Here is a 121,546-nt window from a genome sequence, read left to right as displayed (position 1 = left end):
GTTTCTGGAGGTGTCAGCAACCTGCCTGCCTTGAATTCAGGCTTGCTCATTAATCCTCACCACATGTGCAGCGGCTCAGGAGTGCGTTAAATCCCCAGTGCCTGTGGTTCCACCGGGGCAGAGGAGTAGTCACAGCTGTAGACGGAGATAGCCTGTCTAAGACGCTGTAAGGAGAGGCCATTTGGAGACGTTCTATTTCAATCAGACCCTTTCATTCCTGTCTGGTCAGACAGGATTTACACTCTGTTGTCCAGAGTGACAGATGAGGTAATTCAAAAATAGGAATCCGGAGGCGAAAGTGGCAGTATTACGCAAGATACTGTTTATAACTAGCCTATACAACTTGTTTTGTACATACTGTAGTTAACTAAAAAATTTGCTCAGTAGAGCATAGACCTCCGCCATGTCTGGCAACACCCCGCAAGGAAGTTATGCACCTTTTGGTGAAATGCCGCGCCCACCACCACCCCCCCTTTTGGCCAATCGACATGAAAAGTTACTGTAATCAGTTCTTCCTTGGCCCATAACCAACCTTCCTATCATGTTTTGTGCAAATCCGTGCCCAACTTTTTGAGATATCCTGCAGACAGACGGATGGACAAACACACAGACGCGGGTGAAAACGGTGGAGGTAATCATGCTCCAGACCAGTTCAAATGTGTTGAAAGGTGTGATGAGACGATCACGAGTTTCTCTGAGGGTTTGCACGTCAGTCTCCAACTTTTTCTTACAATTATTAATGAATACAGGAAAAATTCATCTCCACACCGTCCGTTCCTCTCTGTCTGTAATCAATCTCTTATACGTATCCCTGATTACAAAACAGCAATCACCCCCACAGACAAAGCCACATCCTCTGACAACAGACCGCAGCTTCCTCTCTCTGTGGTTGGCAGCTGCAGCCCGCCTGGAGGCCTCTAACCTGAGGAAGAAGGAGGATAAGTCTGCTCATGTAGAGTTTTACAGTCTTCAAACAGCTCTCTGGATCGAGCCTACCTGCTCTGCTCCCTAATCCTACAAGACGAGCACTCGTGTGCTATATGGAGTGTTACTCAACAGTAAAGTATGTCATTACTGTGGGAAATAGCCTCTCTGTGTTATCTGCCCAGTTGGAAAAAAACAACTGAGCATGCATCTACATAGTTTAGAATTAGCTTTTGTTTTAAAACCAGGTGACATTCGAAAGGGATGGGAGGACCAGGACCAGTTCAGAGATGAGTCAGTCTAATAGCTGGGGATTTTAGTGTCAATGTTATAATTTTTGTAATGCATGAGAGTGACAGCAACGAGCTTATTATTAGCTTGTTCTTATTGCACTCCATAAATCCCTCCTGTTTGTCTCCATAGCTTACTCTTATACACTTATTTTATTTCATTTTCTAGAACTTCTCTCTCACAAGATCATCATATGGTCACAGGAATATTGTCATGGCACTCCTATTAGTTGCCTGTAGTTTTTGGTGATCTGGGAATTTAAGCTTATTGTACTGTTGCACTCATTGTAAGTCACTCTGGAGGAGACCATCAGCTAAACGCCTAAAAGCCTAAATGGACTTATAATCATCTGAATGGTCAAAATTAGACATTAAAGCCATTCCATTTCAGGCCATTCAGATCCATTAAAAGTGGAAAGGATGGTGTTTAACTCGAGAGGTGGAGGTTTTGATGAGGTGGTGATCTCGCCAACATGTGAAAAGCTGTGCCAGTGTTGAAGCATGTGGCAGAGGCTCAGAGGCAGTGTGTGTGTGTGTGTGTGTGTTGTGTGTGTGTGTGTGTGTGTGTGTGTGTGTGTGTGTGTGTGTAGTAGGAGATGAGTGACTGCTGTTTAGGCCATCTCTGAACAGTGGCTGGTGTTGTTTGTTTTCTGAAACAGAGAGCCGCCCAAGCTGAATCCCTCTAAATTAGAGTAGTTATTGCCAATTCTACTAAAGTGAATGTTTTGTGGTGAGAATAAAGAAATATCCTCAGGAGGGCAGAGAGTAGAAGAGGAAGAGAGAGGCCAGATTGACTGTTTTAATGTTCTGGAAACAAATCAGTTAGCATGTTGACACTAAACAATATGATTTCAGATAGATGCTTTATTGTCCTCCCAAGAGCAAATTTGTTTTCCCAGCCCGCACATCGAAACATCAAAGAACAGTAATACAGGAATAGGAACAGTAACACCAGACATTAACAGTTCACAGTACTCAGACATAGACAAGGTAGTTTGTTGAGTGCCGTGATGGTAGAGCTCCTGTTGTAACAAGAGTTTTTATCCAAGATCCAAGATGTGTATCTGCGACCGGATCGAAGGAGGGTGAAATATAGGTTAAGAGGGTGATCAGAGTTGTGTGCTATAGTGATTTTCTGATGGTTAGCGGTGTGGTCATTTCCAGACAGACTGTCAAACGGTAAAGGATTAGGTCATATTAGGTCTTCTGTATTTGTCACTAGTGTATATCTGCTCCGTGTATCTCTCTCTAGTGCTCTGAATGACTTGGAAGTAAGTACTCTAACTAACAAGCCAACTTCTGTTGCTCTCGTGGCCTATATGCTTGGAAGTGGGATAATGGATCCTGGAGTATTACTAATGTTTCACAAGTGAGTAAAAGAGCAGGCAGAAAGCTAAAAAAAAAGTGCCCTGTATTTCCAGTGGAAGCTTTAATGCCAAGAGCACTGATCAGGCTGAGGACGCAGCCACAACTGTATAAGCACAATGAGTGATGTATAAACAGCTGAGAACCTCCAGTAACACAGTATCTCTTGATGCATGTCCCAAGTACCGATCTCTTGCTAATGAACTGTGTCCACACAAAGTCATTTCTGTCTCATCACTTATCTTTATCTCAGCACTTACGCGGAGTGAGCGTGACCCCAGGGGGGGCAGGTTATGACTGGAACAAAGCACGGCTATTGACTACAGTCAGCCTAAAAGTGGCTAGAAAGGGAATGTGCCTGATGCAGATGGGGTCAGCTGAGTCTGTCTCGAAAAGCGATGGTAGTGGGTTTGACCTGAGAACATGAGGGACATCAAGTCCACACCTCTTACATAAGGACCTTGTTGATTGCAGCATCCGTTCTAACCATGTCCATTTATTTTTTAAATCTCACGCTGCCAATGGACTTTCAGAGGAATTGCTGTGATGGCTTTCATCAATCTTAGACAGGCAACGGTTCAGCACCTTGGCAGCGAAACAGCAGAGCGCGCTATATCTCCACACTGACAGCTTCTCGTTTTTTTTTTTACTTCACACCATACCATTAGACCGCCATACATCAGCAAACATATATTTACAGGAACATTATGCAGCACAATAGCAGACCTCAACTCCCACGATAAACATTTATCCACAGTAGCAACCGGAGTATACAGCAATGAAAGATTGATGCATCTTTCCAGCATGAACAGACATCATGTCTCCTTATTCCAAGAATGTATTACGTGTTTCTTTGTATTGGACACCGCTGTATCCTGAGGGGAAGTATAACATGAAATATTGGCTACTCACTATTGAACCCATTAAAAGGAGAGTCCATTTAACATGTAGCAGTGCTGGCAGGCATTTACATGTATGGATGTCTGGTAAGTGACTGTATAGGATTTTGATTAAGTTGCTGTTGAACTACGCTTGTTGATTGTAGAAAGGTATAAGGGCCAAATGATGGTCATGTTGATTACTTTAAAGGTATATTCTGTATGTTTGTGTAATAATAATATGCATTATTATTACTTTTTTTTTATTTTTTTTATTTGTTTATTCATTTATTTATTTCTTGGAGGGGTGTGTAGGGTGGGAGGGTGAATGTGTGTGTGAGTGTGTGTGTGTGGGTGTGCATTGGGGTGTGAGTGTGCAAGAGAGAGACTATAGGTGTGGGAGAGTATGGGCAAGATGCACATATGCGCATTTGAGAATATGCCTGTGTATTATGCATTGTGTTTATGCATTATGTGCAATACTGAAAAATAAAGAAGAAGAAGATATAAGAAAAAAACATGATCTTGAGATAATGGGGTTCAGAAAAATATGAGCAATCACAGCCGCTTCCGTAGCAATTGCCTATAAAAACAAATAAAATGTTGAATACAATGACGTTGCCTACAGTATCTGGCAAGTAGCCCAAATAATGTGCGTGTGATCTCAGAAGTGAATCAAGGCAGGCTACTTAATAGCTTACTTTAGGGATTTGATTAAATGTTCATTAACTAGAGTTTCTTCAGCTCTAAAGCAATCCCTGCTGTGACGAAGACTTACATCAAGGCAGTCTGAGGGCCTTGGGAACCAGGGCCCACGTAATGGAAAAGCCTGGATGTGATGCAGTCAGACCACTTGATTGCAGACAGAATCAGGCCACTATGTTTATGTCTTATTCACTCGGTTATCTTTGGGTACCTCCAACCTTCTATGGATGTATGGCATTAATGCTCTGCCCCGGGGTTAAGTGTTTCCAATCTGCACTGTTTAGTGGTGATGGAGCATCCCAAGAGTCTCACAGACAGTACTTGGATACACACACACACACACACACACACACACATGCACATTATCACTATGAGCATCAGCTAGTTTGCCTCTGGAGAAAGAAAACTATTTTGCCTTGCAGATGAATTTAAACCCAATTGAAGGAGCTTCACATCTCAAACGTCGACTTCCTTAGAACCGAGAAGGAAAAAATATAGAAAACAGAAAGATTGAAAAAATCAGCCAAGTTATCATGTGAGCATCATGCCTCCCAAATGACTCTGATCACAAGCTGTACTTAAATATCCAAAACACGTAATAAGTGAGTAAATACAAGGACTATGTGATGGTTATATAAGCCTTTTATGGAGACAAAGTAATGTGCCTGGAGGGGGAAATAGCTCCATAATGATGTCTGCGTCTCGTTTCTGTTCACGCTCAGTAATCCTGTAATATGTGTGGAGCGTTGTAAAGCAACATAGCAGTTTGGGCAGCTGAGAACTTTGGGTATAGGACAATCCCAACATTTCCTGGGCTTGGTCAGCATGATGGCATGAGGACTATTTAAGTGAGTGTTCAGTTGTATTTAAGTTTGACAGAGTGCCGCTAATTGCTCTTCAAAATGACTTTGGGAATTTTCATTGTTGAATATGCTCAATGATCCCAAATCTACCATTAACACACTCCAATATAATTAGAATTATGGCTTCTCAAGATACCAGATACCATCATCAGAGCTCTCTAATGTTAATGGCGAACCATTCCAATTCTCATTTTCTCAAAAATCACTATTGCATTTTAATATAGCAGGAATGACTAAAGCACTATGAAAAGGCAACGCATTAGGAACCTTAATTGCAATACAAGAAAATGTCAGATTTAATTAAGCAAATGAGCACTTAAAAAAAAAAATATGTGTGTGTGAGTGTGTGTTCCTAATGTTTCCAGAATAAGATCATAGATGGAAAGAGTTCATGGAAGTTCAATTGTCAAATTAGCATTTTGCTTGTATCATCATCTCATTTTCCTTCCCAATGGTTGAATAAATGCTGCACGGTGTGACTTATTCTAATAAGGGAGGACAGTTGCTTATACTGTATATATGGCTGCAGTTGAAGCGAAAACCTGTTCCCTTAAATATTGCCTCTCAATACGTCCTTAGCCGTCTACTTGTGTTGCTTGTGGGGTCTGCTTTCACGTTTTATTAGGTAATTAACAATTCGAAAATATATCCGTCAACCTCAAAAACAGCTGGTAAATTATTCCTATTGCAATTAGGAGTGGTGCAGCTAGATATCTTTTAAATTGATTCAGTCCTGAAATTGCTCCCGAGGATGCATAAATGTCAGAGTAACCCCAGGGGCATTATAATATCTGACGAGAATAATACTTTCTGCAATAGACAGACAAGAGAGATTTGCAGTAGCACCCCAAGCACTGTTTTACTATGCTGCCATTGTGTTGTTCTAAGATTAATCCTTACATTTGGAATAAAACAATCAGCCTTCCCTGTTGTTCTCCCTGTAAATCCTCAGTTTCATTCACAGCTGGTTCAGAGCATCTGCCCCCCCGTTCTGCCACAATGCACTTTTTCCACAAACAGGGCTGTATGTCAGTGACAACACCTGTATTGTTATACGCTATGTTGAAACACAAAAGTTGACAAAAAGTCTCCAACAAAGGTCAGAGACGCCAGAAAGTTGACTTTGTTGAAATTGCTGGCAATGGTGAGAACCGATTTATACCCTGCTAAGACAAAGTGGAAGTATGTCAACCATGTTTGTGAAAAAGGTCTATGCTCAAAGGTTAGTTTTATAATTATTTTTCTTAAAAGCTGATAGTGCGCTATGTTGTTTGATCAGCATAATAACTGCACGACTAGATAAAAAAGGAGAACAGCATGTAGATCAGAGACTCAAAGATTCTACAGATGATTTATTCCACAGATCTAATCTTTCAAAAAGACTGTATAGCTTTGAGAGTAAAGCTATTCTGGTCTATGAGCATGCCTCTTGAATTACTGTATAACGTGTTCTGCTCCCAGGAATCCCAATCTTAATAAAATAGCTGCTTCCTCAGCCAGTGTGGTTTCCATGTCCCACATAAAGCTGGCTGAACATGAAATTGACATCAAAACGCTTTGACAGTTTCAATCTCCAGCTTGGAGTGTGTATGGAACATGGATGGATTATGCCGGTGATGGGAAATAGAGGCGGGGGGAGAGAAAAGAGCAGGAGAGTTATCTTTGGAAGGCAGGTTGAAATAATTCGGCACCTATGGAAACCGTGTGGTTCACACCTCATTGCAGATAGAGTGGAATTAATTGAGCGGTCCAAGAAGCGTGGAGTGGAAAGGGAGAGCGGGATAATGTCCAGCAGCTGATCAAACAGGTCCAGGCAGAGGAGAGGAGGATGAGTGCAAACAGATCCAGTCATGGTCGGGTCTGACTCTGCCAATCCACTGCATCAACATCTGTCATCCACCTGCCCTCGGTGCCCTCCCGACCACAAACAACAAGTGTGTGTGTGTGTGTGTGTGTGTGTGTGTGTGTGTGTGTGTGCCTTGATTCACCTATTCTTTACAGCTGACGTAATATTGAAGGATAATGACTTTTAGTTGTGTCTGCAATCAGGACAACGCTCCATAAATATTGAATGGGTGAACTCGAGCATCACAGACATCCATAATGCAGTTAATTTTGAAGCAATTTTCAGATCAAACATGAACTGAAAATATAATCACTGAAACTCGATTACTAAACTTTTCCATTTGCGCGCAGCTCATTTGCTCTTCCTCTCTAATGTTATCTACAAAGACAATCGCACACTCGGCATTGATGTTGGATGACGGGTTTCTCTTGTCTCTTTGCTTTTAATGTGATGAAAGATACTACTGGTTTAAAAGTGTTGCTGTAACCATCATCATCATCATCATCATCGCCACCATCATCATCATCATCATCATCACAAATCAGAATGGTAATCAGAGGTATAACAAGACACTCAAGAATCATCCAATTTTTTAAAGCCCCAATTCAAGCCTTTTTTGTTGTTAATGAATTATCGATTTCTGAACAATATGACTTTCTAGTGGAGACGATGTGTTCACAACTGTCAGGTAGCACCGTAACTCACATCACTGCCACTATACTCCATTTTCAATTTGGCCCCTTTTAATGTGGATGTGATGGATTTGGGTGTAAATACACACAGCCGCTAAAAATGTCAGCAAGGCAGAGAGATAAAAACACAAACACCTGGCATGCAAAACCACAGCGGAGGATGTCTGACTTTCATGTTAAGGTCTAATATGTTAACCTTAAAGGTATGATCCCCCGGCGCTGAGTCAGTACAAACTACTGCCAGTTGTAATAGAGCTCTTCCTAATTTAGAGCCGTGTTACATCACTGGTGCCACAGGCCGGGGCTGTCACTGTTAAGCAGGAAGAAAAACCTATGATGCAGCAACCAATTATTCAGCAATTTCTAAAAGAGGGCGGGTGTTTTTGGAGTGGGTTATATAAAGACTTAGAAGTGACTTTTACTGTGGTTTTGTATTTAAAGTATTTAAATAAAGAAGTTATAGGAGGCTCATGTCTGGTCAGTGTCCGGTGACAAATTGATAGACCAACAGATTGAAACTTTGATACCTTGGTGTCATCTGGGATTGAAAGTTGTTATACAGAAAGGTGAAGGACTTTTTTAGAGCCGTCCACAGTGCTGAGACTGCCCTCATTAAGGTCACAAATGACCTGCTCCTTGCAGCAGATAGAGGCGACTGCTCTGTTTTGACCGCACCATTCGATAACATCGCCTTGAAACATGAGTTGGCCTAAATGGCTCTGCTGTTGATCTATTATGTTCCTGCCTCTCTAACGGGAACTTTTCTGTTGTGGTAGGAAATGCCTGGAACATTGGTGCAAAATGGTTTGTCTAGAAAGAGGCCCTTGGTCTTTGATTCTGAGGGACTGACACAAAACATTTGGCCACAGGAATAAGAAAAATACACCACCAAACAACAAAATTGACCCAGAAATGGACCATTTGAAAAACAATGATATTCTACACTAACAGAATACATAATGCATAATTAGACTATGGCATGCATTATAAAAGACCATCGGGTGTAGTGTTAATTAGACCATCGAGTGTGCTAATCAAAAAAACAAGTTTGTTTGTCTTCTCGACTCAAGCCTTAGAAAGCTGCTAACTTCACACAGCATTGTTAAGTGACCTTTCAAGTTTTTCACCATCCTCTCTAGAATAACTCACGCTTCCTCATCTGCATTTCATTATATAAAGGTCAACTGGTTTATGGAGGCCTTATCCTAACACTACTTCAAATCCTCACAAGCCCTTTCCTAGTGCTGTGTCTGTGGGCTGTTTCCCCGTCCTTGCTCCGGCATTAACAGTGTCGGTCATGCCATGGCACCAGCAGTGGCCCCGACAAGATGATTGCCCTGTTTGATCATGCATGTTTCACTTTGTTTTCATTCCACACCATGCATGTTAACAGCTTCTGGGGGAATCTGGAGGGGACAAAGGCACTGCTGAGATGTAATTAATCTTTTTTCTTTGGTGCGGTCTGCAGCGTGAGGTGTTTTGTCATGTGGCTATGAGAAACAACATTGGCACAGCGGCGGCACTAATGAAAACACCAACAGGGCAACGAGGATAGTGGAATGATAAGTAGAGAGCTGATGGGCTCTTCCTGTTCTTCCACACGCAAGCGCTGCAATTGCAAAGTGACTTTCACCGCACTGTTTAATGAATATGTTTTATTTGCATCCGGATTCTTATAGGGGAACGCACACTTAACAGCATCTGGGAGCTTATAATAAAAAAAAGCAAAGTTGATTAACTTGGCAGAACTCTATAAAGACTGTGTAATTGTAACTGTAATTGAATAAAATACACATTAGCCTTAGATTAGATGAAGCATAGGAAAAGATTTAGTGTCGCTGAAATTCGCGAGGCTTATCCAAGCTGATTTACATCAAATATATGAATTCATCCCCCAAAACAGGTCACAGTGTAGTTACGCTGGTGTCTCTTCACCTTTGGACATCTAATTCTGATTTTAACATCCCACCCACGGTCATGAACAAAAAGACACTGATGAGGATGAATCAGGCACCTGGAACATGCAAGGAAATGACTCATATAGCTCTACTCCTCTAGGGAGTATGGGTAATTGAAAAAAAAAAAATAATGTCATGAACCAAGTCTCGACTTTGATCTTGGCTTTTCTGTTTCATTCAGAATGTATCCAAGTGTGATAGTGTGTACACATGGCGCATCCGCATAGACGCACACACACAAGGTGCATGACAAGGTGTAAATATGTGTGATTAGTTGTGTGTGTGTGTATGTGTGTGTGTGTGTGTGTGGGTGGGGGCACACACCTCCTTTAACCCCCTAACCCACCCGCCTCCACATTCAGCATGAGAAAGTGAAAGGATGGAGTTCCTGCTGTTTGTCCGTGACAGAGAACAGGGAACGGCGGACTGTGCCTCTACTTCACCGTACAAAGAGGACTTGTGCTGTCGGCTGGGATCCATCAGTTGATGTCGGAGGTGTAAAACAGTAGAGTGTGTGTGTGCCAGGCTGCCTCACTCTGCCAAGAGCGCACCTCTTGCCGCCTCCTCACACTTACAGTTAGTGGATAGATTTGGTCTTGGCGTGCCAGTTCCTTTTTGAGGGCAAAGCACCGTTCACCACCTTAAAAAGTCAATTGAGTAATAATAACCACAAACACACACACACACACACATATACATGCTCTTACACACACAAACAGGCTGTTGTGTATAGTTTTGACATTCCCACTCAGCAGTGTTGTGAGTGTTGAATGTCTTCTGTGAGAGTGAGTCTCAATAGGGATAATTCATCAATTAGGGAATCAAGAGGCTTGTTGTCCTGTGCTGAGTGGGATTAATGGGCCTATTAATGTGGCATGCTCACCACCGGCCCCCAAAGCTGCATTAGACACCGCTGGCAGACAGAAGTGCGGTGAGATCGCATCCGGGTTCCAATGTTTGAAACTCCACCCTGCGAGTCTGCGAATCGGTAGTAATCATGTTCCATTGGCTATATTTAATAAGCACCGGCAGTGTTCCCATTCAGGCCCCGCCATATCTCTCTAGTGTCATTTCTCTGGCTCATTTACCTGCTCCGTTCTCTCCCCTGGGATTTTTTTGTCCGAGAATCACTGTACATAAAATGCAAATAACCACAGCGATGAGAATGGCTGATGTTCAGCTGCAATCATATCCTCCATTCCCGCCACTCCTGTATCTGAATTACTGTCATCAGGAGCCCAAACGGGGAAACAGGCGCACACAGAGAGTATGACGCATTCCATCACCTTTTTTGGCCACAACTAAGTACAACATGGCCAAAGTGCACCTCATTAGTTAACAAAATTAAATTAAGCACCGGTGCTGAATTAAGCCAACACAGTGATAAATCACTTCAATGACCAAATAAAAACAGACAGGCCCATAGATACTTTCAAAACACAACTTTTGTTTATATTACTTGAATTTATACACATAAGTGGTGGTAATTCCACTACGCAAAAACAGAAAAAAGGGAAAAAAAAGGGGATAAAATTGACTGTCTGCTGTACGAACACAATAAGTCAAACCCTGTAGAGCCAAGTAATGCTGTAATAAACTCAGCAGCCTGCACTTGGCCTTTTGCAGTGCAGCGTGTCATTGAGAATGCATTGAGCCTGGACCTATTGACCTGTCACATTTTTGGAAAATGTGAAAATATCGACCTCCGCTAATGATTGACATCCGCCTCCGTCGGGATTGCCTCCATATCAAAGGCCAAGGTGTGAGCAAAACAATATCCTGCTAACTGTGCCCTTCCGCTGTCTAATAGAAGAGGCATATTGGGTTTGTAATGACGAGGTTAAAGACGTCAGGAACAAGCCGCTCCCGTGTGTGCACAAAAGAACGTTTCAGCTATAACTGCAGGTGTTATTTCCATTATCTGAAATATGCATTCATGGGTGAATGTACTGTTTATTTTAAATCACATCAATTTGGCTATGGTGGCAAAACATGCAAGGAAAGGAAATGAAAGCGATTGTTTTTTAATGTGGCCGCGCAACAACATTTGACTGTGCTTATGTGTTAATGGATAAAGAACTGTCCCCAGGCACATACAAAAACTAAAACAGAGGTAGAGTGGGGAGGATGCTGGGAAAAGTGGTGACTTTATTTTAAATAACCTGAGAGGTTTATTTGGACTAAATGTCAGCCCAGTTTACAACAAGCAAGGCTTAATTGAAGGGGAAACAGTGTGCTGTGTTTAGTTTAATTCATTTTAATTTAACTCACTGCGTGTCTCACAAGGATATATTAGCCCCTTTATAGAGCCAAAGACACAATGTGTTTAGCATAAGGGACAGATCTCCACAAGGTAAAAGCTGGTGGGGTTAGGTCAAATGCATATTGTATTATTAAGACTGTCTGAAATGTTAACTAAATTTGGTTTGGTATTCTGTGGTTTCATGCTGCGTTATGTCAAACTTTAATGAGGCTGCACATAAGATCACATAAAAAATGAAAAACATTGGAACTATGTTATTCATCTTAGATTCCTCTTAAATATCTGATGTGTTTTGACACTCTTGGCTAATAACATACAAGAGAGATGAATAAACATGTATGCTATTATGTGTGCAGAGACAGCGATCTGTCAGCCGCTTAAGCCTCAGCGCTCCTTATCAACAGATCTAATTCTAACAAAGCTGACTGATAACATAAACAACATAAATAGTGCAGAAATGTGGCAAACGAGATAAAAAAGTATTTTTTACATTTTATCTCTAAATACCCTCTTTTTCAACTGTTACATATAAATATACAGTATGCTGTGACTGCAAGAGAGATGTTTAATTTGATTTTTGTATACATATCTCAAAAATGTTTTTTACAAGTAAAGTTCAAAGTCTTATCTTTGGCAGCAACTTTCCAGGAATGATATTCTTTTAATATATATGGTCTATATAAACTCAGAGACAGATTGTACAATTGTATATCTCATCAAATGTGGCTCTCAGGTCTGCATAGAGAAGCATTAAATCACTAAATTTAAACCCCTCAACAGGTCATCCAATGGTCAGTCCACTCATCCTTGATGCACTCCAGCTCAAAAGCCAAATTTTGCCGTTGGCCTTCTAAAGACTAATGTGTAGAGGTACAATTGAATCCATACAGTGTGCGCTGGTCTACAGTATCTGTCTTAAAGGAATTCAGTAGATATCTTCAGCTCAGTTGGTATTAGTTGCATGCTGCTACCATAACTTAGGATCTGTGTGTCACTGTTGTCAAAACTCACTAAGTCCTATTCAGGATCAAATCAAGATAATGTTCATGAAGGTGCAGTCTTACGTAATACATGTGCACAATCTAGATTTATTAGTATCCAACTAATGTACATAGGATTTATGAAATGCTGTCAAATTGATTCATGATCTGATAATGTGCACATTTTGAAGCTAAATCACTCCACTCTCAACTGGTTTGCTTGTCTAGAGGACCACAGACAGGGCCGGATTAACCAACCACAGGGCCCCTGCACACATGTCCTATTGGGCCCCCCACCTCTCGGTACGCACAAACAATACAAACATAAACCTTTTACAGGTTCAAAGTAATCTGAAACTCAGATTTAGCTATTACAAACTGCCATTCCTTCTATCTAGAGCTCGCTCATTCAGTTTGAGAGTGATAACACTTGTCCAACATTTTGGCCACACAATTTCTTGAATTTCTCTGAGTTGTTCGCGCTTTCATCCTGGTGCAGCTGGACTGGCTGGAGGCTTAATGGCGGTGTGTTTATGCTTCAAATGCTGTTAGACAACATTTAGGCCACACACACACACACACGCACACCTACCTAAGAAGCATGATTTATTTTACATCCATTTGTCTTGAAAAGTTTCACTTGTAAATGCATGCATCTACAAGCCTACTCCAAATAGAAATAAAGTTCTATAGTATATACAGTTCTAATAATCCAAACTCATTTTGGGCATTCAATCAGAACCAATCAGAACACGGCTTCGCTTCGCCATTCTAACCGATTATGACATCGTTGGATGGAGCTGGACTGTGCTCTCAGCTGCGCTGATGACATCACAATCATAAAAGGCCCCGCTCAAGGTCTTGAGCTTCAGACCTTACCACGGTAAGGTCTGTTCCCCTGGGCGCTGGTAAAGCTGATGCTTGGACTGCGGCAAGAGGCTTTCTTTGGGAACCTTTCCTCACGTCATTTCAGACTTGTAGCTGTCGGACGCTTGATGGGCGTGTTTGGAGACTTTCTCTTTATTTTATTTTATTTTTTTCTAGTTACTTTTGATAGTTTGGACCAGATGGCGTGGCGGCTAGCGAATGTGGTTCGTTGAAGAGGTGGTGGTCGGTACGAAGAGGCGGCATTTGTGTCCCGCTGAAGCCAACCTGCCAACTGATCCAAAGGTGCGGTCTGGCGGTTAGTGATGGCGGTTCATTGAAGAGGTGGTGGTCGGTACGAGCAGACGCGGTTCGCCTCCCACTGAAGCTGGCCTGCCAGCCAGGAGCCTACAAAAGGTGGTCTGGCGGTCACGACTGAGGTGCGGTTCGAGACCCGCTGCCGCTCTAAAGGTGCGGTCTGGCGGTTAGCGATGGCGGTTCATTGAAGAGCTGGTGGTTGGTGCAAAGAGACGCAAACCCGCCACCCAGTCCAAACTATCAAAATTAACTAGAAAAAAAAACAAAAAAACTAATAAAAGTAGCTTCACCAGCTACTTTTCCTGAATTTCACCAAGGGCATTAATGCTATCTTATCTTATAGTGTTGTAGCCTACCTTGTCAAAGTCCACAGTAAGAGCTTTACCAGGGGCTCCAGGGAATGTGCTGGGTGCTGCTGCAGCAGTACGTTTAAGCCGGGTGGTAGTTAGTCAGTAGTGGCAAGCAACGACACTGCTGCTGCTGCTGCTGCAGCAGTATAGGCCTAGAGGTGGTAGTTCCAGGAGTTCTCATTACAGATATCTGAAATATTTTAAAGTAGCATTTTGGCTAGTCATAATGTAATGAGTGATATTGTAAATTAGCATTTAAGATATCTCTCATTACATTATGACCAACCAAAATGCTAATTTAAGATATCTCTAATTACAATATGACTAGTCGAAATGCTAATTTAAGATATCTCTAATTACATTATGACCAGTCAAATTGCTAGAGGTTTCAAACACAAGGCAGAGTCCAGTTTGGGATGAGGTTAGGATATGATTGGCATGCTTGGTGATTGATGACATATGTGGTTTCGATAGTGAATGTCCCATATCACAAACAAACTGAATGAGATTGAAAATGAGATCCATTTTGTTTTGTATTGCCCACATTACCACGATTTAAGAATGAGACTGTGTAATAAAGTGTTCACAGATTCTCTTTTTTCTAGATGACCCTTACAATCCTTTTTCTACTTAACAAAGTCTAATAAAGTACTCTATCACACTTTGAGTTTCCAGGCCAAATTCTGAGAAAATTGAACCTTATGAGAAAAGTTTTCTCTTGCGTGCCTGTTCAGTACAAATTTATTTTCCTGGAGAGAGGGGTTATTTGCTCCTACAGACATGAGAACATATGTAAGAGGGAAAGCGCTGTGGCGTTCGGGTGGGTGGTGAATGCAATGTATCCTGTTGGAACGGAAAGCCACTCTCACCGCATTTTCACCACAGGAGGAGTGGGCAGCGTGAGGCGGCCAGAGTACACAGCGCTTACAGCTGGAGCCTCCGCACGCTGCAAAGTACCGAGCCACTGGAACCGGCTCAGCAGCCTTCAAGTGATGAGATTATGTCTTCAAGAATGATCAAAATAGATCCCTGTTCAACTCCAAATTACCTTTTAACACGAGAAGACCAATATTAAAAATCATCGGTTAAGAGTTAAGCAATGTCCAACATGAAGCGTATGTCTCCAAATGATTATTACCGTAATAAAATCATCTGGCTGATCACAGAAGTAGCTGGATGTCAGTGTCAGACAACTGTGAGTCATTGATGTGAATGAAGCACAGGACAGACCGTCACTCTCTCAGGGTCATTAATCAGTTCACTAATTTAAAGAGGCTGTTTTAATTTTGCGATGCAGTGGCTCGAGTGTTGATTTATGTTAATGTTCATAAAGTACATACTTAGAAGTGCTCTCACATTCGTGACCTCAATGCCAATTTTCCCAACCTGTGCCTGATGAATTCCTTTGTGTGTCAGTAGTACTACTACTAGTAGTAGTAACAGTAGTACTACTTTATTGAACTTGTGAAATTCTTTTGTCCTGCTTTCACAGCATTCCACAGAGCAAAGCCAACCCCAAAGTTGAATGTATAATATCAAAAGCATCTCCATATTGGCAATGGCAATATAGCAATAGCAATTAAAGCAACGCACACTGCATGTTCTATTCCTTGTTGTGAAGCACTTTGCAACTTTAGTTTTGAAAAGTCCTCTTTAAATAAATGTATTATTATTATCATTATCATGCACTCTGCTTTTCAGGTAATTATCATGCATTCTGCCTTTTCAAGAGAGCTGCAGGAATCTCTATGATTTGTTGTAACTTTCATATGAATCTCAATATTATGGCATCCCCCAGGGGAAAAGAAGAGAGAACAATAAAACAATACCAAGTCTCAGAAAACATTCAAGAAACCTCCAGCAGAGTGACCTGTGGAGATCTGCATGAGTGAACTTTACAGTTTTTCACAGACTTAACACTTAATCTCTTGTGAGAGATAAAAGAAAACAACTGTAATACAAGTGGAATAAGCAGCAAAGTTCTTTTAGCAGTAGCCCATCTATCTAGTCACGTCTCTAAAACAGGAAAGACGAAAGGGAATAGGGTTCAGTGTCTTTGACTCAGTGTCTAGGCTATATCAGGTTGATAAGCAATATGATTACCTTGGTCCGTCTGTCCACTAATAGCTCCTGTATGTCCACTGATGTTATTAAGCATAATGATGAATGCAAACCTTCAGATTTCAGTCATCGTTATGCTTTTGTAACTTCACTTCCCGCTGCAAGGGCCAAAATGGACTGAAATTAAAGTAAACTGCTAAATTACTCTGACAGGGAAAATGGGCCTTGAGCATTTGGATATATAACACAACATGTCTCCATTACTGCTGCTGTTGTTATTTTGGATCTAGCAGTCATGTCTGACCTTTCCAAACAGGCTGGATGACATAAGCGCAGTAGCCTAATATTCTTTGTTAGCATTAGTCTTTTGAAAACAAAAACAACAACGAGAAATTGAGGAAACATTTCCAATCTCCCCGGACTGATGACCCAAGAGCCCCTAACCCATAATCTGTTAATGCTGAGGTTCAACACAACCTGCTGGGTCCTGCCGTTTTTCATCATCATCATTAACAGCAGCCAGTTTTTCCATTTGGTCTAATCTTGGCATAAGGTCATTTAATGATTTGTATATTGAGGGCATCTTTGCATCCTTCCAACAGATTTCAGCTAAATTTGGTATCCCAAAAAGTCCTTTTTTTTTTTTTTTAGATATCTACAGGTTCGTAGCTTTGTCTGCGACACAAGCTCCCAATTTCTCTCTCAGCCTGTAAACCCCTCTATTGATGTTTTTTATTACCACCCCCTACGTCAAAAGGTATCATCTCATAGGATATGAGCGAATTGTCTCTCTTCAGAGTTCCACATTGTTAACTGTCAAAACAGCATGGGAGCAGGCTATAGGTGAAGAAATTACCGATGATCTCCGGGTCCACTCTTCATCTATAGCCTATGTACCAAACATGGTCTAATCCAGTGTAAAATTATACACCGTACTCACTGGACAAAACTCAGACTTTCTCAAATTTATCCTGATATTAACCCTGTTTGTGACAAGCTCCTGCCTCAGTGATTCATATGTTTTGGTCTTGCCCATCTCTTCATAACTATTGGTCCAATATTTTTGAAACGTTATCAGGGGCACTTCAGGTGCCCTTTGATCCAGTTGCATCAACAGCACTCTTTGGGGTAATGCCGGATACAGTGGTCCTGCCAGGAATTAAACCGGCTCAGTCATCCTCTCCTCCATCCCATGAGGCTTGGATCAGAGATGTTCTTCATTTTAGTCAGAAAAGATTAAATACACACTGCGAGGGTCTACGGATCCAGAGTGTACCTCAGTGAAGCTGGCTGTTGGTTATTTTTATTATTTTTCCTTTTAATCTTGCTCCTTACTCGATACTGATCTGTAGCACTAACAGTAATTACTTTGCAATTTACCGTGAAGACTGTGTTTTTTGTTTGTTATTTTTGTGGGGGGGGGGGGGGGGGGGGTATTTTATTGTAAACATTTTTTATATACATATATTTGTCTTGTTTGTAACTACTGTTTTTGCCATATATATAATGTTTATATGCCTTTTTTTTTTTTTTGTAAGTATGTTTAAAAAAATATGTTGAAACAATTTGAGAAACTATTGCTTACAATGTAGAAAAACACCAATAAAAAGAGTTTTGATTTTGCATCTGAGCTGTGGGATGTTCCACTTTCCCTGTCAGATACAAAGAGCTCGTTAGCTCGGCTTCTCAATTAGAGACACAGAGATCCAGACAAGCACAGAAGACAGAGATAATTGCTAAGAGAAACTGGGCCGACCACTTTGCGATCTTTTGTTTGTAGTTCACACATATTCCAGTAAAAGAATTTAAAAAACATGATTGTAATTAATATATGATTTACATACAAAAGACACTGATCAGCAGCATGTTTTGAAGTTTTTGATACTATGAGGACTTGGTTCTGGAGCAGATGCTGAAATCAGATCAATGGCTAGATGCTGTGGTCCTCCAGTCTTGAATGACTAGAGGTGAAAGGCCTCACTATTGTTCTTACATAATGGCTTTGTCGTGTCCTCCCCCTTGGCTTTGGTTCCTGTTTGCATGAAGCTCACTGCCTGCAGAGGGCTTGAGGCTGGAGTCGGTGTGGAGCGGAGAGGGGGAAGCATGTAGGCTTGGGAAGATGCACAGTCAGACCTCCTGAGAGCGTCCTGGCTCCCACTCTCCATCCCACAAACTTTTCCATGATGTGAGGCCGGCGCTCGCTCTCTGGCCTCTGTTGTTGTGCCAAACCAAGGAGATCAGCACCCTTGCCACCCAGCAAGAAACAGGCAATGAGATAAGTAAAGAGAAGGGAAAAGAAGAATTATGTGTATATAACTGGATGCATCGCTATACATTTGTTCCATCGTCCTGTTTTTGGAGCAGAGGAGAAATATCATCAGACGGAGAAAGAGAATCTTTGTGGTTTCCAGAGTGTTTGGAGGAACTGGTTTCACCTACTGACAAAACTGAAGAATCAGAGTTTTTTGGGGGATATTTCAGCTGCAGCTGCAGGAATAGCAGCTGTATTTTAGCTGGCGTGTGTTTGCAATGTACAGTATATTGTAGCTAGTTTTGTGTAACTACAAAGTGTTGCCAAATACATTATTCCAAACAAATGTCCCTTACAATAAATTGAATTAAGGCAGCATATATTCAGCGGGATGTTTGTCATTCCGTTGGCTCTTGCTATGCACATAAGAGTTTAGAAATGCAGCCAATAAAATTTCATTTTATTGGATGAAATTGCTAGCAGCTGTATGCTGATAAAGATGGGAAGTGGACATTAAACTACAGCCAAGGCAGAGAACATGAAATAATCACACACTGCTTTACCATGCTTATCGATTTTACATTTCCAACTAATTCTGTGACCCATTACGTTTCCTACTCGGATGTAAATTACACAGACTATGACAATAAACAGACATTTTTTTAGAGGGATGGAGAGTGTTTTCTATTTTATTAAGTAAACACTGTCTTCTCAGGACATGATTTTCTTCAAGGTGCTGAGGAAGAGTTTAAGGGGGATCGTTTGCTCAACTGCCCCCTCATCCACCATTTTATTCACTTACAAGTATGTACTCTTTGAGTGGTCTTTTACCACTTTTTACCATGAGTTTTGGTGAGTAGTGGAGCCACTCTCAACAAGTTGCTCATACAAACACACCGAGGGAGATGATGCACGTCAGAGAGCTGCCACTCATGTTGGTCCTCAGCTCTACTTGTATGGAGGCAGACTGCCGCAGAGAGCCCCAGGCATCAACAGGAATAAAACTATACAATAGAGTGACCCACTCCAATCAGTGTGGGAAAAGGGCGACTTATACGCATACAACAAAAAGATGGGGAGAGATCACCTCTTGTAAAAGCAGTAATGCAGCTTTTGTTTTGAGGAGAAGGGTGCAGTGGAGAATATAGAAACAATCAGTGTGATTCATGCAATGCATAATAAGTGAAAGGCAGGAGTGGATAAGGGGGGAAAATTTAATAAATTCAAATTTGGCCTCCTTCTGCGGTCTATTGAGATGTTTTAATGGAAGCTTTTCCCTGCCCAGATGGTTTCAGCTCAATGACACTTATCTCCAGTCGGTTCTCAGATGTGTAGAAATCTGCCTAAATAGTAAAAGGTATTTTGAATTTTTGAATTGTATTTTGAATTTCATTGACAAAAAATGTTTGAGGGTGACAAGTTAGTTAACATCTTGGTCACACCCAAGGCTTTCAAATTCTAAGTCTCAGTCATTTGATGGTGATATCAAAAGTAAAAGGCTGCTTGTTTACTGCAGCTTAAAACATATTTTATTGCGATGGTTGCTGAACAACATGTTAAATTACCTGATCCTGAACCAAGGCACCAAATTATACGCTTCTTCAACATATTTGCTATTTTCCTAATCCAAATCCTGAAAACAATTGCTTGACAGTTGCAAATGTGACAGTACAACCGCAAATAATGACTCCACTCTGTGTCGTAGATGAGTTTTTCACCCCTATAACCCTGTCACATACTGCTAAGACAAAAATCTTAAGTTGTTTTGAATTTCCATCAATAGACAAAATCTTATCTGTGTGTACAAATACTAGTAGAGCAGATTAAGACCTTGTTTTTCTTCCAATATTTACAATCCATTACAGTAATGCTCCCATCTTAACCCCATGAAATTGAATGCCTATCCTTTGCATGTTTCTCATCAAACAGTTGTCATCGCTCTCTTTAGTCTTTTATTTGGGCTGGCTGTGTTTCTCTGTGAGAGAGAAATGTGTTCCATGTGATAAGGTCTTCGCAGAGACTGTAATGTTTTCAGACCAATTCAAGGGAGTGTCTGGTATAAAAACATAACTGCGACAAAACATGTTCATTTATGTAGACAGTGAGGCAACCCAACAGGGAAATATCAAAGCTAGTTCCCCATTTTCCCGGTTTTGAGATATGGACCAGCAGCATCTGGTAAAGTCATCACCCTCAACTAAAAGTCTCAAGTTCTGTTCCTGCTATTCTCAACAAATTTCTCTGTCAGGACCACACAACATGCGTGCTGGGACATGTTGTCTAGTTTTCAGTTTCAAACCAAAATTGTGATGCCCTGAACTGATATTCTTTTCAGTTTGTAGGGAAAAGGAGAGAGAGAGAGAAGGGGAAGAGAGTGTATGTGTTTATGCCGCATATCTGTGTGTGTGTCTGTGTCTGTGTGTGTACAAAAGTGCAGGCAATTGTCTCCTGGTCTGTGGTATTTTACATTAACCGCATCCCTAATGGATATTTTCCACCACAGTAGACATTCTGTATTCTATCAGTGATAGAGTGCCTGATAAAGCAGAAACCACAAACATAAACCTGCATCTGTGGCTTTGCTACAAAGTACGGCAGGACATAAACTGAAAGAGAGGGAGACTGGCTCAGTGAAAGGCCCAGATATGCAGCTCTTATATGCTGCATTACCTGTAATTACCTACAAGTCATCATGGCAGCTCTTTCAGCGAGCTCCATGACAACCGCAGATGATAAAAATGTCTCTCCATTAGATGACTTTTTGCATCGGTGAAAATTCAACTCTCTTCTATTAATATGGGTGCAATTGTGATCATGAGTCTCCCAAACTGTGGCCAACAAAGGCAACATATCTATCAAATGAAGAGCTGGGTGAATCTATTCCTGCCCATAATAACACTACACATCAATCTCTTGTTGATTCACCGATATCAATGATTCAACAGGTTGGACAGCGCTGACAAAGTTAATCCGTCTCTAGCTTTATCTCAGTAGTGTGGAAGGAGCGAGAAGAGCAGAGCGGACAAGAGGTTAAGGCTGAAGACAGTTACCATCACTCATAAAACAGACAAATAGACAGCGATTTAGACAAGGGCAGCACGGCAGGTCAACTCTGGGGCATGGAAACTTATCAGGCCTCTTTGAAGGCTGAACACGATGGATTGCACATCGGTGTAGAAAGCAAAGTGTTGCCAAGAGTCAGAGCTCTTTTCTCAGAATTTCAGTGAAAAGAAAAATATATTCATGTGAACATTGTTTAACAACCCCCCCCCCCACCCCCCCCTGCACTTTCAAACACTGTTGAATGTCTCTATGAAAGCACAGATTGTATTGAAAGTGTTCCTAATTGGGAGCTGTTAAGTCTAGTACATGCTGAACCAGTCTACATGCTCCTGTTTCAGAGAATAGCAGACCTGACAGGCGACTGAACATGTGCAGGTGTGTGGAATGGAGATAGATGAATGCCAAGCAGCTCAGTCTGAGAGAAGCACAACTCAGTGAATAGACAAACTGTCAACAAGACAGCAGGCCCACAAGCAGATTCAACAGCACACACTGCTCATTATCATGTTGACAGTTGCATTATTTTATTAATCAAAAGTCTTGTTTCCATTATGTTAAATTATTGCTGTTTTTGAAATTCACGAGTGCATGTTTCAAGCAAGGCTTAAGTATGTAAAAATTATGCATTCCTCCACACACACTTGAAAACACTGTCTACAATATAAAAATATACAATCATACTTTGGCAATGGTTATCAAAAACTGTCTGGTACAAATCGCTCCGTTCTATTTCTGCATCATTACACAGACTGACATCATAGACATAATTATATATAAACGTAGACACACACTTGTAATTGTCCAGTGTTACACTGCCCCCCGCAGGGCAGAGGAGGGCAAGTTAAAGGAAGGGCTGAAGTGATGCAAGACTCAACAAGCTTTACTGTGTATCGGTTGATGTTAATTTCAGATGCACTTTCTTCTTCATAGATCTCTAATTACGACAAGTCTTTTAAACTCTTTTCATCCACACCCCAGACTGCCACATGTATAGCTCTACTATTCATTACATGCAATGGGCCCCGATAGTACATGCTGTTTAATTACAATTATACGCAAGATATTCCACATTACAAGGTAAGTATCTGGTCATCAAGTCCCTTTCCAAGTCATCTCTGTTTATAACACTGCAGGGCACATGGGGGAAAAAAATCCCAAATCACATCACTCCAGTTCACCTGAAACTTGAACATCTGGAGCTTTCTGTGATGAAACATGAGTCCCTTTCCTTTTGTTATGGATGAGTTAAGCATTAAATAAGCATTAAAATGGGTTTCTGAGAGCTATGTCAGCATGTGACTTCCTCTTGGTCCTAGTTCTTTGTCCAGGCAGTGCTGTCCATTGGACTTCTAGCTAGGTTTGGGTTTGTGGGAGTAGCATTGAGTTGGCACTGGTGACCCCTCGACTGCCACTGCACCAAGCTGTGGAGGATCACTGGAGACATGGAGCCTGGCCATGGCTACTTAAACAAGTCAAGGTGTTACGGACCGCTCTCAGGAGACGACCACCGCACCAAAATGCTGCCTCAGCTGTTCCAGGAAAATGAAGGTGAAGACTGTGTGTGGGATGAGGCGGATAGCGGCGGGAACAAGACCCTGGACACAAATCACACCATCAGAGAGTGAGATTAAGTCTAAAGACGTCTACAGCAACATTTACAACCCAAGCAAAAACAGCTCATGTTCTTGACTGGAGGGAATTGTATGAAACATTATGCCGTTTAGTCAGTGAAGATGAAGTCTACCTTGTAGAACGCCTTAGGGCCCAGCTTTGCTGTTTCTGTCAGGCAGTGAAACACGCCCTGCAACAAGGAGACAAAAGCTTAGACGTGTCAAGCTGCGTAATTCTCTCCGCAGCACATGAATAAAACAGTTATGTCAGAGCGATAACAGGTAGACTGAGAGACAACAGAGATCCTCCAAGCAACCCCAACCCAGCTCCCCAGCACGAGGTGGAGGCAGGCAGCGTGTGTAGAGGGCAATTTCATGTAACTTGTACACAAAGCACAAACTCACCCCATATTCCCCTTTTGAGTTCATTAGTCTGGTTTTAACAACATCAAGTGGTTGGCATAGGATTGTGGCACAGCCGCCCTACAAAGAGAAGAAGAGGAGGCATTACTCTTTGCTTATTTCAGCTGCGATGTGAAGTATACAATGACAGAAGAGTCACTCACTGCAAAGACGCTGGCCAGGAAGTGTGTGAGGATGTTGTCCGTCAGGTAACCAGTAGACAGAACCAACTGCTTGGACTGGTCGTAACAAGCCAACTGTAGGGACAAACATTAGAATTACAGCAAACATCTAATAGTGCAGTAACAGTTTGTGATACAACAGTCATGTAACAAAGAGGTCTTCACCTGCCCAACAGTGACCAGCGCTCCTCTAGTAGAAGCCATTGTGGCACCGGAGAACAGCTTCTTCATTCCCTCTAGGACAAAACAGTATCATAGGCAGATATAGTAAGGAAACCAACTCCTGCTTTGACCTATAGAAGCCCAATGAAAGCATTTATGAACCTTACCTTCCTTCCAAACACGAAACAGTCCATCTAGAGCATGAGCATAACTGGAAAGAAAACAAATCTCATAATGTGTTGATTTGCAAAAAACTATGGAGGATTACAGGCTTTTTTGACTGCATGTGTAAATATTGTGAAGAATGTACACCTAACAAAACAAAAATACTCATTTTGAAATATACTTACTTTCTTCTGAGCTCTGCTGGCAACTTGACATCATTCTGCATCCTGAACAGATGTGAAATTGAAATATTTCAAAGCCATTTCATCATTATCGACATGAAACATGGTCATGATCTCAACATTTAATCAAACACAGACAACCTTGACTTCCACGTTGTAGTACAAAAGTAGGTCTACATACATTTTTTACGGAGGGAATTACTTTTTCAGGAGGGTTACAACACTCTTGTTGATTTATTTATTGCTTCAATGCTGAAAAAGTAGTAGCTGTTTTTTTTTTTTTTACTTTTGTTCTCAGGGCAGAATTGAGCTCCAGGGCAGAGCAACTGAATGCCACTGTTTTGTCCACCTTGCATAATGAAACAGCAGGCCATCACCTCTATTTGGAGTCTATATCAAATAATAAAATGACGACTAATAATTATGCAATAACTATGTGATACGAAGTACAAAACAGTGGGTATCATATAAAGAGCATTGTAAAACAAAACGTATTATATGGAGACTGTGTTCCTGATACAAACTCCATCCCCTCTCAAACTATTAATGAATTTATCCACACAACTCACCGGACATTAACCAGGTCAGCTGGGGTCCCAATGAAACCACCTGCAAACCCTATGGGAGATGCATCATTTGGCTATCAGACAAAAAAAAAAAAAGAAGACTACAATGCCAACCACGGTCACGCTGTGTGTCAACACATACCCCCAAAGGCCCCCAGCAGGACCTTCTGGTAGAAAGGCATGAGGCCTTTGTTCCTGCTGCTCATTTTGTCCCTGACAGTCTCATAAATGGCAAACCGTGACAGAGAATATGTCATCTAGGGGAAAGGAAAAAAGCAGTCATGAATGAGAATGACTATTGAGTGAATATTTACTTAATGTGTATGTGAGTGAGTGAGTGTGTGTGTGTGTGTGTGTGTATATCCACCTGCCGACAGAGGGAGGCACTGAGGCCACTGTAGAGTGCCAGATAACCCTCCCTCCTCACCACGTTAATGGTCATCCCCATCATCCTCATCCTCACCTCCTGCTGCGTCTGTAGGTGCACCTAGAAATGTCCATACAGGAACAGCTAAGTGACTCTTAGCCCGAGCAATGACAATTACCATGTGCATGTGTAGGTTGAGAGCACTCAACAAAGTGTCAGGGATATGGTAAACAATTTGGGAAAATAAAATGTCTGCCACTGTCTTAAGAGTATGCAGAGCAGATGCCAGTGTGCAACAAATGAAAATGGTCAAAATATAAGTCTAAAATTATGGCTGACAACTGGAGGTGATATCATAGTCCTATTAGTAACATCAACATGCACTGACAACCATTCACTGAGAAAAAGAAATCAATTCAGTAGCTGGATAATATTTACAAAACTGAACCAGTAGACCTGCATTATAGTCGTTTCTGTCACTTGTGGTATTGCAGTGTCAGTGCTTTGTGCAAACTTCAAAGCATCAAAACAATTGCCTACCATAATCAAGGTCATTTGTGCACATCGTAGCTAAAGTGACTGCTAGAAATTGTGGGCAAATTGGCTCATTGCCATAAAACTGCGAGCTATTCTGAAATTCAATCTTAGAGAGAAAAAAGATAAACATCCAAAGTCTAAAAATCACTTTTGTAACTTTTCCACCACGGCAAGCCTAAGGTACATATGCATACAACACCAAGGCAGATCCTTTAGGCCTCACTGGATAATGTGTAAATTCTAAAAGTTTGCTTGGGTAAATAGATCATAAATCCAGTCAGCTTTATCTTTTACCTTTATCAGATCCAGCGGGTGTGTTAAACAGGCTGCTGCGCTGGAGGAGATTCCACCAAAATACCAACGAGAAATGCGTTTCTCTTGCATTTTGAATCCATTAACCAAACAAACCCCACGGGAAAAGGCTCGGTGTCTGCGTCTCAAAGGTTGCTGGGACTCTTGACACAACCTTGGCCATGGCTGCTTTCTTCATCCATTTCCCTCAGTGCTGCTGGAGATGGGGGGCTGCTGTTCATATCAAATGCACAATGGATAAGCACAATGCAAGCGTCCTTAATATAAACCAGCATTTAGCTTTCTCGGGCAGGAGCTGGACGTTTAGAGTTGCCACATGGCCGGACGGCTCCAATGGTGTGAGTAAGCAGCCTCCTTAATTACTCCATCTCGCTGTGCCAAGAAAGGGGTGCAGCTGGTTTCTGGGTGGAAGTGTACGTGACTAATATAAAAATAGTAAGTCAGCTTGAGTGCTGCTGTAGTTTTGTGAATGCGGTACACCAGTTGTCAAAGACAGGCACCAAGCAGCAGCTCAAGGTACGGCGCTCCTGGCATCCCAGTATTCAGCTAACAGAGAGGTCAGAGGTCATCAGGTTCAGAAAAACATTAGTCGAGAATAGATGCAGCCTTCTCGCCATACCGTTCAGGCTAAGGGTCAGACAAGGGGTCACGCAGTCAGAAACAGAAAACAAGGTCAGTGTGAGTCTGTTCTACTGTTAACAAGTTACCTTCTGCCTTTTTGTTGAGGTCGCTAATGCCTGAGTGACTGTTTTGGTTCTTAAGCGTGACATGATTTTAAATGAGTAGTGCAGTACTGGTATGAATGGGGAGCTTGGCACAGTAGTGTGTGTGCTGACTCAGAGGTGGTCCGGGAGGGAGGGGGCTCATGACAGATGATAGAAACAGTAACCGGATACCGCCCACTCCAAGTTTGAGCAGCGGCGACGCGCAGTGAAGCTCTGCTGGGGGCCAACAGTGAAGGACCTGACACAGGGAATGACACACATAACAATAACACCTAATGGTAGTATGCTGCATTAGGGTTCTGCCCTGCACCGGTCATCAATTTAGGCAAAATAACAGAATTATACTTGACAATTTTATCAGTCTATCTATTCCTTAGCTTTCCTCACCCACATTGTCCCAGCTGGTTTTGATATTCAATCTGGCGACCCTTCTCTAACCTCTAGTCTACTGTCACTGCTTTTTATTTATTTACTTTGTTCCTTTTGCTTTCCTTCTCTGTTTGAAGTTCAGTATCCTACTTCTGTGGTCTGCGTTAGTTTTTTCGGATTTCACTCTTGGTGTGAAATGTTTGATAGGCCCCCAGGGTGTTTCTCTTATCTTGCCTGTGCAGCCTGCATCTAATTTCAAATGCCATTTGATTTTTGTCTGAATAAAATAAGCCAAATTGAAGCCAGCTGGCGAGCTTTATATAAAAACAGACATGAAAATGAAATTGATCTGACTTGATGTGATTTAAAGTCCTGCCTCCCTCCAGTGGTCCTGATTACTGTCTCAACACCACAAAGCAGGCTTGGCATCTGAAGGGGCCAAGGAAACTATCGTCACCAGTCTGGCTCTTTTAAAGTAATTTCTCTTCCAGAAAGCTCTACAGCATAACTTAATAAACCACAATCCAAAACTATTACCTCCTGAGCATTTATAGTACAATTAAACAAAACTGAAAGTCTTGTAAAGGTCTATATTGTTTCCAATGACACATATCACATATCAAATTAATGTACACAATAAATATTTCTTGAGGTGTGTGACAAAGTGGGTATGACCGCATCATTTGTCACTGTTAACATTATTTCTTTATCCATAAGTTAAGCCCATTGGTACATCCCTACATGTTTGTTAATTCTATCAAGTATTGAGTTGACCGGTAATTTCACTCTGGAACCCGGGTCTGTTGGTGTTTAGCTTATATTTTGGGGGGGGGGTTCTTACTGTGCTAATGTGTATTATTCTTTTGCTGTGCGAGATCGTGGGTATTTACTGTATGTGTTTTGGTGATGCATTCAGGTGCAGTAGGAAATTGGAGATTCTGTGATAATAACACTATGGTTAATAATATGTAAAAGCTATGTATGTAAAAGCTGGTAATATGTCTCACCCCTGTAGTGAGGTTGGTGAAGGCCAGGGGATGTGTCTCTGAAATCGATGGCTGTATTTAAAGAGTTGTTCTGAGGCAGCTGGAAGGGAAGGTCAGGCAGTGCAGATGCCAGTGCACGTGCTGTTATTTTGATTTGGTATGAGTTGAGTTATCCTCTGTTCTGTAAATCTTCAGTTTTTGTTTTTTTTGTTTTCTTTTTTGTGTTGCACTTTGGTTGCACTCTAAATAAATGTCCACCTGTGCGACCTTCAAATCGCCTTCTGAGTCAGCCTCCTACTTCACTAAAGCTACAGCTATCTCACAAGGTGCAAAACTTTTCTTACCTTCCTTTTTACTACAATGTTAATATCAACTTGTCTTTGGAAATTTCAACTTTCTGTAACAAGGATTCCAAAATGGCAAGAAATTAAGTTTTAACACATTATTAAATGTTCACGCTACATCCTAAATCTATGTGCACTAGTGGAGCCTTTTCACCTTTTCTGTCATATCTGAATGTTCTCCAGAGCAATAACCTCCTGTTTCTTTTACTCACCACTCTTTCAGTAAACATTTGACTTGGCTAAGAGTGTGAGGTCCTCTTTCTTTTCAGCCTTTTCAGCCAATTCATCTGCTTCATTTTGCATTACATTGATACTGTGTGTAAGAGTTTTCTGTGCTGTAAAACTTCCAATCTCATGGTTGAATTCCTTTCTTGTCTTAACATTTGAAGACTTCACTTGCTTTTTTTTTCCATCATCCAGGTAATGGACAAACCTGGATGCCTTGCAAAACTCTAGGAGGGTTTGGGAAGAGCTCCTTTCATTGGACATCTACCCAAGGCTTGTTGAACTACATCCAGAGGAACTTTCTCATTAAGATTTTCAATGAGTGGTTTTGTTGATAGAGTAACATCTCAACTACAGCTTGTCCATTAGACAATGTAAATAGGTATTTCATTAATTCCCAGGGATGTGTGAATACTACTTTAGTGTGTACAACTGTGTAATGGTGGGTACTGTGTACACATCCATTTATTATAATTCATTAATTAGAAGAATGGCATTGTTTTTTTTGTGTAGATTATTATTATTATTATTGCCATTTTTAAGAGACAGGAAGGCTTGGGAGAAAGAGGGGGATGACATGCAACAAAGGACCTGGGCTGGATTTGAACCCAGGTTGCTGTGGTACGCGCCTTAGACCACCGAGCCACCAGGACGCCCCGGATGGTGTCATTTTACTTGATTATCATGTCATTTGGCGGATCTGGAATGGGGCTGTTTCTGCTCCACCAATCAGAGCGTACTGCCAGCATAAGTGCCCATTAAGGCCCAAACATAGCTATCCCATGTGGGTTTGGCCACAGGTGATTATCCCACAAAGGTCCTATGTGAATGTGCTTTGTAAACCCTTTGTAAATGTGTCTTATTCTTATTGTACCCAGGTGCATGATCCATGTGGTTTGGAGAGGGGATGCCCATTTTGAGCCCATACATCACCCAGGTAACCCCATGGGGTTTGAATCTGTGACCCAGATTATTATCCCAAGTGGGTCCCTGATGCCCATTCTGAGTCCATGGTTTTTGCCCATGATAATTCCATTAAGGTCACACATACAGTACTTAGCCTGTACAGGTTTTCCCAAGGGCGATAGTTCACCTACATGGGTCCCAGCTGAATTGCCCTTTCTGAGCTCATGCTCACTTGGTACCCATGAAGCCAACATTTAACCCATATGGCACCTATGTGGACATATTGTCTGGGATGGTAGATTATGTATTTAATCCTATTAGGCCAATTTCCTGGTTTCTTTCTAGGAGACAGTGGGCCTATGTAAAAACCCCCTCTTAGTCACCACACTTATTCTGTATTATTATGTATTTTCTTTTCTTCTTTGTCTCTGACGTTTGATATTTAAATTCAATTTGTAAAGCTTGATTGCTGCTTGTTTGTCTGTCTAAATGCTTACATATTGCACTGCATCAACCTCACCAAGTCAAATTCCTAGTATGTGAAAATGTACCTGCCGAAAATAAATCTGATTCTGATGATAATGAAGCCTGTAGAGACATTTAGCTAGAGTGCATTTTTTGGCTCTCAATAACATATAGCTAAGAATTATTTTCTACACTGAAGTGACTACCATCTTTAAGGTCAAAGTCAAACATTGGCAGGGCATCCTGGTGTCAGTGATGTAAGGCACCATTACTGCAACGTCCTGGGTTTGAATCTGGACCAGGACCTGGTTGCATGTCTTCCCGCTCTCTTGTCATCTCCTGCCTCTCTTCACTATCTGTCTAATGAAGGCAAAATGCCCCCCAAAAAACAATGGCTGCTTGGTAGGGCTGCAGGACACGTTGACGGTTATTCTAGGTCAGGTGTTACATGAAACGTTTATTGCATTGTGTAGTTATTTTAGCAATTTTTGTTTAACCTTAGTTAAGAAATTAATCAAAATACATTTGTTTATTGATGTAATAATGTTCATGTATGCTGCCAATGATTTCGATTTTTTATTAACATTAAAGGATCACACTAGAAATAGATCTGATGTTAAAGTGTCATCCTTGACAATGTTTTAGATGCACCTTTTCTTTACATTGTATGCCTTACGTTTGTCAAAATGAACTAAAATCCCTGGCAAGTTTTCATAGAAACAGATTTCAGTTCAGAGGACCACCTTTATCATGTCTGTGGTGACCAAGAGATCTTCTGACCTCTAGTGGTCTGAAACAGTATAGCAGGATACTTTCTAAGTTTAAATGTTTACTTTTTCCTAGTTGCAATGCATTGATTCTCAGTCCTGGTACCACATGACGACATATTTAAGGCAACACAGAACAACAAAAGTGGATCACTAAATTCAATTTTTTTCATTAAATTAAAAATCCTAGTTTGCATATACATTTGTTTGCACAACATCAACCAAATGTGACACACGTGAAAGAACAGGAAAAACATGGATATCTCAACTTTAATCACATTATCAACAATCCTATCAGAAATATAAAGACTCGGCCCTGCTATCCCCTGTATCAGATATCTGGTTTATTTCAACACAGGCAATGGTAATCATGTCTCTACAGCCAGATCTTATGTCCTGTGGAAAGTTTAAGATATACAGAGACAGAATGACTGATTGACTTACTTGGCACCCACGGCCAGCATTATTGTAGCTCATTGGCTACACAAAGTAACACACAGACAGATGAGCAAAAAAATGGACAAGCAGATAGCGGGGCGGCGTCTTGTTCAGGCCAGGTGCCTGGAAAGTTCAGTCTGCGAGTTGCACCGCCCCACCTGACACTGTTAGAGCAAGTAGTAATGTCAGAAGGCATTTCTTTGTTTCTCTTTTCCCCTGGGTTCCTTTCTTCTTTGTCGTGTAAAAAGGAAAAAAAGGAAGGACTAAGGAAGTGCATGAGCAGCCAAATGGTGGAGGGATGGGCGGGCGGGCGGGACACAGATCTACTCTAGCACCACGGTGCCGCCTGCTGCCTCCAGCGCTGCTTTCAGTTTCTCTGCCTCTTCTTTGGACACGTTGGCCCGGATCTCCTGGGGAAGGGTCTCTACCAGCTTTTTAGCCTGGGTGAGGAGGGACAGCGACAGAACAAGAGTTAGTGAGGTGACCTCACTCGGAGGAATAGGATCTGGCATCCTGCTCCTTTGAACAAAACAAATTCCTTTTCACAGATCTCATTGATGGGGGAACATTCATAAAGTAAGATTTAACAGGGGAGAGTCGACTATCAAGACCAGAATAAATCGATTCAACATCCTGCACCTAGATACAGCATCAGTGACGAGACGTACCTGCACCAGATTCAAGCCTTGGATGCAATTCTTCACTTCTTTTATAAGCTTGATTTTCTCAGCTGCCTTCAGTTCTGTGAGTTTTACTGTGAAATGAGTCTTCTCTTTCTTGAGTGGCACCTCCTCCTCTTCCATGGCCTAGTAATACGTGGGATAAGAATCAGCAAATGTTTTTTATTTTTTCCCTTTGTGTACTGAATCCCCATTAGCTACTACAACAAGCATTAGTGGCTACGCATGAAGTCCCAGAAGTTTAAAACTAGGGATGCTCTGATGTGTTTATCGGCCGATACTGATACAGCCATACATGCCAATCTTAAGATAATTAAGTGGTAGATGACTTAAACAAAAGACCAACTTTTATTCTGCTGTTAATTTGACAGTTGTTCATTCTACACATTGCTAGAAAAAAAGGTCACAAAAATTCCAATTCAACAATCGTTAATCAGTAAAAATCAGCAATAAAGCTAATATCGGACCAATACCAATGTTGCTTTTAAAAGCTGATATCAGCCGACACGATTGTCTATCAATACATCGGTGCATCCCTATTTAAAACATACCACAAACAGCACATCGGCTGTAGGCCTTGACACAAGTTTCACATAAATTGTGCAAAAAATGGGTACAGCTCAATATTTAGAAAGCGGCCTTAATGTTTGCAACCTTTAGAGGTTTTATAGCCTCACAGTTACAAAACATTTAACTGAAACTTCAGCAATGAAATGAAATGCTTGCTGTACACACTTCAAAAGTCAAAAGCCAACCAGTAAAATAATTCTCACCTGAGCTGCAGGTACAGCTGTTGCCATGGCTCCCATAGACATCATTCCAACATCTTGAATGTTGAGTGTTTTCTGTGACCAAGACAGAGAAGGATATCATTGAACAAGACATTATAAACTCTCTGGGACGATGCTTAATGAGGTTCAGATTCTGTTCTGTGGTATGTATTAACAACGTTCCCACATACCTTAAGGAGCTCATTGAGGTCTGACACCTCTAATAAGGTGAGGCTGGCTATGTCGTTGACGAGCTGTTGAATTTTGGGGGAATATTGTTTGGGTGCTCCGTCTAGCGGAGGGGTGGCGATGGCATCCGAGTGGCTGGCTGGACTGGTTTTCATAAGTCTGAGAGCGCACAGGGCCGGCGTCCGCCGCTGAAGATCTTGCCTGGGAAATGAGGATACATTGATCAATCACAGTTAGATGACCTACTGTGCTTGTAGTCCTGAACTCCGGTCCTCAGGGCCCAGAATACAGCTGGGTTTATATTTTTCCAGGTAGGTAATTGCATGAATCTGTCGTCCCAGGTATAATTGGTCCCTGATTAAATAGCAAGAATGAAGACTACCTGGAATAATAGAAAACCAGCAGTACACTGGGTCCCAAGGACCTCTGTCCTGTAGTTATCAGCTATTACTGTGTCAATTTTGATAAATAGCATCAGGCTACTTCCTGGCAACATTTTACCAGTGTGGTCAATTTATAATGTATAAACGTATTGTTTGTGCACGAGAGAAGCACTTGATGCAGCTATAGTTGACAATTATTTCCTCAACATGAGCACACTGTATCTCCAGTTATATGAGCATGACCTTGGCTGTTACAATCACATCCTGCTTATGGAAGGACCCATGGGAGTTGTAGTTTCCAGCTTCACTTCATTCAGCTTCAATTCTTTAAGGTAATCTAACGACATGGCAAATTGTGACATTAGACTAGAGAGTCTCACCTAAAGCAACAACTATTGGCAGGTGCTTTACTGCCCGTCAATGTACATTTTCTGTTGGCTAACCAGCTAGCATTAGCTAACCAAGTTAACAGATATCTGGAGAACAGCATACGGCATAATAACTGCAGACAATAAACAACTTCTCTATTTGCACCAGAGCTAGAGAATCAAAAGCGCGTTTTTCTATCCGAAAACGCTAACAGTCGCCGGTTCTCTGTCCTTGAAGCAGCAGATAGCCTAGCATAGACCTGCAGACAACCGGACACCCGGCGATACGTGACCGTTCCCCGCTCAGCTAAGGCTCCGTACCGGTGTGTGCTGGCTGCGGCCCGCAGCGCGGTGCGGATGCAGCGTCTGGTGCAGTACATGACCGGTACCGTCTGTCCTGGAGCCCCTCTGAAACACACGGTCACTGCCGGGCAAGCCTTCAGTTCAGTCCCTTCACTTCAGTCTTTCTGCCTCAAAAGCACATGGCGTCCTCCACTAGGTTCCTGACCTACCCACAATGCAATACGTGAGGCACCAGCGTAACTTTATTGACAAAGAAGAATTGTACAAACAATTGACTGAGCAAGAGCAAGAGACCGCTTGATTATATTATATTATATTATATTATATTATATTATATTATATTATATTATATTATATTATATTATATTATATTATATAATTCTTCTTCCATTCTTCCATTCTTCTTCCTCTTTCTATGATGATGATGATGATAATGATAATATTGTTGTTGCTGTTGTCGTTGCTATTATTATTATTATGTTATATGTAACAATAGCTGTTATGGGATATTTTAGATCATACATGACATACATAAAATCTCTCTCTCTCTCTCTCTCTCTGTGTGTGTGTGTGTGTGTGTGTGTGTGCGTGTGCGTGTGTGTGTCCTACCTGTACCAGTGCTGTCAGGAACTTTGGGGAGGAGTCCAGTGGGAATCCTCTTAACCAGGTAATCTCTGTACCCATCTGCTGTTACGGTCATCTGCCACCAACCAGCCTCCACCAATATGCCATTCCCCTTGCTTCTGTCAACCAGCACAAGAGAAGGTATGAGGGATTCTCTGGGAAAGAAAATCAGCTCAAACTGGTCAGACAAACCTCTTTGTGTTATGTTTATGAGTAGCCTGGATCCCACAGGATGACACAGTAACATGTTTCTCTCCTCCCTCCTCCTCCTCCAGACCATGCTGGTGTCTCCTCTGGCAGAGAGGAACTGGGCCGGTCTGTGTTCGGTGCTGGAGGATGTGCTGGAGGACCAGTCCCACAGGGAGCTGTTTGGCTTGGAGCTGGGCTCTGGCACCGGGCAGCATGTCATACACTTTGCCCGGAAGATTCCCTTCATCACCTGGCAGCCATCAGACATCAAGGAGGAGTGTCGTGACAGGTGGGTGCACTGCAGCCTCTTCTCTGGTTGTGGAAGAGAGGGTTTTAATATGCAGACTCTTATGTTAGTCAGACACATTCAACAGTGTTTTAATAAGTGTTTTGAATAAGAATGGCCACACAGTAACAATGCAGTCAGAAGGACAGAAGGATGTGCCTTTACCAGTTGATACAGTAGTTGTTTCTACAGTAGTATATGAATACGTAATCCCAGCAAGTGGTTTATACATATGAAGTTGAAAAAAAAGTCATAACTCTGCATGATTGTGTTACAGTATCAAGGCCTACATTGTTGCAACTAAAGCGAAAACTGTGCTGCAGCCGGTTCACCTGGATGCCAGCGAGCCCTGGGAGAAATGGGCAGGCCTTCCTCGCAACTCCTGTGATGTTGTTATTGCCATCAACTTACTGCAGTACAGCTCCTTCAAAACAGCAGAGGTACACACCTGCTCATCTTGAAAATACAACTATGGATGCTGAGCTAAATTGCTTGAGTAATTCATGCTGAAGTAAATAAATACTATAATACTGCTGCATGGGTTTGTTTGTGAAACCAGTGAGTGTAAAACAATGAATGTTTGTCTCTGAAATATTTGTTATGTGTTATATATAAGCTATGTTGTGTGTAAGTTGTGTTATGTGTTTAATATTGAACTTTTTGATCATATTCCAAGGGTGTTTTCAGCGGAGCAGGTCAGATCCTCAGACAAAATGGCCTTTTGCTAACATATGGGGTATGTAGCTAGTTTCAAGTGTATTAATGCACACACACATAGCAGTCATCATATAGAGGAAAGTGTGATACTATGAGACTACAGGCTATATAAACCGATACATACTCTTCACTCCTTCAATAACATCCCAAAATACCTTCCAGGCGTATGCCATCAATGGCATCATTACACCAAGCTGTAACGAAGACCTGGATGCGGAGATACGGAAAATGTGAGTGTGGCAGCACAGTCACTAATACATGACAGAACAATATGCGTCTGGTCTCCATAGTCACCTCTGTAACTCTATATCACTATCACACAGGAACCCGGAGTGGGGCCTTCCAGACATAGATGTGCTGAGGCAGCTGGCCTATGGGAACGGGATGCGTATGGAGAGGATGGTGAGTCACTCAGCAGGAGTTTGGTGGGTTTTGTAGCGTAATAGTTACAATATACCTTAGTTTAATTCAATGTTTCATTTCCAGATTGAGATGGAAGAATACAACAAATGCCTCATCTTCAGAAAACTTTAAAGAAGCCAAAGTGTCACTGGGAGTTATTAAAACACTTGTTAATATTCTACTGTACAAAGTGCAAGGGCAAACTGAGTGTAGTGTCTTGGCAGGGACTTTGGATATTTAAATACGATTCATTGTGATATTTTTGTCTAATGCCCTTAAGTTAAATGTTAAAACATATTACTTCACTCATTAATGTAATGTTTTGGCCTTTACACTTCTAATAGGACTAGGGGAATAAAAACTCCTATTATATTCATATAGAAACGTGTATAAATGTGAACTGATGATGTAAACACATTGTAGTCACATGAATAAAGGTTGTAATTATACCGTACACCTCTTTATTTACAAGGAAGGGTATGGGGGAAAAAAACAAAACAGGATTAAGCAAGTGGACAATAAGAACCAGATATTTATTAAATATAATCTTAAAATTACTTTAAAGTCAGACAGATCAGTATGATGGAATAAAGAAGTTCACAGATGGCAATTTAAGGGTTACAGAAGTCACTGATTGGGTGTATGTTACATAACATGCGGCACATCATGTTCGTTCTGCCAAGCATTTTCACGTTTCTAAAGAGAGTCCGGCACACTTTCGGAAAGAGCATCCACCTGTACTTACTCCGTAGAGAACCTCATCTATGACACAGTAACTACCAAATGCACTGAGGACTGGACACCTGCAGGTAATTTTAGGTAAAGGCCCTACACTTGCTATCAGTTGATTTATGTCTTGTCATGATAAAGTACTTTATTTTAGGCGATGCAAGTCATTTCAATAAAGAGACGCAGGATGCCATTAGAGTTGCTGGGTGTAGTGGATTGTGGCTTTAGTATCTGTATAATGTCACTAGTTGTTTTACTTCAATAATCTACAGTATATCCTATTTAAGTATATTTAGTGAGGATTAAATGACCGTCCAGCTACTTTTGTAACACCCCTCCCAAAATGAACAATCCCTGCCACCTGTTTTATCAGCTCAAAACCTACACAGAGACACCCAATATTCCAAGCAGTGCACAACAAAGAAATGCCAAAAGCGAATGACCCTACTTTGCGTATGTGTCTGTGTGTGTGTGTGTGTGTGTGTGTGTGTGTCTGTGTGAGGGGGCGGAATAGAGAACTACAGTTGGAATGTCAAATTGTGAACCTGATGGAGATGTGGGTTAGTGCGTTCTATGTCAGGCGTTTTGACTGTGCCTCCTCTCCCCAGACGACACTCTTTATCCACACACCCACAGTCTCTTACACAAAGCACATACAGATGTCGCTCAATCACCGCCAAAAGTCTCAGGATGAGTCGCAATACTCACGTCCATTCCAGAAAATAATTACAATTTAAACACATGCAAATTTTGCTTTAGAAAAATATGAGACAAAGGATGGTTACGTCTTGTCTTTTTTTTCTCCTCAATTCGTGTCATATTTTCTTACTCATTTTTTACTCTAATACCACGGACTATGTTTTTTGAGCTTCAGTAATTTGTTTAATAAGGAAATACTACATACATATCAGAGGATCAAGATGGAAAGAGGGAGGAAGAGAGTTGAGAGGGTTTGGGTTATGGTGCCCTCCCCCGCCCGCCTGATTCCCCGTTCACATGCTCTCCTTCGGTGGGAAAAAAGGGGCTGGCAAGGAGGGCAACAGTTCTGCAACATCATCACAATATTTTCACATTGCCACAACATCACAGCGAGGAGGAGGGTGGGAACCATGTGTGTTTCCAGAGGGGATCCTCAAGAGTCCAGGGAGGGAGAGAGGGGGAGAGACCAGAGAAGGAGAGAGGGAGAGGGTGTAGTGTGTTAAGACCCTGCAGCGTGCGAGCGTTCAGTCGAAGGAGATGAGCTGTGCCTCTGCGCTGCCCGGGACGGCCTGAGGGGGCTGCTGCTGAGCCTGCTGCTGCGGGCCGCCAGGGGGAGCCATCTGCCGCAGAGGAATGCACAGGTAAAAACAGGAAGATTAGTGAGGATCGAGATGAGCATAACCTGCATGCAGTGGAAGGCAAAGATAAGGATAGTAATGATGAAAGTAAGTGGAACTTCATTGATCAGTCTAGCAAACAGCTTAGCTGTTTTAACATTGCACCTTTCATTGTGAATATGGCTTAAAGTAAAAGAAGGTCCTCATTAGCATCCTACTTTAAAAAGGCTTTCTTACTGCCTATTACTGGAAAAGGGGAGAAAAAGAGAGTAAGTGACTGACCTGCTGGTACATGGGCTGCTGGCCTGGCATGTAGGGCTGTTGAGGGGGCATATTGGGGTCCTGTCCTGGCAATGCTGACATCATGTTCTGCATGCTGTATGGCTGGTAGCCCATGTAGCCCATACCGTTGGTGGGGGCTGCCTGGGACATGGGGGGCATACTCTGGGGGGCCTGGGAGACAACATTCTGCACAGAATAAACACAAAAGGAATTTGGATATTGCTTTCCTTTGTCATTTTAATACTCTAGCAGTTCTACCTACAGACACAAGTAGTGAACAGAAAGTGACAGTGGGCTGCATGGCCAGCCGATCGCACCTGGTAGCCCTGTGTGGGCGTGGGCTGGTAGTTGGAGTAGGCTGGACTAGTGGTGGGAGGGGCCTGGCCGGGAGGGGGAGGCTGCCCATTGGTGCCTGCAGCCTGGTACATGTACGCATTAACCATATTGGGATCTAGAGGAAGGAAGGACAAACAGAAGGACAAACAGTCACACATGGGAAGACACATGAATGAAAATATCCCATTATCAGGACAAATGTGTGGTTTCATGACTGAATATAATATATACAAATAACAGTATTTTTTCCAGCTCTGAGGCAATTACGAGTATTTCAAACTTTCTGTCCAACTTTCCAGTTTATCTTCCCATTTACTCCCTTGTTGGCCTCCTCACCTGTGGCGGGCATGGCCTGGTATTGCCCAGGTGCAGTCTGCCCTGGCGGGTTCATATAGACGTTGTGCATAGGCGAGCCCTCCACGGAGCCAGCAGGGCTGAAGGTGCCTGGGTAGCTGGGTGGAGCACCAGGCTGGTACACCACCCCTCCTGTCACGTTGGGAGGCAAGGACTGCATCTGCACCACAGCACATACAGCAAATACATTATCAAGCGTTGATTAGAAAAGACTCCATTCTAATTTGCTGATTGGAATCACAAAGCTCTCAATCAATGCTGTAGATCAATGGTTCTCAACCATGTACCATTGAGGCCCAAGAGTCTGCACGTTTTTATTTCAATCATTCACTACACCAGGTGATTTAACTGAGAAGTTCCTCTCTCTGATTAAAGGTGTGCAATTCAGTGAAATCAGCTAGACTGACAGCTGATGGTGGAACATGCAGTAACACTGCAGCTGGTCCGATCAGCAGAATGATGAGAGTGGCAGGAGAAAGTATTCAGTGCGTACCTGGGCGTAGGGCATAGGGAAAGCAGGCATTTGGGCCCTCATCTGGATTGTGTGTTTCTGCTGCTCCAGACGCATCTGCCTCTCCTTCTCCTGCTCCTGGAGGCGCTGAATGGCCAGCTGCCTTTGCATCTCCAGGTACTCCTGAAATACAAAACACAAAACAAACACTCCATCAGTCACTCTGGCAACACACAATGTATCAATATCTGCATTCTCATTGGAGGGCTTTGTGTCACTACCTGTTTCTTCTGCCTCATGATCTCCAGTTTTTGTGCCAGCTGGATCTGCCTCTGTCTCTCCGCTTCTTCTGCGGCACGGCGCAGCTTCTCTCTGTGCTCGTCCCGAAGGGCGTTGAGGGCCGCCCGAGCATCGCGCACCTGAGCCAGCTTGTCCTGCAGCCCCTCATAGTACACTGCCAACAACACATAGGGCATGACAGTTCAGAGACTGGACACACAGGGAGACAGACATGCGCGAGTAAACACACACACACACACACACACACACACACACACACACACACACAGCTAACACTCACATCTCTTCTCATCCAGCTGGTTGAGGATGTCCAGCAGCTGTGGATGCATGTTGTTGATGGACTGGAAGAGGGAGAGCACGGCACTGTCATTGGTGATGCTGCGCCCACGCATGTGGTTGCTCTTCATGCGGTTGAGGAAGGTTGTGACAGCGTTCTGCAGAGCCTTCAGGAACTGCTCATGGTTCTCCTCCGACTCCCCGTTCTGGTACTGCTGCTGGAAGGGGGGGACAAGAGGGAAGCAAAGTGTGGAGTGTCATTTGTGGTTTTGCCCACTCCAGTTCAGCTAGTTAGACAAAATACCATATTTGTGCCTTTAGTACACAGATTCAACATACCTCCACTATGCTGACTGGCTGGACAGGGACATGAGTTTCCACTGGCTGACTGATTGGCGGCAGGGGCTCAGCCAATGGCACAGGGGCAGGGGCAGAAGGGGTGGGACTCTTGCGAGCCTCTTCCTGTTTCTTCTCCCAGTATGTTCTGTTCAGGTAACGGGCCAGCTGGAATGAGGTAACACATTCATATTAGTATGCTGTAGCATTTCCATTAGACTACAATAATGCAGACATGTAAGAAGCGCATGGTATGACATGTACCTCTGGGTCCACATCTTCAGCTGATGGAGCAGAAGAGTTCTGGGGAGAGTATACAGTACATATTGCTCAATAATAATATCATCAATAACATATTTCAATTAACTGCTAAATAATGACATAACCTTTGAATTATGGAAAACACACAGGTCTGGCAGTGTAATTAATTTAGTTCTCCAGAGGGAACGGGACCATGAGAGGTCTTACCACGGGGGAAGAGTAGAGGGTGCTGACAGGTGGTGCTGAGGAAGTCACTGGGGTCGGCTCAGCTTTGGGATACACAGAGTATGAGTTCTTCTGCCTCTGTAAATACAGACACACCCATGCATCAGTTTCTCCATATACATAAGTTGTAAAAAAACAAAGATAATTTTCAGCTGTGCAACCCACCATCCTCTCCTTCTCCTCAGCCTCGCTTTGGGATAGGGCAATGGCCAGCTGTAGCTCCTCCTCCTCCTGCAGCGCAGCCTCATCTCTTTTCGGGGGCATCTGGTGGGACAGGGGCGCAATGGTAAGATCCAGGGAGGGAAAAGGGACCACAGTGGGAAAACCCGCACAGATGGGTAAGCAGGGCAGTGGTGAAGGATACAAATGATCTTCCAATATAGAACAGGGCAAAGTCAACAGGATCATGAAAGCACACACAATCAAGTGTGTTTTCCTAATGAGGAATCTTAAGATCAGACTGCATTCCTCAACACATTTCTTTCAACCATGAGCCTTAACAATTCACAATCAATCTGCATCAAGAATGGTTACCAATAGTAGGGTTCATACACCTTTTCAGTTTCAAAATTACTACTTTTCAAAATGACAAAATTAATACTTCTAATATGCTAATAGTGATCAAGTAATATGACCGTCAACTAGGCCATATATTACACTTGGCTATAACTGAAGATTATTGTTTACAACCACAAATATCACAACAGGTCATATGACAGAGGTTCTAAGTACATAAAAGTGAGTAGCCATAGTTCTGCTTACTGATTCGTGGACCACTACCTGAGACTGCTGGGACAGAGGGCTGGTCAGGTACTCTGGAGGCAGCTCGGCGGGGCCTGCGGACGGGGCTTTCCCTTCTGCTTTCCTAGGTGGAGGAGAGAGGGAGGGGTGGCTGGTGAGGAAAAGGGATCAGGGAGGACAAACAATCTGGTGAATCAGCAGAGGAGCAAAAGCTGTTTGAAACATCAACAACGCTACAAAAAAAACAAGCAATGCATCCATACAAATTCAGGTACAAAGCGTGAATAAGGGTGAGCAATACAAACATCATCAGGCACAGAGTGACATAAGTTTTGACAAGGCAATGCATGAAATCATTAGCTCTAATGCAAACAGTGATGGATGCTTACAGTCATCAAGCATAGACGCTAACAGCCTAAAACCAATGCATACTGAGGCTCGACATAACAGTTTTGAGCAGGGTGAAGTATTTAAGTGACAAGCAAGAGTATAATTACATTCCCAGAAATATGATACTGAGGCATATGAGAGTAGACGTCTAGCTCATGTTGCAGGGGACAGATGTACTATCCAAAACTAACATACTTTTACACTTACAGACTGGAATTCAAGCTAGTTCTGGCTGTTCCATTTTCAGGTCTGGGCACTCACTTGTTTAGGAGCTCAAAGCAGGGCTCGCAGACACGCACTTCCTTCTCAATGCCAAACTTCGGGATGGTGGAGTACTTAGACGAGCACTTGCCACAGAAAATCTGGCCACAGGCTCGGCAATGGTGCTGGAAAAGCAAAGAAAAGAAAACGAGGTCAACTACACATGCACTAAAAAAAGACCGACAATCCATAAACTGTGTTACTCAATAAAGGAAACCATAAATTGTCTCCTCGTGGCCCAGTTCGAGGAAAGCCCAGCCTACCTTTCTTGTCATAACCCCAAACTGAACTCTGCACCGGTGGCACTCCTCAGCATCAACCCAGTCTGGCGCCTGGATAAGGCACAGCGAAATGACATATCTCACTATAGACATTACCCAATTAATAAACCTAACCCAACTTCAGTGATGCAAGAAAAAAAACTTACTCTCTCAGCTGCAAACATTGCATCACTCTCCTTAAACTCCGGAAACACATGACCTGTGAGGAAAGAAAAGGAAAAAGCAGACATTGAAAATACGCTAGTAGTGAAACAATTAATGAACAGTAGGTAATATGTAATATATAATATGTAATGTGTAATGATTGTGTAACATAAAGCACAGGTTTACAGTATGTGTTTTTTGATTTACACACCATTTCAACAATGCACAGTGACATGTCTAGGATCTCATTGTTTCCATGTTGGAATTTGAATATTTTCTGTGAATAAGCTTATTTCAATATTCAAAGTCTTGATTTGGTTGCCTTAAATTAACACTTGGGACAAACAGAGCCAGGAAAAGTGTAACTGGGTCATTATCCCTTCAAAAATCCCTAGATTTTCAGTACAGGCTAGCTTGACAGTAAACAATAGACTGTTGAAGAACAAACAAATGTACATAATTCTGTATCTTTTTCCAAAAATCCTCTTACCTTCCACCTTCATGATCTGGTATGTGTCTTGGACCACCTTGTACTTGGGCTCATTGCGGAAGGCGTGGGCCCAGGCTTGGATCAGGTACAAGATCTTATTTCTGACATTTGGCTCCGTCTGCTTCTGGGGGTAATTGAGTACACCACAATGAATACACTGTATCTTTACACCTAAATGGTCAAGTCCTTCTTTTATGTGTACATTTCTGACCCAACATGAGGCTGAAATAGCAGAATCATACAGCATTTGTTTTAGTGAGAAGAACTGAGGTGGGAAGTCCCTAGCTCTGGTCTGACCAAAAGAAAAAACAGCATGTGACAAGGCAATGACGTCACCAGGAAGTCAGAACCAGCAACAGCTGCATGAGCCTGTGTCACATGATGAAGTGAGGATCCAATCAAATATTGCTAGGTCATACTGTAATGCAGCCAGCTGCCTGACAGCAGCAGTAAGTCATTATTGAGTCAAGAGAAGGAGAGCAGGAAAGGTGATGAGGTTTGCAGCCAAAATACGGTCATACAAATCAAAACACATACGACACGGACAACAGTAATAGAACACAGTGTTCTCAAGGAAGCTGATGTCTACGTGTCAGAGGTTGCAAATATTGTATCCAATAGGCGGGGAATGCTATTAGCTGAATGTCTGTACTGAAAGGACACTGGTGACTTTACCACTGGTCAAAACCTAGGCAAATTTGTGGTTGGGACTTTGGAAGAACCGGATAATAGTAACTAAACTTGGGAACTGAATGGGATGAGGACATTACAGCTTATATATGCTTATGTACTTATAAACACTCCTTTTTTTTTTTTTAGATCTGCTCTTACTTAACTGTTTTTGCATGTATTTGTATTATGCATTTTTCTTTGTCTTGTATCCTTCCTCTTACTATTATTACTTTTCTTTTACTGCCGTGAAGCACATTGTAACTCTGTTTTTATAAGTGCTATATAAATAAAGTTATTATTATTTATTATTATTATTATCATCATCGGATGTTGTAGGGAGTAGGGAGTGGATGGTACAGAGACGAACAAAACGAAGGTCACCTTAAGCAGATCCTTCAGTTCCTCCATGGTTTGTTTACTGGCCACCTCATCATGGACTGTCTGGCCACAGTTCTTCACTACTGACTCCAGGACCTGGAGGGTGATGGCACATTAGTTTCTATTACACCTATCATGATATACATCGTACAGGCTGATAGTAGCCTGCTCCCAATAAGAGGTTAATGGTATTGTGACAAAACAGCACATTTTTGGAGCAGAAACAAAACAGAAAAATAAGCAGATCATCAAATATGCTACCTCAAGCGCATAGAGGGCCACATGTGGATTTTTGTCATTCAACTTCTTCTTAATGGCACCAATTGCATATTTAGCTCTGTAAGGACAGAAAGAAACATTGGTCTGAGAGAGTCCAGGTGATAAATTCAGTGGGATGTAGGCCTAGATGGTCATACTCAAACAATTGTATTTATTACAACATTTTTTTTAATGTTTAGGGTTATTTTCAAGCTCAACAGCTAGGGACATGGATGTAGAGAAGTGGGCAGGATCACTCACTGTGTGTCTCCTTGTCGAATGAGATCACAGATCTGCAGAATGGATTCCCAGTCTGTTTCCAGCAGCAGCTGACTGGTGGCTTTATCTGCAGTAGTTGAGGGAAAACAGCATCTTAAAGCTTAAGTCTATAACAACATCCATCCAATATCCACTGAAAGCTACTACAGCACAATAGAGATCCTACCTCCTGGTCTAATTATAGGCCTAGACTTGTGTGACTAGCTTTATGAAAAGCATGTTGGCCTGGGCCTAATGTGATGTATATTTAGCTTAGGTCTGTGTCTTTCTCTTAGTGTAGGCCAGGGTTCTTTTAATTTCCCATAACAACTAGACAGTCACTTTCCCTCAAACTAATAATTTTATTTTTTACCATATCATAACAACAGACAGTTGTCCTCGCTATGACTGAGAAATGACTTGAGTGGATCCAGGTTCTTTCTAAATATGCAGACAGTAGTTTGAATTAAAATCGTTTTTAGTAATTGAGTCATTTAAGAAACCACCTAGGCCCAGGGGAGGACACAGTTTCGATTACTACTTGATCTTTTTTCTGGTTGAGAGGAGAGACGCCCCTGGGATGATGTTTATTATTAACTAGGGTTAGCTAGCCACTTAGCTTTGCTAACTACAACTTTGTCAGAGATTTACTGCCCAGTGTACGCTGATCTCACACGAATGTTTGCAGATAACATCAGGAATTACCAGATCCGTCGAGCAGTTAATCAACATGTTAATAGTTAACTAGCCAGTTTTAGGAAACCGGCTGAAAAACAAAACACAGCGCTTAAAACTCAGTGTCTTGCTAACCCTAATAATAACGTTGTCCTCAGCTGCCTGGTTTTCTTGGATAACACAACCATGTCATATTAGTGCTACTGTTGGTGTGAACTAACGTAAACTCACTGTCTGCCCAGCTAGAACAACAGAGTTTTAAGGCAAGTTTATACTGGCTACACCTAATACCACAACGATAACATAAGGACAAAGACATAAAAATAAGGGCAAACAATCCTACATCCGCTACTCAATCAGTTTGATACATTTAGTTAGCTAACTTGGGCCTCCAAACAAAGGTAGCAAACAGGCTAGCATGCTAAAATTAGCTGGCCTGAGAGCCACAGCCCAAGCGTCTGTCAAAACAATACGTTGAAAAACATCGCACTTTGACCGATAATGAATAAACTATTAAGCCGTCGAATATACTTGTTTCTTACCCAGAAGCCTCTCAAATGTACCTCCACCTTTCCCCATATTAGATTCAAAGTGTCCAACTGGCTGACGAGGCGTGTTATTTGGCCAACCGAGCCTGTTATTTTCACCGCTGAGGTTAGCTCGATATCTCCGTTAGCCACCTAGCTTCAGAGCCACAGCTGTACAGCTCTTCCTGCTTCCTGCTTCCCACTTCCGCTATGGAAACAGCCAGACACAGTTATAGCGGTTTGGCCCCCTCTAGCGAATGATGACTTGACTGAGAAGTGACTTGGCAGTGATCATAAAAGAGTTTTGAGACGGGCACCAAATCATGGCTGCCCAAACCTCTTAAGCCATGGATGGACCCTCAGTTGTGCGAAAGGTTTATCCCCGCGAGTGGGACCCTATCAGGGAGGGTTTCGTTCTTAAATCGGATTTATTCCAGAATTCCATAATTGTAGGTGGGATAAGAGCGAGAAGTGAAATCTGTGATCAGAATAGTCAGTTGGTATATTCTGTCAATGTGTAAATTTCTAGAGAATAGATGAAAACTATTCTTCATCTTGTGAGGGACCTCCTGGAACCGTTAAACCGTTTCTAGTTCCTGGTTGTACTTTGGGAATCACTATTCTAAATGACAATTCTGATGATTTTTTTCTTCTTTTTTAAATTTCTGATCATTTGCTTCTATAATGTCCATAGTTTAATGAAAGTAACAAAATATGTATCAGCAAGTGCACTATACGTAATTTAGCCAATAAAGGTAGAGTTATGCCACCTTGTCTTTGAAGCAAGAAATCTTAAATTGCGAGTTTTCTCAGAGTGATTTTTAACTTTGCCTGTAGCCACCCAGTTTCACATGCTACCTCTCAAACATTATAGTTTGCAATGTACAGAGGTTTTTTGATATCGGCTACTCTCTAAATCTCCAATGTATTAGGTAATTTATGTAAAATATTAGGCGGCAAAATCAAAAGTCATCACCTAATATTTTTTTGTATATATGTTTGTATATTTCCACCTGATAAAGTTTCTTTTTGACTGGAGGAAAAAATATCCCCTGTATTCTTACAATACAGAAATGTTCCTTAATTGCCAGCTTTGGTGAGCTGTGCAGTTTGAAATCAGTAAATCACTTTGGTTTCCCACCTTTAAAATGTCTTGTGACTCCCATTCGGTCCAGCATGGCAGCATGGTGAAGAGAGAAGAGACTTTACCTGTGGGAATCGATAAGGTATCACACAAATAATAACTTCCTATTCGCTGCTGAAGATAGCTTTGTTGTGAAAGATTTTGTGCATCAGTATGCATCAGTATTATGCATCGGTATGCAGTATTTTCATTGTTACACCTGCATACAAGAAATAATAATCTGTTAATGATTGATTAATGATGAATGATTAATTGCTATTAGGCTCATGGTATATCGTTAGTACATTAACCCTATTTATTTAAAGCTGCTGCTTATCACCTAAACAGTGTACTTGTCTTGCTCTATATATTCCTCATTACAATTATACAATGAAACATCACAAACTGCCTGACTGTATTCATGGCATTACTCTACTACCAACATTGATATAGGCCTACTTAGGTCATATATATGAGTCACTACCTGGCACTTGCAACACTGTTGTCCATTGTTACTGTGCTGCTGTAATGCTCTGTAAAGTGGCATTGTGTTGCTCTGTCCTCAGCTGTTACGGATAGACAGTGAAGAAAGGGAGGGAGCCAAGTATGCTCTCACCATTATGGTCCAATTTACTGTTTACAGCAGATGGAAAGCAGGCAGCAGTAAATAGTTTCTGATGTGTGCAATTTAAGAAATTTAACTTGGACATTCACAACACCAGGTCCACATGTACCTGAAACCCAAGGCTCTTGATAGTTCACATTAATTCACAGGAGTGGTTTTTATAAGACCAAGGCTCTATGGAAGGCCATTTAAGTCAAAGTAATGGAGTCAGAGAATCTGAGGGATCTGCACAATGTCTCATGAATAAAGATATGCTTTCATACTGAGGCTTGTAACATCCCACATTACATGCTTGCACACACACACACACACACACACACAAACACACAGACAAAGACACAGATAGGCACACACACGCACACACACACACACACACACACACACACATGCAAACACAAACATTTTGAATGTCGCTTTGTTTTTCTCATTTAATATCATACTGAATCAGCAGTTAGGATATTTGAGCTAGGTGATGTTATGGAAACTTTACATTCCCTTCCATTATTATGCTCAAATCAAGTAGGATCTGGTTTGAGTTTTGCTAAGAGTCTTGTTCACTTTACTCTGCTGCGTTACTAAAGATAAAGATACTAGGTTGGTTGTTGATATCTTGAGACAAAGATACTGTATTTTTCTCAGCCTCCAGTACCGGGAAGCAGAGATAGGAGATGGGAGATAGGAGATGGAGGACTACACACACACACACACACACTTGTCAACAGTATGGCACCACACACAAACGTACACACATCCCCATTGTTCTATTGTTCTGTTCCAATCAGCAGGACTCGTAGTATTGTTTACTTAAATGAGCAAAACAGACAAAGGCCTCTGCTCTTTAGGCCATACTAGTCAAAAACATACTGTAGAAAGTAATCTAAGTTTTTAAGATAAAGCATATTGCTATTTATAAAAGCGTGAACACACACCATGTTCTTCAGTGGAGGGATTGGAAGACCAAAACTTTTATTGTATTTTACACTGACAAACAGAGAAAAAAGGTTATCGGAGGACAGAGGGTATGAAATAACAAAATGAGTTCAAATTTCCCAAAATAGCCTCCTGCGGCTTTTCGAAGAAAAAAGCAAAATGAAATAACATTACATATCAAATAATTAAAAGAAGGAATGTCAAGAAAGGAAAAAATAGGTTTGTCATTGGTTGGGGTGGTTTTGTGGGACTTGTAGGTATTCAGACATTTTGGGCGCTTAGACGTAACCTTTAACCTGTGAGGCAGGTGCCCTGCGGGGACTGCTTTCTCCACTGCTGAAGGTGGGAGAGCCTGGGATGCCAGGCGGACTTGACCCAGCATAGAGCAGAGATCCCCCAATAAGGAGCAAGGCGGACGCCCCCCAGCCGATGTACAGGGCAGGGCCGAGCTCGCGCTTGTGTGGAGCTGCCACATGCGGGTCATAGAAATCCCTGATGATGGAGTGGGCAGTCCAGCAGATGGGCACCAGGTAGAGGAACCCTGCGATGGCAAACAGGGCACCGGAGATGCGAGCAATGCGGGCCTTGAGGCTGTTTACACCAATGCACTTGGTGCACTTGACCCCTACGACGCCCAGAGCCAGAGCCAGGCCACAGATCAGGATAGAGAGCACCGTGAGGCCCCGGGCAGCCTGCATGTCGCTGGGCAGGGCCAGCATGCTGTCGTACACCTTACACTGGATCTGGCCGGTGCTCTGCACAATGCAAGTCATCCAAAGGCCCTCCCAAATGATCTGAGCCGTCACTATGTTGTTACCGATGAAGGCGGTGACACGCCACAGGGGGATGGCACACACTAATGCCCCACCCACCCAGCCCACGAGGGACAGGATAAGGCCTAGCAACTGCATGCCCGTGGTTGCCATGGCAAAAGGTGTTGTTTGAATCAGTTGGGTTCGTCTTGGTTATATATCAGTGTCTCTTTGTGGCACAAAGGCCCAGCTATAGTCCCAGAAAGAGACGTGACGAGGTCAAGACAGTCTACACCACTGGAAATGTCTTGTTCCACTATGGGACCCTCTGTCTTTGGGTGAGGGGGTTGGTGAGTTCAGCTTGAGGCAGACAAGGGCAGGTGTCCTGAAATAGAAATAAAGACAAAATAAACAGAATGCATTAAAATACTATTTTTTCCCCCAACACACAAATAGTACTGCAAGCCACAATAGTAGCAAAAATATAAACAATTAATTACTTGATAACTACTTACAACAGTTAGCATAGCATTAGTAAAGCATCAAAAGACTCATAGAGCATATATTTATCATAAATATTTGGAAACAGGCTGGGAGGCCCATGGTTAGTGGATTCCAGTGAGAACCAGAGAGAATGGCTTTCTTTGACACAGCTGTGGGTGTCGAGCTACGCCTTGCCGGGTGAGTGGATTATCTCAGAAAAACATGAGGAGACTCTGAACACAAGCAGCTTTCATGGAGCCTTGTAGAGTGGGCCAGGAGGACCTGTGTCATCTATTTATCGCAGCTCTCAGTGTCCATCTTTTACCAATACTGTGAATCAAACCATCTCTCCAACAGATCAATCGTATAGCTTATCCCAGAGGTTGCCAAACATTTTCATTACAAGGACCCTCAGATGGATAAACTTTACCCAACGGACCCCCATTTGATAAGATATGATCCCATAGACTCCCATCTGAGAAGATTATTGTTACTAGATTTGACTTAGTACAGAACTGCAAGTCTGTACTGTAGGTGGGCAGACAGTACAGTGGAAAGAATTAGACCTCTGGCCAGAATAGTCAGTCCTATTCATTCTCCCATTGTGCTAACTCCTAGTGAATGAAATTATAGCTATGAACTATTCCTCGTCTTGCTGTTGACTCCCTGGAACTCCCTCAAAGGCCCCTGGAGGTCCTCAGACCTCACTTTGGGAACCTCTGGCTTATCCTAACTGTGGAAGACCAGGAGCTACAGATGGATCTTCCCACCAGGAGAAGTATACTTTTCAGTGTGTTTTTGTAAACATTACACTGGGACAAGAACCCTCGGTAATATCATACACACTTGCTTTCAACATTGGGATTAACACTCTTTAAACAGGGGAATTAAATATTGGTACAGCTGAACATACAGTAGCGGAAAAACGGTAAAAATATATTATATCAAACTAACCACTACACATTTTTATGCTTGACTGTGAAGTGAAGTATTAGTTTTTCAGTCAAATTGCTGTTTGTCATTGCTGACAAGTTGGACCAAAAGATACAGATAGAGACAACAGGATAGTTACCTCAGATGAAGTATTCTGGACTCACACTTCTCCCCTTGGAGATGGTCCACAGGCTAGTGTTAGTCTACCAGTCCTTTGCTTCTGCAGGTGAGTTGTGAATGGCAGGAGCAGGTGGACGGCGGCCCTGAGAGTTCAGCTGAGTCCACAGGAAGGCTGGAGAGCAGCGGAGGATCTATCTCGGTGGGCAGGTGAGCTCAAGTGGAGAGGGGCGATCAGCTTGGACACCCAGGACTGGACTGGAGAGAGGGCTGCCCTCCGAGATGCCAGCACAAGTCTGTGTGGCAGTGGGCAGAAGCACGCGCTTGTGTGCGCGACCGTGTCAGTGTGTGAATACATGAATGTGTCCGAGTGTGTCTCCCAGTGCCTGGTGTGCAAGCACAATGCCCCGCTGTTCTGCTGTGCCCTCCCTCCCCGCTCCTCGTCAACCTCTGTCCCACCCTGCCACCCCTACCATCCATCCGACCCAACAACCCATTCTCCCCTCTTTTGCAACTTTTTACTCTCTTGTTCCTTGATGTGAGGTCTCTCTTTTCATCTGCCCTCCTCTTTCCTGCTCAATCTGTGTATGGGTTCCATTGATGTTTTCAAGTGAGGGGAGTCAGTGATTTATGTTTTTATGTTGCACCTTTCCTTATGCAACCTCTTTTTTCACTGTTCTGAAAGGGAAAATGAAAACCAGCACAATGTAAAATGTCTGTATTGTCATAGAAATTATTCTGTTCATAAATATCATAATTACTATTCTGGATTGATACTGAAAAGATAATATTAAGAGGATAATAAATGTATTCATAGTGGAGGTTGTAGGATCTAATACGTCTTGAAGTTCAGATGCTACAAAAGCTAGAGGAGATGATTAGGGCAGCAGCATTTTTCCCGCCATGCAGGCGACCAGGACTGAAGAATGGATGGAGCCTCTCAGTAAAGGTATCTGTGAAGGTGTGAATGTGGACCCCAGTTTCCGCACAGTAGAAGGACACACGGCCTTCCGTGTAATCCAGAAAGGTGCCCACCTTCCTGGGTTTTGGCTCTAGAGCAATGGGGGTGACGGGAGAGGTGCTCGCAATGTACTGGCCTCCAGACTTCAGGCTTAACGTCCAGAAGCCGTTGGCTGGGCAAACAGTGAACTTGCCCTTCCTGTTTATGGACTGTCTGACTACTCCCAGGTTCCACTCGATCTTCTCCCCAACCTCCACCTCCCAGTAGTATCTCCCACTGCTGAAGCTCTCTCTGGCCAGGATGTTTGCCACGCGGTCGAACCTCTTGGGGTTGTCCGGTACCTCCTGGAGCTTGTCTGTGTGTCTCACCTGTTTTCGGTCATCCGAGACGGAGAGGAAGGGATGGGCCGTCTTAGGACTCAGATTGACCTCCACTGAGACAGAGGGAGGAGAGGAAGCCGGTGACAGGTCAAACAGCAGGGACGTTTTTGACAAAAATATAGAGGACGTATTGGACGTATTCAAGAGAAAATAAAAGACCCAAGATCATCTCTATGTAGATAAAGTCTTACCTGTGTGTTTCTCTATTCTCTTAAGTTCTGTCAAGGAGAAAGAGGTAAATCACTGTCATTGATTTATGCTGTAGAACGATCAAGATGGTGAGATACGTAAAAGAATCCATTTACTGACCAGATTTGGAGAGCCTGTTGACCTCTGCATTCATCCTATCCACCATGTCTGACAGCGCTCTTCTGGTGACCCCGACACAAGGGTCAGGCTCGATGGTAACCTTGGACCAGTCTTTCATTTCAGAGGGGCACATGGCCGAAGTGGTGGTCTCCATGACATAAACAAGAAGGACATATCATTTCAAACGTGATGGTGGCGATAGCGTCAAGGCGTCTCTACAGTCATGATCATGTGTCTGCAGAAGGTGCAGGTGCTTACCAACGTATCGTCACTTTGTTCATCGTTTAGAAGAATCTGAGGATCAGATTCAGCGTTCTCCTTCCTCAGGTCCTGGATCTCCTGCTCAAGTTCTTTCACCAGTGTTTCTACTCTCTTCTCTTCGTCTTGCTGTCTCTCCTCAATGGCTGCAACAACTGCTTTGTGACTTTTCTCCATGGAGTTCACCAGGGCAGAGAAAACTTTCTGGCTCTCTCGCACCTCTCTATGACAAGAGTTCTGATTGGACATCATCATCATTATCAACATTCATTCATCCATGCACATCAATTTTAAGAATGAACAAAGAATTATGTTAACCATTTTAAAGACGCACCTTTAGGAGCTCGAGGGAATATTTTAACCTTTCTATCTTCTGCAGCCTTTCCTGAATCATTTGCTCAGCATCTACAACCTGTATGTGAAGTAAGAAATACATGAGCACTGACAAATATACCAGATTAATTCAAAATGATTGGATCACATCATATCTATGGTGGAGCAAGAATGACAAAAGGGACACAGTACCATTTCCTCAACAGGTGGTTTCTGCGGTCGACTCTTCCTGTAGTTGTCTGAGACATCTGCCAGGATGCGGTTGACGCTGAGGTCCGGCTTAGTAGCAAATACTCTCTTACATCGGGGGCAGTAGTTGGACTGGTGTCGGGTCCAGTAATGACAGAGACAGGCGTTGCAGAAGCTGTGTCCACATGGGATGGTCACTGGGCTGGTGAAGATGTCCCGACACAGAGAGCACAAGAAGTGCTTCTCGGAGAGGAGGCTGATGGTAGAGGCCATACTCTGGAAAGACAATGCCTTCAAGAAACCATCGTCAGGAAATAGGATTGAAAGTTGAGAGATTTTTTTTTTTAAATGCCCAAGGCCTCTAGCATTAAGCGCTAGATAACACAGAGTAAACAAACACTGAAAGTTATCTGAAGAAATCCAGTTCCCAGAGAAATCATTTGAAAAAAAGATCATTTGAGGCTCTTTTGTGAATTTTAAAGAAAAAAATACTGAGTACATATTCTTCAATCTCACTGCCTTTTAAGCTTTTTTTTGAGAAATATATATATATTTTTAAATATGTTTTGATATCAAATCAAATATTTAATGTTTAGTCACAGGTATTTGCTACTGACTACATCAACTACTTAAAAATTATACATAAATCTGATTCACACTCTCAGCACAAATGTGACATCATGTTCCTGGCTTCAGCAGTCAGAACAGCATTCCACCTTACATTATGTAATAGTATTACTCAAAAGACAGGACTTATACATTCTTTATGTACTGCAGTGGCAGGGGCGCTATGCCGTAAAACTTAGACCTCTGATTATTTACTATACCACAGTGTGCTACTGTTCTTATTCTTGTTGACGTTTGAGTTAAAGAGAATTCCTTTTCTTTGTCTTTATTCAAAGGACAGATAGACTTAAAGAGAAATGCGGTAGCTGAGATGTGATGGAAAGTATGCAGTAGAACAGGTAGTCACAAACTGTTTGTTGCATCATCAGCGAGCTAAAACTCAACACAAAGCAACATCTACTGAAATCTTCAGGTTGTTTTTCATGACATGACACTTTTCTTTTGTCAACAGTTTTACTTTTACTCCATTGAACTCTGACATTCATGTATAATGTGGGGAACAAAGCATTCTAGCGTTATGGGAAACATTTTAAATTAAGGAATCATCCAGAGTTTATTCACAGTCTCATTTCAGAGCCATAAATTGGGTTAGCTTTTTCCAAAAGACAATCATTAACTATTGTAGAAAGGTTTGGCCTTACCTATCCCAGTTGTTCTTGGGCAGAGACTAATCCGGTCAGCCTGTTCACTGTTTCAGGATAATTCGTAGGCACTGCAGTGGATTAAACGCAGGTGTACTTAGGTGTGTGTTGTCTGGGACGGAGGCAGTGCTTTAGACAATGGCTCTCTCAGTTAAGACTCCACCCTATGTGTTATCAGAGCTACAGGTGAACACACCAACAGCAAGACACCAGGAAATGTTGGAGGTTGAGTAATTGTTATGTGGATGCCAAACCAGTGCAAACCAAAAATAGATTCTCAGACAGACGTACTGTCAAAAATCAGTTACATTTATTTAGAATGAATTTACAGTTTAAATCAGCATGTTGAGATTTATTGTTTTAGACTACTAATGGTAATATTTCCCTTGAACTGTAATGTACACAAGTAGTTTGTATGGTAATATTTCCCTTCAACAGTAGTGTACAATAGCATTTAGGTAATATTGCCCTTGCATTAAGTACAGAAGAGTATGAGTATAGTGTGTGTGTTCAACTTTAAGGGATAGTAAGGCTGAAGGTGTACATTTTCTTTATCTAATTTGGTATCAAGTCAGAAAAACTACACAAACAAAAGTTACGTACCAACAGCACATGATATAAAGGTTTGTTCCTGCATTTAGCAATACACAGGATATGATGCTATTGTCCCTTGTGCCATAACTCAGGGTGAGCATTCATGCAGCGGCCCAATTCAGAGTTTAACAGGATGATATACTACCATGCAAATGAGTAACTTAGGCTATAAAAGGTTCAAAAAGCAAAGCAAAGGTGAATGCGTCTCATTTTCAGGGACGAGGAGCTGTGAAGAAGCGATTGATGAAGATTGAGTTGAAGTTGAGTCTGGCAGGAGGGGCAACTCTGTCCTCCAAATGCTCTATGGCGACCTGGGCCGCCCCTCCTGCGGCTCCCCCTACTGCCCCACCTAATATCCCGTAGAGGACCATGCCCCCTGGCCCCTCTATGGACCCCACCAGCGCGCCCATGACGGCCCCCGCAGCGATCCCCGTCCCCAGCCCTCTGGCCAGGGACGTTCTCAGCCAGCCATTGTCCATCTCTGCCTTGGCTCTGATCTCTGCCCCGACACCGGAGTTGTAGGCGTCCCTCTGGTGGCGCAGCTCCTCCCCTCCGTACTGCTTCTCCAGCTCACTCCACACCTTCTCCCTCTCCGTCTCCCTCAGCTTCATGAGCCTCTTCTCCTCCTTCTTCACGCTGTCCTCCGCCCTCTGGAAAGTTCTGCTGGAGAAGTAGCTCCCCCCCAAGGAGGCCACCATCCACTCTATCTTCTGCAGCAGCTCTCTGTCCGGGCTGCGATCTCTCCAGTTCTTGCTGAAGACGTGGAAGCGTCCTCCGAACTTCTCGATCAGTTCTCTCAGGTGCCAGTTGGTCCTCAGCACCCTGTCATCCAAGGCAGCCCCCTCCAGACTTCCTTCATAGGCCAGGAGGACCATGCAGTGACTCAGACAGTTGTCTCCAAAGCGCTTCATCACCAGCTTGGGGGTCCTGATGTCGTTCGGGGAGATTTTCTCCATGTCAAACGCGACAAGAAGGGCATGGGGACCGGGGATGCACAAGCACTTGGACCTTTTCAGCTCCATCCTCCTTTTGGCTTGAGATATGTCCTTTTCATAGATGTTGGGTCCGTTGATCACAGCCACTCGTCTACCAGCCAGCTCGCCGTTGCTCTTCCTGCTGCCAGAAATGCTGGCGATATCCTTGGAAAACTCCTCCCTCCCAAGTATGGCATTGGTCAGAAGGAACTGAGACGGTCCACTGCTGCCGACCACCATAAGCCTCAGTTCCGTTGCGGCTGCTGTGAAAAAGTGAAGCTCAGTTTCATTTGAGAAAACATCACTTCAATGGAGAAACTAATGTGCATTTGGTTACTTTGATCATTGTTATTGTATAGCAGGTTTGTACATTGTCTTCACATATCATCTTTGGCAAGGTAGGCTACTAACTACAAACTGCTCTGCCCACAATATATCTTTTATATCTCATAGGTTGTATATAGTGTGCAAGTAAACTCACCTTTCTTCCTCTTATCCATCTGGCAGACGAGGATTCACTGCTTGATTGTAGATTATCACAGCGCTCACTGGATTTCACTCAACACAAAGCACATGTATAAATTCAATTGACACAGTCCCTATCCTTTCTCTGGACACATTTCTCTCACTCTGTCACTCCCTCTCTCTCCCTCTCTCTCTCTCTCTCTCTCTCTCTCTCTCTCTCTCTCCCTCTCTGTTGATTAGGTAATTGGGCACCAGATTTGATATTAGGTGGAAAATGTCCTGGGGCTAGGAAGCTGGCAGGGAGCCCATACACATTTATTGACCTTTTTATCAAAATATGTACATTCAGTACGCAGTAAATAAAGGTCCATTGTCACATTTTAGGAATATTTGTGTGAGACCACGCATGGATGACAGCAGCTATAGATTTTTTTTCTTTCCAACAAATGTCAATGGATCTGTTCATAAATGTCCATTTTCCATATTTCAAAACGCCTTAGGATGTTTATGTCGTCATTCATCTGATGGGTAACAATCTCTCAAGATGGCAACCCAGGAACAGCCATAGAGAAGACAGGATGATGCTTAAGCCTAAATTAACTCTGATGGGTGTGGATTTATATAATCCCTGGCCTTGTTTTTATTTTTACATGCTCAGCAAGTACTTATTAACAACTAAATTAAAGATTTTGCTGTGATTTCATTAGATGATCTCAAAGATGACCCTACAAGGTTATTTGAGTTTAACTGTAATCAGTCTACCAGACAGCGTTTTTCCTGGGTTCAGGGAAATCAATAGCTCATTAAGTTAGTTTGATCCTGTGCCAGTAGGGCACAAATTTATATTCCAAATATAGACTTGTGTCTTCATGTGTCGTCACTGCAGACGTCACATATCAACGGCTACAAAGCAATGCTGATACTTGATTCAGCCTGTAATAATCTCATCCACCCCTGTGTGGGTATTGAATACCCACACACATGACACTGTGTGTACAATGATCAGGAGGGACAGGATGACACAGGGTTTACTGAGGTCAACCCCAACCGGACAGCAAGGGTTCAATGTGGTCATACCTAAGTATCCTTGAGAAAAATACTTAACCCCCTACCTGCTCAAGGCGCGTCACACCAGCTGGCTGACCCTGCACTCCTATGAGAGGGTGAATAGAGATTTCCTCTCTTGTGGGATCAGCAAAGTATATCACCTATATATATATATATTAAAAAAAACAAAAAACAAAACAGTTAACTGTCCATGATAGCCTAAAAGCTTTTTGGGGGGAATTTGGGGGGAATTATGAGACACTGCTCATTCACACGTGAGATGATGATGAAACATCTATACTGCAGGAGGTGAAAACTCAAACAAATATCAACTTGATTTCGATAAAACAGCACCTTCGTGTGGTCAAAGTCGGCAACACACAAGGAGGAAATCACATTGTTGGCTTCCTGTTTGTAGCTGGAGCTATGTTACAACTGTAGCTACGTCAAGCCAGCTAGAGAGAGACAAAAAACCAACAACAATGTAACCAGAGGCACTACATTGTTGTAGAACGTAAAATATGATAATTTTCATCAGACATCGAATACCGTTTTGGCCCAATTGTCTTTTCCAACTAGTGGGGAAAAGACTCGTGTAGCTGCTGCTACACTGGGAACTGTCAAGTCCTGAAGTGAAGGACAACCTCGGAGTGAGAGAGACTCTTGAGATCAGATTGTCACTAATCGCTTTTGGCGTAGGCTACTATGACCAGAATGATCAAACGCACATTGCTTGCGGCAAGACGTGCCGCCTTTCTCAGCGTCAGTCGGTGCCGCTCCTCTGAGGTTGTGAGTGGAGAGGAAGTAATTGGAGCAGAGACGGAATCGGCAGGCTCTCCACATCTCTCCCAGGAGGCGTCACTTTATGTCCACGTGAGTCGGCACTTGTCACGTATTTCCTGATGAAATATTAATATGCAGGGATACACACAAATCACCAAATGAGAATCCATGGCAATTTTGTTAGCCCTAAGCGTTCTGTGCAAATGCCACTGTGTCTAGACACTGAGGATGTCTGCGTCATCTCCTCCTCCCTCCTGCAGTGGCCTTACTGCCTCAGAAGATGCTCCTACTGCAACTTCAACAAGTACATACCTAGATCTGACAATAACCACATCATGACCGAGTGCCTTCAGCGGGAGACCGAGACACTGCTGCGGCTGAGTCAGGTATCCTGGTATGGTGACTTGCTAGACCTTCCTCCTGAAATCATCCAGCATCCCCCCTTCAGCTTTCAGCACCTCTCATCCTCAGCTGGTTTGCACTCTCATTATTGACTATGTCTTTGCAGCATCACCTCTGTGTTTTTTGGCGGAGGGACTCCCAGCCTGGCTCACCCCTCAACCATTGCTGTGGTCCTGGAAACTGTTTCCAGGCAGGCTCATCTCTCAGATAAGGCTGAGATCACGCTCGAGGTCAACCCCACTCCTGTGGGAATGTCTAAGTTAGAAGACTATTGCCATGCCGGGGTGAACCGTTTCTCTATCGGTGTTCAGGTGAATATAGTCTATTGCTGTAGTTCTCAACGTAGGGTCCGGGGACCACCAGGGGTCCTTGAGGGGGTTCCAGGGGGTCCCCAGCAAATTGATGAATTATTAAACTTCACCATTATTTCATTTACAAGAAGTTAACACTATTAGAGAATGTAGAAGAATGACTATTTTGATCATAGTTTCACTGTCTTCTCTCTACCTACAATACAGATAGTCTTGGAATTCTGGACAAAATCATATCAAACAATAACAAATAGTCTCTGATTTGGGTTCAAGAGAAAAAATCTCATCAAATGGGGCCCGCGGCCCTAATGTGTACTAAATTAGGGGTCCTTGATATGAAAAAGGTTGAGAATCACTGGTCTATTGAACAATCATTGGTGATTAATATTGCCAATATCAAAGAAGAATCAAATGCTCATGGTTGCATGATCCCAAAATTACACTTCCAACTCTTGAATGATACATGCTTCTTTTCAATCCTCCAGTCTTTGCAGGACGAGGACTTGAAAATTCTGGGAAGAGACCACAACTCCCAGCATGCTTTGCGGACCGTTGCGGAGGCTCGGAGGCTGCGCCCCGGGAGGGTGTCGGTGGACGTCATGTTCGGACGGCCCAAACAGAGCGTGGGATCCTGGGAGAGCGAGTTGTCGGAGCTGCTGAGGGTGTGTGACGACCACGTGTCCCTGTACCAGCTGACCCTGGAGAGAGGCACCCAGCTGTTTAAACAGATCCGACAGGGGGAACTGAGTGTGCCTGCTGACGATGTGACTGCAGAGATGTACCGGTCCGCCAGGAGGATTCTCCATGAGCGAGGCTTTCTGCAGTACGAGGTGTCAAACTTTGCAAGACATGTAAGTTCTCAGTAATAAATCACATCAAAACTATTTTGTCCCTGTAGGAGTCATTGATTCCTCAATAAAGATTTTAAACAAGATCTTTTATTTTTATTTTTATTACATTGTTGCAATGCTTTATTATTCACTATTCACCTATTCACTAAAACAACTTAAAGGGGCATTAAGCGAGCGATTATGCGAGTACTTGCAGGGAGTTTGCTCCAGAACAGACAGCGTAGGCAAGAAAGTGAGTTTTGCAAGCCAGAAATCTCATCACCTGACTGTTGAGTCATTGGTATTGATTGGAACCCTATCAAACCTGCACATATATTATGGCCATTTTGTGCTATGGGGTAGTAAAAATCTTACTTATTGCTCCTTTAATAACTTACTAAATAGATTTTTCCAACAGCATCCTTTGCTGACATTTTTAGGAAAGCTTGTATTTCATCTACATCTCTTCATGAAGCATTAACACAACAGTAGTCAAGTATCCTCCAGATAACATCGATCACACAGTTAAGATGTACTCCCAATACCTCTTAAACCAAATAAAGTTGTGCACAACACGGCAGTTTGGGGACATGTGTAAAATAATCTATAATTCAACTTTGCTGCTTTATTTTGAAGTGCCTTTTCAGTAAGGAAGATGTCTGCAGTGCAACGATATTGCCTCATCAATATGTCTGAGAGCAACAAACACGACAACACAAAGTAACGCTTTACTCTCTGTGTAATGCAGAATGCAGTCAGCCATCACAATATGAGCTACTGGAAGGGGAGGCAGTACATCGGTGTGGGCCCAGGTAATCTATTATGTAGCTTTAATGCAATTATTAATGGATGTTACACTACCAGTCAAAGGTTTGGACACACCTGACTGAATGTACTATGTTTTTCATTAGCTTAAAGCCATTTTGATCTAAAGGCTTATGCTTAAATGCTTGAAATTTGTTTCTTAGACAAATATAAATAGTGAAGTTGATGCCTATGTATGAATTTCTTTCCAAAGCCTTTGCCTTTCCATCAAGGCAAAGGGTGGCTACTTTAAAGAATCTAAAATATAAGATAGTTTTGATTTGTTTAACACTTGGTCACTGCATAATTCCATTTGTATTATTTCATAGTTTTCATGTCTTTACTAGTATTCTAAAATGTGAAAAATAGTAAAAATAAAGAAAAATGTGGTGTCCACACTTTTGACTGGTAGTGTATATTTATGAACATATTAGTTATACCCTTTATGTTAATAAACAACGTTATATTGTCTGTGACAGGAGCACATGGGCGCTTTGTTCCCCTGGGGGAGGGAGGTGTTGTTCGGGAGGCGCGGACCCAGACGCTGGAGCCCGACGTCTGGATCCAAGAAGTCCAGCAGAGGGGGCACGGGACACGGAGGAGGATTCAGCTCGGCCATCTTGGACTGTGAGCTGTTGCACTGACAACCAGCCTTCAATCAATGTTGTGATTTGTAATTAGCACGTTAAATAATTACACAAGGGGGCGGCTGCCATTTTCATTTTTGTCAGAACGAAAAAAAAAATCCTCCCAAGTGAAAAGTAGCGATTATCTACCAGTCTGTCGTGTTATTTAACACAGTATGAGCAGCATAGTGTGCTTGTACTTGTTCATTCAAACGTTCCGTCCTTGAGAAATGCTATTCTCGTACTTGTCCATTTAGTCATTCTGTCCTTCCAGTCATTCTGAAGTTCTCTTATGAAAGATGTTTATTTGGCAGATTGGAAGAAGTGCTGGTGATGGGAATGAGATTGACTGAGGGAATTACTCACAAGGTGAAGCTCAACACACACAACCAATCCTTTATACATGCAGTACAGTATGATACATACAGTACATTCAGTACAGATGATATTTAGTGTTCAGTGAATGCTGTGAAATGTAATCATGCTGTGTGGTCTTTGGCTTATGTAATAATCATAGAAATACAGTTAATAAATGTATGCATTATCTTATTATGGGTACAACACATGCATTTCTTATTGGTATTTTACATTACATACAGCATTGGCAGTCGTTCAGCTCTCAGGTGGGCCTCCATGAAGTCTTTGGTACTTCCATGGATGTCCAAGAGTTGCTACAGAGTGGACAGCTGATTCTCGATGACAGGTAACTTATGAGCATCATTTTATAACGGTTGGTCGCAAAGTTTTAGATCTTCACCGGAGAGAGAGAAGATTCCTGACTTTTGTGTAAATGGTCTGATCTGATTTTTCCTTTCCTTTTTAGAGGCCTGCGCTGCTCCCGGGACGGACTGGCCTTACTGGACAGCATACTGCCAGCTCTGCTATTGGAGCTGGAAAGCCAAATCCCTCAGGGACCACAAAGGGACCAGGTGGCTGATGGACAAAGAGAGAAGACCTCCACACCTGGATGACAGACCCCTCGTAGAGCAGCTGCCTTTAGAGATATCTCTGATTTACGGGTTAGGCTGACAGGACATGCAAAAAATTAGAAACAAAGGATATTTACATTTCAGCAGGATGTTGTTTGGAAGGGTCGGATCTCCACCCTCCACCCTGAAAACATCACTCTTTTTCAGCATGCAGTGTTGGTCTAACTGAGCACTGCAGGCTGATATTGGACAAATCAGTCTAATTTGTCTTATACAAGTTGCGTGCTACAAAGTCCAAACTCTTATTCCGTATTTGTGGCTCTATCATTTTGCCCATTGCATTCACCATTGCCCTTAATTAATGGAGGCATGGTTACCCAAACCTCCACAAAGTGACACTTCTGCCCCAGGTTTTGAGATAAGTTATGACAAAAAGAAAACAGACTGCACAGTCTAGGCTCTTGCAATAAAAAGAATGCAGTACAATAATAAATGTATTCATACTGCTTTTGATGGGAGTTGTAAGATGTAATAACATCAGATTTGAATGTGTTTTCTGGATGGTGTCATGCATTTATGGCTGGTACCACAGTATTTCCCACCCAGTCACTTTACTGTCATCTAAAGGTAATTATTACAAGTTGGATTGAGTATCTGTTCAATCTTCCAAACATTTCTGTATTCAGCGTGTTGTTGCTTTTGTAAGTATACCTGCTGAGAAGCGCTTTGTAATCAGAATTGTAAATAGATGAATGTAACTTCATGTTGGCCCTTAACACATGCCTCTGCTAGCAAGCAGCCAGCGTTTACAGCACACTGACAAATGGATGTTTGTCCTTTTAGCAACAAAGTCCTTACAGAGAGAGCATTCATTGAAATCTCAAACTTTACCTTGAAGAATTATATTATTATTTTCTACAAAACTGTGTATTGTGCATGTCTTTAACACAGACTTCAACTCTAAGAATTTGTCTCTAGTTTATAAATCAATATGAATAGGTAAACTTAAAAAAAAAAACCCTCCAGGTTAGATGGTGAAGGGTTGTTAATTAATGACAAGTTGATTTGGGTGTCATTAGTGCTAGAGGTGTTATTCATGCTGACAAAGACAATACAGCGTCCTCTGGAGTTGAGTCTTTTCTTAATCTGGACCACATGAGTGTTGCGTTTACCAGCAGGACAGACATCACAATGCTGTTAGTGCTAATTCAAAACTGTGCACTGTGCCTCTGAATAAGACACAATAGTATTAGTCCCCGACAAGTGAGTTTAACTTTAGATTAGATGAGATGGAACTTTTATGATTTCTCCTGTGGGGAAATTAGATAGTTGCAGGATATAAATAAGAATGGAGCACGATGAGGCACGACTGATACTGACTTAATAATGTTACTGACTCATTCAGTAACATTACACACACCCTTTAACTCTCTCCTCATATCGAAACAGTAAATCTAGCTGGAGAGGAACCATGTAATCATTGTCATGGCATCAACAATTTGAAATGGAAAACGTTTGAAATGGTCAAATTATAGTGTTTCTAGTGGAAGGAGTTGGTTTGAGCTAATCGACCTTATTATATTAGCCTCCTTTACTTGGCCGGTCCTAGGGATAGTGATGAGCTGACATTATTGAGCAGTGGACTCTCTCCATGGTGCTGATTTCATTCAGAGTTGGTTTATTTTTCGTTCCTTCCACCCACTTCCCTCTTATAATTTGACGATTACTGCAGCAATACACGATTGTGTGGACTAGTAGTGCTCATAATTTAGCATCGCAGCTCGGTCCACTGCCATTCACAATAGCGTGGGCGCTTGTAATTGTGAACAATCTGATGACAGTCAGATATTGGACAACATTTGTTAGGGTCGCTGTTTGAGGCAGCGCTACACACAGCTCATCCACCCACATCCTTCTAGTCTGCCCATAAATGGTAGAGTCCTTGAAGAGGGAGTCAGTTGCTTACGTTTTAATAAAAGACACAATGCACAGGTAATAATAAGACATGTTTATTTCTCAAGATAATATGCTACAGTACGGTTGTCAATACAAAAAACCAAAATATGAATGCACTGGTCCAGCCAGATGCTACAGAGTATAACTCCTTACATGATAAGATATTGCAGCATACTACTGCAATGTGTTTATCGAGAAGCCCCGCAATTCATTGAATCTGACACTTCTCGGGTCTGTTGTGTTTGGTGCTTGATCCAAGCACCAGCCGCAGGTCGCTCGTGAAGCTCGGGCGGCGCGCCAGAGGATCCACTGCGGCACAGGGCGCAGCGAGCCCCGGCGCACGGCTCCCTCTCCTGCCTCGCTGCCCGGCGCACAGCGACTGGTAGGTGAGGATGGATATGGTTTGGTGCTGTGACGGACTGGTCTGGTCGGGCAGCCCGCCCAGCGTGGCGAGGGCTCTGAACATACCCTCCAGTCCGGTGTCCTCCTTGGCCGAGGTTTCGAAGATTGCAGCATCCTCACCGAGGATTTCCCTCATCTCTAAGCGGCTGACGACTCTCTGCGCATCCAAGTCCACTTTATTCCCGCACATCACAATGGGCACTCTCGCCGTGTCTTTTAATTTCAGCAACTTTGTCTTGGCAGCTTTGATCTCGTCCAGCAGCTCGCAGGCCTCCTTGAACGACTCTCTGTCATCCACACTGAACACAAGCAGGAAGATGTCACCTGGAAAAACAAGGAGCGGACACTTAGATTATTGCCAATTCAATGTTAAAGTCTTGTCAATTGTCCTTGCTACGGAAAACAATACTTCTATATTACCATGATATTCTTTTATTTAGCCTATTTATCTGTGGTCAATTGTGAGTATATAGTTACCCTAATCGTATTTAATGATATTTTTTAACTGCTATGGAATCACTAATATTCCTATAACATTAATACAGGGACTTACAGTGTGTCTGATATTCAATAGTGAGTTTACAGTGGCCTTATCGTAATTTTTTTGTCTCCTAATATTTCTAGGCTAAATGGATATTTCTAGGGACATAGCCTAGTTTTGCTATTATATTTGTAGCCTATATATCCTTTTAAATTGTATTATAGGCCTATACAGTAGTTGTTAATCGTGAGGGCTCACCTGTCAGTATGGATAACCTCCGTTTAGCAGGGAAGTTCCTCTCCGTTGCTGCGTCGAGGAGATCCACCTGGTATGCCTCCCCTCTTATGTGGTACAGCTTTCTGTGGAAGTCCTCGGCTGTGGGTTCATAGCGCTCTTCGAAATCTCTACCCAGGAACCGCCGGAGGATGTTGGTTTTACCCACTTTCGGTGCGCCGAGCAGAACTATTCTCTGACAGTTCCTTGGCTTGGTGAGACCCAGCTCCAGCAGGTCCACGGAACCCTTGAGGATTCGCTCAGATGATGCGTGCCGACTGCCGGTGCTTGAGGATCGACCCCTCTTATCCTGCTGTCTCCACCGGCCTCTGACCGTTTTGATGATGCCCATGCCTGCCTTGGATATATTTGAGACTTTAATGCTAGGATTGGACGGGTGCTGGGGGATTGTGGCATGGGCTGTGCTCGGCAGAATTGGATGCGTAATGCGTAATTGGTGATGCTCGGTGCAGGAGTTGAACGTTTCGGGGATGCCGTCAACGGAAAGGTAAAACTTCTCAGTTGCGTTCATCTCCATGTTCTCTAAAGCGTCTCCAGGCACCAAGCGGCTATCTCACCAACCCGACTTCTCCATGTGTGCACCGAAACAGAGCCGTGTAGCCGCTCTTTATACACCCACATCGAGCGCAGTTGCTGCGTCACCGAGTCTCATCTGGAGAACACACTCCTTTTATAGAAATATGAGAGCCCCCCACCACCAACACAATATTCTCTTCTTTTTGTTAGGTTTGCTTGATAACCATACTGTGCTTTTCCATTGCTATGGCAATCAAAAGGATTGAGCTGCAGACATCTCAAAGCTGGGAACAGTATATTTCTACTGTCTGTACTATCCAGTATAATACTTTACAAAATCACACGAATCAGACATAATCTTTTCGGTATTTTTTTCCAGAACAGAATCCATTTTTCCTCACTGATTTGGACAAAACCTCAATCACTCACTATACTGTATCTGTCACTTTTCTGATTTGGTATAATAACCTATTTTCAGAGCCAGGGCATCCCTGTTTCCTGTCTCATTAGGGATGGATGGATGGATGGATGGGTTGAGTGTCCAGATAATTGCCCACATCCCTGTAGTCATGGACACTGGGTTGTGAAATGTGTCAGCGCTCATCTAAATGTGCTCATTCTGTTCTGTCGTGGCACTGTCATAGAGACTTCGGTGTGGTTTCACTCAGACAGAAATTGAATTTATTATGTATCCAATTCTATTTTTAAGTAATTTCTGTGTTCATATTTGCCTCACGTTGCAGGGGGCTCTTCAACCATCACTGGAAACACTTGACACAACTGAGACAACTGTGCATTTGGGATTTTGTTATTCATAAAGCCGTTATGAGTAGTTCTTACTGCATTACAAACCCCATTGTGCTCCACAGTGATCACGACTGGTGTGCTGTTACGGGTGTCAGTGTAAAGATTGAAGAAACAGCTCACCGTCTGCTCTATGAATCACGAGGCGTGATGATGAGTCCTCTAGTGCACCACCAGCTACAAATTCTGATTTTATTTCTGTCTCTCTCCACCACACAACCACTGTACAAAGACATATTCACAATGATATGTGTGATATGCTCTTATAAGATTTACTGGGAACATCAGTTGTTTAGGGAATAACTCATAATCTTTATCTTTAGGGTGAAGAACAATATTGGCATTCACATGCAGTACCAATATGCAGATATTTCATTTCATAAAGTAAACAGATCCACAGACATGTGAAGGAGAAGGACATAATATCTTCTATGAATACAGAAAACATGAAACCTGAATACTGACTCTCCCTTGGATACCAACCAGTAGCAACGAGTACTTTGAGGAGGAGGAACATGCTACATAACTGGGTCCTGCTCTCTATTGAACCATCTCCGTTCCTTTTCACAATCCAAGGACACTCTGAATGAAACAGCTCACATAATAGATCCTTTCTGTAAAAAGCCCATAACCTGAAGCACAGGCTGGATTTGCCCTCATATAGAAAGTGTAGCAGAACCAGGTCTCAACAGCACAAAATGGATCCCTGAGTAACATCCTTTCCCAGGAACAAAAATGACTCTTCACCTTTAAAGCTACAAAAGTGTCACCTTGACACTGACCAAGACTAAGGGGGGATCTCCTCCACCAATCAGACAACTCTCCTGAAATTTACAAGTTTTATCTACAACACGCTACAAAAGGAAAAGCTTATTGCCATGGAGACAGAATTCTTATTTCAGCATCTACAACTCAGTGCTGCCCAGGAACACAGTTACAGCTAAAACCTCTCCTCACATTTTGTGATGGAAAAGATTGGGTGGGTTGCAAAAAATGTTTTCCCCTAAAATTTATGAAAAGCTGTTGATGCGAGAATGACAGTATTTGGCACAAAACTGTGTTAAAAGTATTTTTTGGTATTTTTTATTTGCATTTTTGCTATTTTAATATATGTGCTTTGTAAATATTGGAGCAAAACACACCTGTATTTTTATGCCTTCTATCAATGTGTACCATTTTCAGAACAAAAATATGTGTATAAATCCATAATGAAATCGAAAATCTTGTTTTGGAGTATCTATAACTAACTTAAAATAAGGCAGTGATACAAAATATAACCTTTGTGGAACTGTCATAGGCCAGTGCACAAGGAATTGCCCCAGTATTGTTGGTATGCTCAAATAGGAACCCAGGAAACATTTACTGTAGATTTTTGCCCTGTGGTTCAAGTAACATTGCCTTCATGTAGTCTAACATAGGGGAATGATTTTGTGCTATATAGAACCTCTGGTCTTTCCATATAGCAACACTACTACACACTACTACTAGATCCAAATGGTTCATTAATGCTGTTAATTGAAAAACATTCAACTATAATTTACAGATCATGGTGGATATTTAACAGTGTGAGTGCTGGTGAGATAAAGCCAGGTCATCTGCAGCCAACTGGATTCCAGAGGCAGATGTACTGAGGAATTGAGTTTGGTTAGTCGGAATTAAGAACTGCTTCTGAAGTATTTAGAACCAATCCTGGTTCTTCATGGAACTATTTCATCACCAAGGAGAATCATTAATGGTTCCATGCAGTAGAATAAGGAGCCATGTGTTGTTCTCTTTAGGGCCACTTATGAACTACAGAACCATTGAACTATCTGGTTCTGTATGGAACTGCAGGGAATTATATGGATCTTCAAATTACAGTGAGGAACACTTGGTGATTGTCCTGTGAAGCGCCATTTTTTTTGGAACAAATCTCTGAAAATAAATAAAATAAGCTATTTTACAGTGTGTGAACTGATTTCAGAGGATAGCTTTTGCCAGGACTTTCAAATCCATTAATAATATGAATCTGCATGATACCGTTGTTAGTGGGGGAGTCTGGTGATTTCAAGCCACTGCAGTGCTCAGCATCACAGGAGTATCAGGAGGATGAGATGAGGATGAACGCACAACCTCACCTACCAAACAAAACCACTAGAGGGCAGCACAGAGATACAGATCGTAAACAGTGAAGTAAGAGAGGGGACAGAAAGTGACCAAAGGATTTTACTTATCTACAGATGTTGCATGATACAGCAACATACCTACACTAAAAAGTTGGTGAAAAAAAACAAAACTCTGTCTCTCTCGGTCTGTCAGTCTCTCTCTGCCCCCCGCCCTCTCTCTCTCTCTCTCACTCTCTCTCTCTCCCTCTCTCCCTCCCAAGGAATCTGATTTCCTCTGCCTGTGATGTCACTGCCATGCAGTAGTAGGCTGGTGTTATTTATCAGCCCTCTCTCTCCTCCCCCTCTGTTTTCCCAGACCTTGCCAGCATGTCCCCCTGCAATGACCTCAGCGGGCTTTTGTTGGGAAACAAAGAACGTTCAGGAGTCTGTTTTCAGGAGAAATAAAGACATAGGGTGGCAAGACAGAGAGGAGGAGGCCTGGAGCAAACCTATGAGATATATGAGGTTAAACTCAACCAACCATATCAGCGAGAGAGTGATAGGAAGAAAAAACAGGGAGTTGCAACAAGCGGACTGAACTCCCACAGACAGGAAAACACATTACAAACTTGTTTGAACTATGCATGAGAGATATTTTTTAAGGCTCGCGTCCCGTTTCACTTGGCCTGATGATTTTCTGTGGTTTCTTTACACTTTGCTTGCTCTATTGTTGAGTCCAGGAGACATGCCTTTGTTGCTTCAAGGTGGAGCTGGTATTTCCTGAATATCCTGTTCACTCAACCAGCCACAAGATCCACTGCTCTCTTAGGCTGAGTCTCTTTGAGCTGGGGAATGCATGCTTTTTCACTCATGATATGACTCTTCGATATTGTCAAAAAGATCAAATTTATCACTTGCCTGCCTACTATACTCTCCCCACACACTGTTTAGTTGTTGGCTTGAGATTAGGCTACTTTGAGCAAAATACACTTGATTGAATCCAACCCCAGGTAAGACCTAAAAAGATTTAGGTCTTGCATAATGCATAAGGATGTGACATCAGACAACATCCCATTAGTGGTAATGAATAAGTAAAGAGCAAGGCATAGCAGAAAATGATGAAGCATGCTGAAGAGGAAATGTGGTGCTATGTGGAATCCCTCTGGGAGGACAAGCTCTGCTGTGGGCTACATCACTATCTTGTCTCACTCTATTAGCTGCAGTTATTATCAACATGGCCTGTTCAGAACCACTCTAATATTCCTGGAACACCCATAGGGAATTATAGTGTGTCTGTGGTAAGCTACTCGGTGAGTTTATTGTGACCTTTTTGTACTTCATAGTATTTTTTTTAATATCCCATGGGTAAGCTATACTCCTATAGGATTATGTATAGTTTTTATAGGTATTTTTATATAGATATTCTATTGTTTATAGTGATATTTGCATAGTGCTCTATTTAATACAGGATTACTGTTGTTCTTTTGGATGTGAACATAATAAGGTTGATAGTACAGAATTAGTAGATTTATCCCAAATTGTTTCCATGAAATGTAGCACGAACAATGTGGCTCCACCAACACCAAATAACATTTTATGCTGAACAAAAATATAAATGCAACATGTAAAGTTTTGGTCCCATGTTTCATGAGCTAAAATATAATATCTCATATTATCCCATAGGCCTATATAGGCTGTTTGTGAGCATTTCTCCATTGCCAATAATGAATTTCTTATGAGCTGGAACCAAATAAAATCTAAGTAAAATTGTTGCATGTTGCATTTTTGTTAAGTATATTTTGTGGGTAGGCTATGTGATTGAGGTGTGTGTCTGTGTCTGTGTGTGTGTGTGTGTGTGTGTGTGTGTGTGTGTGAGTGATTGTTGAGTGCCCTTATCACCTGCTCCAGTCAACACAGATGCTTTCCCACCAGCAGTGAAGGGGTTAAGTCTGACTCTGCATGCACCGAGCAGCCCTCCCTCCTCTCCGTCTCTCCCTCCCTCCCTCTGTCTCTCCCTTTCCATCCATTTTCACTGTGTGTGTTTTTAGGGGGCTGTGCCATCTGCAAGCCCAGCGCCTGGCTTACGTTTTCAGATATACACACACAACTAAGTTTGATAACAAAAAAGACGCCGCCGCGCATTCATTTTGGAAACATTTGAAATACATACAGCTTTCGGCGGACGCTTTCCTTTGTGGTTTGAATATCTTTTTCTACACTAGTTTTTCCATCCGAAAGCCACGGGATATGTCGAGAGGGGGAGGCGTTTCTTCTTCTGCCCAAAGGCTCCCCAAGTTGGGACCCTACTGACGCGCAATGACATAAAGGTAAGGGGGCAGAAAGTGAAATCAGTGAATCTGGGCGTGCGATTTAGGGTTTCGCTCGTTTTACTGGATCGCGGCGAGGTTTCAACTTTAAAACTTGATAACAGAGCTGAGTCATGGTCACATAGTTCACCCTACCCGATCGTCCCATTTGACGCAATGTGCATGATAATGGCCCGCCTCGTCCTAGTTTGGGACAAAAATGACATATCAGAGAAATAAGTTGGATCAAGGTATCAGAGTACTTTAATTCAGTGATTCAGTATTTAGCCCACGCCCTTAATATCTGTGTGTGTGTGTGTGTGTGTGTGTGTGTGAGAGAGAGAGAGAGAGAGAGAGAGAGAGAGTGAGATCATAAAAAAACCGTACCTAGGCAAGCCTGTAGGCCCACTCTGGGACACCAGTTTCACTTTGCTTACTGTGTACACACACGTAAGTGTTAGTAAATGGTCTGCTCACTTGGAAGTCCCTCCACTTTACACACATCTGGATACCTGAACAAGAGGATGTGTTTGACAAATGACTTCCTCTAAAGTAGATAGCGAGCTGCTTTCAGGAGTCAGTCTAATATGTCATCATGTGAAGGTCATGGCTCCCAATCAAGCTTAATGAGAACGTCGTTTTTTTTTCCTTAGGAGAGAGAGAGAGTGAGAGTGAGAGAGAGAGAGAGAGAGAGAGAGAGAGAGAGAGAGAGAGAGAGAGAGAGAGAGGAGAGAGACAGAGAGAGAGAGAGAGAGAATGTGTGTGTGCTGTGTGTGCTGTCCATTATCTCTCACCTCTCCACGGTCAGTCTGTGACTTATGTGATACTGACTTGATAGTCCAAGTCAAGGTGCCAGATATGTCACAAAACTGTGTAGCTCTATCCTCACACTTAATTATGTATGAGTGTGAGTGCAACAGTAATGGAAGCATCCAAATTGGATTAGAAATCTGTCCCAAGGCAGAATTTGGTAGCCACTCTCCCATCTTCCTGTTATGGCACCTCTCTCCATAATTAGCAACATTAAACTCCCTTATCCACTTCCTCTCCCAGGTCTCGCTTACATAGTTAGTTGCAAGGGCACATTTTAACTACGTTTCTAGATGTTTCCTGCATAGTCTCCAGTCGGAGAATCCCAGGAATCTGCCCGTGTCGTAGGAGTGCCAGCAGGAGATAGAGGGAGTGAATGCTGAACTGGGCCTGTATGGGTCACCACTTGAGATTTAGCCTGTGGTCAGCTGAGCCACAAAACACTTTGTCTGTTACTGCCACTTAACAGTCTATTTGCATCCCTCTTACATCATAGTATGCCATAAGAGATACAATAGGCCAACTCAGTGTGGTCACTCTTTATTTATAGCATGCCATGCCCATAGTGTGTTGGGTTTTTAAAAGTTAAAAACCGAGGTACGTTACTTACTTTATTACACTATCAGTGCTGCTGTATTAAATGATAGCATCATCTTTTTTATATACAAATAATATTGGTTACATTGGGTGTAAACCTCTCAACATGATATGCTATTTTTACACCCAATGTAACACTAATTCTAGTGTTCTAGAATTCTGTAACAATAATTCTATATTTCAGTTAGGGCTGCAACTAACGATTATATCCGTTGTCGATTAATCTGGTGATTCTTTTCTCGATTAATCGATTAGTTGTTTGGTCTATAAAATGTCAGAAAATGGTGAAAAATGTCGATCAGTGTTTCCCAAAGCCCAAGATGACGTCCTCAAATGTCTTGTTTTGTCCACAACCCAAAGATATTCAGTTTACTGTCATAGAGGAGTAAAGAAACCAGAAAATATTCACATTTAAGAAGCTGGAATCAGAGAATTTTGACGTATTTTTCTTCAAAATTACTCAAACCGATTAATCGATTATCAAAATAGTCGGCGATTAATTTAATAGTTGACAACTAATCGATTAATCGATTGCAGCTCTAATTTCAGTGACTCAAGGGATCAATATACAGCATTTAAAAGCAACCAGACTCCCATCTCATGCCGCTTTTTGACCATTTTAGAAATGCTAACTCACGACACAGCACTTACTCCAGAGTGAGGGGATTGATCCTGCATGTTCATGCATCTAAACGATTTGTTAAATAGGGAAGACAGCGTTGGGAGTGGAAAGTTACCGGTGCCACTGCCCTGGCGAGGTAACACAAAGCAGTTCAATGTCCAGGGAAAACTAATAGATATTTGTACTCTCTACTTTATAATAAATGGGAACATGGAGAAATTGTCTTGAATTATTGAAATAAAAGTTGCCAGTACCACAGTGAGTTCAGCTGCTTTGTCAGCTGGAGTTTTGTTAGTCTTCAAATGCTTTGAGGCCTTAATTCTGCTGCGGTGATGCAATCAGGTCAGAAAAACAGAGGAGCTCCACCTCCCCTTTTGTGATAACACTCAAAGGAAAAAACGGACAGATTTCTAGCAAGTTAGGTTGTAGTCCCGGCAGTCATGTCCATTCTGAAAAACTAATAGTTACATTGCTTGAATGAAAATTGCTGAAATTGAATGTTGGAAATGGCTGACAAGCTGGCTGGGGATTGTTTGCTTTGGCAAGATGCACTGTACACAGCTCCTACAGATCTCATAGTGTCACTGTCAAGTTGTCTCAGGGAAAACTGAGCCCAGGTGTTGTGTTTCACATCACTGGGAGGTGCCGAGTTGGTCCTCGCTCCCTCCACACACAACTCCTGAATGTAAAGAAGAGTGAGAGTTCAGCTGTAGCCACCAGACATGTTTTACTATCGCACACTTAAGGACTAGCAGGTAACTAGGTAGAAGCCCTGGAGTGTTTGTTTGTCAGGGTAACTGAGTTCTCTTAGTTACTGATCTATAACAAGCTGCAAAGTGATCTCTCTATACATCTAACTGCTGCATTCCTTTGCAGCAGGAACATACTTGTGGACGTCACTGAAGTTGTCAAGAGGAGGACGACTTCATTATATTCCCCCGCTGAACTGATCTGTACCAAGCCACTCGCTTCCCCTATCTAAGACAAAACAGTGGGCTGGCCTGCTGTTAGAACATCTTTTCTCCCCCTGTGTGAAACACTACTGTCACCATGCAGACCTCATCACTTCGCCGCCAGATGAAGAACATGGTCAACAACTACTCGGAGGCGGAGATCAAGGTACGGGAGGCCACCTCCAACGACCCCTGGGGTCCGCCCAGCTCGCTCATGTCCGAGATTGCCGACCTGACCTTCAATGTAGTGGCCTTCACCGAGGTAATGGGTATGATCTGGAAGCGGCTCAATGACCACGGTAAGAACTGGCGCCACGTTTATAAGGCACTGACCCTGCTGGACTACCTGATCAAAACGGGCTCAGAGCGCGTGGCCCAGCAGTGCCGGGAGAACATCTACACCATCCAGACCCTGAGGGACTTCCAGTACACAGATCGGGACGGCCGCGACCAAGGCGTCAACGTGCGGGAGAAGGCCAAGCAGCTGGTCGCTCTGGTAAGGGACGAGGAGAAGCTGAAGCAGGAGAGGACCCAGGCAATGAAGACCAAGGAGCGCATGGCGGGGGCTGCCGCTGGCTTAGGCTCTGGATCCATGCCGCCTCCATACCCAGGCCGCCGCACCAGCCAGCCCAGCATGGCAGCTCTCTATGGGGATGAGTTCAGCAGGTCCAGAGGGTCTCCGTCCTCCTTCCACTGTGAGTAGAAACGCCTAACTGGGAACATTCAACAAATGTATACACTGCGCTGTAGTTGTATATATGCTTGTTGATAGAAACACAAACTCACTCGCCCATTGGCGGACATACTGCACCAAGTGTAACATTACTTCAGTGTTTCAGAGTATTACAGACCTAGCTGAGTGAAAGCAGGATATTTCCTTTGGCATGTGGCCTGTCATTTGTGAGGAATGCAGTGATGACTGACTTTATCAGATGCATTCAAATGTTCTGTTATGTATTTGAGGATTTCTTTGATGCCAGAGACAGAATCTTTTTTTTACCACATCCTTTAAAGTGGTATCCATCTATCTACAGCTGTATACACTGTGCAACATATTTCATTTACCTCAGCTTCCTTACAGGGCCTTGGTTGGGGATTTCTGAAGCAATTATACAAGTAGGAATTTCCTCCTAATCTTGTGACTGTGGCACAGGAGATGCATCTGTAGATGACAGATATGTGCGACTCACACGACTGTACAACTCAATTTTCTTATCTTAGAATTTTCATTTGACATCAGAAAAGGGGGGAAAGGGTAGATTTAAGAAGAGCTTGTCAGTGCTAGTCTACTCCCTGCCCAGTATTCTGTGTTTTGAGATACAGCCAGCAACAAAAAGCAGCATTTATCAGCCCCGGGCTCCCATTGAGGCAGGTGCTATTGTCATGCCAGCAGCTGGCCGTTAGGGCCTCGATAAAGTCCCAGTGAATTGCTCCTTCTTATTGTCCTCCAGGTTTTTCACAGAAAGTGTTTGTTAGTTTCAGTTCTGCTCTCCCCATGACGGTGGGACATCTGCATTCCTTTCATTCCCCTGCTCACAGTCACGTCAGCTAAACTGGAATGACAAAGGAGGGGAGGCCCTGTTTCTGCTTGTCAAAGCTCACGTGAAACCACAACTGGTTACCATGTTTATTTGTTGGTGGAACTATCTATTATGCTGCTGCAGCGGTGTTGGTTAGAAGGCCAGATAATATGAGACCTCCGTCCCCCCTGTGAGTGTCTGGGGGTTAGGGTATTGAATGTCATTAGGCTATGAACTAGTATGATCTGATAACAGCAAGGACTTGAAAGCACACTATAGAAAAGAGTAGCTGGCAGCTGTAGGAATCATTTGTAAATGTGGTGTAACTGGTGTGTACCATATACTTTGCCATTTGTGTGGTCTGTGTGGGGCACGTGGTATGTGTTGTGTTTATTAAAGAGTGGTAGTCAGTAGTAGAGCTGCGGTTTTAGGAAAGCATCAGTAACTATGTTGCTCATGCTATACTTTTGTGTCTGTGGCCTGCTTGAGTTTCCCCACAGTTTTCATGTTGCCCACAGATGATATCTGACTGTCTTTCACCACTAATCCTTTCAAATTCCTGCAGTCAGTTGCTGTTTTTCTCCAGTACATTTTCCATTTGATACAAGTTCCTTACATACTTTTTTGGGCCAGAACATGTGCCAATGCCAACATGTGGCCGGTTACCCCCTCCAAGCTCTGGTTCTGTGGTTCAGTCTTAGCAGTTGCTACAAGAGAAGCCAGTCTCCAATACACCGGAAAAATAAATACACCTGAAAAAAATGCTAACTTTGAAGCCTCATTTTATCAGACAGAGGTTACCTTTTATGCTGGATAACTATTAGGTTTTTACAGCTTTTTATATCTTATAATTATAATAATTTTGTCTTAATCCAGATTTGCAGGTTTACAAAAAGGCCCAGACTACAGAAATGTCTGTACCTCAGTATTTGGCATTGAGTTCTTCAGAAGTGTACTGTAGGTGTTTATACTTGAAACTGTATGTGTGTGAGTGTGTCTATGTGTGTGCAATGTGTGTATATCTGTGTGCAGGCCAATGCCTCGGTGCCCGCATGTGCGCTGGCCTGTATAAATGCAATAATTTCATTTTTTGCAACACTGCACATTAGCACAGTTTCTCAATCTGTTTTGGGTGATTTTAAAGACAGGCAGGGGGGATAGTGCTGTGGTGGTCTCTTGGAGATTCCAGGATGCCAGCCCATGGTTGAGGGTTGGATGTGATGCTGATGGATGGTGTGGGTGGGGGTCAGGAGGTTGGCAGCAGCTAATTGCCAGCCAGCATTCCAGCCTAGGCGGGGGGACATTGAGGGGCAGCGCACTGGAAGTGATTGAGTGCTGAGACCTGACTGTGCCATCATGTGGCCTGCTACCCTCTTTTAGCCCCATTAGCCCTGACCCACAGCCTGGCACCCAGACTGGTATATTGCCAGTCACCCTCCCCATCCCCTCCCCCCCAAGCTGGACCTGAGTCCTGGAACCCACCCAGAGGATTCGGGGTAATAAGGTGGGCCCCTCTCCACCCCACCCCCCCTTGCCTCTCCCCTTCCACCACTCCAGCTCTGCACACAGGCACACCATTGTTTCCAGTGCAGGCAGAGTTAGACAGACCATGGCAAGCAATGCCAGCAAAGGCCCTGAAACAACAGCCAATGGAGCAAAGAATTAACATGCAAAACCAGTGCCAGCTCTTTCCTGATCTTAAAAACCACACTAAAGTGTTTTTTTTTCTTTGTTTTCCATCTCCTCCCCCCTCTATTTCCATCTGTCAATGTTTCTCTCAACACCCTTCTGCTCTCTGCCTCCTTGAACGCCCGCTCCCCATTCCTCTTCCTCTGCCCCTCAGCCTCCTCTTCCTCTCCTCGCCTTGCTCCAGACCTGGAGCAGGCTCGGCCCCAGACCAGCGGAGAAGAGGAGCTGCAGCTGCAGCTGGCCCTGGCTATGAGCCGAGAGGAAAATGAAAAGGTACCTCTTGCTGTGACACACACACACATACACACACTCTGACCTTGCACTGAGCACAAACCTCTCGTCCTTACAGCACATGAGCCTGACAGAAACAGGCTCCTTAGTCCTGCTGCTGACAACATACAGAGTAGTAACACTGTGAACATTCTCATGCTCAGACAGTATCCCCTATGGAGGTGAGGCATCGCTCTCACCCCTCTCCTCTAAGAGGCCTCCATTTCCCAGAACCCTTAACAGAAAGCGATATCATCAACTCTGTCCATGATGCGGTCAATAATGGCCTTTTGACCAATCGGTGAGAGCGATGCTGAAGAGTGAGCTGGTTGCTGAATGAGTGAGAAGCCACACAGGATGTGTGCATTGATCCATTCCTTAGCAGCCCAGACACTGCCAGCCCTGATCTCCATGGCAAGGGCAACCATTGCCCTCTGTGATTTCTGCTTGGGTACTATGGGAATATTATGCATAGCACTTTTCAGTTCTGTAATCAAAGCAAACCAGTTGTGATTTTGACTATGAAATTGAGAACCATAGCTTTGATCTCTGTCAGACGTTTAAGTCTGGGATTCTTTTACCTTTTGAAGCTTCAATTTCTATTGGTTAGTCCTCCTCCTAACTCCTCCCACTTGACCCTAGCCGCCTCCCCCGGTGGATATTGATGAACAGACCCAGCTCCAGATCGCTATGAGTCTCAGCAAGGAGGAGGCCCAGAAGGTACAAAGATGCTGGGGCCAGGGATAACCCTTGCCTTGCATCCTCTACCCTATAGTACAGTACATCTCCTGTTATTCTACACTAAAACCAACCTCAGTCGTTGTGTCCGTCAGGAAAAACCACTGCATGTACTACTCACTTTCTCTCCTCTCCAGATTTGGTCTATGGCCTCCCTCACCCCTGAACAGCAAAGTGGCATGTAACATTCTCCAACGATTAGAGACTAATTGGATGAGGCTGCATCCTTCTGTTCCACTAACCAGTAGCTCTCTATCTCTCTCTTAGACCAGTAGTTTGAGATACAAACCTCAGACACTCTGACCTCTTCTGGTGTGTTGGCCAAACTCTCTGTCAGGGAAGGGCAAAGGGATTGTCCCCTTTACTCTAATTGGGAAACCTGTAGACTGGCTTGCATGCAATGTATTGTGAGAATACCAAAGCAGATTCTTTACTTTGTTTGTCAACTGTTGACTAATTGCAATTCCCTTCACTGATTGACACCCTCACAGCCAGTCGTCCCCCGTCCGCCTGTCGCGCTGGATATGGATGAGGAAAGCCAGCTTCAGATGGCCCTGAGCCTGAGCAAGGAGGAACACCAGCAGGTAGTGCCCCCTGGGGGTCACTGGCAGGGCAAAGGGAGAGCAATCACTCTCCTTTTTGGGTCCTGCTGCAGTCTAACCTCTTTGGTCCTTTATTCTAGTAGGCAATCCTCCTCAACGCTTTCCTCCATTTCTTTTTAATCACTTCCTCTGGCTGACTGTCTCCCCCTTTTAATTTTTCCAACTCTCTGCAACACCCCTCTGCTTTTTTTGTTGCACTTATTTTTAAGGCCTGTCCCTGTATCACTCCGTTTCATTATTATCTCTGGCAACCATTTTACTCCACCTCTCTCTTCCTGTCTCACTCTGTCTCTCTCCTCTTCCCTCCCTCTTTTTTCTCTCTCACTCTGCCAATATAGCACAATAGAGCTGCTCAGTAAGTGACCCAAGTGCTTGACTGCTCTGTCCCCTCTTTGGCCAGAGAAATCTCTGGTCCCTGCCTTTTGCGCACATTCATCTCTTGGTCATATGTTGCGTGTGACCATGCAATCCGGCTTTTGTGACTGTGCGCTGTCCCTGAGTCATAAATATAGTATGTGTATGACCATATGTGAGTTTTGCCCAAAGCTCTGTCATGCCCACTGGCGTCCATGTGTCTGTTTCTGTTGACAGGAGCAACGCAGTCGCCAGGGAGACGAGTCATTGCTCCAGAAAGCTCTCGAGGAGAGCAAACGAGACATGGATTCTAAAGGCGGGGTATGAAATATTGACACCATTCCCTTTCTGTCAGTTTACTTTTGAAGTGCCTGTGATTTTTCCTCAAGTGTGTCCTCATTTATCATGATGGGATGGTTACAAACCTGTTTCTTATAAAATTCATATTTAATCATAGTCTAATATGCAGTCGTAACTGAGTAGCAAACCAACAATAATACAGAGCAGAAGCTATATATTGTATGTGTTCATCAACTGCAATTGTCTCTTGTTTCTGTGGTCAGAGTGCCTTCATGGACCTGGTAGATGTTTTTGCAGTCCCTTCAGAGCTGCCCCCTAGTGACAGCCGCTGGGGTGGCGTCCAGCTCCAGGCTGCTGCTCGCCTGGCCGGCACCGACCCCTGGGACTCACTGGGTGAGCCATGAGTTAGCTAACCATGTCTACAAAACAGTGACTTCACTCTTAAAGCACTGAGTCATAAATGACGGTAAAATACAGCCCTCTCTACAGATGTGTCTGTGCACACAACTCATTTGTCAGTACACTATATGAATTGATTGTACAGTGTACAGTTTTCCTGTGTTGGTTATTCATTCACACACAAGCAAACACACACACACACACACACACACACATCCATACCCACGTGTACTGTGAAACTGCACAAAGTGTGCTGTGCGCAAAGTGACTCATGTATCTATGTACACAATATACATGGCACTCATTGCGTGATATGGAAAACTCACAGCAGTAGAATAGAAGCCTCTCAGTCTAATTCACCTCTCTGTTATTGAAGAAGGCTCCAACATCCCGAGAGTAGAGTCTCCCTGGATGGCACCGCCAACCTCCAGCAGCCCTGCCCCATCTTGGGAGAGAAGACAGCTCCCGGCCGACCCCTGGGACGCCCCGCAGAACAATGTCCCCAACCTCAGCTCCACAGGCCAAGCATGGGGCTCCCCCGCTCACACAGGTGTCTGCATGCATGCACTCCTACAGCTCAACTGACAAGACAAATTAGGGGTTTGCGTAGATAATAGAAGCCACATAACACATTAGAAATGTTTCACAATAATGACACTGGATTGTATCTTGGTATGCTGTTACAGCTCCCCCAGGGGTAGATCCATTCTCTGCCCCAGCAGAAAGAACAGCACCTTTGGGCGCTGTCAATGCACCTTCTCTGCGAGCCGGGAGCCCCTCAGGTGAAACATACTTTCTTTTACTCTTCTCAGTGCGGTTCCATGTTTCCCAGATCCCTTGACCTTGTTTTCTCTCTCCTTCCCCCTGGTAGATGGGGATCTGTTTGATGAGGCCATGGACGGAGGTCAGGTGAATGTGAATGGGCGAGGTGAGGGCAGTCCGGAGCTCTTTGACCTGTCCCGTCTGGGGGAAAGCCTGGCCGCCCCCAGCCCTCGTACGTGTCAGACCCCTGAGGCCTTCCTGGGCCCCACAGCAGCCTCCTTGGTTAACCTGGACAGCTTGATCCCGGCAAACCCCCCAGCGAAGAACAAGAACCCCTTTCTATCAGGTATTTATGCATTGGATTTTATTTGTATAACACTTGTCAAAGTTTACAAAGTGCCTCACATTGACGCCAAACATAGAAACAAGGCTACACAAGAAAAGAAGAGGCTGGCAGCAAAAACAAAGAAACAATAGTAGAAAGAGAAACATGATTACATAAAAGGATATTTGTAGAAATAGGTCTTAAGAAGTGATTTAAAAGGCAGAACTCATTCTGCCATCCTGAGCGCTGACAAGGAAGGCCATAACGCTAGATTTAGGAATGACCAGAAGGCCCCTGCCCAGGCTCATGAGGGTTTAAGCGGCCAAAGATGTAATATTCGGCAATGTTCGTTTTAGAAGTGATCCGCAACATCTTAAAGTCACTTCAGAAACTTTCTCAAATGTCTGAGATATGATAAATCCCAAACAAGTGTTAGATAATTGTTTGAAGCAGACCATGTGATCTCTCACGTCTGTTTCGCTCTCTCTCTCTGTCTAGGTCTGAGCGCTCCTTCACCCACCAATCCATTCCAAACCGATCAGCCCAGACTAACTCTGAATCAGATGTCCTCCAGCTCCAGCTCTCCGGTTCCCCCTGCCACCTCTCTTCCATACAGTGCCTCCTTGCCCCTGCCTATGAGCCACCAGCCCGCCAGCCTCCCCTCCTCCCTGACTCAGCCCACCCAGGCCAGTGTGGACATGCTGGGGAACCTCCCGCAGCCCCTGCTGCCCCTCTCTTCAGCCAGCACTCTGGGATCACAGGCTGAACAGCACAGTCAGAACCCTTTCTTATGAGGACCAATTGAACTGGAGAAAAAAAAAAACTTGAGGGATGCCATTAGGTTATGCTCTTGAAATGTCACTCTAACCACAGACTGAACTGGAGCCCCCCTGGAAATCAAATGAAAACCCTATTCTTAGTTGTTTTTTTTATATCGTGGTTATAATACTGTAACCCTTAGATTGATGCAAGCTGGTTCTGCTCTGATCTTCACTGTAACAACCTGTCTGCTTCCTCCTCTGTGATGAAGGCAGAAACAGGGGATAAAAAAAAGAGATAATGCTTTTGTATCAGACAAAATTAGTGTCATGTAAAACTTCTTTAAGGCCATAACCTATATGCTAATTGACTTCAGATACAAACCTACACAAAAGCACAGTTGGATGATATTTTGATGCTGCTGCACTTAGCCATAATTCCCGGGCAAGTATATGTTACGGCTTCTCAACTTCCAAGTCACATGCTCACTCAGTTGTTTGTATGATTGGCTTAGCACTATTGCTCTTGATCTAGCGCTGACTGTCCATCAGATATGCCTGCTGCCTGTCTCTCTGATAGCCCACAATGCTCTGGGGTAGACTGCCCACTGCTGCTTGCACTGGTCCTGACACATACTCTGGCTCCGGGACAAACAGAGGAAGGAGCTACCAGCCAACCTATCCAGTTAAGGAAACACAGGTTACTGCATCAATAAGGTTCACTGGAACTGAGCCACTGTTGGACCAGAACTGACGAGAAAAAGGGGTATATATTAATTTTATTATAGTGGAATGAATTGCTGGGGTTAACTGAATGACATAAGGATTTTAAAAGGACCATGATTGCTTCAGAATTCACTATGAGCAAGGCGACATTTGAAAACGTATGAATCATGATTTTTGTTGTTCATTGCTTGTGAACCACCGAGCCTCATCAAATATAAGGGTAAAATTAGAACACTCTGTAATCGCTCAGTTGATTTTATTGTGTTCTATTTTCTCAATTCCCTTCATATCATTATGTCTTACATCCATTAACCATGAGACATTCATAGTTTCCATATGACCAAAAAAACACAAAATGTATTCATTATACACCTTATGCCCCCTGCTGGCCATAACTCATTACTTCTATGTTGTACCCTGCACCACTATATCATAATGCAATACAGGCTGTTTGAACATTCATTCCTCATGCTGTACAAGAAGTTAAAAACGGGGCAAAAGTAGGCCTACATGTTTTCTAGTTACTACTGATGAATGAGATTTCTATTTTAATACTGAACATTTTTGTAGCTTTCTAGTAAGATGGGCTACTAGTAATTATCCAATGGTTACCAATTATTATTTCTTTTGCTATTCAATTTTATAAATTTACTAGTAAGTACTTAGACACTAGTAACTCATTAAATAGTTACTAGCATGCATTTCAATTTATTCTCATCACTTTTATTCAAATTAAACATTTTCATTTTAGCCTTTGACACTGCATCAACACAAACTACTGGTTTCTATTTGAATTTTAACTAGTAACTATTCCAGTCGGTCATACAAAGTGACTAGAAACAGTGGTGAATTACAAGCTACTTCTAGCTCTCACTGCTAAATATAACTTAGTAATATTTCGAGAAGTACTAGTCTCTATTTGAAATGAAAATTACATCTTTTTGACTTATATTTTAAATTGAACTATCCAATTCCATTTGGAGAGTTCAAACTAATATATTGAATTAAATCATTAGTAAAAAGCAAATTTCTCTTTCCAAATAGAGACATGTGCTTACTGAAATGCTACAAGTATAGCAGTAGGTTTCCTCCCACATTCCAAAAAAACATGCAAGTCCTGTGAACTGGAGACTCTACACTGCCCATAGGTATGAATGTGAGTGTGATTGTCTATCTGTGCTAGTCCTGTGATGGACTGGTGACCTGTCCAGGGGTGTTTCCCTGCCTTCTGCCCCCCTGTGACTCTGAAAAGGATTAAACAGGTACAGAAAATGAATGAATGAACCCTGTAGGTTTCACTGAGACAAATGATTAATAAAAGTAAAAACAGAAGTGACAAGAATAAATCAAAAGTTACTGGTGGTAAGTAGTAATGTCTATTAAACAAATGTTAAAAAGGCCATCCATACAATCATTTCATCCTACTTTGATTAGTAAAATACATCTTCTCCATTCACCCTTATGAACCGTTACCACATTCATATGGTAACAAACATTACTGTATTTCTTGTCAAGTCATCTGTCATTACTGCACTTTCACTGTCAGCAGCATGATATTTGAATTAAGGAGCTGACCCACCTTAAAGACATAAAAATCTCCTATCTGTTAATGGTGTGAAAACAGTCTTTGTGTGCCCGAGGACGATGACATCTCTTGCCAACAGGCTCGATGACAGCATCAAGTCCTGTGATAGTGTCACTTTATGAAGAACAAAAGGATGGTGGGTCACTTGGTTGTGACTGAGTCCAGCCAGCTCAGCACCTCCTTAAGTCCCTGTCCAGAGCGTGCGCTGAGTTCCAGTGTTGTGATTGGCTGAGTAGCAGATGCAATGATGTCATCCATTCTGAACAGCGACTTCATCTCTACCAGACTCATAGTGCAAGGGACATCCCTGGAAAAGGGTGGAAAATAGCAAATGGTGGTGGATCACAGCTTTCTCCAAGAGACAGAAATTGACAATGAATATGCCTTGTGTTAAACCTCTTTACTCTGACATTTTGTATTTATAGTAAGTAATAGGTGAGGAACAATGTGCATGCTTCACCTCTTGTTGAAGAGAACAAGTACTGAGGCAGTGCGCAGAGGCTCAGCGGAGAGGACCGACAGCAGCTGGATACAGGAGGAGGATATCTGGGTGATGTTGGCTGAGTCCACCACAAACTATGGAAAAACACAAAGCAATAACCATTCCATCAATCTACCATTCCAGAAGTGACGATGGAATAAAATCAGTCCCTCCAACAGGCTTCCTAACTTATTTGACTGTCAGTCTCCCAGTGTCCCAGAAAGATATGAATATGAAGAACATACGATGACAGAGGAGCAGTCAGTGAAGTAACTTGGCCAGATGGGGCCCATGCAGCCTCCCAGCTCTCTCACTGTCACTTTCTTCCTCTTCACTGTCAGGTCTGTCAGGTTGGTTCCCACCTGTGGCAGAGTAGAGATATTAGATGGTGAGAGAGATGCCCTGTCACACCAAAACTCAGCCTCGCACGTTTCGTTTACTGGTGTGAAAGACAAAACAGCAGTCAACCACCTCTCATATATTACTCACTGTAGGCAGAGTAGCAGGAGGTTCTCCCAGTTCACACGATCCATGTGAAGTGAGCTGTTAAAACACGTTGTTAAGAAAAATGGTCACACAGCAGCCAGAGTTAATGTTAACGTTATCTACTAGTTAACGTTATCTACTAACCACTACTAGCGTAACAGTTAGCTAAATGACGCCAACGTCAACAAGCAGCTAGCCCACTTTTCCAGCTGTACCACTATGTTTGTAGTTTTCAACAGTCAGCAGACTGCACAAAGGATATTTTGTAGGCGTTTTAACAACATCGTTTTTCCAACACCGGTAGCCCCAAGCAGCAAACACATTTCATTGCTGCTCATTCAGAAATGCTATTATAAACTCTTATTTTGAGGTACGCAGACATTAGCCAACGAGCTAGTAGCCTCGTTTGGTACCATGGCGACGCTCACGTGACAGTGTTAAGCCGTTGTGATAGGGCAAAATATAAATCAATCATTCAAATCTTGTTTCTAATTGGTCACTGCTGCAGTCGTCAAATGAAACGGAAGCAAAACAATATCAACTTCTTCCTCGAGAGTCCTCCCGTTCACATAACGGGCGCTGTCACAGACAGCCCCAAAACTTCGCACTGCATTAGCACCGAGGTGGGAGTGGTGTCACAGTACAGCAGACAATACCTGTCAGTTCCTCTGGATTTGGATTTGGAAATCAACCATGGAAGCGAAGTTAAAGAAGGAGTTGGGGACCTCCATGCTGAAGTCAACTGGTTACTCCGGGGGTGGATGCATCAGCGAGGGCCAGAGTTATGATACTGACACCGGGAGAGTGTTCGTGAAGATAAATCACAAGAGTCAGGTTCTTTATTTCATCATGTTTTCTCTGTTAATGTACTGCCGTTTAGCCTTCATGTTAACTTCCATCCACCATCTATGCTAATTTAATTATCGTCCCGTTCACTCTCTACAAGGACTTACTTGAAATATTCAGTCTTAATGGGAAGTCATATCACTGAATGAGAGATGAAGCGAATTATTTGATGGTACTACTACAGGGAGAAGTCACCCTCCAAAAGCCACGTTTTAGCTTGTCTGCCAGTGGACTTTGTCCTCACATTGTGAAATAAAGAAAAATCAAATACTACACAACATTTTACCTCCACAAAATGCAAATCATAGTGTACGCCTATGCTTCTGTAGTGCTAATCAGCCCACTTGCTTTGTTTTATTCAGGCCAAACTGATGTTTGATGGGGAACTGGCCAGTTTGGATGCCATCTTAAAGACAGAAACTGTCAAAGTCCCCAAGCCTGTGAAGGTGATTGAGCTTGACACAGGAGGATCTGTATTTGTGATGGAACATCTGGACATGAGAGGTCTTAGCAAGTAAGAGCCATCTCGCATATATGGTATCGTCAGTCTATCAATGATAGGGGAGTGACAAGTAGAGTAAATTTGAATACATTTATTCTTTTTTTTTCTGAAATTCTTTCCCTATCCTCAAACCCTTTCTCATGTATAGGTACTCAAAGCACCTTGGAGAGCAACTGGCAGATCTGCATTTTCACAACAAGAGACAGATGGATAAACAAAATAAGGAGCAGCAGACAGTGGGTAATTCACCTGAATAATAACCTCACCTAAGTACCAGCAGACCTATGGAAACACACAATAGGAATCTTTCCTTTTCCTGTCATTTCCACATTCCACATTTCCACTCACTTCACTGAACAGCAAGGAACTTTGTATGTTAACCCGGTGAGACTAATTAAGATGTATAACCTCTGTGAATGTACACAGGAAAAGGAGCAGGGCAGTCTGAGGTGCCTGTTGTTGACAAATTTGGCTTCAGTGTACCTACATGCTGTGGATACCTTCCACAGGTAAAACATGGTATCACAGAGAACCCTGTATACAAGACCAAACTGGTCTGTCTTGTGGCCTCTAAAATATACCTGTAGTCAAGTTATATTACTGTATCCTGAAATTGTTTTCCCTTACCTCCCCAGGAAAATGAGTGGCAGGATGACTGGGTGACATTTTACTCCCGGCAGAGACTGCAGCACCAGCTTAACATGGTGGAGAAGTCTCATGGAGACAGGGAGGCCAGGGAACTATGGGCCCAGCTACAGGTACATCCTCCCTCAGCCCTCAGTATAAACAACACATGCATCTCTTTATTAATGGATTAATAGCTTGACAGTGCCACTTACATTATCTTCTCCGTCATTGCTGTTTACAGCTGAAGATCCCTCAGTTGTTTGCAGATGTGGAGGTTGTCCCTGCTCTGGTCCACGGAGACTTATGGGGAGGCAACGTGGCGGAGTGCGCAGAAGGCCCAGTCATCTTCGACCCCGCTTCCTTCTATGGCCACTCAGAGTATGAGCTGGGCATTGCAGGCATGTTTGGTGGCTTCAGCAGCTCTTTTTACTCTGCTTACCATGACAAGATTCCCAAGGCACCGGGCTTCGCAAAGAGAAACCAGCTTTACCAACTCTTCCACTATCTGAATCACTGGAACCACTTTGGCGGTGGCTACAGAGGCTCTTCTCTCAGGATTATGAAGGACCTAGTGAAATGACTGCACACTCACCCGCTTTTAGAAACCTTCACAGTCTTAAACTCAAGCCAAGTCTTATGAAAATGTTGACAGACACTAATTGACCTATGTCATTGCTGCTAATTGCTTAAGAGACTAAACCTATTCCAATGTCTATTATATTATGAAGATATTCCAGAGTCAACAGGAACATGGACACAGACAGAAGTCATTCCAACCCCTTCCTCTCTCGAAAACAAGAAAAACAAAAGTCACATCTTTCTTTTAAATTAAATTGTATAGTTGAGCAAGGGCATGTTCACTATTGGCACTTTTAAAATATCTATAACAGTGTGTTTAATAGGTTGTAGGTCGCCTACCAACTATGCATAAAAGTCAACATGCATACTGAATAATTTATCTGCGCCTTTGGTTGCCTGAAAATGATATCATGCGTAAAACAACCTGCAAAGTGTTGCTGTATAGCAATAGATCCCTGCATTGTTTGTTGGATTGCCAATGCCTATCCAAAAATAAAACAAATGATGATCCAATCTGTCTGAGAGATTGTTTGGAGCTTAACTGAGATAAAACTTGTGGAATGCTGTCATAGTCATAGTATTCACAGTAGAGAAACAGGCTGTATAGTAGTCTACACTAGTTAATGCACTGATTTACAGTGCTGATGTACTGTGCTCATTACTTTTTACTAAAGGCAAGTGTTTGTAAACCTTAGTTCTGGTCATCAGTCCTGATTGGTTAAATAATACACGCACACATGTGGTATGGTCTTACTTTTAACAGATAATTCAACTATTATTAACTTATTACAGAAGTGTAGAACGACAAGAGCTTTTGTCCTCTGTTGGCTGTGTTGATTTGTATCTGTACGTCTACAGTTTCTGAGGCGCCATGAATGTGAACCTTCTCGCTTACCGTACCGGCCGGGGCGGGGACCAACAACTACACCATTGATGTCGGTGTTATTGCTCCGGTTTTGCTAAGTTAATTTCGTTGTACTGCACTTACATTAATTTTCACGATGATATGTCATTGACCCCGGTTAACCAAAGCCGCGTTGTATATATTTTATAAAGTCTTGTCGTTTTCCCAAGTTGTTTTCACACCCACACACATTCCGTTCGCTAGACATAACCAGTCGTAGTGCTAATGTTAGCTAGCTAGTTAATAGAACTAACGTACTACCGTTAGCTGCTGTATGCTACGCTCACAAGCCACCTAAACCGCAAAGTCATCAGAGACATCTTTATAGTTGAAAGTCCAGCAAAATGGCTTTGGCGGAGACAGAAAATGGGTGTAACGGTGGTGATGGAGGAGGCGAACCCGACGTGATTGCCCAAGCTAGTGTCTTGGGGGGCTTCAGTGAGAGTGCCGAGACCCGAGCCTTGATCGCCAGCCTGCCGGAGGTCCATGGAGACATCGTGACAAGGGAGTCTGCTACACAGAGATTCCTGGGTGAGACAGACACCTTGGATGCATACTGTAACACAAAAAAAAAATCACGTATAACCTCAAATAGAATACCCCCTTTTTAGTCAGTGTTTTGGATCGTTGGCTTTAGCTTGCTGGCTAGTCACAAAAGTCAATGTTCTTATTTTCACAGTTATAATGAACAGATATCAGGAGCAGCCTCATCTGCTGGATCCACATCTAGGTAAAACACGGCACGTTTAATCACTTAGTAGTAGTAGTGCTGGTTGATCTTTGGAGAATGGACATATGATGAGCATGAACCCCCCATTTGTTTATTTTCTCGTAGAATGGATGTTGAACATGATATTGGACTTAGTGAGGAGTGAGAAGTCTCCCCCCTTGCTGGTTCATCTGGGCTTCAAGTTTCTCTACATCATCTCTAAGGTCAGTCAGAAACAGAACTCTTGTTAGCAGGTACCAGCTTGTGCTCTGCTGAATCATTGTTACAGTGAAACCCACCAGACCAGGCTGCCTGTGTTTTTGTCTGACCAGGTGAGAGGCTATAAAGTCTTCATGCAGCTGTTTCCTCATGAGGTGGCCAATGTCCAGCCAGTTCTGGACCTGCTGTCCAGACAGGATCCTAAAGACACTGAGGTGAGACTGGCATTGAATACTACTCTCCAAGAGAAAAATTAGCCAAGCCTACAGAGCAATTCCACCTGTGTGGGTTTGCTCCTTAAGCTTTGCTTTTTCATCAACTTTACCAATCATTACTGATAATATCTCTCACCATCTACTCATCTTAGATTTGGGAAACTCGCTACATGCTGCTGTTGTGGCTGGCTATGACCTGCCTCATACCCTTTGACCTTTCACGTCTGGACGGCCATCTGGAGTCAGACGGTGGCCAGGCCAGAGAGCCCATCATGGACCGCATCCTAGCTATTGCTAAGGTAATAGCAGAATATTACATATTGTTAAGGCTATTTTGCTATTTTGCTTTCATTGTGGACTTTATTGTATAACTCTAGGCCTAGCTCCGCATAATGGCAGGACTGTGTTATCAAGACTTGATGCTCCCCAAAAAAGAATCTAAAAGAAACAAATATGTGACAGTTAAGGCACAGGGAACTTTATTCCCCATTTAACCTTCCTACAAAATCACACTTGGAAGACGATTAATGGCTAATAATCACTTCCTAACTGTCTGTAGTTAGAAAGTCACTGACAGTCCAAGATTAAAGCAAGAATTCAAACTCAAACTAAGGAACAAACCAAGGATATCTCTTCCTGACTAACTTGGTTTCACCAAAGAGAAGACACTAAGAAGAGAGTCCATAAGCAGGTCTAAATGGATTTAACTAAACTTGTTAAGCCTTTGTAGGATTTGTAGCTATGTTTGTAGTTCCAGGGTTCATGTATTCAAAGCATTATGCATCATGTATAAATATACATGATGCATAATGCTGATTAAGAGTTTGTGCTCTTGCCATTGATTAACTGAAATAGCAATCACAGCCTAAGCTGCTGTGACGGCCCACTCCTGGTCATTAATATGTATGAGAATACAAGAGGCATTCCCATGGGTGTATGCGTGTACTTTCTCCCCACCTGATCCCCTTTTTCTATGGTTTAGTTGGTTGTTTGAGTGTCTCTGTTCTTAGTTCCCCTTTGAGGGAGTGTTGGTTTGGATTTGAAGGTGACACAACAAAATTGGTCAAATCCATTTAGTCCAGCTTGCCAGATGTCACTGGATGAATGAATATGTCTTGCAATGTACAGTATGTGATGATGGCCTATAATTATTTCTACAGTCATGTTATTATATGAATAACATGCTTTTTGTTGTTTGCAGTCTTACTTAACTGTCACTGATAGCTCCAGGGATGCTGCGTCTGTGTTGGTGTCAAAGTAAGTGTGCGACCACTATGATGCGATATTTTCACTGTACGATTATTGTGTCACAGGTTGAGGAGATATCACCACACTACCTTTTCCCCCTAAATTTTATTAACCATGACCCTCAACAATCAAGTGTTTGAGGAAAAATGTGGCTTAGTTTATTTAAAACTTGCATTGCAAACTCAATTTTATGAAATAATATACACATTTTACACAAAAGTCCTCAGTAGTGCTTCATGAATAAGGAACTTGAAAATACCCTCATACCCAGAAAATACCCCCATACCCCAGAACACAGATGTGAATGTCTCTCCCTCTCCTCCTGCATCCTATTTATCGTTTTTCTTCCACTGATCAAGTGAACGCCATAAAAACTCCATGGAAACTAATTTCACACATATGATCACCTGGACATACCTTCAGAAAAATAGTGTCTATATAATGTATATATTGTTATATTGTAGATATAAAAATGCATACACTGATTTGGTTGTGTTGTACACTGGGTTATTAGATTGTGGATGCAGACATCAGCTGTAACGCTGTGCGGTCTAATGGCGTCTTTGCTTGACTGAAGGGAGTCCAAGGTCCAGCCACATAGTGACAGAATAGCACCTGGAAGATAGCTTTACAAGACATATAACCTCGTGCACAATGTACAAGTTATGTTGTTAGTGACTGGAATAAGAAAAACACGCAACAAACCAGAAGAGTGAGAATGGAATATACTCTTCCAGTGAACAGGTCGGCTATTATTCTAAATCCATTAGAATGCAGGTTTTCAGCATTTCTGCACGTTCACCTTGCAAATTATTAGTGAATAACCTAAGAGTCCAACACAAGCTGTTATAGGAAAATAGGTAAATATGAAGCTATAGGCGTACAGCTCGCGGTGCCATGTGAGGGAGGAAGAACACATAGTGCAGATGAAATGAAAGCAATTACATTCTTGTAGGATAATGCAGCACTTTAATAAATCACATTGTAGCCTATGTACTGTATATATATACATACGCTGTTGCAGTAGGCCTGCTGCTTGTACAGTTGGATAAAGTAAGAGACAGTAAATCTGGAATTCAAACAAGCCGAGCCCTTTTTTCTGACTGTCTATATCTACCGCTGTTTACTTTCTGTTTAACCTGTAACTGCTGTTGTATCTTAGTAAAGCAAACTTGGCCTTTCACAAAATGAAATCAAGAAAAAGAAACTAAATCACAGACTTAATTACCCACCTTTACCATATATCCATCAAATAGAATGTGCATAATCAAAATATGACATTTTCTTATCCTTAAAGATAAACCACACCCATTAACATTAACACCCTGTGTACTGGGTAGCCTACTAACAAAGTCAATGGTGATTGCATAGCTCTATCTTGAAATCAAGTGGTTGATTGTCTACATTATGTGTTTCATCTGAAGCCAACCTCAATCATGCGCTCAAAAATCAAGTTATTTATGTAATCAAGGACAGCTTATTGTTCAAAAAACCCACAAACTACAAACTAGACAAGTTACAATTATTGGGTGTAATTCATTTTCCAACCAGTGGAGGGCAAACTTGTATTTGGGATGGCATCATTGATGTGAACACATATTTAGCCACATCATGTAACCTGTTATTGCTCTCTTGTCTTATTACACTTGACTGTGCAGGTTCATGACACGCCCTGATGTGAAGCAGAAGCGCCTGGGAGACTTCTTGGACTGGAGCCTCACCACTATATCCCAGGCCAATGACCAGTCAATGGGGGACATAGTAGTGCTGGATGGTGCTCTGCAGTCTCTGGTAAACACACAAGCTCAACAAGCACATTCATGTCCACTGTGTGTGTGTGTGTGTGTGTGTGTGTGTGTGTGTGTGTGTGTGTGTGTGTGTGTGTGTGTGTGTGTGTGTGTGCGTGTGGCTGTGTGTGTATGTTTGTTTGTAGCCTGTGCAGTCTGTGCATGCGCACTGCTGTGTGCCTTTGAACTTGCAGAGGGTAGTTTACAAGAGCTGACATGACTGGTATGTTTCACACAATTGCTAATGTGGTTTTGGCAGGTGTGTAATGCACCTGCTGCGTGTGTTGGATCTGCTGCGTCAAGTGACTTGTGTGAAGTTAATCTACCGCTCTAAGCTAAACGGTGCTTCGGCAAATGAGAAAGGGGCTGCAGGACCTTAGTTCTGACGAAATCCCCATTTCCAACCCACTGTCTCTCCTGACACCTGGAACATTAAGTCTACTCTCATTGCAAATCATTATTAATGAGGCAGTATATTTTCAAATCACTTCTTATCAACTATGCTAATTTGATGCAGCCCTCAAGCAACAACATGACATTCATATTATTGGCACAAAAACTTGCACTACATGTTTAGAAACCGTCCCTTTTTGCTTCGTGTCTGTGAGATGAAACTAGCTACAGCCTATGTGGTGCTCGGGGCGTTTAAAACTGGCTCTGTGTGTTCAGAGAGCAAGCCTGCAGGTCCTATACTTACTCTTCAGTTATTTTTCTGTGGATATTCAGGAAAAAATGCTGCAAAGATTTAATAATATAAACTGGCTAATATGAAATGTGGTGCTGAGAGAGATGAGTTATTATTATTATTATTATTGAATCATTTGTCAGTGAAATGTATTGTTTAAAAACGTGTGATACATTCACTAATGTAAATGCTGTCCGTTTAGCCTATATAGTATCTTGAATTGATTTGGTCGTCTTATTTGTGTCCCCTAGGCACAGCTTTTCAAACATGGGAAACGAGATGACTTGCTACAGTATGGTAAGTGTCCTTTCAGTGGTTATGCCTACCTGCTAAGAAATAATCAATTAACATAACTAATTTTCTTTTATTCCCAATGAATTGGTCTGATAAGCTTCTCAACAGGACTAGAGTAGTTGAGTTGGCCGCAGCCTGATCCCATTAGAAAAAAAACAAAAAACAAAATTCTCGGAATTACCAATTCAGTAGGAAAATGGTTAATATAATTTATGGAAATGTTTGATGGTATAACTTCACTCCAGGGGCAAAATTGTTTTTAGATTGTAGATTCTTCTTCATATGATAAAGCTGTTTGTATATCATAAAAAATGTAAACACCCTGTGCAATTTGTGCTATAAAGGCAAATTCATCAACTTTTCTAGCACTTTTCTAAACTGCCTTGCATATACATTTGATGTTCTTCTTCAATGGACTGCTCATGTCATTTTGATGATATTTTTGTATGTGTTATATTGTTGTATTTAGATGGGGAAAGCCTTTCTCACATTTTACATAAGAAGTAAAGGGGAACATAACAAAATGACAGTATTTGGCAGTTTTACTATGCCATGAAACAGCCATTCACTCATACAAATGAAAGAAAAGGTATTTTATGAGGGATTTTATGGATGTATGGGCATAATTTACAGTTCAGTTATCACTGTTGTAATGTGAAAGTCACTTGGGAGTAAAAGCTGACTGTGCTCTCTGACCCGCCTGTGGAGGGGACAAGCAAAAACTGAATGTCTCCTTCAGGGATCAATATAAATACTAATCACATTGTTACGTGATTAGTCTTTGTTCAGTTGTTTTTGCCTGTGGTACAGAGTTGTTCGTGTTCGCAAATCTTTATCAAAATGTTCTAAGCCAGAGGGGTAGTATTTGAATGCCTAGATCAGGTGATGTTTCCCTTTAAAAAATTATAATAACAGAATTGTGATAACAGAGAGCACCTCCATACATAAATATGGTGTGTGATCGTCTGTGATTTTATTGGACATCTGATCCAGTGCAACTTTCTGGCTACTTGCGTCACTTTGTGTAGAGAGAATCCAGTTGCAGCCAGCGTGTAAGCCTAGTCCACACCAGCTATAATGGTTTGTTGTTGGTGTAACTGTAAACTGCAAACATATGTACATTTTTAAATCTGTCAGTAGTCAACATAGCGAGGATTCTTTCTAGCCAAAAGGAACCCTGTAACCGCATGATGAAAAAAATATGTCTTCAATATTTTTTTATTTGCTGTATTTTTATATCTGTGCTATTGTTTTCTGCTGCAATGACTTGAATAAATTTCCTCTCAGAGATAAATAAACTTTATCTTACAGGAATGCACAGAGTTTTTAGAAGATTTGCCCATTGGTCAACCTACTCATTAAGTGATGAACATGAACACCAAATCATCACTGTGTCCTTGGCAGAGCCCCATGTTAAGATGATATACAGGGACACATGGATGATATCAATGTGTTGTCTGTATTTCAATTACAGTATTACAACAGATAACATTTATCTGCTGGTATATTTGTTCCACAGCTCCTACAGTTTTGCAGTGTCTGGAGCAGAAACGTATATCAGAGAGCAGCCAGGCCACGCTGAGGAAGCTGGGTGTCAAACTGATCCAGAGGCTTGGCCTCACCTTCCTGAAGCCACGTCTGGCCAAGTGGAGGTCAGACACAAGACTTGCCCTTTATATCTAATAGTGTGAAAACTAGGTCCACTGCCAAAATGAGTCAAGTAAAACTTTATTTGTATAGCACTTTTCATACACAAGGAAATTGACTGTGCTTTTGCACAGCATAAAACTGTATAAGACTAGCATAAGACTATATTAAGTCCAGAGACATTGTTACCGTCAATGTAAAGACACCTGTTGATATTAAACCAGCAGTGATTCCCACCTCCCCATACACAAATTGGGCACTGCTTAATGACAGGTCTCTTGCCAGCTAGACTTTTAATGGTCAGTGATGTCATATATGTATATCACAACAAACCTAATTTTATTTTACTTATGGAGATCTGGCTGGACCAAATGGGAAACAGAGCTGATCAAAACTTAACCCCTGAAATTTGTGTGTCAAAAGTGTGTGTTTGTGTTTTTTTTCAGATACCAGAGAGGAAACCGCTCCCTAGCAGCCAACCTCTCCGTGTCCCAGTCTACATCAACCGTTGCTGCTGTGACTCATGATATTGAGATGCAGGACCAGGAGGAGGACTACGACATTCCCGAAGAAGTGGAGAACGTTATTGGTCTGTCTCTACCTCTGCTCAGTTGTTTATAAACCTTGTCAGTACTGTGTTATTGCATCACTTCTGCTCAGGCAATGACATGTTTGTATGTGTGTTATTTCACAGAGCAACTGCTGGTGGGACTGAAAGACAAGGAAACAATTGTGCGCTGGTCTGCAGCTAAGGGGTAAAATCTGTGCATGTGTCACTGATGTAAAGCGAATGTGAAGACATCATTATTGCTCATTATTCTCTGTGTTAGTCTTTACATCTCTCTCTTTTCTCCTTTGAAAAACTGTTGATGTGTTACTGCAATTGTCTGTTTTCTATCCGTCAGTATTGGGAGGGTGACTGGGAGGCTTCCCAAGGAGTTGGCAGATGAGGTGGTTGGATCAGTGCTGGACTGCTTCAGGTAAGATCACACTGGAGGCATATTGGCTCGCTCCATCTGTCACGCTATGCAACTTTAATCTCAGTTTGTCATTCATCATTTATTATGTCTTTTAGTGTTTTTTTTTTTTTGTCCCTGTGTAACCCAGTGTGTTGACCTGTGTTGTGTGTTTTTTTTAGCTTCCAGGAAACAGACAACGCTTGGCATGGAGGTTGTCTGGCGCTGGCAGAGCTGGGCAGGAGAGGCCTGCTGCTGCCTTCCAGACTGCCAGACGGTAGGTGTTGACAAAATTCACATTATAATAGTCATCATAAGACACCTGGATTATTGTTTCAAGTCAGTTTTTATATTGGTTTGTTTTTTTCTATTCAACACATCAGCAATATTTACATCACCACAACCCCTGTAGTCAACTTTATACATTACAAAAAAACCCATTTGTTCAGATTTAAATATTAAGACCCCTTATAAACAGTGTCTTTCACCTTTTCCAATCAAGTGTGAGACATAATATACACATTAAGCTACCTGTGACATCAAATCTCTGCATATAAGCAGATTTGTTTTGCAGTTGACCTTGTGGACGTACCACAGAAATGTCACATGCTTCTCCTGTTATATTTCTCTAATTTTTCAGTGCTTGGTAAACATTTTAACATTTGACATTCTAGAAGTTGATCTTTTCATGTGTAGGCTTGTAGTTGTGAAAGTTAGAGATAGTCTGTCCAAATATTATACCAGAGTTTATTCAGAGTTTATATAGTCTATAGTTGTTAGCAGCAACGAAGCCTCCTCCTCAGAGCCCGCCCTGACTCTTTCCCCTTTGCTCTCTTGTTTGGTTTCTGCCAGTTGTGCACAGCCTGGCCACTGCTTGCTCTTTTCAGCCCCCTTGGCTTAGTGTTCTGCCCAGCCTTGGTTGGATGGTTGGTCTTCTCTGTAAGGGCCAGAGCTGGAGGAGAGACGGAGTCTGGGCCAACCTCTGTGGACTCCTCTGACGGGCTGTCTCTAGCGCTGATGCCGCAGGAAGAGGCGGCAGAGCTTGTGCTGGCTAGCTGACAGAGTGCCAGTGCCGCAGTTTGCCTCTGGTCACAAGGTTCCTCATCCAGCTGGGTATCCGGTCTCTGCTGAAGACCTTCCGAAGGGCTGATGGTGGAGCAGCGGTCTGGGCTGCCATGTGGGGCTCTGAGGCTGAGGTTCAGAGGCAGTTCAGAGGCTTGCAGTTTCTCTGTATCAGGGCAGGTCGCTCTGTGGTCAGATGGGCCGGTTTCTTTGTCCTGGTCCCTTGTTGAGAGATTGAGGGGAGCCAGATCTTCCTCTGTATTGTCTTCATCATCTTGTTCCGACAAAGAGTCAGGACATTCCTCAGAAACAGACCTGGAGATATACCTGCTGTTCTCAGCTGACCTGAGAAAGAGAGAGAGACAGAGAGAGATAATGCAATTATAACATAGTTCAATTAAGCTAAGTTTAATTTTCATTGATTTGCAATTTGTTTCTTGATAGATAATGAATATGGTGATTTTACTTACCCTCCATTCACATGCAGAGTTCTTAGCTGCAGCAGGGTTTGTGCGGAGTCCTCTTGTCTTAGATCTGTTTGAATGAGTTGCGAGGCTGGAGCTGTGTGTCTTAGTTGGGCGGTGGACTGGGGCTCACCCAGGACGGTGTAGTGTGGGGCCTCTGTGTCCCTCTGGATGATGTGTGAATGGCTGGGTCTGTCAGGGGACCCCGAGGCCGAACAGCCCGCCTTAGGGCTCAGCCTGGTTTCCTTGTCTCCACTTTGCCCCTGGTTGCTCTCCTCCTCTGCGGGTCTGTTGTGGGGTTCATGACTGGGACGCGGGTGCATGTATATGTTGTAATCCTTAGGCCCAAAGGCTGGGCCATACAAATCCAAAGGATACCTGGATCCTGGGATGGGCAAGGAGAGCTCATGGGGTCTGTACAGGCTGTAATGCAGAGGGGGCCCCGGGTGAAGGGAGTGGCAGTATCTGTATGGGTACTGGGGGAAGAGGGAAGTGTGAGCTGGGCCGATGGGTTGTGGTACCACTGGCCTCTGGGGGTCCAGAAACTCTGGTCGGAAGGAAGAAGGGTTTGACTCGTTCACATGGTGGTTTCCTGGGAGGTAGTAGGGCGGGTACAGGGGGCGGTCAGGCAGATAAGGAGAGTATTCAGGAACCATGGGAGGGGGGAAAGGTTTTAAGGGAATGGACGATGAAAGTGTCCCCCATGGGAAGGCAGGGTGGCTGAAAGTTGGGACAGGGGGTTGTGGATCTTCTGACTTCTGCACGGGTGACTTGAAGGCATCTGCTCCGTCACGGTTGGGTGTGACAGGAGAGAAGGCAGATGGGCGCGGCAGAGACTTGGCTTCTTTGTTCTCCCTATTCTGTCTCTCTGTAGCTGGATTTGGTTTTGCCACACTCTGACTATCCTTCCTGGCTGGACTGTCACAGCCGACATCCACTTCTTCCATTTCATCCCCACTACTACCGTCTTCGGATTTGTTCTCCACCACACCTCCCTGTTTCTCTGGACTAATGGTCTGAATTGCAGGAGGGGGACCTGAGCTATCCTTTAGTTTGACAGGAGAAGGGATTCCCTTTGCTAAGGGCTTGACCTGTCTGGCTGTTTGCCCACCTTTCTGCGACACCAGGGAGATGGAGTTTTTACACAGGTTGTATTTCATGTGGTTGAAGAGATGGGACTTCTCGTTGCAGGTGAAAGGACACTGGAAACACTGGTACTTGAAGGGCTTGCCTGGTGGTCGGGGAATGTAGTGGGGCCTCTTTGGCTTGCGTTCCTGAACCGTGTCCATCTTGACTCTTGTGCACTTTCACTGAAAAAAAACAGAGTAGACATGGCAGTTGAAGAATTAGTTGTGTTGACATTTCTACCAGCTCCTCTTTTCAGATATAGCTCTTGGAGAAAATCAGGTTTAAGCATAAAAGAGAAACTCATTGTGAATCATTGTAGGTGTAGTGCCACATTCTCACTGAATTGACTCAGGAGTATTAGGCTAATGGAGTTGCTTGACTGGTTCAGGTGGAGAGCGGCTCACAGTGGAAGGTTTTTCTTTCCATGTTTCCTCAGCTGCTCAGGCAGAAAAATCCCTAGCTGCACAAAACACTGCACCCTCAGGCTAATCTATTCCTGCAACTGTTACTTCACGTTGGACACCAAACATTGGGAAATAGTCAAATATGAAAACGTACTGTATATACTGTATGCAAAATACCCGCATGTTTGCATAGGTGCACTCGTGTTCCAGTGTGGTTTTGGTGATTGGCGGCAACCTACAAACGCCTCTACTTGGCGTGCATCTGTCCGTCTGTCTATCTGTTCTCTTAATCATTTCACTCCTCTATTCCATAAAGTGTGGAGAGCCGCTAAGACGCTAGGTAGGCAGGAGTTTGGCAGAATAGGCACTCACTAAGGCAGACCTGGAGGGCATGTCGAGACTTGCTTTCTCTCTACCCTACTAAACTCTATGCTGTCGGCGTGGGAACTACCAGCCACCTGCTTCCCATGACTACACCTGCGGGATGCACTCGGCTCCCATTCGTCAGCCAATGAGCTCACCAAGTCTGGAGAGACAGAGAGTATGAGTGGGAGCTCTTCAAGGAATGCCCGTGATGCAACAGGCCAGCATGAGTAGCAGCAGTTGAAACCAGCCGTTCGAATGAAAGCCTGAACAGACACCTAAAGCTGCGAGTTAGGCGTTGCTGGGTGCTGCTTGGAGGAACCGGCTTGTCATGCACTGTCGCAAGAAGTTGTCACTCAAGTTTCTGTCCAGGTGTAGTAGCACGCAAAGCCACTCCCTTCTTAAGAACATAAATTGATTTGGAAATCCTTTTGTTAATGTCTCACCGTGAATGTAATTCAGTCAAAACTAAAGAAAGAGTTATTTGTTTTGCCTTACTAATATTAGGCTACGTACAGAACAGTCTGCCGATAGTTGTTCAAAATGTTCAAAAGGCAATTTTCTAGTTCTAAGTATCTTCTTGAACTGTTTTTTGTGGAGCTCTTTACCAGGTGCATTGAGCACTGTCTGTGTGTTGTTCCAGGCAGTGCAGGCAGCAGATAATTAAAATCCACAGGTAACAGGTGCATAGCTTATTACTACCCCAAATACACCTGTACCCTCTCAAAGCAGTAACAGTCATTGCCAACAGCACACGGGCCCTTTGATGGAGTACCATAAATAAGTAACTGGTCTCTCTCTCTCTCTCTCTCTCTCTCTCTCTCTCTCTCTCTCTCACTCTCTCTCTCTCTCTCTCTCTCTCTCTCTCTCTCTCTCTCTCTCTCTCTCTCTCTCTCTTCTCTCTCTCTCTCTCTCTCTCTCTCTCTCTCTCTCTCTCTCTCTCGGTCCCGATATTGTTAACTTAATGCTGCTTCTTTGTTAATGAAGGGTTGAAGGGAAAAAATTGTCTTACCTGTTCTGGTTGTGGCAACAATGTCTCCGGAGTATTTGGTCTGCAACAGAGAGCCTCTCCACGATGCACAGCCAGTGTTGATGTCTGGACGGGATGTTCTCTACAATATGCGTTTAAGTCCGGAGTGTGTTTGTGAGTGTGTGTGATCGTGTGTGTGATCGTGTGTGTGATCGTGTATGTGTGCGCTCCACTTAGTGATGTTTAGTTGTGTGGTGAGTTCCTCTCTCTGAGCTGTTGTCTCACTGGGAGGTGTGGCCTCAGCCCAAACAGCAGGGCCCTCAGGCAACATTGATGTACCTGATATTAGTCAAGCCTCAAGCAATGATTTACATGGTGGAGGGGGCTCTCCCTCCCTCTTCCTCTTTCCTGTTATATCTCTCTTCTCTTTTGTAGAAATGACCACATAGGCATCATCAGGTTGGGTAGAGGCAAGCATAATTTTGCTTTTACTGTAATAACTTGTTGATTGAAATCAAAGCGTCAAGTTTCAAGTTAACTTGAACAGCAACCTGAAAAGATGGTGAACATGACATTTGCATACTGGCAGATAAAGTTGGTGCTGCCACTGTTTAGTTTTACCTGACTTTTTATGTTAACAAAAGGAGTGTTCAGGAATGCAATGCTACAGAACCTGACTAAAGTTAGAGCATTTACTTAAGGAACGGAGAACACAGTATATTGCTAACCACTTAACTTCTAAAATATAACCATCCTAACCATGTTGTGCTTCCTCTCCCTGCTATTACATATATATATGTATAGAAGTGATAATTAGGAAATTATTATGTATGAGAACACTGATATAATTGATGCTGCTCTCAAAGAGGAAAGGGACCACAAAGTAATGTTTAGCATGCATTCAGATCGTCTTACCTTAGACATTGATAATTAGCCGTGTGATTTCACTGCACACTCACCTGCCACTCATGTTGTTCATACAGATAATAATGTCAATCAGTTACCACAAGTTTAGCGGACTGTTTTGGCTGGTGCTTACAGTAGCCTCTTGTGCCAACAGTAAACAATATGTTTATGTAATTGATTCTGTCATCAAGAGATGTGGCATGGTTTTGAGCTGGTGTCTCTACAAGGAGGGTTGTATGGTTTTGTCAGGTAGTGTGTGATCTATGAAGTGTGTGTGTGTGCCTCTATGACGCAAGACAAAACAAATCTGAATATCAGTCCAATCTTTTCATAGTCTGTTAAGTTGTGTATTGTGTCCTCAAACAAACTCATCCCTTTTCGGTTGTCTGTGCTTGCAGTTGTCCCACTCATTCTGAAGTCTCTGACCTATGAGGAGAAGAGGGGTGCGTGCAGTGTGGGTTCCAACGTGCGTGATGCCGCCTGCTATGTGTGCTGGTCCTTTGCCAGGGCCTATGAACCTACAGAGCTCGAGCCGTTCGTCACTCAGATTGCCAGGTAACCCTTCCTCTTCCTTGCAGTACCATAAAACCATTACACACATACATACATGCCTGCAAAACCTCACCCGGAGCACATTGTTATCATCTGTCCGACTGAATAAGCTGGATCCTGTGTTGATAAATTCCCTTTATGATTTTCTGTAAGTGAAGAGAAAATTTCTAACAGCTCACATTGTGCTTAACAGAATTACACATCACAGACATTTAGAGGGAGCCTGCCCTCTTAAGTAATAATAATAATTATGTGATACTTCACTGATCTCCATAGGGAATATATTAGCCACTAATCTGTCGATTAGTGATGTCATTTAATGCCCTCCCTCTTTCCCAGTTGGCTCCATCGGCCCGTCCCAGAAATTTGAACAAAATTTGTGCTGCTTTTCATCATCTACAGTACTGTGCAAAAGTCTTAGGCACCCTAGATTTTTTTATATAAATTTTGTCTTAGATGTTTATTTATTTGTTGTCTGCATTAGTGTGTCAGTAGGCTGCTCTTTATAATATTTTTTTTATATTTAGAAAATTTATATTTAATTTAATATTTTTTGAAATATTTTCAAAAATATATTTTATGGATTTTTTTTTTACATGTGCCTAAGACTTTACCGTACTGTATATTTATTGATCCCAAAGTCACATGAACATGAGTGATGGTTCGTCAGCCCCTCCCCCTCTCCTGATTGGCTTTATCATCTGTATCTATTGATCCCCCATTCGCAATGAGATGTTAATATTTATATCTGTTGATCCCAAAGATGCATTGGCATGAATGAATGAATGCATGAATGAATGAGAGTTGTTTTAATTTGATGTCATTGATGCCCCTGCGGTCTTCCTAATTGGCTGTTTTTTTATTGGCTATATCTATTGATTGATTCTGCACAGTCGCATTGACATTAGTGACTTGGAATTTAACCCCTCCCCCTTTCCTGATTGGCTGTTTTTGATCATCTATATCCATTTATCCCAAAGTTGCATTGAGGTCAGTGATGGTTCGTCAGACTCAGGAGAGTTGCATTAATGATAACTATGATGAGCCCAGTATGCAGGACTTCACTTCTAAATGTATCCTCATGCTGTATGAAAAAAGAGCTAACAATTAAGTGATGGGAGCAGGATGTGTTGTTTTAAGTTACCAATATGCTGTATTAGGCTCACAAATAAGTCGCAGCTTATCCTGAATTGTGTGCTTGTTCTGATTTGCATAGACACCGTATGGCTTGCCTCGAAGCAGTTATTTACTATGGCACATCAGTCCTGCGTGTCATTGCATTCCCCATCAGACATAACGAACAATACGGTACGAACAATGAAGCAGGCCGCAGTGCAGTCTACAGCTGAAGCACGCAAACAGTTGTCAATCACATGTTTTCTGACCACAAATATAGAGTAATAAATCATAAATGATCCCTTACCTGCAGGTCCCTCCCTGCTCTGTGTTGTCTTTCTATGAAACCTTCCCCGCTGCCAAATAATTCACATCAAACTTGTTCTCGCCCTTGATTGATCTTTTTTCACTGCCAGTTGTTCTTTTGTTCAAATAAATGGTTGTTCCTGCGTATCCTCTCTGATATGTTAAAGTTCATGTGTGTCGGCCACACAGGGACAGTGAGTTAGTGGAAATGTTGAATGCAGTGAATGCATTTTTGAATAGTTTATGTAAGTAAAGCATAAAACACCAGGGTCTTAAAACATTTTTGGCTCAAAGGTGAAATGGAGAAAATGTTGTCTCAGCAGAGGCTCATGTTCATTTAAACTTACTAATACTGCTGTACTTTTGAATTCCTGTACAACCCATTTTGTAGCCTGACCCATAGCTAAAGCTACACAGGTCTAAAAAGCCAAAACGGGCCGATAAAGAGCTTTAGGAGGGTCTCTTTATCTGTGTTGTTTTTGTACTGTTGCACCTGCATGGCCGGGCTTGACTCCTCACTTTTGTAACTGTAGCAGTAGTTGTAGTAGTAGCAGCAAACTATTAGCACAGGAAACAGTGTTAAAAAGTGCTTTACAGACAAGTAAATACAGTCAATGAGATAAACAATAAAAATGTCAGATATGAAAAACAGTTCATCTGAAAAAAACAGGCAAATAAAATGGAAATAAAATAGGCAAAATATATTATTTAAAAATCTGGCAGTACATATGTCCCAAAAAGAGATTTAAAGGTTTATTACTTCATCTATGACTTTTATTAAGCTTTGGTATCGATCAGCAACCTTGTAAAATCTCCACAGATATATTATGGTCATTTTGGCCTATGGGTCAGTAAATGTTTTACTTATTGCACCTTTAAAAGATGAAACTGGTTTTTGCCAGCTTCAGCATGGTCCAAAGCCCAACAAACGTCTAGTCCCTTTTGGTCTGGCCTTGAAAATGGCCAAGAAGGCCTTGCTTGAGGATCTCTAGGGGAGGTCTGACATGACACTAAAAGCTAGAACTATCTGTGAACATAATTAGTAAAATCTCAAAATCCCTTGGAAATATAATCGTCAACCAGTGTAGACAAGCTAAAATAGGGGTAATATGATCCTGCGATACGTTCAGTCTTTGTCAATAGTAACGGTTTACCTCCTCCTTGCTCCCTTTGCTTTCTGCCTGCATGTATGGACCTGCGGCCTCTGACTGTGCAGACCAGCTCTGCAGAATCAGTTTGAACCCCTGCGACTGCCATTATCATCGACAGTCGCAACAACACCCTCCCTTTCCCTAGCCCAGAGCACTGCCAGGTTTCGCCTGTTGCTGTAGGTTTCGGTCGCCGTTTGGCAGCGAGGCTAAGACAAGCTGGGTCCTGCTCCTTACTCATCACGGCTTGACGACATTTTCACTCACTTTTGTAACTGTGGCATTTCACACAAAGTGATGGACACTTGCTTGCACGCACACACACACACACACACACAGACAATCATACCTATGCTAAGGTCCATATGATGGCGCAACAGGCACACAGATGCACTGTCTATTGTTGCAGCTGCAGCAGCCCCACACAGGATTCAGAATATCCTTCAGGGCTTTATCCAGAGTACAATCAGGACTGTCTTTGTTTCCAAGCCTGCAGGGCAAGGGCGGTTAGTAAAGCTAAAGTGTCCAGCTCCAGACCTGGATCCTACTGTTAGGAGACAGGGAACTTGGGAGGAGAGCAAACAAAGCCAACAGCAGTTTGTGTCAGGCTGTCACTATGATGAATGAATGGGCTACAGACGACCCCATAACAACTAACGTTCACACACACACACACACACACACACACACACACACACACCCCTCCTGAGACATTAAGAGGTAATAGAGGGTAGAGGGATGTTAAGGCCAAAGCATCAGAGACAACTTTCAGTACTGGAGGGGAGTCATACTTAATCATATAGTAGCTGCGTCAAGTTATTATTGGCACCAGAACAACTTAACCTGCTGTTCTGGGAACCTGCGCACCACAAGCACAGTCAGTTTCCTGGTGATGATTTAACCTAGACCAAGACATGAAATCTGAAATCTGACATGAAAGCTGTTAATTCACAGTTGGTGTACTGTAGCAGTACAGAAACAAAGACAGGGTTAGCACCACAATGAAGGAAATATTATGAAGACGTATGTCAGTTTGTCAAAGCTGCAGAGTGTTCTAAAGAAGACGCATGCTCAAGCAAAATAAAATGGACTTAAATGTGAATTACAGTCGTGCATTGTATCTAGCAACAGTAATATTGAAGTGGTTATTGATAAACAGCAACAAAAGCACAAAGTAGCACATCAAACAAACACAGCCATTCAGATTTATAAGGGTATAGTGTAATAATTGACAAATGCTAATGTATATTTGGTAAAGATTGAACAGAAAGTTGCCTAACCACAAAGCTTCCATTTTCCTACGTTGTATGGCTGTTGGGTAAAAAAGCTCTACTGCCCTCTTCGTTGTATTCATTTGGCATTTCTCAGGGTAAATTCTCAGCGGTTTTCGAGAACTTTCATATTTTCCAATCCATCCTTGTCTGTGTCTGTGTTTCTCTCCGCAGTGCTTTGCTGATCACAGCTGTGTTTGATCGAAATGTCAACTGCCGAAGAGCTGCCTCGGTACGCAATCAGGTCAACGTCCTAAATTTGCCAAACTTAAGATATACAGTTACATGACAGAAGTTCATTTTTATCTCTCATTTTGTTCCAGGCTGCTTTCCAGGAGAATGTCGGCAGACAGGTTTGTGACCGCAGTACTGACTACTATTCCTTTATGACTAACAGAATTACTGTGATTTGAAGTTAATTTCCTGCCAAATATCCAGGTCTTGCTCAAACTTGTCTTGTTAGTGAAAGCTTTTGAAGTAAATTAATGGCCTCCAAATAGGGACAATCAACCGATACCTGCACTTGGCTACAGGGTACTGGCAAACACACTTCATTTGCCAACAGTTTTCAGAGCAATAACGCTTTCACTCTTAAAATCTGAAGATCATTACTTAATCCTGGCATCAAATCAATCATTTCCCATGTCACCATCATCTGTTTGAAGTCGAGCAATATAAGCCACTCTGACACTCTCACTTCTCAGCTACTTGTTGTCTGTTTGGTTTAATACCTTGTGTCTCACAGGGCACATTTCCTCATGGGATCGACATCCTAACTGCAGCAGACTACTTTGCTGTGGGGAATCTCAACAACTGCTATCTGACCATTAGGTAAGAGACAATTGTACACATTGGCTTCCCCTTCACACTGCACTTGGAAAAGTTGTATGTAAAAATACACCTGTCAGCCTAAATCATGAAGTGCGGCTGCAACACAGAAGAGAGTCCCATCCTGTGAGACCCTGTAGATTTGCTCTGTTTGCCTAAATTCAGTTTTGGTGTCCGATATGGTCACTGGTGGGAAATCTTCTCTGCGCACAGGAAGTGACAAATAGAAACTTTAAATGAATTCCAAATTACATAACGAAACAGCAGTGAGCAAGCACTGCGTCAAGAGAAAGCTGGACTCACCAACAAAGGCTGAACCTACTGCCAAAAGATTTTCTCACCACTTCCGCTCCCACCAGCCATTTAAAAAAACAAATCTAGGTCCCAGTACAGTTTGCACAGTTTACTGACGTCATGATTACATGACTTCTGGGTTTTGAAGTAATCAAAATTGAACAGTTGCCACCTTCTGCCATTTGGCAAGGAGTGGCAACTGCCTAGTGCAGCTTTAAGGCATTTGCAACTAAAAGATGCAAATTGTAGGATTTAAGAAATGAAATGCCTTACCAGAGTATGATTAGTAGGTAGTTATGACAGCAACAATGTCAGAAGCAACATACCCAGACACATGTCAAGTAGTGCTTTCCCAAAAACTAAATGAACACAAATGATCTCATTTTAATGTGGCTGATATTTTTGTGCGGTTTATGTAGTATGTGTGTTACAGTCATTTTTTGTACCCAAGGATTGTGACACCTTTCTCTGAGCATTACACATATCTAACAGATGAACTGTGTACTTTGAAATGTCAGTAAATCAACATAGCGATGCTCCACCCTTTCAAGAATTGTCACCGTTGGCAGAAATGTGTCACCGCCACCAGAGCAAATATTCCAACTCTAAAAATGGAGAAAGATGCTAGCCCCAGGGTATGACTGACTAGAGAATTATACAGAACAGGGAAAATACAATCAAGATGAGGAATCTTAACTGATGAGGGTTTGCCTGAAATTCCATTCATTTTGAGGCTCCAGTAACACATCTTTTTGTTGCTGCCTGTTCTCTGTGGATCTCAGCAGCTGTGCAGCTAAAGATTTCTTTGTTCCATTCTCATAGTGTCTACATAGCTAGTTTCCCAGAGTACACCAACGCCATGATAGACCATTTGGTCGCCATGAAGATCAACCACTGGGATGGGTAAGAACTTTTATTGCCCTATTCCTTATAAATTACGCCAAATATGAAGGAGTAGGTGTAGCAGAAGTACTTAATTTAACGTAAGCGACCTTGTCTTTATGTTGTTTGAAGGGTGATCCGAGAGCTTGCCACCAAAGCACTCCACAACCTGACGCCTCAAGCGCCTGATTATATGGCAACAACAGGTAAGCAATGTCACCTTACCTGTTCCCAAGCAATGGAGAGCATCTAAAGAAAGTCACTTGCTTGTAAGGAATACATTTCGGCAATTGACTAAAGCCTGTAATTATTGGACATGAGTAGGTATTTCAGGCTCTGTTTTCCTTGTCTGTTTCAGTTTTGCCCCAGCTGTTGCCTATGGCGATGGGTATTGACCTCCACGGTCGCCATGGAGCCATCCTGGCATGTGCAGAGGTCACACACGCTCTGTACAAACTGGGCACTCAGACCGACAGGTAGTGTTTCAGTATCCATTCAAGTAACTACTGAGCTGGCCGAGGGAAGCCAAGTCCTTACGTATTTTTCAAACATTTCCATACCTGAAGAGTGGTAACACACGCTGCAGATTTTAAACGCTTGGCATGGTGGGAAAGTTCACCTCACAACTAGAAACAGAAGTGGAGACTTGGGAAGTGTCTTTGTGGCTGAGCAGACAAAGGCACAATCCATGTATTGATGACGCTGTGGTCATCCCCTCTTTCTCCTATCTTTGTTACATTCTACCATATATTAGCTAGGAAAGCGGAAATATAATAGAAGAAAAACTGCTAAATAATGAAATTAATTTTAAGATAATTGTAAAAAAGAAGTGGAGACTCTTCATGATGGCACTTCTTACACCTGAATTTTCCCAAAGGGATTAATAACGTTCTATCTTATCTTATCTTATCTTATCTTATCTTATCTTATGAAGTGAATAGTTCAGCCTACCTACTCCAACCTATGAATTACCACTGTTGTCTCATGTGTTGTCTCCCTGTGTTTGTTGCCTGTAGGCCCGTGTTGGACTTCATCTCTTCAGAATGTGTGGACGCGTTAAAAAATATTCACCAGACGGTTAGTGAGCTAACAAAAGATGTTGCTTCAAGTTATATAAACTGCTGTAAATCTGTCCTCTGTCTCTAACTTTGTTTGTTGACATACTTCCAGCTCCTTGACAGAAAGCAGTACAGGTAGGCAGAAGGAATCAATTTACCTCTTTTTCCTGGAATACCTAATAATATGTGGTTATATCTCCTGATGGAGAAGAATCTGTAATAGAAACTGTTTGAGCTTCGTATAATAGTTCTGCTGTGTTTGTTTTTTTCTACAGGGGTTTTGGTGGTGAGCTGATGAGGCCAGCAAGTGAGTCCAAAGTCAAACAAGAGAAATACTTCCATAAAGCAATCAATGAGTTTTAGTTATTTGTTGCCAAAAACAAATTTCTGTCCAACCATGTCACCACACAGCAGATAAGATTCGGTTTTATCTTTCCCACAGTGTGTACTCTCATAGAAAAGATGTCCATGTCCAAAATGCCTTTCAAGGACGACCCCATTATCAGTAAGTTTATTCTTTTAAGCAATTAACTGTCTGAACTAGGTTTTATTTAATTAGGTGTCTGAGGCGTTGTGTCAGTGCCGGCCCGGCAGAAGGGAATCTAACATTGTGACTCTGTGTTTCAGCTGGCTGGCAGTGGCTAATTGATGACTCTCTAAAGACTCTTCATCTCATGTCTAGTGGAGTGAGGGATGGCATCAAGGTACCGTTAATTTAAGCTGGTTTTATTGGTTGGATTTTTTATTTTACGCCTACCTTTACGCTGCCTGGTGCAGCAAGAGGTCACCACTAAAGATTCAGTGTTTTCCAGGAAGTAACATTAATGGGAGTTCATTTCATGGGGACTTTAAATATTATTCTTCCTCAAAGAAATACACTTCTTGAGTGGTTGCTCTTTAATATTTAAATGAACAGTTATGCGGTCACCGTGTGCATTTATCGGGTATTTTGCAGCAGCTTCAAACGTGACTCAGTCGATCAGAACTGAAAACCGCAACAGTTTGTTCATAAAATACTGGCCTTCGTTCAGACTAACTATTGCCTTTGTCTTTTACTGCTTGGTGGTCCAGATCACTCTTGTTTGTGTTTTTGACAATGGTCCTCCTGTCTCTGTAGGATGCAGCAGTTTCGGCCTTGGCTGCCTTGTGTGAGGAGTACTACCAGACGCAGCCAGGCCAGGCTGACTCTCAAATGCAGGGTGAGCTGGAATATAATTTCCTCACTGCACTATTTACACTGTTAATTGAGTTTGAAAACAACCTGTGCGTGGTGTGTGTTTGTTTGTGTGTGTGTGTGTGTGTTTGCGTGCACACGTGCAGACGTCCTGGTATCCCAGTACATTGCAGGGCTGAAGAGTCCAGAGATGCTGACTCGTTGTGGATCTGCCCTTGCCCTGGGCTGTCTGCCAAGATTTATGATCCATAGCAAACTGCAGCAGGTGTGTTTACAGTATGTGTATATTTTTCCAGCCATTTGAGCACACACGTCTCACACATGCCTCAGTATATAGGTATAAGGTGGTGTGTGTGTGTGTGTGTGTGTGTGTGTGTGTGTGTGTGTTTGTCTGTGTTAGATCCTACAGGGCCTCCAGCAGGCACGCGTTGTCAGCCAGAAGGACGTGAGTTTTGCAGAAGCCAGGAGAGATGCTGTCAGGGCCTTGGCTCAGTGAGTTTCACATTTTCACAGACGTTTCATCTTCCATCTCCAAGTTTTTTTTTTTCTCTGCTCATATTTTATTTTGTTCTCTTATTGTTCTCTTTTGGCATGTGTCTTGTATGTACCTCCCCACCCTCTTGCTTCCCCTTCAGTTCCCATGCCTCTGCCCAGTTGTCTTGCCTGTCTTCTAGCTTAACCGGGTAGTTAATGCGTAGGCTGTAAGGCTAAAATAAATAACTGACTGCCTGTACCTGCAGGACCTGAATGACATGTCTGTCCTTTGCTTACCTCAACCATTTCTCCATTTTTACCTTTCATTTCACCTCTGAGTCCGTCTGATATCACCTCTCGCGGGCCTTTCAATCTGTTTTCGGCAATGTGAACATATTTCTCTCTTTCCCCCTCATCAGAGTGTGTGTGAAGGCAGGTGTGTGTGCCCATGGCTCCCCAGACTCAGTTCTGTGCTCAGAGAATGCAGCAGAGGTGTACGGCGCCCTGCTCGACAGCATGAATGACTACACCACAGACAGCAGAGGGGATGTAGGGGCCTGGTGAGTTAATTCCCACAACAACACACAAACACAAACACCAAAAACACACGCAGACACATACACACAGCTCACAAAATGCGCACTCTCTCCGCGCTCTCTGTTAACTTGCCTCGGGGACCAGGAATGTTCCCCTGCCTCTGTTGATTCTCTGTCCCTCCACCTCGGGACATGAAGACATGTCACGCCTGTCTTACTGGTAGCCCTGGGCCATGCTTACCTGCTCCTAGGAATGCCACCTGGCTTGTCACTTGTCCCCACAGTGTGGGATGGGCTGCTTCTCTCACTCTCTCTGTAGTAATCTCTCTCTTTCCTTCTTCTCTCTCTCTCTCTCTCTAGCCTGTTGTCTGTTCTCTTTTCTTCTTTTTTTTCTTCTTGTACCTCTCTTTTCCTCCTTACTTGAACCTACATAGGGACACATTTCACTTATTTTCCCCTAGGTGCCCTCTATTTGTGTTCGCTCAACATGTTTGCCAATAAGCGGATAATCCAGTGTTCCACCGGTCCTCTGTGCACCTGTTTCCACCTGCTTCCACTCGCAAGTGTTGCTCAACTGTTGCACCTATTCCAGGGTGTAACTTTGGAACAAATGCCCTGATTAACATTTGAAGCAAACAAATTGTGCCCCGCAGCCATGAAGCTCATTTGACTATTAAAGTCCCAGTTCCAATTACATTGAAAGACAATCTCAAGATGGGAGCGTGCACACGTGTCTCTGCGTGTGTGCATTCTTGGGTGTGTGTGTGCGTGTCATTTATCATGTATATTGTGAAACATAATTTTTCTGGAATTTCAGAGTTACAGAGATATAGCATTGAGAAATAGAGGTGGGGGGGTAACCTGGATCAAACGGTGTGCGGTACATTCAAACTCACACCCACACGTTATCTGCTGAACAATCTCTCTCTCTGTCTGCATGCCCAGGGTGAGAGAGGCAGCGATGACCAGTCTAGTGGATGTGACTATGGTGGTGGTCAGCAGCTCTCCAGAGCTCCTTTCCCCAGACCTGTGAGTAGGAATCTAAATCACTCTGACACTAAATCTAAAAACTCCTGGCTCTTTATAAACCGTGTCATACAGCTACAGAAACTCTCAGCTGTGAGTATCACTGCACAAGCGGTTGACCATAAAGCTACTATTGTCAAACAATCAGTCTCTGACTTCAGGAATCTTTGGCCTCAATTGGATATGTGAAAGTGTGGGAACCTTAGCCTAAGTCAATCCGAATTTGATCATGTGGTTTTTATCATTATAATGGAGGACCAGGATCAAGAAAAAGTAGTCAGAAATCTATTTGAAGCGATATCTTAAAAACAAAAAAATCCCATCAGGGGAGAATTTATGGCCAATTGTACCTCTGAGCTGATAGTTTGGTGTCCTGCATCTAATAATTTATCATCAACCAAATAATAATATCTTATTAGTCATTAGTCATTTCTCCACTTTGTCACCAGAAATGTAGTAAGTATAAGCAGCTAAGTTGGTAAGTTTTGGTGGTAAATGGTATTAGATGCAGGGACTTTGCCATACTTCAAGGTTTAACGAAGTTACACCCCTGTAGGGAATTCTGATTATGTGAAATAGGATAATAGCACCTAGCGTCTTTATGGTTCCTCCTGACATCTTCTCTGTCTCTGTGCGTGCAGGGTGAAGTGTATGATGTGCTGCCTGGCCCAGCAGGCAGCAGAGAAGATCGACCGCTACAGAGCCCACGCTGGCAACGTCTTCCTGCGCCTCCTCCATAGCACAGAGCCTGCAGTGCCTCACATCCCCCATCGACAGGAGCTGCTGAGCATTTTCCCTGAGTGAGTCACTCCTGCCCTTAACCTGCCGCTCCTTTGGCAGCATGAAAAGCTGCAACAGTTGCAACGAATTGCAGCTTTACACGGCACGGTCATGAAGCATCAGCCATTTATGGTGTTCTAAGTCATGAATGAGGAAGCTTCAGCTAGAGCAGTAACTTGAAATATTTGTTGACCTCTGACTTTGCCGCTCTGTCCGCTGTGTCTTTCAGCGAGACGACGACCAGTCTGAACTGGAATGCTCCGTCCCAAGCCTTCCCCTATATCACCCAGCTGCTGAGACTGCCTCAGTACCAGTACCACACCCTGCTGGGCCTCACTGTGTCTGTGGGAGGGATCACCGAGTCCACAGTAGGTCAACACCATAGAATCTGGGGTGTGACTCGTAGGACAGTGTCCAATCAAAGTAGTATATGTATTATATGACGCTTTACTTTCACCAGCAATATTGAAGCAATGCATTTGTGGATGCCAAGTATCAGCAGTTTTACTCGCATTTCAAGGCCATAAACAAAAGTTCTCATAATGATGAAAATAAAAAAAATTAAAAAAGGCACTTGAATGAGCACCTCAAAGGGTACCAGGCCTTGAGTTTCATAAGCTGCAGTAATTGATTTGTGTTTTTTAGTCTGAAGTATAATTGATGTTTGCATTTTATTGCCCTTAAGGATATTATTTCACAGCAATTAAATTTATGAAAAACAGAAGACTAAATGACACTGTATTGCAGTGCAGAATAGACACACTAAATGCCCATTCACATCTAGAATGATAACTATAAAGATAATTGTAGCTATAAAAAGATTTAAATCGTTCTAAGTAAATAGAAGTTCTGTGTTCCCACTACAACTACAACTATAAAAGCATCCAAAACGATTTTTGTCTCCTGGCAAATCAGTTATTGATTGCCAATGGACAAAGAATGTGATACCATAACAAGTGCAAGTGTTCAGCCCAGATTTAATACAACTACTACTCAAAAAAGAGTGAGGCAGCACATCTAAAATTGGGGAAAAAATGGCTGGAAACAATGCATATCACATTTCACTTATTTATTGGGGCACACAAGAATTCCACTTCTCTGCCTCACGCAATAAGGCCTGGTTATTTGCAGGGGGACCATGTGTTGTTTATGTTTTCTGGTGTCCCAGCGGCAAATTCTGCTGTCAGTACTGAGTTAACAAAGACAACACTTGGTTCTTATTATTTAGAAGGAACTTTAGGCCAACAGGGGGAGCCATAGCTTCTCATGTAGTCTACTCAAACCTCTGCACAATACCTTTACTCTCTCTTTACTCTCTAAGACTCCTGACTTTCACAGAATTCTTGAGATCACACAAATATCAGGTTGTGTTACTTTGGCTCATCTCCACTTTGGCCTTGCTGGCATTGTGCTGGCAACAGCCTCAACTTCAAACAATGATCCGGACTCGTCCAGAACAAATTGATCTGACAGTTCCCTCGTGGTGTCGGCAGGCGAAAAGTTCCCATCAGAAGCATCTCTGCATTGCGGTGCTGAACGAGAGATTAAAAGCGTGTCTGCTACTTCCCACTCCTGACCCCCACTCCCATCACCCCCATTGCTCCAGAAAGCTCAGCCAGGGGCCCCGAACTGGGATTGACCCGGTCCGCTCTCCTCCTCCAGTGTGACTCAACCTGTGAAAGCCTATCCTCCTAAAGGGATCCTGCCCATTTCACAATGATTTGTGATAGTTAGGTTATTTTTAACCGTCACTGTTTGTGGATATAATAAAGAAAAATACGGTTGAAGCCTTTAATAGGAGCGGTGAGGTTATTAAAGCTGAACTCATCTGCCAACGGAGGTTGTAAACATATTCCCTAAGAGGCGATCTGGCTCTCTGTTTGCGTTTACGTCCTGCTCTTTCTCTCCCAGCTTTTTTCTGCCACAGATAGACTCTCAGAGCCTGGAAGGACTGATATGTTTGTACAGGGTTATGTGAGCCAAGCCTGTATCCATCCATGGACCAAATTGACCATTCTCACACCACATGCACATATTCACACAGGCCAGAGAGAAAAAGCATGTTGTTGATTCCTCTGTCCTGCCTTCCACTGCAATTGCCTTAGACTTAGAGACTTGCCAACTTTAATGTAGAGGCTGCACTGCCCCTCAAAACCAAACAGCAGTAACTGTGTGAGTCTTGAGATTGAAAAAAAGATTTGTTTATCTCCTGTACTGAAGTGTTTTGTATGTTGTTTAATAGTATTTATGGGCAAAATTTGGTGATATAATTTCTAAACCCAACCTTTGACACGTAAAACACACAAATGTAGTTACTTCTGTTTGCCTTTGTAGGGCAGTGTTGATGAGAAAATCAGCCAGGCACAGAGGTAGCCGTCTAGATTTGTGTTGCAATGTACCCAAGTGTGAGAGTTACATGTTTCGTTCATTATGCAAGGTTACAGTCTGCTGAGCTCATAAATTTCACTGTTTTTCTTTCCAAGGCTCCTCCTGTTCAGAGTCATTCAATACTACGTAATAAGCACAGATATCTAATTTTGTTATTACAGTCAAACACTGTTAAACAGGCTGTCAAGATATGACATTTCTATGGCCTGTGCTATTTTTTTTATCAATTCAGTCAACATGTGAGCACATCAGGACTGCATTTGGGTTTTTTTTTTTCTGTTTTTTGATTTTCTTTTGCTGACAAAGTACAAAATCTAAATTTTGCATGCTAGTTATGAGTATATTTCTCTATATGGCAGCTTTATTGTGTAGGAAATTGTGAAAAATAAAGCAAATCTATAAGTAAGTTAAAGTAATCTGTAAATACTGTATTATATTGTGTAAATAGTATCCTCTCATCTTATTTTGTAATGAGAGTAATAGTGATAGATAAGCGTCTTGGTATCTGCAGCCTGTCCTTGATACCAGCAGATACCCAACACTGAGACAGTATGTGTGTTTCTGTGTTTCTGTGCCCACTTTTCTAACCTCCAGGCCGCTGCTGCTCCTCAGTAACTGTTGCACTCTGCTGTTCCTCTTCAGGTACATTTTTCTTCCCAGTCGCTGTTCAGCCATCTGAAAGGGATCCAGCACAACAGTGCTGCCCTGGGACAGTTTGGAGACACACTGCTGAGCATCTTCAAAGACCATCTCCGCAATGACAGGTACACACACACACACACACACACACACACACACACACGCCTTTTGTATTTTATGTTGGCCTGTTTACAGTGTTTACACAAGCATACTTGCTTTCCACCACAGAATGCCCACAGCAAAGTATTAAGAATTTGTAATTTATGATTGTTAACAGTAGCTTTGAAAAACTGGTAGCTTTCCTGGCCTTGTCAGATGTATTAACTCCTTTTCCATCAGGGCTCCTAGACTTTGGAGTGACCTGTTTGAGGATCGTCACTATCATCTTTTAAATCACTCCGTAAAACTCATTTATAGACTTGCTTTTGTGTAATGATCTTTTTTTTAACTGTTCTTTACCTCCCTTTTACGTGTTAGTTGAATGTTTTGCTCTGGTTTTGTTTCTTGCTTTGCTTACATCTTACTCTACTCTTAAGTTATATACTCTTTAGTTTTACTGTCAATGCTATCTTTTTGTTTTATTGACTGTTTTGTGAAGCAGTGTAACTGTGTTTGACAAGTGCTATACAAACAAAGGTTATTATTATTATTATATGATTTATTCTTTCTCTTTTGCTGTCAGTATTTGGAGGGGAGAGTCAAATATACTTGTGCTGACTTTCCAAACATACTGACAAGCCAGCAGAAACACACTCTACATACTGTATTCATAACAGAAGACATCCTCTCTATGACTTAAGTGGCATTGCAATGTTTTCCTTGTCTTCTCTTTAGGGTGTCTGTTCCTTTCCTCAAGATGCTGGATCAGTTGCTCGCCAACAGCTGCTTTGAAATCTTCACCACACAAGAGAAGTGAGTGTAACAGAATATGGTTATGCTGCGCTGGCTTGGTTTCTACCAAAAAAAACAAAAAAAAAACAAAAACGGGAAAATATCTCATAGAGCTTAATTTTTTTCTGTCTTTGTACTCTAAGTCACCAGTTCTGCGTGGACCTGATGGCTCTTTGCAAAGAGATCAGGAAGTCCAAGGATATTTCGAAGCTGCGGTCCTGTATAGCTGTGTGAGTCTCACTGCCATTGACAAACATACACATTAGCATACAGGATTGAGGCACAGGGACACACATGTTGACCCTGCTCTTTGCTGTTCCCCAGGTTCTGTGGGCTGATCCAGTTTCAGGGCGAGGTGAGGAAGAAAGTTCTGTCCCAGCTGCTGATGCTGCTCTGCCATTCCTTCCCCGTGGTAAGTCTGACATCTTAAGACAGAAACACCCGTCCGTCCTCCCTCCCTCAACAATTCCACTGTCAAACTGTCACATTGACATTTTTGAGGTAAAATTCTGGTAAAATTTGTCTTTGACAGATCAATCAATAAGGGTCACCTGCCACACTGGCCAATAACGTTTTGAGACGATAACATTTGAACTTGGTCTTTGCCTGCTCTCAAACTTCCACTGTACCACTCCACTGTACCACTCTCTGACCGTGAGCCAATCAAATCACAACAAAACAGTAGCGCTGTCTCAAACTGGCTTCTGATTGGCTGCCTGTTACTATGGAGAACATTTCAGGGAAAAGGCTCTGGAGGCCCTTCCTGTGAATCAGACAACTCTTTAACTTTTATCTACTCGTCCTTCCCGTCATCTGCAGATCAGGAAGACCACAGCCAGCCAGATGTACGAGATGCTGCTGACCTACGATGACGTCATTGATCCGGAGGTGTTGGATGATGTCATGACCCTGCTAAGTGATACTAATTGGTCAGTGGTCACATTGGTGTTTGTTTTGTCTATTATTATCTGTCTATTAGTAAACGTTTTTTGTACGTATGTAAGATATCCCCCTCACATTGTCATGCTGGGTTTTCGCTCCAGGGAGAGTGACATTGCCACGGTGCGGACCCACAGGAATCAGCTTTGTGATTGGTTGGGAGTCCCCAGGCCTCAGGTGGTTGCCAAGGTAATTGTTTAACCAAAATGCTTTATTCGTGAGCTATAAATGACATGAGTGTATTGAGGTTATATGAGGCCCTAAGCTAGTTGTGGTGCATTCAAGTACACAGGTTTGTGATGTCTCTTATTTCTTATTGGACGCAGGCAGTTGCCTCCCTTTGCCAAATCCTGAGTCCTGATTCACTTTTCCAGAGAATTAGTGCTTAATGAGGGCTTTGCAGAGAACAGGTTTCTTCGAGCGATATGGTCTCTAAGCTATTTCAAGAGGAAGAGCTTGATTGGATTTATGTATACAAATATAAATAGCAAATGTTGTATGTTACTTTAATCTCCTTGTCACATTCAGTTAACCTCAATCGTTCTGTTTAATCAATAGAGCCCTGTCCAGTAAGCATGCGGTTCCTGATCAACTGGGGCTGTAAAATCCAGCAGCAGATGATCCAGCAGGACGACATCCTGAGAGACACAGGAATGGACTGTGAGCGCACCTCTTCTGAAGCTGTCCTGTATCAGTTGGTCTGTCCATCTGCCTGGCTACAACACATGGAATGCTGAAATGTTGAATCAAATCACAATTAAATCATTTTTCATGACAATAAATGGGCAAAAACATGTTATTTCCCGTTTTATTATTGCAACTTCTGAACACTTCATCTTTTAGACAACTGTAAAAACTTACTTCATTGCATTGTCCTGTGCGAGACATTTTTCTCAAGTGTCCCATTCGGGTCACAGTCTTATGAAACAGTGGAAGTGGTATCGGTAGAGCTGTTTACCCCTGTAGCTGGATGTAACCAGCACCTGGAACAACACAGATAGGTGAAACTGAAACTATAGTCTGCATACACTCCAGGGAAACAGTTGCCATTTAGCCGTTTTGGCACACCTATGGAATGTCACTGGGGCCCTGCTTCCCCTTGGGTCCCATGCAGACCTACTTTTTCTGCATCAGTGGAGGTGCCAGAGGCTGGAGGAGTCCCAGGGCTGATAGCGGAGCCTCCCTGGTAGCCTGCAGAACAGGGGCTGTTGTGTCACCGTCGGTCCAGGCTTTCTCATTAGAGCCTGATAGGGGCCACATTGTCTCAGCCAGCTCCCTGTCTGACGCTAACAAAGATGCAATTGTTGCATGATTTTAGACCTAGGTGGGGTTGGGTTGTTAACCATACATTGCAGAAACCCCTCAGGCTAAGTCATCGTTGATCTATTGCATTACATTTTTCTATAATGCGATTAATCCAACGACATTTTGCTTTTCCCATGGAATCTGAGGTATATTTGGGGGACTTTCCAGTGTAGATGTCCCACACTTGGGACTTAAATGCACACACTTAGAAAAGAACATATTTTTATCATGCGGGTTTGGCTTTTGTATATTTTATCAGCTCTTGTAACCGCATGTGCTGGCAGGACATTGATAGCATCTCGCCATTACTGTCACAGTTTCTTATTTTTCCCAGTTAAGATTCTATAAAGTCTTTTTATCATGAAGCCATACAAATTTTTACCGCAAAACCATTTCAAATTTCTAATCAGCCATTCTAAAATTCTTCAGTATCACTATGGCACTTCTGTACCACATTGTCGCACACTCCTACAGGGATCCTAAACTTGACTGCCTAATTTCCCCATGGGGATCAATAAAGTTTAATCTTACCTTAATGTGACAATGTAATTGGGAGAGCAGGGTCAGGAAGGGGGACACCGCCCTTGGGACCTTCAATATGAAAACCACCACAGCAGCCAGCTACCTTCTGGATCAGCTGTTCACAGTATCTTTATTGCATCAGTTGCACATGTTCTTGCATCACCAAATATAGCTGGTAATACTTTACAATAAGGGTACATTAATTAATGTAATAAGGTTTAGTTACTGCTTAATAAGTATTAACTAACCCTTAATTAACAGTTAACTAATGTGTCGTAATCATTTACTAATGGTGTTCATGTTAACTTAGGTATTCATTTATACATTATTTAATAGTCATCTTTATAAACTATTAAATAATGTATAAATTAATACCTTAGTTAACATGAACACCATTAGTAAATTATACATTAGTTAACTGTTAATGGAGGGTTAATTAATGCTTATTAAGCATTAACTAACCCTTATCAAGCATTAACTAACCCTTAACTTAGTGTACCCTTATTGTAAAGTGTTACCATATAGCTTTGGTATTAAGTTGACTGATGAGGCACTGAAGTTAGTGTGACCATTATGGAGGTTACGATGTTGGGTGAAGCCCTTGAATTCAAGGATTCATTGTAACCAGGATGAATGGATACGTCAATGATCACATTGTTCCTTGTCAATTCGCTGGTCATGCTCCTATCTTGCCCAGTAACTGCGGAGCTAGCGCCTCTGTCCACCCTTCAGGGAAGTGAAGTGGGTTCACTTGCCTCCTACCACACTCATTCACCAGGCCACATTCACTTCATCCTCCATGGCTGCTGTTCAGTTTGTTCGGGTTGTTCAATACTGCTGCAGCCTATAATTCGACTTTAATTAATTCCCAGCTAGATGGAAATTCCTGTTGTTGTTAATGAAAGAAATGGTGTGTTTCCCTCAAGGCGGATTGATGGTAAAGCGAGCAGCTTTGCTACAGTGCTCAGGGTAGAGAGGAATGCTAATAATTCTAAAAGGCTTACAGTTCGCCGGCAGTAGCCATGGCAATGCCTCACATACAATGGTGGCCTTTTAGAGGAGTGGAGTGGGGAGGGGGCTTCTCCCTCATTGACTCAGTTTGGTGTGATATTAGGAAAGACCTTGCACTTTCCACTGTTCTGGTTATTATGGGATTAAGTGGTACCCATAGCAATTTGCCCGACTTAACCATTATGGAGTGGACAGAGTAATAGTGTTTTGATGAAGTCAAACCTGTTCATTACAGAACATGAATGGAAAACAAAATGGTTGTGGGCATTTCGATAGTTCCCTCAAAGACACTCCGTATGCCTGCATTAGGTCAGGTAGTCTGGTAATGTGTTTGCTGCATGAATAGCGTTTTATGTCTCCATATCATATTTTCGAAATTGGATTAAGAATATGCGAATCAGAATCCATTTGA

The 121,546-nt window shown here is 42.7% G+C and overlaps 13 protein-coding genes across 28 annotated transcripts; 5 read left to right on the top strand and 8 right to left on the bottom strand.

The window, feature by feature from the left end:
- Positions 1-23,128: 23,128 nt before the first annotated feature.
- slc25a10a (solute carrier family 25 member 10a) lies at positions 23,129-26,228 on the bottom strand. Its single transcript, XM_071529807.1, has 11 exons — positions 26,139-26,228; positions 25,308-25,427; positions 25,083-25,197; positions 24,944-24,992; positions 24,378-24,419; positions 24,195-24,238; positions 24,031-24,101; positions 23,848-23,940; positions 23,687-23,764; positions 23,416-23,472; positions 23,129-23,266 (listed from the first exon to the last, which is right to left on the bottom strand). The coding sequence occupies exons 1-11, from the start codon at positions 26,226-26,228 to the stop codon at positions 23,165-23,167; spliced, it is 861 nt and encodes a 286-aa protein (XP_071385908.1). The 3' UTR covers positions 23,129-23,164.
- A 4,863-nt stretch (positions 26,229-31,091) lies between these two features.
- mrpl12 (mitochondrial ribosomal protein L12) lies at positions 31,092-34,273 on the bottom strand. 2 transcript variants are annotated; one of them, XM_071529799.1, is made up of 5 exons: positions 34,086-34,273; positions 33,023-33,208; positions 32,835-32,906; positions 32,050-32,187; positions 31,092-31,821 (listed from the first exon to the last, which is right to left on the bottom strand). In XM_071529799.1, the coding sequence occupies exons 1-5, from the start codon at positions 34,149-34,151 to the stop codon at positions 31,705-31,707; spliced, it is 579 nt and encodes a 192-aa protein (XP_071385900.1). In that variant the 5' UTR covers positions 34,152-34,273; the 3' UTR covers positions 31,092-31,704. The 2 variants fall into 2 exon arrangements, with proteins under 2 accessions (XP_071385900.1, XP_071385899.1); XM_071529798.1 differs by having other exon boundaries at positions 33,023-33,221; positions 34,093-34,273.
- Positions 34,274-34,976: 703 nt separating this feature from the next.
- Positions 34,977-36,424, top strand: LOC139652658 (methyltransferase-like 26 B). The gene is made up of 6 exons (XM_071529811.1): positions 34,977-35,176; positions 35,451-35,613; positions 35,850-35,909; positions 36,053-36,120; positions 36,214-36,292; positions 36,377-36,424. The coding sequence occupies exons 1-6, from the start codon at positions 34,977-34,979 to the stop codon at positions 36,422-36,424; spliced, it is 618 nt and encodes a 205-aa protein (XP_071385912.1).
- Positions 36,425-36,804: 380 nt separating this feature from the next.
- On the bottom strand, positions 36,805-46,385 carry hgs (hepatocyte growth factor-regulated tyrosine kinase substrate). Of its 9 annotated transcripts, none has more exons than XM_071529772.1 (20): positions 46,249-46,385; positions 45,035-45,119; positions 44,777-44,852; positions 44,519-44,611; positions 43,466-43,589; positions 42,978-43,030; positions 42,814-42,882; positions 42,551-42,675; positions 41,921-42,050; positions 41,324-41,422; positions 41,141-41,236; positions 40,937-40,975; positions 40,676-40,840; positions 40,341-40,554; positions 40,042-40,214; positions 39,803-39,943; positions 39,292-39,469; positions 38,937-39,070; positions 38,620-38,805; positions 36,805-38,340 (listed from the first exon to the last, which is right to left on the bottom strand). In XM_071529772.1, the coding sequence occupies exons 1-20, from the start codon at positions 46,283-46,285 to the stop codon at positions 38,245-38,247; spliced, it is 2,313 nt and encodes a 770-aa protein (XP_071385873.1). In that variant the 5' UTR covers positions 46,286-46,385; the 3' UTR covers positions 36,805-38,244. The 9 variants fall into 9 exon arrangements, with proteins under 9 accessions (XP_071385873.1, XP_071385875.1, XP_071385877.1 ...); XM_071529774.1 differs by having other exon boundaries at positions 40,341-40,551; XM_071529776.1 differs by having other exon boundaries at positions 41,939-42,050.
- A 5,654-nt stretch (positions 46,386-52,039) lies between these two features.
- btr02 (bloodthirsty-related gene family, member 2) lies at positions 52,040-55,002 on the bottom strand. Its single transcript, XM_071529781.1, has 7 exons — positions 54,895-55,002; positions 53,630-53,917; positions 53,439-53,516; positions 53,105-53,341; positions 52,847-52,994; positions 52,729-52,755; positions 52,040-52,590 (listed from the first exon to the last, which is right to left on the bottom strand). The coding sequence occupies exons 2-7, from the start codon at positions 53,897-53,899 to the stop codon at positions 52,046-52,048; spliced, it is 1,305 nt and encodes a 434-aa protein (XP_071385882.1). The 5' UTR covers positions 53,900-53,917; positions 54,895-55,002; the 3' UTR covers positions 52,040-52,045.
- Positions 55,003-55,700: 698 nt separating this feature from the next.
- On the bottom strand, positions 55,701-57,043 carry LOC139652629 (GTPase IMAP family member 9-like). Its single transcript, XM_071529765.1, has 2 exons — positions 56,944-57,043; positions 55,701-56,725 (listed from the first exon to the last, which is right to left on the bottom strand). The coding sequence occupies exons 1-2, from the start codon at positions 56,960-56,962 to the stop codon at positions 55,701-55,703; spliced, it is 1,044 nt and encodes a 347-aa protein (XP_071385866.1). The 5' UTR covers positions 56,963-57,043.
- Positions 57,044-58,409: 1,366 nt separating this feature from the next.
- rsad1 (radical S-adenosyl methionine domain containing 1) lies at positions 58,410-63,538 on the top strand. Of its 2 annotated transcripts, none has more exons than XM_071529802.1 (9): positions 58,410-58,847; positions 59,018-59,151; positions 59,266-59,470; positions 59,956-60,321; positions 61,049-61,112; positions 61,584-61,731; positions 62,045-62,099; positions 62,330-62,433; positions 62,554-63,538. In XM_071529802.1, the coding sequence occupies exons 1-9, from the start codon at positions 58,680-58,682 to the stop codon at positions 62,699-62,701; spliced, it is 1,392 nt and encodes a 463-aa protein (XP_071385903.1). In that variant the 5' UTR covers positions 58,410-58,679; the 3' UTR covers positions 62,702-63,538. The 2 variants fall into 2 exon arrangements, with proteins under 2 accessions (XP_071385903.1, XP_071385904.1); XM_071529803.1 differs by having other exon boundaries at positions 62,330-62,460; positions 62,554-62,687.
- Positions 63,539-64,823: 1,285 nt separating this feature from the next.
- rasd2a (RASD family member 2a) lies at positions 64,824-66,306 on the bottom strand. The gene is made up of 2 exons (XM_071529806.1): positions 65,757-66,306; positions 64,824-65,341 (listed from the first exon to the last, which is right to left on the bottom strand). Exons 1-2 carry the CDS (start codon positions 66,301-66,303, stop codon positions 64,824-64,826), a joined length of 1,065 nt encoding a protein of 354 aa, XP_071385907.1. The 5' UTR covers positions 66,304-66,306.
- A 4,944-nt stretch (positions 66,307-71,250) lies between these two features.
- Positions 71,251-82,242, top strand: epn3a (epsin 3a). 4 transcript variants are annotated; one of them, XM_071529786.1, is made up of 11 exons: positions 71,251-71,523; positions 74,411-75,179; positions 77,848-77,966; positions 78,606-78,683; positions 79,193-79,285; positions 79,895-79,978; positions 80,221-80,350; positions 80,733-80,906; positions 81,043-81,138; positions 81,228-81,464; positions 81,942-82,242. In XM_071529786.1, exons 2-11 carry the CDS (start codon positions 74,582-74,584, stop codon positions 82,235-82,237), a joined length of 1,905 nt encoding a protein of 634 aa, XP_071385887.1. In that variant the 5' UTR covers positions 71,251-71,523; positions 74,411-74,581; the 3' UTR covers positions 82,238-82,242. The 4 variants fall into 4 exon arrangements, with proteins under 4 accessions (XP_071385887.1, XP_071385888.1, XP_071385886.1 ...); XM_071529787.1 differs by having other exon boundaries at positions 74,408-75,179; positions 80,736-80,906; XM_071529785.1 differs by having other exon boundaries at positions 74,408-75,179.
- Positions 82,243-84,620: 2,378 nt separating this feature from the next.
- On the bottom strand, positions 84,621-85,817 carry arl16 (ADP-ribosylation factor-like 16). 2 transcript variants are annotated; one of them, XM_071529790.1, is made up of 5 exons: positions 85,742-85,817; positions 85,483-85,538; positions 85,239-85,355; positions 84,973-85,088; positions 84,621-84,819 (listed from the first exon to the last, which is right to left on the bottom strand). In XM_071529790.1, exons 1-5 carry the CDS (start codon positions 85,815-85,817, stop codon positions 84,654-84,656), a joined length of 531 nt encoding a protein of 176 aa, XP_071385891.1. In that variant the 3' UTR covers positions 84,621-84,653. The 2 variants fall into 2 exon arrangements, with proteins under 2 accessions (XP_071385891.1, XP_071385892.1); XM_071529791.1 differs by having other exon boundaries at positions 85,483-85,536; positions 85,728-85,802.
- A 226-nt stretch (positions 85,818-86,043) lies between these two features.
- fn3krp (fructosamine 3 kinase related protein) lies at positions 86,044-88,538 on the top strand. 2 transcript variants are annotated; one of them, XM_071529804.1, is made up of 6 exons: positions 86,044-86,313; positions 86,688-86,839; positions 86,976-87,067; positions 87,254-87,336; positions 87,463-87,585; positions 87,696-88,538. In XM_071529804.1, exons 1-6 carry the CDS (start codon positions 86,173-86,175, stop codon positions 88,032-88,034), a joined length of 930 nt encoding a protein of 309 aa, XP_071385905.1. In that variant the 5' UTR covers positions 86,044-86,172; the 3' UTR covers positions 88,035-88,538. The 2 variants fall into 2 exon arrangements, with proteins under 2 accessions (XP_071385905.1, XP_071385906.1); XM_071529805.1 differs by having other exon boundaries at positions 86,183-86,308.
- A 416-nt stretch (positions 88,539-88,954) lies between these two features.
- tbcd (tubulin folding cofactor D) lies at positions 88,955-119,078 on the top strand. Its single transcript, XM_071529760.1, has 39 exons — positions 88,955-89,468; positions 89,617-89,667; positions 89,773-89,870; positions 89,979-90,080; positions 90,233-90,379; positions 91,282-91,337; positions 92,987-93,119; positions 94,052-94,097; positions 95,614-95,746; positions 96,188-96,330; positions 96,436-96,496; positions 96,647-96,721; positions 96,880-96,974; positions 102,393-102,549; positions 106,562-106,619; positions 106,711-106,740; positions 107,133-107,218; positions 108,332-108,412; positions 108,524-108,597; positions 108,750-108,867; positions 109,408-109,468; positions 109,562-109,584; positions 109,725-109,756; positions 109,892-109,954; positions 110,077-110,153; positions 110,567-110,648; positions 110,770-110,888; positions 111,024-111,115; positions 111,517-111,657; positions 112,579-112,662; positions 113,301-113,459; positions 113,669-113,807; positions 116,470-116,591; positions 117,301-117,378; positions 117,501-117,587; positions 117,682-117,769; positions 118,177-118,286; positions 118,401-118,485; positions 118,855-119,078. The coding sequence occupies exons 1-39, from the start codon at positions 89,282-89,284 to the stop codon at positions 118,867-118,869; spliced, it is 3,588 nt and encodes a 1,195-aa protein (XP_071385861.1). The 5' UTR covers positions 88,955-89,281; the 3' UTR covers positions 118,870-119,078.
- znf750 (zinc finger protein 750) lies at positions 97,034-101,320 on the bottom strand. The gene is made up of 3 exons (XM_071529797.1): positions 101,131-101,320; positions 98,230-99,533; positions 97,034-98,104 (listed from the first exon to the last, which is right to left on the bottom strand). The coding sequence occupies exons 2-3, from the start codon at positions 99,510-99,512 to the stop codon at positions 97,474-97,476; spliced, it is 1,914 nt and encodes a 637-aa protein (XP_071385898.1). The 5' UTR covers positions 99,513-99,533; positions 101,131-101,320; the 3' UTR covers positions 97,034-97,473.
- Positions 119,079-121,546: the final 2,468 nt, after the last annotated feature.

The sequence above is a fragment of the Centroberyx affinis genome, unplaced genomic scaffold, assembly GCF_046629955.1.
Source record: "Centroberyx affinis isolate AG114_WGS23_722 - 3 ecotype Tasmania unplaced genomic scaffold, CSIRO-AGI_Caff_v1 ptg001839l_1, whole genome shotgun sequence".
NCBI lineage: Eukaryota > Metazoa > Chordata > Actinopteri > Beryciformes > Berycidae > Centroberyx > Centroberyx affinis.
Note: the sequence above shows the minus strand (reverse complement) of the source record. Positions and strands in the feature narration are given on the sequence as shown.

Coding starts and splice junctions, on each gene's coding strand:
- znf750 (XM_071529797.1), bottom strand. CDS start 99,512: ATGGACACGGTTCAGGAACGCAAGCCAAAGAGGCCCCACTACATTCCC. Junction 98,105..98,229: donor ACTCTGCATGTGAATGGAGG/GTAAGTAAAATC, acceptor TCTCTTTCTCAG/GTCAGCTGAGAACAGCAGGT.
- btr02 (XM_071529781.1), bottom strand. CDS start 53,899: ATGGCCTCTACCATCAGCCTCCTCTCCGAGAAGCACTTCTTGTGCTCT. Junction 52,756..52,846: donor CAACAGGCTCTCCAAATCTG/GTCAGTAAATGG, acceptor TCTCCTTGACAG/AACTTAAGAGAATAGAGAAA. Junction 52,591..52,728: donor GAGAATAGAGAAACACACAG/GTAAGACTTTAT, acceptor CCTCTGTCTCAG/TGGAGGTCAATCTGAGTCCT.
- rsad1 (XM_071529802.1), top strand. CDS start 58,680: ATGACCAGAATGATCAAACGCACATTGCTTGCGGCAAGACGTGCCGCC. Junction 58,848..59,017: donor AGGCGTCACTTTATGTCCAC/GTGAGTCGGCAC, acceptor TCCCTCCTGCAG/TGGCCTTACTGCCTCAGAAG. Junction 61,732..62,044: donor CAGCTCGGCCATCTTGGACT/GTGAGCTGTTGC, acceptor TTTATTTGGCAG/ATTGGAAGAAGTGCTGGTGA.
- fn3krp (XM_071529804.1), top strand. CDS start 86,173: ATGGAAGCGAAGTTAAAGAAGGAGTTGGGGACCTCCATGCTGAAGTCA. Junction 87,068..87,253: donor TAAGGAGCAGCAGACAGTGG/GTAATTCACCTG, acceptor GAATGTACACAG/GAAAAGGAGCAGGGCAGTCT. Junction 87,586..87,695: donor AACTATGGGCCCAGCTACAG/GTACATCCTCCC, acceptor TGCTGTTTACAG/CTGAAGATCCCTCAGTTGTT.
- hgs (XM_071529771.1), bottom strand. CDS start 46,285: ATGGGGAAAGGTGGAGGTACATTTGAGAGGCTTCTGG. Junction 40,555..40,675: donor AGCCAGTCAGCATAGTGGAG/GTATGTTGAATC, acceptor CCCCCCTTCCAG/CAGCAGTACCAGAACGGGGA. Junction 39,470..39,802: donor TCCCTATGCCCTACGCCCAG/GTACGCACTGAA, acceptor GCTGTGGTGCAG/ATGCAGTCCTTGCCTCCCAA.
- mrpl12 (XM_071529798.1), bottom strand. CDS start 34,151: ATGTACTGCACCAGACGCTGCATCCGCACCGCGCTGCGGGCCGCAGCC. Junction 32,907..33,022: donor ACCTCAATGAGCTCCTTAAG/GTATGTGGGAAC, acceptor TCTTGGTCACAG/AAAACACTCAACATTCAAGA. Junction 31,822..32,049: donor AAGGCTTGAATCTGGTGCAG/GTACGTCTCGTC, acceptor CTCCTCACCCAG/GCTAAAAAGCTGGTAGAGAC.
- epn3a (XM_071529786.1), top strand. CDS start 74,582: ATGCAGACCTCATCACTTCGCCGCCAGATGAAGAACATGGTCAACAAC. Junction 77,967..78,605: donor GCCGAGAGGAAAATGAAAAG/GTACCTCTTGCT, acceptor ACTTGACCCTAG/CCGCCTCCCCCGGTGGATAT. Junction 81,465..81,941: donor CAAGAACCCCTTTCTATCAG/GTATTTATGCAT, acceptor CTCTCTGTCTAG/GTCTGAGCGCTCCTTCACCC.
- arl16 (XM_071529790.1), bottom strand. CDS start 85,817: ATGAGCAGCAATGAAATGTGTTTGCTGCTTGGGGCTACCGGTGTTGGA. Junction 85,539..85,741: donor GTTGTTAAAACGCCTACAAA/ATATCCTTTGTG, acceptor ACGTGTTTTAAC/AGCTCACTTCACATGGATCG. Junction 85,089..85,238: donor CTGACTGCTCCTCTGTCATC/GTATGTTCTTCA, acceptor GTTTTTCCATAG/TTTGTGGTGGACTCAGCCAA.
- slc25a10a (XM_071529807.1), bottom strand. CDS start 26,228: ATGCAAGAGAAACGCATTTCTCGTTGGTATTTTGGTGGAATCTCCTCC. Junction 25,198..25,307: donor GTGCCTCCCTCTGTCGGCAG/GTGGATATACAC, acceptor CCTTTCCCCTAG/ATGACATATTCTCTGTCACG. Junction 23,765..23,847: donor TCCTGGCCAGCGTCTTTGCA/GTGAGTGACTCT, acceptor TTCTCTTTGTAG/GGCGGCTGTGCCACAATCCT.
- tbcd (XM_071529760.1), top strand. CDS start 89,282: ATGGCTTTGGCGGAGACAGAAAATGGGTGTAACGGTGGTGATGGAGGA. Junction 89,871..89,978: donor TTCTCTACATCATCTCTAAG/GTCAGTCAGAAA, acceptor TTGTCTGACCAG/GTGAGAGGCTATAAAGTCTT. Junction 108,413..108,523: donor AAGATCAACCACTGGGATGG/GTAAGAACTTTT, acceptor TGTTGTTTGAAG/GGTGATCCGAGAGCTTGCCA.
- LOC139652658 (XM_071529811.1), top strand. CDS start 34,977: ATGCTGGTGTCTCCTCTGGCAGAGAGGAACTGGGCCGGTCTGTGTTCG. Junction 35,910..36,052: donor GCCTTTTGCTAACATATGGG/GTATGTAGCTAG, acceptor AATACCTTCCAG/GCGTATGCCATCAATGGCAT. Junction 36,293..36,376: donor GGATGCGTATGGAGAGGATG/GTGAGTCACTCA, acceptor TTTCATTTCCAG/ATTGAGATGGAAGAATACAA.
- rasd2a (XM_071529806.1), bottom strand. CDS start 66,303: ATGAACGCAACTGAGAAGTTTTACCTTTCCGTTGACGGCATCCCCGAA. Junction 65,342..65,756: donor GAGGTTATCCATACTGACAG/GTGAGCCCTCAC, acceptor TTGTTTTTCCAG/GTGACATCTTCCTGCTTGTG.